This window comes from Acinonyx jubatus, chromosome B1, assembly GCF_027475565.1.
Source record: "Acinonyx jubatus isolate Ajub_Pintada_27869175 chromosome B1, VMU_Ajub_asm_v1.0, whole genome shotgun sequence".
Classification (NCBI taxonomy): domain Eukaryota; kingdom Metazoa; phylum Chordata; class Mammalia; order Carnivora; family Felidae; genus Acinonyx; species Acinonyx jubatus.
This window is the reverse complement of record NC_069382.1, coordinates 141,578,077-141,718,237: the sequence shown is the minus strand read 5'-3', so window position 1 is coordinate 141,718,237 and position 140,161 is coordinate 141,578,077. Positions and strand designations below refer to the sequence as shown.

Below are 140,161 nucleotides of genomic sequence, written 5' to 3'. Positions count from 1 at the left end.
CCCACAGTTGATTTTCTTGGGACAGCCTACATGATACAGACTGCCTCACCTAAAATTTTCCTAGCATCTTCATCAAGGAACCCTGAACAGCAGCTGGGGGTGTGCACACTACTGTCAGGTGCCATCCCTTTGGCTGCCTCATCTCCATTACTTGTTCTCTGTCATTGGAAACACCAGCGCTGCCCTCCGGCTGCTCTACTCCACACTGTTAGCACCGACAACTGCCCTACAGGAGATCACTGCACACGCATGAGTGCATGTTGACGTCCCACTTCCTCGAACTCCAGCGTTGCAACAGAAAGGACAATCCAGGACGGGCCTAATCAGAGACAGGTATGTTCACATATTGTCTGGCACCCCTAAAGAGCCCAGGGATGCTGCTGTTACACAAACGTGGGCATCTTTGGAAGGCACACTGGCCAGCTAATAAATGCATATGTTGCACTCCACGACAATTTTGAAGGGTATATACTGAGAAAATGAGAGAGGAGCTGACATCTGCTAAGCCTCTGCTCTTTGCCAGGAAACGGACAGATGCTTTACGAATGTTGTTTCACTACAGCCGTGGCATGGATTAGACATGACAAACTCAGACTCTAGAGCTAGAGTGTCTGGGTTTGAATCTCACCTCGGCTAATTACCAGTTGTATTGCCTTGAAGACAATATTTAACCTCTCAGGTCCTCAGTTTCCTCATCTGTAAAATGGGGGTCAGAATGGTATATGCCTCGTGGGCCTATTATGAAAGTTAAATAAATTAATACCTGAAGAGCACACAGCACGGATCAAAGACTATAAAAGCATATGTTTGCTAAATATGATAGCCATATAAGTGAGTTTTCCATATTTTACCGAGGAGGAAAAGGAGGCTTACTCAAGTTCACATACCTACACTACGGTACAATCCGTCTGATCAATCGTAATAAAAACTAATATCCAGTGAGAACTTATCATGTATGAGACACTATCCTAAGTGGTTTACTAGCATCAACTCAATTAATCCCCACAACCACCCAAAAAGATAGGTAGTCTGAGGAAGCTGACTTTCCTGAGGGTATGTATTTGGTTAGTGGTGAATCCGGGAAGCCCTGGGAATTGGCTCTGAAGCCTGGGTGTCACAGCTCCAAATTTCATGCTTTGCCCAGCTCCTCACTTACCCCTGTGGTCATTTACAGTACCCAGCACTGAGCTAGACTTCTTTGGGATAAAACAAAGTAAAAGTCACGATAATTACTTTCAAGTTAGTAATTCAATGCTATTATCTTCATCTTCTTATAGGATAGGTTGTTGGCAAAGGCAGCATATGAAAATAGACCTGCAGCTACATCTCAGTTCTGTCAATTACACACTTTAAAGACCCCAGGCATGTTACCTAATCTTCCTGAGCCTCAGATTCCTCACTTAAGAAAAAAAAAGTGTAAATGGCAATCATTTCTTGGCAATCGTGTTTATAAAGACTAAATAAGATCCTTTATGTGTAGCGCTCAAAAACCATTACCCCCATCTCTGCTCTTCCCCTTCTGTGTCTCAGAAGGAATGACAAACTGGAATTAGAAATGCAGATATGACTGACCCATGATATACAATAAAGTCTCTGGATGACAGCTAAGAGTCCCATGTTGCCTCTTGAATTGGAGTTTTATTCCCAAAAATCTATTTCATATAATTAAAATGCCAAATACTAATCATAAAAAGTAAAATCCCTCACTTTGGATACCCACTTTGACAGATACCTATTTAATATATAAAACCAAACACGTATCATAAATCTATATTTGAAATTATCGGGGGGGGGTGCATAAGCTAACTGGTTCCTGAAAATGTGAGTCCAGCAAAATGTGGACCAACGGTGCCTCGTTTCCTGATAGGTATCTTTATAATCAGCATCAACAGCTGTCATTGCTCTAGGGACCCTGCCAAGGTTCAATATCCGGTTCACTTGGGGCAAAATTTTCCATTGATGAGTTAATGAGCATGAACGGTCAATTTTCAGGGAGGAGTTCCAAAGGTAACTTCTCTTACAGTATCTCCGGCTCCTTTTTCAAAAACATGAAACACCATCTTGCTCAGTCATCTTCATCTTCAAAGATGTCCGCCAACTACTCCAGAGCAACCTTCCGTCCCTTAGATCAACTCTTCCAGCTCCCCTGAAATCCGAAATTTGCCAGCCAGTTATCATCCTCCTGAATGATTAAGCCATCCTTTACATCACTTATTTCCTCTTCTCAATGGTTTCCCAAGCTCTGTCTGTAAGAGTTTTAAAAGGTGGCGACCAATACCTATTAATAAGCCAAGAATTTATAGCTTAGTTGAAGAGCATGCTCTTTAGCCAATCATGAATTCACGTCACCAAGAGCTTTTTTCACCTTTAAAATCGGCACACCATATTGTCATCACTAATTATTTGCATTGACTGAAGGCTATTCTAAAAGCACATCAGCTTCAGCTATTACGTATGCATAAATACAAAATTTGCTCAGTATGGTTAAAGCGTTACTTATGATAAGCTTGTAAAGACTGTACTTCTCAAGTTAAGCCATCCCAAGTCAGGTGGTGTCTGTTTCCAAATATTCCCTTAATTACATCTGATGTCTTTGCTCAAAAGGGGGATTCTGGTCTGTTAACTAATCCTACTAACATCACCTCTCTCTGAGCTGGAAAAAGATGAGTTATTTTTGGAAGTAGGTAATTCCGTGTCCCAGAGATGAAGTTCTTTGCATAATCAGGTTTTTAAATGTCAGTAGCAGTTTGGAGCATTATTAAAGTATTTCTGGCTTCTGAAAAGGTTTCCAAATACCCTTACATGTGTTTAATCTTTCAAAATGAAGTCAGATAAAAGTTGAAGTTTTTGTCAGTCTGAAGGGGATCCCAGTACAGGGCCATGGATGCTGAGTGCTATGTCTGCACATTTTGTCCTGAAATACGTATCCCTGTATCCAGAAAAAATAGCCCAGCCTTGGAAAATTTGAAGTCACAAGCTTGAAAAGCTTAAACAAACAAAGAGAAGTCATGAAGTATGTTTATGGGCCTCTAATAAAAAACCCATTTATATTTAGCATATTTCCAACCCAGTTTTATGAATTGGCTCTTCTAGGAATTTGGGAGATTGGAGGACAGGACAGTGTCTTATTTGATGGTAGAAAAGACCAGAATACTTCAAAATCTCCTGCTGTGCACCATGTAAAAGAAGTATGAAAGGCAAAAAGAAATGGCCATTGGTCTGGATGACATGTAAAGACCGGATCCAACCATCTTCATGCCTCAGACATTTTAAGATTATTTTCAACCTTGTTAGTAATTTTTAAAATTCTACATAAAGCCAGTGCACCTTTTTGCATAATAAATATAGATCACAAAAACTGAATCCCCAACTTTAAACACCCCAAGGTATCCAATAGCAGAAATTTTGTGATGAACCGTTATTTCATGTATTTCTAGTAGGATATAGCTTGGCACCAACCTTCTGTCACAGGTCATAAACCCCAAAATCATGCTCCAAGACAGAGATTTGTGTACAAAAGGTTTATTGGGGGATTATTGACATAGAGATCAACACCTGAGAGAGAAAGAAGGAAGCAGGGCTGGGCAGAGGGTGTATTGGAATTACGTTACTATTGCGGCAAAGGTCTCAGCCAATCCTACAGGGAATTCTGGGGCTGAAATGACCCTGCAGAGCGGTCTCAAATTGGGGTATTAATTGCAGGTTCCCCTCTGCATAACTTTAGGCAAGACAGCTCTCTCCAGCCTATAGAAAGTTCCAGAAGAGTAACTCAGCTGAGAGCTATCTGCCACCAACACTCCTACCAGGTGGAGGAATGAATGAACCGACCTGGCAGGGGATCTGGGTGACACACAATGGCGTCCTTTGTAGACAACTCCTCGCTTCACTTGGATCCACTAGCTTCATACAGCAAATCCTGAGAGAAGCTCCTCCAATATTCTGTTTGGTCTCTCCTGCTGGGAGAATCTCACAGGAGGAAGCTTAGTAGGAAAAACTACCATCCCTGCCATTGCACTGGATCTTGAGGCAGTAACAAACTCACCCTGCCTGTCCTCCACCATCTATTCTAGAGTCTCTTTGCCCTCAACTAACACCTCTGCTGGTCTAGGTGGCTAGGCTGCTGAGATGACACAGACACTTATTTTCTGAATAAGAGAGGCAATGGGCCACTGGTCGCCATGACCTTCCCAGGCGGTGGTTATATAGCAAAGGAGGTGAGCAGTAGGCACATGACCATGATATCTATGGTCCCATCATATGCGCCCCCATCCACAGGCTGCTGGACTGACCACTGCTGCCACACTTAATCATCAGAATTGGGCAGTTACCGAGAGCAGTCAAAGTGGATCACCTGAATGCCAAATATATACTTCCCTGACCCCTAGTGTGGAACAGCAGCTCTACCTCTGCCTGATGATCAGGGTCAATTATTCATGCCGGTATGGTGACTACTTTCCTTGCCTGCTGGTCTCTTAAGACAAGATCTTTGACGTAACCAAGTGCTTAATCCTATTATTACTTAAATAGGATCTTGCTGTTTTCCTTAGTGGACCAATCACCCCTCTAAGAACCAAGATGATTAAGTGTCTGAATTCACTGTTGTGAGGAAGGGAAGCTCAGACTCTCTAATGGGGCCATTGGATGAAATGGTAAGCAGGGTCACTGCTATTTTCACCCCTTGCTTCCTGGATCCATGACTTCTACATCTTAAAACACAGCAGCATATAATATTTAATGATTTAGGTGTATACCACATCTTCAAGGAGAGTATTTCCCCTGCACAGGGCATCCTCTCAAAGATGGCACATGAGCTAGACCTTCAACAGACTTTTCCAGTGCTCTGGTCAGTCCAGCAGCCTGTGGATGGGGGTGCATATGATGGAACCATAGATATCATGGTCATGTGCCTACTGCTCACCTCCTTTGCTATATAATGGGTCTCTTGGTCCCATACAATTTTATGTGGGATCCCATGTTTATGGATCAAACTTTTTCTAAGCCCTTGGTCTGTGGTGCTGGCTAAGGTACTGTAGGCAGAAAAGGCAAATGCATATTTGGAAGAGGCATCAAACCCATTACGGAAAAGTCCATCAGCCTGGACCTACTGCTGATCCCTTTTCTGTTCTGAGACCCACATAATGCTGGCAATCTTTATGGGTCATCTTGTAAATGGGCTGAATCAATATTCCTAGTATGCTGCTTCCAGAAATCAAAGACTCCTATCAGGTACTGTGTTCTTTCCTGGTAATGAGAAGTGCAAGACACAATAATCTGCCCCTTACTAGAGAGAATGTTCCAGTTTGCTTCAGACCATTAGCCTAAAAGTTGCATTAAGGCTGTGGGCCACTGAGTCTTTTTAGAGTTTAACTCCAACCCTCTGGAATACATTGTATTAAGTTGTATTAATTTTTTGTCATTGCATGAAAAAATTACCACACATTTAACCATTTAATACTACCTCATGGTTCTCCAGGTCAGAGGACCAGGCAGACCTAACTGGATTTTCTGCTGAGGGTCTCATGAGGCCAAAGTCAAGGCTGCATATCATCCAAGTGTACCACTATTAAAATGCTTAACAATTACACCACCACCACGGCATGCCCCAGGCTATCTGTGTTCTACCTGCCATCAGTAGATTTCATTTGCTGCCCAATTTTTTGCATAATACATTGAACATAACACACTACGTAACCATTATTTGTATTTACAACTTTTTCTCTTCCTTCTAAAATCAAAACCTGTGACCTGTTTCACTGCCAACTATTCCATGTGAATAAAACAGTGAGTGATTCCACATTCCAATTGAATCTCTTTTACTTGCTGTAAACATGGCTGGTCTTCCTTCAGAACTAATCTGAATGTATATTTTCCCATTTACATCTTGACTTTAAAAAGTTGTGATGTAACTAAGTGAACTAAGATCTCCTAGGTCGTAGGTTTTCAGGAATAAATAAAACAAAAAATTGTCAAGCAATTTTCCCTCATATATAATGTGGTAAATGTCAAGGACTATTTAAAAGTCTGAAATCATGGGGTGCCTGGGTGGCTCAGTTGGTTAAGCATCCGACTTTGGCTCAGGTCATGATCTCGTGGTTTGTGGGTTTGAGCCTCACGTTGGGCTCTGTACTGACAGCTCAGAGCTTGGAGCCTGCTTCGGATTCTGTGTCTGCCTCTCTCTCTGCCCCTCCCTCCACTTACACTCTGTCTCTCTCTCTCTCAAAAATGAATGAAAAAAAACATTTAAAAAATTAAAACAGTTAAAAAATAAAATAGAAAATAAACAGAGCCTCCAAGAATAAGACAAGTACAGGTTAATGGGGAAGAGAGAGTTCCGGTGAGCCAAGGTATGGCATGACAGTAGAGAGAGCAAGCATAGAGAGCATAAGGTGACTGAGACCCCAGACAAAGGGCGTTAGAGGGACCCCAGAGGATAAATGGAGATGCTACAAATAAACTTCATTCCCTTAATGATTTACCTTTCACAATCACAAACTCAGCCTGTTTTGCTTGTTCTCTGTCTTCTCCTCTGTCCATTCTTGTCAAATTTCAATTAGTTAAAAGAAGGAAACTTCTCCATTCGCTCAACCAGGCCGTTAAAAGATAAAACGTTCAGCTCTCCTTGAGTTTCCTCCACTGGGAATAAACACCCTGGCTGCTCTCTTTGTTTGATGAACTCTCACGAGGGCTGACACCTGAAGGCAGCTCTCTACTGGCTTCCCCCAATTTCTGTCTTCTTCCTAAGAACTGACCACTGGCCATGTTTTCCTCCAGAGAAACTCACTCCTGAAGTTATTTTACCATTTTCCTCCCTCTCCCTCCAGACACACTAGATTTTATTTTTATTTATTCATTTATTTATTTAATGAAAGGAGTGAGGTTTTCTTAATTTTTCTTTATTTATTTTTGAGACAGAGAGAGAACATAAGCGGGTGAGGGACAGACACACAGAGGAAGACACAGAATTCAAAGCAAGCTCCAGGCTCTGAGCCATCAGCAACAGAGCCGACGCAGGGCTCGAACTCACAGACCACAAGATCACGACCTGAGCCAAAGTCAGACGTTTAACCAACTGAGCCACCCAGGTGCCCCCAGGACACAATAGATTTTAAATCTCTTGAGACAGTGCTGGCATCTTATTCAACTCCTGTTGCTGAACTAATGCTTTAAACTCTACAGAATTCCTGAAGTAAGTGGTCTCACAGTTGTGCTATTAGCCTCAACTAAGAGAGAAAATTTTTTTATGTTTATTTATTTATTTTTTTATGTTTATTTATTTATCTTGAGAGAGAGTGAGAGAGAGAGAGAGAGAGAGAGTGTGTGTGTGTGTGTGTGTGTGAGCAGGGGAGGGGCAGAGAGAGAGAGAGAGAGAATCCCAAGAAGGCTCTGAATCATCAGGCAGAGCCCCATACAGGGCTCAATCCCACAAATCATGAGATCTAGACCTGAGCCAAGATGAAGAGTCAGATGTTCAACAACTGAGCTACCCAGGCACCCCAGGGAGGCAATTTTTTTTTTCCAGGGAGGCAAATTTTAAGACAATATTAAGGATCAGAAAAAAAAAAAATTTAAGGACCTAACCTTATATACTCAAGAACCTTAACACTCATTTTTCCTCAACAAGTCAGAGATGGCATTTACTGTTTTAGTCATTATCTACAAGTGTTCTGGACCCACTGGAAATCTAGAAGCATAGGTTTGAGAGTCCAGACTTTGCATGCCAGGAGTCCCAAGAGGCTCAGAAAAGAAATGGCAAGATAGACAATGAAACCTAAAATCTAGTAGGAGGAGATAAATAACAAATGAATAAACTGGAAAGCCCTTGGATATGGTCATTGTAGCATCTATTTGAAATTTAAACCCAAATTTATAGTCAACGAAATCTCCCTTCCCCATTTGTAAGGAAACTAATATAGGATTATGTTTAAAATCCTTCTCTTATGTGACATCGTATTTCAAGTGCAAAGATTCTGACTCCTCTAGAATATGACTCCTATAATTCCATAGATTTAAGATCATGATTAAAGGCTAACTCCTGTTATTTTTTAAAAAAAAAAGATAATTTAAATCAGATCTAAAAGAGGTGAGCTGTAAAATGTAAAATATTGGTATGGTTCTTTTTCTGGGTCAGCTTGGTAAAGCTGAAACTACATTTCCCAAAATTCTTACACCTGTATATTATATGAGGCTAAAGTTGGTCAAAATTGGAATCTGTGTGAGATTTGAAAGGTAGAAATGAAGCAGCAGCCATTATTCTCTAAAGCCTTCAGGCTTAGACGTGGGTGACAGACAGACGCAGGTACCAGCTGGTTCCATATTGCTGTCACTCTCCTCCACTCAAGGTCAAGCTCTTCTTCCTGATTACACACCCTGCTGCTTAAGAGAGATCACAAGTTCATCAACAGGTGCGTGGCTATGGATCCAGACAGGCAATAGTTCCTCATAGAACCTCTCCATCCACTCCCCATTTGGTCTCGCTTTGGCAGCTGGATGTGCCTGGCTTTCAGATTGACTGGTTGGTGTCTTCTGTGATCTACCAACTCACCCTTCAGACATTCATTTCCCCAACCTCCCATGACTGAATAGGGTTTAAGTACTATAATAAATCCCTTATCTGTCACTCAGAGTGGTCAGCTTCCTGGTTGAACCCTGATGTTACAGTTGGCTAGAAAGAATCATTCAATCCCATTAACATTTGTTGAGCATCTATCTGGCTGGGTCAACTGTCTTTCACATATACCAATCTCATTTTATCATCATGACATGTATATGAGGTTAGCATCATAACTCCCTCTCATAGATAGAAAAACAAAAACCTGAAATGGATTAATTGGCTTGCCTAAGAAAATCCCACTAGAAAATAAAGATGAGGGGAGCAAAGTAATTCTCCTTGGCCTGTCATCTCCTGCCCCATCCACCTCACACACATGTCAATACACCCAGCAAAGAACATGCTATGTGTTCACCTTCTCAAGATCAGTTGGAGAAGGAAATAAATGACATCATGCTGAGGAAATTAAAGTAATCACATAATTAGTAAAATGAGGGCTGGGCCCAAATTAGAAGTAGGGTTGGGGGAGAATTAAGTATGCTGGGAACACTCCACAAATTCTCCCAACAACCCTCCAAAGCAGGCACCACTGCTATCCTCCTTTTACAGATGAGGAAACAAAGAAAGAATACAGCCTCAAAGCAATTTAATCAAGATAAAGCAAGTCTTCAAACACTCTAGTCTTCAATGGCAGAATATTCTGTCAGAATTCTGAAAAAGCCACATGATTTCCCATATAAATAAAAAAAGGAGGGGAGAAAGATGACGAGAGAGAGACAGAAAGGGAAGAAGAAAGAAAAGAAAAAGAAAAGGAAAGAAAAGAAATAGGGAGGGAGGGAAGGAGGAAGGAAAGAAGCAAGGAAGGAAGGAAGAAAGAAAGGAAAGAAGGAAGGAAGGAAAAGTGATAGAAGAAAATGAGAAGTAAGAAGGCAAAATTGGGAAGGGGCAGAGGTTGGCAGATGATCTCCATTTATTCCAACATTTCTTGCATCTAGAACTGTATAGATCTGGGTATATGATATGAATAAATTACCGCCCCATCCATTGGGCTTACATTCCAGTAAGTAAACCTGCAGATTTAACAACTGCTGTGTTGTCTTCATATTAATTTAAATTACTTCACAGACTATGTACTATATAGGTGGGCATTTTAATTTATATGTAGAGGTGGTTAGTTAATATCTGAACTGCCCTAATCAGAAACAGACTCCAGGAGTGGTTAGTTAGCATTTGAAAGACTCTAATCAAGATCCACACTCCAGGAACCACCAGAGTACAATTACCTCAATATCTGATCAACATCAGAAAATTTGTTACTTAGTATAATGCATGTTGGAAGTAATTTTTCTTTGGTGAAATAGATGACCTTCCAGTTGTATGGAATGACTGAAAATATTGTATAAGCCCTGCTACCCTTACATAAACAAATATAGAAATCTATCAAACCTAATAGCCTTATATCTTTTGAAATGATGCCTCAGGCCTTGGTATTTCTTCTGGTTCCATATCTTACCATTTAGGTATTATTTGATATGGATTAGAAATATAACTGAATCTTGCTGCTAGAATATCTTCACCTTTGCCTCAAATAAACCCTTGAATTAGGAGCTTGTCTGGGTGCATAAAAAGAAAGCTAGGATTTCATTGAGCTTACAGAATAGGTTGTGTGATAGTTTTTGTGCCTGCTTGATGACATTTGTTGTGCAGAATCCTTTTGGGACTTGCCTTCAGTATAATATCCTTGCTGGTTGTGAGTTCTGGAGAAGATATAATAATTATAAATGACCAAGTTAGTTTAGGTCATTTTACAACAGCAATTAATTTCAAATGTTACAAATGCCCTAAGGGAGAAATATTGGGAAACAGGGAAGCATATGACGTTACCCCTGATCTAATCTAATAAATCAGAATTAGAGTTTACATGGGGGGAATTAGTCTATTATAGGTAAAATATCAAAGATGAAAGAAGGCTGAAACATTTAAGGTTGAAAGAAGGCCACCTGTGATGAGTAAGCTGAGTCAGGAAGGGAATTAAAACAGGCAAAATGAATGAATGAATGAATGAATGAGAAAGACATTCCAAAGGAGAGACCAGAAGAATACTAAGTCCAAACACACAAATCCCTTTCTGACAACTGAAGACCGAACAAAAAAGGAGGTGCTGCTTAGAGAAGCCTGATCTTGGACAACTTAGATAAACCTTCAACCTTAGCAAGGAAGATCAGTGGTTCCAAAGTCCCTGGCCTTAGGTGAATTCCTCTGGCATTTTATCTTTGTTCTTAGACACTAAGTTTATCTTGTAGGTTCTGGTTGTGCTTAAAGAGACCTCAGAGATAGAGATTAGGGAGATACTTTTTGGCATTGTGTTTGGTGGTAGTGTTTTTGTACCAATGTGCAATTAGCCCCCAACTCCTTAGTGAACAACAAACCTCATTCATTTGCATAATTGTTTCCTTTGCTGCTTCCTTTATAAAAAATAATGAGCCATTATGCACATAATTAAAGCAAGCTTAACAAATGAGGGCTGGGCTGACAAGAATCACATGAGAAGGTCAAGAGAAATTAGCATCAAGGCCTGTCTGCTAAGCATAAGGCCAATCTAATATGCACTGTCTCTTGGGAACAGAAGGACTCCTTTGGGGCCTCTGCTTTTAGATTTCACTAAGGTCAGGCTTCCTGGAGAAAACATGATTTGATTTCATCCAGCCCTTCTCTTTCTGCTTCTGTCCTTTCCCTCCTGTCCTTCTCTATGAGAAGTAGCTGGTTTGCTTGTTATTAGCAAACCTCTCAACAACTCCTCTGTCTCATTTCCCCTTCCCCCAAGTCAGACATTTTCCCAGCAATCCTTACTAAAAAGTTAATAGAAATAAGCAAAGTTCTTTCATCCTAGGAAGTCTGATAAACTTTACGGAGACCAATATTTCCTTCTTTAAAATTTTTTGATCACAGAGTGGCTAGGACAAGGCACTTGTCCTTTCTGGATGGGTAAGTACCTTTCTACCAGCTACTTATGGGTGTCTTGGTCATGTGATCTCTAAGCAGTTTCTTTCTTCTGGTACCACTGGATTGTTCCACCTTAGCATCTTAACATAGATCCTGCTCAGTTTCCAGTCCTTCAGGCTGAATGTCCCAGTTTGTGGAAAGTACTATCAGCCATCCTTTGATGTGCTGGATTCCTAGATGATTGGAAGGTCATTGATGAGTGATGTAGGAAACATTCCAGGTCTCCTAGGCCTGGATTCTGTGTTCCTTGGGGTCTTGTTATTCAGTGCACAGTCTGAGGAACAGCTGCCTCATCTGAGAGCTTGTTAGAAATGCGCTATTTCAAAAAATAAATATTTTGAAAAATATTCAAATATTTAAATACTTCAAATATTTTCAAAAAATAAAAAAAAGACTTAAAAAGTAAAAACTAATTAATTAATTAAGTAAAACAAAGAAATGCAATATCCCAGGCCCCACTCAGGACCTTCTCCAAAGCTCAGTCAGAGTGGATTTTAATGAGATCTCCAGGTAATTGGTTTTCACATTAAAGTTTGAGAAGAATGATCTAGGGCATTCAGTGGGACCCATTCAGTTCAGTTTATTCTAGGGTGTTTGACCACCTCCTGTTTACCCAGTGGGTAAAAGGAGGGATTCCTGTCCTAAGGCTACGGGGGTGGCCAACCCACAACACCCAACACTGGATGCATGAGATCACAGTGCCTTAGTAGTCACACATATTCTGAGCCCAGAGGCAGGGAGGACACCACATGCTCCACAGGCCATACAAGGGTTGTGCTCAGGAACAGAATGAACAACCAAGGACTATGGGACATAAGCGTTGTAGTATCAAGAGAGCTGCTTCCCATGGGAGGATACAATTGGCTTGTTTGAATAATTCTATGGGCTGGCAGGGAACTGAAACCTGCTATCAGGGATATGTGGGAACTGTACCTTGTCCATTTGCTGCTAAGGGTTGTCTGACTTGGGGACCTTGCCTGCAGGACAGTGGGAGGGGAACTCGTGGTTAGGATATTCAAGAGTGCCCCTTGCCCTCCTGATTTCCCCAGATATCAGGGTAGCATAGAGAATAGGACTTTAATTTCAGGCATTGTACCACATGGGGAAGCCATCTTATAAAAAAATATCAAACTATATGCGTGGAAACCACCAAACATAATGCCTGGACCATGGAAAATGCCCAATAAATAGATATCACTCTGCATCTCCTCTCTGTCTTTAGTCTGAGCCCTGTAGGAACCATAGCCTGGAATGATTCAGATTCTGCCAACGTGATTTGAATGCCTACACATGCGAAGCACTATATTAATTGCTCTCATATACATGATCTTACAATATTCACCCCAACACTGTGACTCAGTTATTCTAATCCTTCCTTTAGGAGAGACCAGGAAATTGAAGAGAATTTTACCGAGTCTAAATGGACTGTGTTTATCATGTCTCATCACAGCATTTATCAACACAATCTGTAATCTGTTATAACAACACAATGAGAATCTAGCAATGCAATAACCTTCATAAATATACACATGCCAGCCACAATTTATGAGAAACCAGCAGTAGAAAAAGTTGAAATTATTTGGCTCCCTCAATAATATGAACAGTAGGGAAGATGGGCAAGTATAAAATGTTTTGGATTGATTTCCTAGTCTGATACAGACAAAGTCTGACAGTAACTAGAAGGTTACTTGAGAAACATGTAATTGAAAGAGACAGTCGAGGAGATATAGTAACTATCAATTTTTTTAGGTTATATAAGTCTGATCTGATTACTTTAGGTCATCAGGAGCAGTGCATTTAGACTATATTTTTTTTAGTCTCCAGAAGAAAGGCCCTCACTGCCTCATAGTTAGAGGCAATGTAGCATAGTCCTTAGGAGCACAGACTCTGAACTCAGACTCCCTAAATTCAAACCCAGATCCTCTGCTTTCTGGCTGTGCCACCTGGTGCCAGTGGTTTAACTTCTCTGTGTCTCATTTTCTATCTGCAGAACACAGATAACAGCAGCTTTTCCTCACAGAGTTGCCGTGAAGACAAAATGAGGTATCACACACAAAGCACTTAGAACGGGGCCTGGTAGAGTTAGCACTATTGAAGCAGAGGTTATTATTACTATGAATCAGTGCTGTGTCCTCAACTCACATAAAGGGTCAATAAAATAAAGTGATCGTGTGAGATTCATCCAAATAAATGGAACAAAATAGCCCAGGAACAGACCTCAGTATATAAAAGAATTTAGTTTATGGTAAAGGAGACCATTTCAATCAGTAAAGAAAGACTGGGTTATTCAATAAATGTGTCAGAGGAATTGGATAACTTGGTCTCCCATTACTTTGCCCTCCACCTGAACTCCATCATATGCTATTACTGGTGATACTTTGAGTATTCATGATGACACTACATATTATCAATCACCAATGTCGCATTTCCCATTTCCCCCAGAAGAAAAAAATTATTCACGTATTCATCAAATAAGTAAGAATCTCAATCAGAGTTCATTTTAAGAGTTCGTTTCTGGGGTCTCTCCTGGTACGAGTTATATAATCCATCAGGTTGCTGGCAGCATACAGACGGCATATTCAAACAGGGTAATGAAGAAAAGGTAAGGGATTATTCACAAAAGTGTTGTGGAAATCAACAAGAATGGTTGAGCCACAGGGCTAGTACCAAGACTTTGAATGCCACGCCTAGACCTGAAGAGACAGAGCAGTTGCCAGAAAGCAGTGAAACCTTTAGTTACTGGACAGTCAGGTGATAGGAGCTGTGTCTTTGGAAGGAGAACTCAGCCACTACCAACCTGAGCAGGGCAGGAGGGAGACATGGAAAGAAATACTTCGCCTGTATCTCTTCTGACACCCTCTGAACTTCTGGAAGAATGGAAGCCTGGTTGATCCAGTAGATACATGTCAACCTTCAGGGGAGCAGAGAAGGGTAGAGAAAAGACTGAGCCTGAAAGAGTAAACAGAGAATAAGAGAATATCCAGCTTACCCAGTAAGGAAGCAAATGTGTCAGTCCAAATAACTGGGGTAGAGGGGAATTGTCTTCTTAGTTTGCTGAAGTTTCCTAACCACCAGAGGACAAAGGCCTTGGATAGGATGAGATCTTTATCTGTTACACAGATAGGAAGGGTTCAATTTATAGTCACTATAAATGGTGCCAAAATTTAAAAGGATGCCATGTTACCTACATCTCCTAGATTTACTCATATCATTACTAATCTTCAAGATGGCTCATAATCTATAACCCCCATCCACATAGCTTGAACAGGAATGGTAAAGAGCCACAGGGCTAGTAACAAGACTTTGAATGCCATGACTTTTATTGGAATCTGATATATGTAAATAATCATGAAGTATTGGAAAGAGAAATTAAGAAAATAATCCCCTTTACAATTGCATCAAAAGGAATAAAATACCTAGGCATAAATTTAACCAAGGAGGTAAAAGAACTGTATACTAACCACCACAACCACAAGACATTGGTGGAAAATATTGGAGAAGACACAAATAAATGGAAAGATATTCCTTGCTCACAGATCGAAAGAATTAACATTGTTAAAATGTCCATACTACCCAAAGCAATCTACAGACTCAATGTGATTCCTATAAAATCTCCAATGGCATCTTCTACAGTAATAGGACAATCCTAAAATTCATATGAAACCACAAAAGACACCTAATAGCCAAAGAAATCTTGAGAATGAAGAATAAAACTGGAAGCATCACACTTCCTGATAACACAATATTACAAAGCTGTAGTAATCAAAATAGTACAGTTTTGGAATAAAAGCAGATACATAGATCCAAGGAACAAAATATACAGCCCAGAAATAAATCCAGGCATATTATGGTCAATTAGTTTATGACAAAGGCATTAAGAATATACAATGAGGAAAGGATAGCCTTTTCAATAAATAGTATTGAGAAAAGTGAATAGCCATATGCAAAAGAATGAAACTGGACCACTTTCTTACACCATACACAAAAATCAACACAAAAATGGATTAAAGATTTGAATATAAGATCTGAAACCATAAGATTCAATGAAGAAAACATAGAGGGTCAGCTCCTTAACCCTGATCTTTTAAGTGATTTTTTTTTATTTAACACCAAAATCTAAATCAACGAAAGCAAAAATAAACAAGTGGTACCATACCAAACTAAAAAGTTGCTGTACAGCAAAGGAAACCACCAACAAAATGAAAAGGCAACCTATGGAAGGGGAGAAAATGTTTGCAAATCACATATGTAATAAAGAGTATAAATCTAAAACATATAAAGAACTCATACAACCCAACAGAAAAGAAACAAAAAACAAAAAACAAAAAAGAAAACAAAAACAAAAACACAAAAAACAAAAAAACAAAACAGCAATTTTATTTTTAAAAAAATGGAGAGTGGAACTGAATAGACATCTTTCCAAAGAAAACATACACATGGTCCACAGGTAACATGAAAAGGTGTTCAACATCACTAATCATTAGGGAAATGCACATCAAAACCACAATATCACCTCATACCTGTTAGAAGAGCTATCATCAAAATGACAAAAGATAACAAGTGAGGCAGTGCAGAAAAGGGAATCCTTTTGCACTATTGGTGCAAATGTAAATTGGTGTAGCCACTATGGAAAATAGTATGAAGATTCCTCAAAACATTCTAAATAGAAAGACCATGATCCAGCAATCCCACTTATGGGTATAAGTTACCTGTGGTCAACCATGGTCTAGAAGCAGATGATCCTCTTTCTGACTATCCCCAGAAGGTCAATGGTGTCCTAAAGCTAAGTCACAACGCACGCCATGCACCTCACTTCATCTCATCACGTAGGCATTTTATCATCTCACATCAGCACAAAGGTGAGTGTAAAAGAAGGGTGAGTGTAGTATAATAAGATATTTTGAGAGACAGGGAGAGGCCATGTTCACATAACCTTTATTACAGTATACTGTTACAACTGTTCTATTTTATTACTAGTTATTGTTCTTAATCTCTTACTGTGCCTAATTTATAAATTAAACTTTATCATAGATATATGTATAGGAAAAATATATGTAGTATTCTAAGCAAAAAAAGGGGAGTTAATATGTGAGATGATGGGGGTGTTAATTAACTAGATAGAGGAATCCTTTCAAAATGTATATGAATATCAGATTATCATACTGCATACTTTAAATCTCTTATAATTTTAGTTGTGAATTATACCTCAATAAAGCTACAAGATAAAAGGTATTACTTAAAAAAGCAAAAAAAAAGTAAAACTTGTTTGGAAAGTGATGTATGACTGTTTCTTTCAGATTTGATATGGCACCTGAGAAAAAGCCAGGCTGAAGCCCTTTGAAACCTTGCCCAAAAGAGTATTATGTGGGTGTGATGGGTCTTACCAAAAATAGTTACAGTTAATTTTAAGTGTCAAGTTGGCTAGGCTATAGTGTCCAGATACTCCATCAAACATTAGTCTAGATGTTTCTGTGAAGGTAGTTTTTAGATGGGTTTAACATTTAATTCTGTAGAAGCAGATTACTCTCCATAATGTGGGTGGGCCTCGTTCAATCAGGTGAAGGCCTTAAAAGCAAAGACTGAGGTTTCCCAAAAAAAGAAGGCATTCTCTTCAAGATTGAAACATAGAAACCCTGCCTGAGTTTCCACCCTGGCTATTTCAGATTCAAGACCCTGGAGATTTCAGATAATATTCTTGCATGAATTTCCATCCTACCAGCCAGTTCTACTGATCTGCCCTTGCCAGTCCCCACAATCACACGAGCCAATTCCTTAAAATAACGTTATCTCCGTCTCTCTTTCTCTTCATCAGTTGCCCCCTTCCTTTCCTCCCTTCTCTGTTCCTCTCCACTATATGTATATGTATGTATGTATGTATGTATGTATGTATGTATGTATGTATATGTATACATATATTCCCTGTCTCACAGGACATGCATTCAAGAATTCTCAGAGGGGACCTCCAAAGGGGAAGAAAGAAAGAGAATATTAAACACCAACCAAGCATAAAGAATGCACAGCCATCTTGGGGCACCACGGTGGCTAAGTCGATTAAGCATCCGACTCTTGATTTCCACTCAAGTCATGATCTCACATTCGTGGGTTTGAGCCCTATGTCAGGCTCTGTGCTGGCAGTGCAGAGCCTGCTTGGAATCTTCTCTCTCTCTCTGCACCTCCCATGCTCACATGCCCTCTCTCTCTCAAAATAAATAAGTAAAGTTTAAGAAATTTTTAATATAAATAAATAAATGCACAGCCATCTAACAACAATATCCGTCTTAGAAAAAGTTCTCTGTCCCTGTTTTCTCTCCTTCCTCTATCACCCCTCTCCCAACCACATCAATACTGGTAAGGATAGGAAACACAATTAGCAAAATAAAAAAGGAGGAATGAAGGCCCAACTGGGGAAAGGAGAGAGAGGGTGACCCATCCCCATCCCCACTTTTCCGCCTGAAGAAAACTACCAACCAGAAGGGCAGAAACATCTTAACTTTAATTTTTTTAATGTTTTCATTTATTTTTGAGAGAGAGGGAGAGAGAAGGAGGAACAGAGAGAGTGGAAGACACAGAATCCAAAGCAGGCTCCAGGCTCTGAGCTGTCAGCACAGAGCCCGAAGAGGGCCTCAAACTCATGAACTGCAAGATCATGACCTGAGCCGAATCAGACAATTAACCATTTGAGCCACCCAGGTGCCCCAGAAACATCTTAACTTTAAATGAAGTTCAGAGTTTGGGTCATTACTTGGGATGGATATCTTAATTTCTGAATTCAAACTAAGGTTGTAACTATACAATTATTTTTATCATTATTATGGAAAGTAAACTGGGAAAGGAAATACTTCTTCCATTGGATATATGTGAAACAGATCGTGGGAAATAAAAAATAAATATGCTTTTTGAATATATCCCAAGAGTCCTGCCTATTCAAGATACCAGTTACACAAGTATTTCTTTTTGTGATTAAAAATCAGCCACTATTACATTTTTAATATCAATTTAATGAATATTTTCATATTTCTTTTAAATCCTAATTAAACACATTGTCTGTTATACCACCTAATAATGTCTTTTATATGTGGACTTAGGTGATAAATTCTGCAAAGAATAATTTGATCCTCCTAAAGTTAGATTTTCCAGAAAATATATATATTTTACAATAAAAATTAGATTAACTTTTTTCCAACTGATACTTATCGCCAACCTACCACATGGATGGTAGCTGGATGTGTGCTCATGATAACAAAGTAGACCCTTCTCCTGCTGGCTGGAGTCACTGACTGGTATAGGAGACAGTTACCACATAAAAAATACGAAATTATATATTTTGGTAAGGATTATAAGGGAAAGTATTATGTGAGAATATAACAGAGGATGGCAATTTAGATCAGTAAGTTTAGGAACTGTCCCTCTGAGGAAGTGACAATTAAGCCTAGACCCGGAGGAGGAAGAATTGATTAGCTCTATAGAGAGCAGGAGGAAAGCATCCTGGCAGACAGAAAGCATGCCTCATCAAGAGGTGGGAAAGTCCTTGGTATGTTGAAGAAAATGTGGCGATGGGTAGCGTGAAAGGCAAGTGCTGGAGAAGCAATCTGGGGAAATAGTGATTATGCAGGGCTTTGTAGGACACATTAAGAATTTTGAAATGTAATTGTACTGGGGCGCCTATGTGGCTCAGTCGGGTTAGCATCCGACTTCGGCTCAGCTCATGATTTCATGGTTCATGAGTTCGAGCCCCACGTCAGGCTCACTGCTGTCAGTGTGCAGCCTGATTCAGAACCTCTGTCCCCGTCTCTTTCTGCTCCTAACTGTTCACGCTCTCTCTCTCTCTCAAAAATAAATTTTAAAAAATTAAAAAAAAAAAAGACTTTTGGATTGTATCATAAGTTCAGTGGGAAACCATGAAAGGATTTTAATAAGGGAAAAGACATAGTTTTGTGTATGATTTTTAAGTGTATTAATTTATTTTGAGACAGAGAGAGAGAGAGAGAAAGAGAGAGATAGAGAGGTGGGGGGGGAGGGGCAGAGAAAGAAGAAGAAACAATCCCAAGCAGGCTCCATGCTGTCAATGCAGAACCGGTTGTGGGGCTTGAACTCATGAACCATGAGATCATGACCTGAGCGAAGTCAGATGCTTAACCAACTGAGCCAGCCAGGTGCCCCGGTTTTATGTATGACTTTTAAGTGCTCATGTTGGCTGCAGCATAGGGGATGGATTCAAGGTGGGCCAGAATAAGAGGGAAGACCCCTGGATGGCTAGTGCAAGGCTCCAGGAAGCCAACGGTGGCTGGTGGGGTGGAGAAGGCTGGTGGGTTTGAGTTTTAGTTGGCCAGGCTAAGTGGCGCGTTGGATGTGGAGAGTGAGTGGCGGGAAGGAGACACTGAGGGTGACTCCCAACCTATAAAGGTTTTTGTGTCCCCTTCACTGCCCTCAGCCCTCATCCACCTCTCAACGCATCCTCACCTCCAACCTGTCATCCACGTGGCACTTGTGTTCAGCAAAAATGCTGTGACACAAAAGGACAGCCTCTTCTTCCTTCCCTGGAGTTTGGTCAGACATCTGACATCCGCACTGAGAAAGTGGAAAACTGAAGGAGAAAGCACAGACCGTGTGACCGAAAACACTGATAAGGAACTTAACCATTTGGCTTATGACAAGTTGACAAGCCACAACTCCAGGCCCTAATGACAGCCTGTATCAACGCATATTCTTTTTGACAACTGCATTTACAACAAAAATTCATCACCCAAATATTAACATAATATTAAATTTTAAATCATATTTAAAAATTAAATGCTAATGATTCTAATTTATCACGCAAACATTAAATAATAATGATAGCCATTTGTCCTAGAAACATAATGGTCTCTAGCTTTAACTATTTCTAAAGTTATTCTGCCCATTCTATCACTGTTCTCTGGTCCAAACTCAGATGATGCCCTAGTGCCAGAAATTGCACCAACCCATAAATCAGACAGACAAGTACAACAGACTGTCTTTGTAATGGGTTCTGAAGCATGCCAGAGAAGCCTGTATTATAGCTAGAGTAAACTTTAAATTGCTGTTTTAAAAGAGAAAACAAAGCGGGGAAAAATGACTCCTGGGTATCTGGCAGAAGCAACCAGGAGGAAAGACGGAGTTAGCATTTACTAAGCACCAACCAAAAGGGGGCTGATTAAAAAGGGATAAGCAAGTTTCAAACATGTTGAGTTTGAGACGCTTCGTGAGATGCCTGGGTGGGGCGATCAAGTTGGCATCTGTACATAAGGAGCTGAAATTTGGAATAAAAATCCAAGCTGGAGATAGAAAACAAGTTGAAACTGTGGGAATGTAATTTACATGTAAAACCTTGTTAGAGTACACAATTTCGAAACAAAGTAAGGGTAGAGTGAATCAAAAGAAAGCCCAGGTCTCAATCCCGGGGAACTCATACACTGAGAAGCAGAGCTGAGAGAAGGTGCAGAAGACAATGAGTGGTGGTGACTGACAGATGAAAAACAGGATTGGTGGTGTCATGATATCCAACAAGAAAACAATTTGCTCCCCATTTGTTTTTAGGTTCTCAATTGTGGTAGCTAACTCGCCCCTCATTTGGCATGTTCTGGGTACTAATCTTTCTCCATTTTCTGCTACCCTATAAATATTCATGCTGCACTAACTGCTCACTCTCAGGTTGTGTTGCAGGCAAGGTGAATTATGTTGGGCCTTTGTTCTGGAAAACAAATGAAGGTAAGACCCAAGGGGCTGCCAGGTGGTCTAAGAGAAAACTTACAGTCATAAAATCTGCTTTCAAATAGCCTCCATACACAGACCCCAAAATATAACCTTCTCCTTGATTGAGGAGTTGATGCAGGAGAAGGACTAAAAGAGAGATGTTAGAAAACAAAGAATAAAATATAAGAGAAAGAGAGAGAGAGAAAATTGCTTTAGAGGGATATCTCTTCTACCAGATTTTCATCATTAAAATCTCCACCAGGTTTTTAAATCTTTAGGTGCAGCAATGGCTAATTTGGAAAATAATGATCACGGTTGCATCACTATGCTGTACAACTGGAACTAAGGTAACATTGTGTGTCAACTACACTTTAATTAAAAAATAAAAATAATGATCTCAATTTGGCAAACAACCTAAGGTCAGTGAAGGAATTTAGAAGGCCTCCACTTGCTGCAGGGAAACTTAGAAAAGGGAAACTATCAGTTCAAGATTCCCCTTTGCTTTAAAAAGAAAACTAAACTAGGTGCCTTGGTGGCTCACTCTGCTGAGTGTCCTACTCTTGATCTCAGCTCAGGTCATCATCTCACAGATGTGGGATCAAGCCCTGCATCAGGCTCTGTGCTGAGCATGGAGCCTGCTTGAGAGTCTCTCTCTCTTTCTGCCCCTCCCCTGCTTTAGCGTGCTCTCTCTCTCTCTCTCTCTGAGAAAAAGAGAGAGACAGAGAGAGGGAGAGAACTAGACCATTCAAATCATTTCCAGAAAGGCCTTAAATTTTTTCCAAAGGCAAGCAAAATTGTACTGACTTGAATGTTTAAGTGATATTCTTGTAGTTAGTATGCTGACAACAGGTCAAAGATATTGTACAGTTGAATTATGATGTGAAATATGCATCATTAATAATTGTTGGAAGCTTATATGCACAATATTTATATACATTTCATACTCAAGAAAGTAATTTCAATTATTTTAGATGTCTTTATTGTTATATTTTTTTCTTTTTGACATCAAAGATTATATCTATGGTTTATTTCATTGTACATCTTAAATCAGGAATTCAACTCCAGATTATAACACTGTTGCTCTTAAAAAAAAAAAAAGCAGTTAATAATATGGACTTTAGGATTAGCTCTATACTTGGGACTAGTTTCTACAACTCACTAGATAGATGATGCTGAGCCAGTTACCCAGCCTCTCTAAGCCTTAAAATCTGCATCTGTAAAATGGGTATGTAAAATAGTACCTCATGGAACTGTTTCAAGGATCAAATGAGGAAAAGCATACGACACACTCCGCTACTTAATTTATGTTCCTAATCACAACTTTTTACTGCCTTTCTAGTATATGCCTTTATAAAATGATCCTTTGTGCAAAAGTGATACATTCCCTTGGAGACCTCACATTGCATTGGGCAAGAAAGTAGGGCATACAGTATTGTCATCGCTGATATCAAATAGAGTTCTGATATTAATCATTGGAGGATATATTGGAAAAGCACTGGTTATTCAGGTAAAGTAAATCCTTCAGATTTCTGGGTAGGAACATGAGCAAAAAGAAAGTTAACATGGTGTTGATAGTCACTCTGAAGGTCAAGAACACCCTCCCCTCCCCAGCTTTGCATTACTGGACATGGAGAAAAAGTATGCCCTCCTTTCTTTTCCTTTTTTTAAATATTTTTAGTCAGTAACATATCTTTGAAAGGTGATAGAGGAAGCCCTGAGCATCACAAGAGAGTATATATGGGCATCATTATCGGAATGTGATGATAGCAAATATATGGCCATATACATAGACTAGGAAAAAGAAAAAAAAGATAATTCAGTTTAAGTCCAGGAGTTTTACCAAAAAATCTGAACATTTTACTAGTTTAGTTTTAAAGACGAGTAAGTTAAGACTCAAAAAGATTAAGCAACCTCTGCAAGACATTTAATCAGTAAGCAATATAATTGACATTTCTACCTAAGTATTTCTCATCTTGGCACAAGGAAGGAGACCCCCCCCCCAATTCTTCACCATCCCTTTAGCCACATCCTTTGCATGTAGCTTCCTAGATCCTCCCATTATGTGGATGAAGTATATTTTCCCACCCCTTCCCATTGGGTTCAGCCATATGACTTGTGCCCAATAGAGCAAAAGGGAAGTAACTATACACCAAGCTCCTCGGAGGCTTTGCTTATTTACCACTTGCTTTGTTGGACCTCCATGAGTAGTACATATCCAGCCTCACTGGTCCCAAGAGGAGGACAAGATACACATAGAGCAGAGCCCACCAAGCCTAATCTCCCACCCAACCCAGAGTTGGTTTGTAGACATAGGAGCTACAATATTAAATGATTGTCATTGCTGGCCACTGAACTTGGAGGTCATTTGATTTGCAGCAATAGCTACCCAATGCAAATGCTACCAACAGACTGAGCTTGACATTATTCATGTCACTCTCATGAAAAAGTTGTTCTGTAGTTACCAGGATGGTAACACAGAAGATCAACCACAAATGCCATCTTTGAGAAAGTTATTAAAGGTATTGCTGAAAAGTCAAAAAGGTTCAGTGGGATTTTTGATGCCTTATATATAAAGAGAAGAAAATCTGCTTCTGATTTTCCCGGACTGAGGCGTACTGTCTGCTCCATCAGCACTTCCAAAGTCCAACCAGCCCACTCACGGATGGCTTTCCTGAAAGTTCCATCTTTTATTTTATCTTCCTCTGAGCCACTTATGACTTTCAATTCCAATTTTCTGAAGCAGACTAGGTCTTCATTATTTATGGGAGCCTGTTATTTATGAAGCAGTCTCTTGAACATAGATGTCACCTCCAAAGTATTAAATAATAATTGTGGTAGCTTTCCATCAGTAGCATTCTGAGCCAGATGCAAAGCTATTTATTCAAAGTGAAGCCTATGTCATTAATCAACAAGTCCCCAAATGACTGTCTCCTTCTATGTTCACCCTTCTCTATCATCCCTTGTGTAGTCTACTTTTTCAGGTTTACGATAAAACTGCAGTGAAAAATTAGGATAATAATCTCTGGGGGGATAAAAAGTACTGGTGCTCTTCCTTAGAAAAACTACCACTGTAAGATGGTAAATAGTTAATCATCAGGTGTATGATTATTTTTTCTTAATTTAACTTGCTATGCAAATTTCCATAGATGTATGTAGATAAATGCATTGATTTGTTTTGCTATTCCTAATAGATTGTGAGATTCTTAAGGATAAGACTATGTATGACTTCTCCCTCTCTTGTGGCCCTAGTGTCTATCAGTGCCATGAACATAATAGATGTTCAATGAACATTTGGTAAATGAATGAATAAATCCTCACTCTGTATTGCTCAATGTTCTTACAGAAGCAATTCTCTTCAGTCATGCTTACCAAGTGAAATACTCTGCAAAAGCACGGTGCCGGACTCACAGGGGCTGCTATGTTTGTTAAACACATTTCTTACCCTCAGGGCAGCACTCTCAGAGAGGTAAGGGCCAACAGCTGTGTTAAAATCACTAACCTTCAGGCAGAAGTACCAGAAAATATTCCTTTCCATGTGTCCCCATTAGCTGCAAAATTAGCAACTCTCTGATGGTGCAGAAGTCCCTTCTTTTACCACCATTTTCTCTCCCTCCTTTGCCCTAATCCGCCTCTTGATCATACACAAAAATCAGGAGTTGTTTGGATAATATTTATGTATATAACTTTTTCACTCAACAATTTGGCTCTGAGGGTGATCCTCACAAAATAAATGAAGAAAACCAACGTGAGTTCTCTCTGGATCACTGTTACCTATGTCTATGTATGTTCTTAGGTCCATCTAAAAGAGTGACTCCTGAAGGCCCTTTCAGGCACCCTTTGCTAGGACAGCTTCAGTCACCTCCTGCTCTCACTCTTTCTGGCTACCCTCATTCTGTTCGATGTCCCATATTGCACCAGAGTGATCGTTCTAAAATGCACTTATTCCTCTGTTTGAGAACTAAAGTAGATCACATTTCCAAGAGCAGTGGTTGTTAACTTTTTATGGAGGACTCTTCCTGCCCCACCAAAATATCCATGTGCATAAATCCACTAACCATCACATGCAATTTTAGATGTTCCTTGGATCCCAGGATTAAGACCTTAGAGCCCAGGGAGATAGTTCTGCTCCTACACAGAACATCCAAGGTCCTCCACAGTCTTCCCAAACTATGTTTCTAAGCCATCACATCTTCCCGAATTCTCCTGACAAAATTCCAGATAGATTTATCACCAGAATGCCTTTCCCATTTACATTTCCCAGTTAGGAAACTGAAGTCAGAAGCTCTGGATTCCAAGTAGCTAAGGGACTTCATAAATCACACTCTGAAGTTCACTTTCCACATGCAAAAACTGTCAGAGCTGGTTTAGATCTGCATTTCCCAGACTGTGATACACAAACCACTGGTTTTAGATGATACACGGTTACTTTTTATTAGAAGAATTGTGTGTTTGCAGAGAGCAGATTAGTGTTTTCCAGAGGTGGGGTTTGGGCGGGGGCGGGGGGGGGGTGTGTGTGTGAAAGAAACAGGAGAAAGAGGTCTAAAGGTACAAACCTCCAGTTATAAAATCAGTAAGTCATGAGGATACAATGTATATAGCATGGTAACTATAGTTAATAATCCTGTATTATATATTGAAAGCTTCCAAGAGAGTAGATCTTTAAAGTTCTCATCACAAGGGAAAAAAGTATGTAACTATGTGTAGTGATGGATGTTAACTAGACATATTCTGGTAATCATTTCATAACACAAACATATCAAATATATTATTATGTTGTATACCTGAAACTAATATAATGTTATCTGACAATTATAGCACAATATAAAATTTAAAAATTATTTCAAAAAGAATAGTGCATTTATTTTAATGCAATTTGGGGACATACATTTATTTATAAATTCTGTATTTTTAAATTTGTAATATAAATTTAATGTCATATCTAAACTATAATGTACAGATATTATTACACAGGACAAAAATAAGTGTTAAAAATAAGTTTATCTGAAATCTATTTAAATACATACAAAATACATAATAGGTGATATAAAGACACTGCACAAATTAACAAGATCATAGGCAAATCTGAAGATTGAGGGGCACTGGACCAATTGATCTCCAAAGCTCATCTCAGTTATCAGCCATGATAGTTCCTTAGAGCCTTCAAAGAGAACTTGGCCCCAGAGCTGAACATAAGCTACTCTCTCCAAACCAATAAGGAAGATCAAAGAGCTGCCTGTTTATTCTCAACAAGAAAAAAGGGTGAATTAAAACAACAACAACAACAACAACAACAAGCAAGACATTTTCCATTTTTAGATGGAGTCAAAGTGATTTTACATGAGTTGCCCAAAATCTATCAGAAGAGTATTTCCAGGAACAGAACACAGATCTTGCTCCCTTGGGACTGACATGGACAGTTTTGTTGGGACCAACCAATGGCAGAGTTATGACTCAAAACATAAATGAGCACAAATTTCTTTCTTAATGACTAACATATACACATTCAGATTCAGATAGAAACTGCAGCTGCTCCCTCCAACTACTCCAAGTTTGATGAACAGATGGCAGGCTTCCTCTGGGAATGGAAAGATTTAGGGCTGCCTCATAGATAGAAATTGCATAGAGTTAGAACAACAGGAGCAGTGGGTGTTAGAACTACAAATGCATTTAAGAACTATGACAAAAATGGTCTGGGTCCTATGTGCTGTACATTATTCATGGCTATGGCTGTTTTATATTTAAAATATTGATGATTCAGAGGCCAAGAACCATCCCACCTGTATATACATACATACACACATACATACATAATGACTACCGCACCCAAAGAGATGAAAGTTTCTTCTGGATTATATTTCCCCCCCTAATTTAAACATAATCATCCTAACATCTTCATCTTTACATAAAACTAGGTTCTAGGAACTGGAAGCTGTTTCCTTCTTCAATGGCAGTCTAAACAATTGTTTTGTTATATGATGTTATCCCATAATGTAAAATCGAACCAAAGAGAGAAAGAGAGAATTACTGTTTTATAGGCATAGAGTTTCAGTTTTCAAGGATGAAAAAGTTCTGGAAATCTGTGGCACAACAATACAGATGTACTCAACACTACTGAATTGTACACTTAAAAATCATGTTAATTTTTTAAAGATCACGCAAACTAGGAAGTGTTGGATGTAAATTCTGAAGAACCTCCAACAATTGTGGATTGAATTAAACCCTGAAAGAGCAAAAGAAAGGGAAGTAAAGAAAGTATGTGGTGTACATTTAAAGATGCCTCTAGCTAATGCCCCTTAGAGAGAAGCCCATTGAGAGGAACATAAGGCAGCTAATGCTTAGCAATGAGTAATAGAAATTGTCAGGAGAAACAAAGGAACCCCTTTCAAGGGATGTAAAGAATCACATACCAAGAAAGTCTACTTATATGAGAGGATGGCTTTGATAGTAAAATATGGACCAGATGATAGTAGCCTTAGTGGAGGGATAATGAACAAGGTGGAAATGTACAAATGAGGTCATTTAACCACAAGTTCGATGATAGCACCAAGGGCTCATCCCTTCTAGCCCTTACTATCTCCTTCCTCTTCACCCAATTCCTTATCATTTGTAGTTCTCATTTCTAAGAAAAAAAACCAAGGCATAATTGTTAATGAGTTGAGAGTCAGAAACCTTAGATTCTGGCCTTTTCAACTGTGATTAACCAGTGGTTCCCTTTGACAGCTCTTTCTCTCCATCTCCTCATCTCTGAAGTGAGAACCGGACACCCGTGGGTCTAGAATCTCTTCCTGCATCAATAGGCACTCACTGGCAAGATGAAGAACATTAGCAAAGCTTGTTGTAATATTCGGTTCTCTGCCTCATCCCCTCTACCTGAATAACATGCCACCTGACACTTCGTAGGGAAGAGATCCCGAAATTATACCTGGGGGGGAGATGGACCTATTAAGTGTTGCCTGGGTTTTAGGCATTGAGAAAAAAATGAAGTTTGGAAAATAATATAGCTTAAATACTATAGATAACCTGGTGAAGAGGGAGCAATAGAAAAAATGTAGACACCTCAGTACAAAGAACTCTTAAAACTCAATAGTAAGAAAACAAAAAACCCAATTTAAAAAAAAAAAGGACTCAAAGACTTTAGCAGATGCCTCACCATAAAAGACACACAGATGGCAAATAAGCATATGAAAAGATGCTCCACCTTGGATGTCATGAAGGAAATGCAAATCAAAACAACAAAGAGATATCACTACACATCTATTAGAATGGCCAAAATCTGGAAGACTGACACCAAATGCTGGTGGGGATGCACAATGGTACAGCCACTATGGAAGACAGTTTGGCAATTTATTACAAAAATAAACATTCCTTTACCACACAGCCCAGCAATCCCACTCTTTGGTATTTATCCAAAGGAGTTGAAAATGTATGTCCACACAAAAACCTGTGCACAGATGTTTATAATAGCTTTATTCATAATTGCCAAAACTTGGCAGGAACTAGGATGTCCTTCAGTAGGTGAACAGATAAACAAACTGTGATAGATCCAAACAATGGAATATTCTTCAGCATTAAAAATAAATGAGCTCTTGGGATGCCTGGGTGGCTCAATTGGTTGAGTGTCCAACTTCAGCTCAGGTCATGATCTCACAGTCGGTGGGTTCGAGCCCCATGTTGGGGTTTGCACTGGCAGCTTGGAGCCTGCTTCAGATTCTGTCTCTGTCTCTCTCTGTCTTTCTCTGTCTCTGTCTCTGTCTCTCTCTCTCTCTCTTTGCCCCTCCCCCACTCATGCTCTCTTTCTCTCTCAAGAATAAACATTTAAAAAGTCTTTAAAAAGTTAAAATTAAAAATAAATGAACTATCAAGCCATTAGAAGATATGTAGGAACCTTAAATGCATATTGCTAAGTGAAATAAGCTACTCTGACAATGCTACATACTATAGAGAAAGGCAAAACTATGGAGACAGTAAAAAGATCAGTGGTTGCCAGAGGTTGGAGATGTACAGAGAAACAAATAGGTAGAGCACAGGATCTTTAGAGCAATGAAAATACTCTGTATGATACTACAACAGTAGATACATGTCATTATACATTTGTCCAAACCCTTAGGATATACAATACTAAAAGTAAATCATATTATAAACTGTGGACTTTGAGTTCTAAGGATGTATCAATGTAGGTTCATCAATTGTAATAAATGTGCCCATCTGGTGGGAGATGTTGATAATGTGGGGAGGTTATGCATGTGGGGGAGCAGGAGGTATACGGGAAATCTCTGTACTTCTGCTGGTTGCTGTGAACCTAAAACTGCTCTTAAAAAAATTGTCTTAGTGGCACCTGCATGGCTCAGTTGGTTAAGTGACTGACTCTTGATTTCAGCTCAGGTCATGATCTCACAGTTCGTGAGATCAAGCCTTGCATCAGGCTCTGCACAGACAGCATGGAGCCTGCTTGGCATTCTCTCTCTCTCTCTGTCTCTGTCTCTGTCTCTGTCTCTGTCTCTCTCTCTCTCTCTCTCCCTGTCTCTCTCCCTCTCTCTCTCTCTCTGACCTTTCCCCACTTATGCTTGCTCTCTCTCAAGAATATATTAATTTTAAATTTGTCCTAATAAAATTTTTAAAGAATAAATGAACAAGGTTACCTTTGAAAACTAATAAACCTGATCATTATGGTGAATAGAAAAGTAGACGAATTTGAAAATGGAGGAGTCTAGGAGCCACAATATGGTTCTAAATTGGAGGAAATGAAGTCATTTAACAGAAGTACCACAGGTAGAGCTATCTTAGCTGACATATAACCCAAGACAACAAATGGCAAGCAGAACAAGGTAAGACAAATTGATATTTCTTAGGAAACTTGGAGCAAATTCTTTTTAAAAACATTCAAGACATAACATTACAGAGTTTATAAGATCTGGCTCTCTCAATAGATTAGATATCTTGAGTCAGGAAATCAGTATAATCACTAACAAATTAAGATCATTACTCTATCCCTTCTTTTTAATTGCTATTATTTTTATTATATTCTAAAACTCAAGAAATTTTAAATGTTTTAGTTGCATTTGGCTTGTAGCCAAATTTACAGCAATTATTTCCTCTTCTGTAGTTAGCTTATTTTGGTGCTTCCTCTTAGTCTTCCTATTCTTGACCTCCTCCTTTTGATCTATTTCTCAGTCAGAGAATATAGTCAAGTAAGTTTCTCAAGAAAGATATGCAAATGAAATAGCTTTGGAGTCCATGGACATCACAGAGAGTCATTTTGTGGTCTTTATATACAAAAGACATCCTGACTGGATGTTTCTTCTTTGATCACAATATTTTCTCCCAAAATTCTGTAGCTGCCCTCATTATGCCTTAGCATTTTGGGTCTCCAAAGAAAATCACCCGAGAAAGGCATCATTTTTGTTCCCTTTTTTTGTATAGTGTTTTGTCCACTTTGTTGCTTGAGAAATTTTTTCCCCAGTCCTTTATAATCCATGAAAATTGAGAGAATGTGGCTACTTACATAAAAATAAGCTTCTCCTCAAACAGAATGTATTATATATATACTTATGTATGTTCACCGTATAAATTTTACTGACAAGTAAGATACATCGCACACAAATGATAAATAATAATAAAATATATAATCCTCTTTATTTTAAACCCCATAGAGCTAATTAATTCTCATTGAATGTTTCCTTGATTTTTACTGAACTCTTGTTATGTAGACACTCCATGGTTGCAGTCAAGAAATTGGGGTGATCGTCACATGATGTTGGTTGATAGTTTCTTTTACATTAACAAGAAGAAAGGGAAAAACTTACATTAGAACTTCACTCATCTGTCAGTGACCTGAGTGAATTCTTTTTTTAATAGATAATTTTTGAATAGTGGAAGAATGTTTCCTCAACTTTTCTTTTTTGCTATTCACTTTTAGGTTTAATCTTTGTTATTAATGTTGCAGTCTAGACAAGCAGCAAAGTAAGAGACGAAACCCTGATTTGTAGCATTGATACCAATGGTGTAAATACTCCCACTATGGATGATTTAAGATCGCCACTGCGACATCACTGAGCAAAGAGTTGGGAAGGGATGTGCAGACACACCGTGTTATATAATATTTCCTCTGTACAACAGATGTCAATAACCTTAAGGGCACAGATTACAGTAAAATAACTATGGAGTGATAAGTTTTGAGTATCTATTACCTTTATTTTTAATATAATTTACTTAACTGTAACTTTATCACTTCATTTTTAACAATGGCTATGTTTAACGACCAGCTCACAGAATTTCTGAAAATTTAAAAAGCAGCTCTCACAAGCTAGTGTGAGGTTTTTCCAGCATGCCATTGACTGTGGCCCTATGCTGGGCAGTGAGCACTGACTTCGCCTGGACTATGGGGAGTCAAATCAGGCTACACCTGTCTCGTCTCCCTCTTTCCCCATCCCCCAATCCACAGCTCAAGCTCTCTTTCTCATTCTTTCTCAAGTTCCCAAGAATTTTTCTTTGATCATGACTTTTGCTCTAGTTGCTTGTGTTTTTTTCCCCCAAGGAAGACTTATAATTCTGAAGATAAATCCCAGAATCTCTACTTCCAAGTCAGAAATACTCACTTTCATAATGTTTCTTTCTAATTTACTTTTTAGGGGGGTACCTGGGTGGCCCAGTCAGTTGAGCATCCAACTCTTGATTTCGGCTCAAGTCATGATCCCAGGGTCAAGGGATCGAGCCCCATGTTGGGCTCCACATGGAGCACAGAGCCTGCTTGAGATTCTCTTTTTCTCTCCCTCTGCCCCTCTTCTGCTCCTGCATGTGCTCTCTCTCTCTCTCTCTCAAATAAAAATAAATAAATAAATAATAGTTTACCTTTTTTCCCATGAACCTGAGAAAAATCTCTCCTGTGTGAATCAGATTTCTGCAGTATGAATTCTACTTTTTACTGCTGTTGCATTCTTAGTTTCTTTGTTAACTTCCAGTGCCTCACCATTAAGCTTTTGGTTTAGGCATTTCTGGGAGCACTTTTATTTTTAAACCATTATAGGGAAAGGACAAGAGGGATTTGCTGTCTCAAATTCCAGGAATTACACTGTGTATCTACACTGAGAACAAAAATCCAGAAAGAAACAGAAATGAAGAAAGGAAGAAAATCCAATAAGTTTGATGTGAGTTTCTTACATATAAAATGAATGACATGGTTACCATGAATAAACTGTTATCATCTTCTACACTAGCCAAGTTTCACACCTTTATACAATCATCTAAAACTTGCTTCACCAATGTTCACATTTATAAAAAGTGTAATATTTAAATTTCAGACTGATAAACTCAAGCGCTCTAATAAAATAATTTGACAAGGGCATCCACTTTACTTTGAATGACAGTAATACACAATAGAGGACTTTGTCATTTATGATAAAGAAGAGAGGATAATCAAATTGAAGTGGTGAGAACATTTCCTCTAGTTAATTAGTCAGCAACAAAGGCTTTAAAAAGCCTTTTTTTTAAATCTAAAATAAGATTTATTGCATTTCATGCAATTTGAAGTTCATGCAGCAAAGGAGACTAGCACAATTTTTAATGCATTTTAAATTTTTTAAATGGGTGTGAGGGCAGGCAAATGCACAAAGTTCTAGTCTCCTTGGGTCCCTGGGAGAGAAGCGTTTGAAAATGTATCTGTCCACCCTTCATGGTGAATGAGTTCAGTTCATTTCTTAAATGCAAGAAATGTTTCCATGGCCTCTGGGTGCAAACACACAGAGCTCTGAGACAAGGACAGGGTCACTAGTGAGGAAGAAGCTACATGGTCACCTAATTCAACTTGAGGGCAGGACAAGGTGGCAAATTCAGGGGAGGGGGCAGCTGTTCGGAGAATCAGTAGATAACATGCCCCACTGAGATTTGCTCCTGAAAAGAAGTAGTGGAAAGAACCAAAAAAAAAAAAAAAAAAAAAAGGAAAATACAAGAAATACTTCTTCAACCACACTCTTCAAGAAAATGCTATAAACAGGAGCACCTGGGTGGCTCAGTAGGTTAAGTATCTGACTTTGGCTCAGGTCATAATTTTGCAGTTCCTGAGTTCAAGCCCCACGTCAGGCTCTGTGCTGACAGCGCACAGCCTGGAGCCTGCTTCGGATTCTGTGTCTCCCTCTCTTTCTGCCCCTTCCCCATGCACACTCAGTCTCTCTCTCAAAAATAAATAAACATTAAAAAAATTTTGTAAAGAAAATGCCATAAGTATGTTATTTGAGATTTTCATTTTATAGCACTGGACTATAAAACTATAAAATAGGGGCATCTCGGTGGCTCAGTTAAGCAACTGACTCTTGATAGCTCAGTTCACTATCATGGTTCAAGAGATGGAGCCCCACCCTGGGCTCTGCACTGACCGCAGAGCCTGCTTGGGATTCTCTTCACCCTCTCTCTCTGCCCCTCCCCCACTTGTTCTCTCTCTTTCTCTCTTTCTCTCTCTTGCTCTTGCTCTTGCTCTCAAAATAAATAAATATTTTTTAAAAACAAAACTATAAAATAGTTTACTAATTTCAAAACTCAGTGTCCTTATAAAACAGAGTTTGCAGCACAGCATCTAAATGAACAGCACATTTAGGTTCAAAAGATGTGCCTTTTAGTTTTCTTTGCCGTTGACTCTCTTTATAAAAGAAGACACATATTGCTGATTTCATGTTCTCCTTTTGTAAAGGGGGGCTTATATTATTTTTTTCTATACATGTATTTTCTTACTATCTCAATCTGTTATTTCCTTATGATTTTCTATTTCATAGAATCTGAGTCTTCTTGAATATTATTGAGAATTCCTAATTTTTTTAAAAAAGTCTTCCTCTGGTTCTTTAGCCATAAATACCTTACATATCCTTAGATATATATTTTCTCCAGTCTTGGAGGTATATACCTTCTTTGCAGCTTCAGAATATTTCCCTTCCTTCACCTTTCCATAGGCTTTATATTGCTGTTCTTGCTTTCCTCTTTCCGTGCTCATAATCATATAAGGAAAGAGTCACCAGTGTTTGCCAGAATACCTGTTCTCCTGAGTGCTGATTCTTAGATCTATTCTGGAAAGCAACATTATAAGCAAAACTCCTTTTATTTCTTGCACTGAGCAGGGCTTCATCAGATAGCTTTATTATACTGAATTAAAGTTATCCTCTAACCCCATTGCTTAATTCTTGGGGACCTGAATTATTGGTATGTTGCAAATGACAATTCTCAGGATATCTGGACCAGATGGTGACAGGATAAAATATTTTCTCCCCTTTTTTCAGATAGATGGGATAATACTGTTTCATAAGATAATTTGTGTGGACAAACTATCTACACTTTTCTAAATACAGTTCCACTGACATTCATTCATTCATTCATTCATTCATTCATTCATTCACCTAGCTAGCTAAACACACAAGCCTATAATAGATAGATGGGAAGAAGGGAAGGGAAGGGAAAGGTAGAGAAGGGAAGGGAAGAGAAGGGAAGGGAAGGGAAGGGAAGGGAAGGGAAGGGAAGGGAAGGGAAGGGAAGGGAAGGAAAGGAAAGGAAAGGAAAGGAAAGGAAAGGAAAGGAAAGGAAAGGAAAGGAGAAAGGGAAAAAGAAAAAGAAGAGAGGGAGGGAAGGTTGGGAAGGAGGAAGGAAGGAAGGAAGGAAGGAAGGAAGGAAGGAAGGAAGGAAAGAAGGTAGGATGGAAGGAAGGAAGGAAGGTAATTTACATTCCAAGGGCAAACCTCAATCAATACAGACTGGAATCAAAGATTAAACTGCCCAGATTCCCTATCCCTATTAAGACAATTCTGAGATGTGCTGTGCATGGCTCCTCAAAGGGTCCCCAGCAGAACTGAAATCCAAATGTCCACAGCTCATTAACACACTTTCTATTGATTTTTCCCTCTCACTTGTGCTGACTGCCCCGCAAATAAACTACTTGCACTCAGATCCTCATGTCAATAGATGCTACAAAAGTATTTCATAATTAATCTTTGTTTCGTTTAGGATAAGAATTTCAGCTTGAAATTTCGGCCTAGGACAATAAGAAGATGTCTTCAAATGGCAATGCCATCTCATATAATAAACTCCATTGTTATTTTTCAATTCCTGTTCCTTATTTCTTCCTCATCCTTTCTTGGCCTCTGCTTTATGAGCGTGACTTCATTAGAATCATTCACCTACCCATGACTTGCTCTGATTCTCTCATTTCTCCCTCAACCAACCTGCACAAAGGCAGTTCTTCCCAGGATGTCTTTGGTGTTATCGGCAGGCAGAACCAGCCAATGTGATACTGACTGATCTGCAGGACTAGAGGCCTGGGCTCTTTGCTTTTACTCTCTCCCTACGTATCAGTCCTAAACCAATACAATCCATCTACAAGGACTTAATAGCAATGAACTACTGAGTTACCATCAAATATAACAAGTGGCTCACTCTAATCCTAAAATCTCCATTAGGATCTTTAGAAGAGCTACACATAAGTCACCAAAAGCCCTAGGTAAATTTACATAGTCAAATGATATCTATAGAGGCAGCGCAAGCCTCCTCTGTGATTTTCACTTTAGAATATTTTAAAGCCTTTCTAAAGTTTTTGATTGCCTTGCTTTCCTGTTTGAGTCACAGAGATTCCTTCCTCTATAAAGAAGAGGAACAAGGCTACTATTTGTTTGTTTGTTTGTTTTTTAAGTTGAAAGATATTTTATTAAGTAAAGGTAAAAGGAGTCATGAAGGATCCAGACACATCTGGAGAGAGTTGCTTTAGTCTGTCAATACTGCCTGGGGCCCAAGGCTTGCTATTGGTGCCATTTGGTCTATAAAGAAGCAGATGGCATGCAAGAAGCCTTTTCCTATGTTTCATTTACTTGCAACAAAAGTCCTAAAGCTCTGGCTTTGGACTGGTGTTTCCATGACTAAGCTATGTAATCCACTCGTCTTTGAGATTTGGGTTCAAATGAGGGTCACCCCAAAATCAAACAAACACTACCCAGAATGTCCATGAAGTGATTGGCTTCAAAGGCATTCAGCCTCAGAGGGATCCCGCCCAGTGCCAAGGAAAATTTTACACAATTTTATCCTAAGCTTACAAGTGTCAGTGAATATGAGGGTGACACTGTAGTCAGCTCCTTTTGGAAATTAATTATGCTGGGTCACTTGGAGAGGGTATGGGTGCAGTGCACTGGAGTAAAGTGTACTTGGTTTCCAACATCACTGCGTCCCTGCTATGATCAAATCACCTGGATACATTTTCCAGGCTGGCTTGAATTTCCTCCTTAGCCTTCCCCTCAAGGGTCACTTCCAAAGGACACAACAGCCTCAGATCCAGTTCTCCCTCACAGAGCCTTGGACCCAGATATGTAGTAGCATCATTAAAACCACAGGGCTAAGAGTAACTGTCCCCCAGACTTTCCTTCGAAATATGGCTTGGATAAGAAGTAATGGAATACTTCATTTTGAGGTCAGCAGGCTTGGAATCTAATAAATGATGGTAATTAATAATCACTGAGCACTCGTGAACCAGATACTGTTCTAAGTGGTCCACATTCTGTGGAAGATTGGCTTTTCTAAAGATGGCTACCACAACCTACCCCAACCCATACATTTTCTTACAGAGTGATGTTGATACTCTTCCATGGACGGGTAGGATCTAGGGCCTTTCCTCTTGAACCAGAATGGACCTTTATGACTCCTTTATCCAACATCATGTGGAACAAGTGATGCCATGTGACTTCTGAGACTAGTTCATAAAAAATGATATACCTTTCATTTAGTTCTGTTGGAGCATTTGCTCTTTAAATCCAGTCTCCATGCTGTGAGGAAGCCAAGCCACATGGAGAGCCCAGACGGAAGTGTTCCAACCAGCAGCCCCACCTGAGGTCAAGATGGCTCCAGCTCCAGCAACCATCTGACTGCAACTGCAGAATAGGCTCTAAATAGGAATGGCCCAGCTGAACCAAAATCAACTACTAGGACCATGAACAATAACAGTAAAATGATTATTATTGTCTTAACACATTAGGTTTACAGTAAGACAGTAACAGATCATTGGAATATGTTTACAAACTTACTTGTCTATATAAAAATGCAACAAAATAGGTATTATTACCCCTCCTTTACAAATGAGGAAAAACCAAGGCATTGGGTGGCTAAATAATGTGCCCGAGCTAACTTGCAAAGCTTGATTTCAAACCCAAACAGTCTAGTTTATTAGAGGGTATGTTTTTACTCTCTATTCTGTGCTGCTTCTTTTATACCCCTCTTTCCTATAAAAAGGCACTGGGGGCTAGAAAAAGTGAAACTCTGTACTAGAAGAGGTGGGAGAGGGGCTATTCTTTCAAGCAGACAGCATGCATCAATTCAAAACCCCTTTAGCTGTTTAGCTCCTCTCCCTTCCTGGGAGACTGGGCAAGTACAGAGAGCTCCTTGGGAAACTGGCACTGATTCCTCTCTGTGACTGCAATGTCAGGGGCCATGCTGGAAGTGGCCCCAGAGAAGCCATTCATCTCACTTTACTCTCGCTGGAAGATTTACCTACCCTACCTGACCATAGAAGCACCCCTGAAGAACACCAATTTCTCTAGGGTGCTTTAACAGAACCAGCAAATTTTGTTGTTAAATCTGAAGCCTGAAGTGAGGAACAGCGTAAATACTCAACAGCAATTCCACAGTGGCTGGCTGGGTGGCCCTGAAGTGGCCCTCAGCACTTGAGTGGTGCTGGTGAGGTAGGGAGAGGAGAGGATAGAGTGATTTGGGTACAACCCCCAGAGCAAGTCAGATCAAACCTTCATCCTCACTGTATAATGTGGGAAGTGCCAGGGAAGTTGTCATAATCTCACCTGAAACTTCACACCTGGCTGCCCCAACCGACTAGCAGCCCACATGTTTTGGTGACTTCTGATGTTGTGACTTTATCCTCCAGAAAGACTGGAGACACCTTCATGAGAACAGGCCTCTTGGAGTGAGGGACACTAGAGATAAGAACATGTTACATTAAAATCATGTCTAAGTGTCTGTGGGCAAAATTCAAAGCCAGCCCTCACCATAGGGATGGCTAACTAAAATCAGAGCAGGCAGCCTGGCTTTCTGAAGAATGATAAATTATTTCTGACCTCAGAAGTTACAGAAATGACTCTCCAAACTGTTCATTTTTAATACCAGTCTGATTACCCGTTCAGCTTCACAATGGATTGCACAGCACTGGCAGGAAAATCTATCGGCATTAGAAAGACATTAAATTATAGAGTCTCAGACAGGCAACTTCAAATTAAAACTGCTGATGTGAAAATAAAAATCTAAATGAATCAGTACTTTCCTTCCAGCTCCTTCTAGTCCTTTCTAGTGCCTGAGATCTAACAGAGTCTTAGGGCCCCTCGTGCTTCTGCACAAGTCCCTGTCCATACCCCCCACATCCTCACCCTCTTACTCCAATCTAGGTATCACAGGGCATACGTACCTCACTTCACATTAAGGAATGCTTCTTAAAGATTGCCAGTAAGACTCTGTAAGCTATATCATATTCCCCCCTTCCCTTGATTTATGTTTCCAAAGTCTCTATCTCTTTATCTAATGGTTCTTCAAATAAGTGTGCTCCCCCAACCCCATACTTTAATTCCAATATTCCCTAGGCCATTTCTTCCTTCCTTCACCACTGTCCCTTCAAATCATCTTCAAATGGTTAGAACACATAAATACACAGAGGGAGGTTGGTATGGCTTTGTGACCTCCCATCTCCTAACTGACAGTTCTGAAATCTGGAAATTGTTCTTATCACTGAGTGTAGTGACAAATGTCTGCAGCCCAGATGCCATGAGGCCCATTGTGATTTGAACTAAAATTTAATTCAAGAATTAAAACACATTTTTCACCTACAAGCATTTCGCTTTCCTGATGAATCTATCTTTATGGCATAATGCAGGAGCCAAATCTCAACTATTTCAGGTCATTAAAACCCACAGCACATTTAGAGAGTAGACAGGTGCTAAATCATGTCTTCTGGCCACACTCCACTTTCAGTAATGACAACTGGCACCTGCAAACCCCCTTTGTGACATGGAGATGAGATCTGCAATTGTTTTGCCCCATTTAATAGCCGAAATGTTGGTCTCCTGAGGAGGCTGCCTCGCACAGACACAGTGTTTGGTAGACCCTCCTAATCATACCTCAGGAATCATCTTCCAAACTATGAGGGTCCTCCCAAAAGGCCTCCTCACTCTCATTGCCAAACAAAGGAAGCTAGGCCACCATCAAAACACCCTTTAGACTACATGGATCTCTGTTGTTTTTACAATCACTTTCCTTAAGTCTCCAAACATAAAAGGAAGATTGTCAAAATCAAACTATTTCTTCATAAGTATATTTCTTAACCTTGAACGTGGAAAATGGCTGGGATTTCCCAAAATTGGAACAGAAATAGTCCATGGAAAAAAGCATTGATACATTATATCCCTACCTCCTCAGCAATAAAAGGAAACAAAGTGATATACACAACAATCTCCGTGAACCCCTAGAACATTACACTGAGTAGAAAAAATCCAATCTCAAAAGATTATATACTGCATGTTTCCATTTATATAACATTCATGAAATGACAGAATTATAAAAATGGAAAGGAGATTACAGTGGTTGCCAATGATTTAAGAGTGGGTTTGGTGAAAAGTGGGTGTAGCTGTAAAAGAGCAGCACAAGGAATCCTGTGGTGAAGGAACTATTCTGTATCTTGATATCCTGATGGTGTCAAGGTCAATATTCTGGTTGTGCTATTGTGCTATCGTTTTGCAAGATGTTACCATGGGAGAAAACTGGGTAAAGGGTACAAAGGATCTCTGTTTCATACAACTGCGTGTGAATATACAACAATCTCAAAATAAAAGGTTCATTTAAAAAAAAGAAAAAAGAAATCATTGGATCAGGACTGACAAAACCATGCTCTAACTCAGGGTCTGCCAATAACAAGTAGAAGCCAAGTCACTCAACCTCTTCCACCCTCAGATTCATCATCTGTGAAACGGCATTGGACAAGATCATCTCCAAAGTCCCTCTGAGTTCAACAGCTGAGTAATTCCAGAACTGCTCTTGGTCCACAACAGCCTTTGAAACAGCAGGGGCCATCTGAAGAATCAGGCTACCATGGCAGAGTGGAGAATTGACATAAATAGTCTCTATAAATGCCACTTTAAAAGAACCACAAACCCAGCTTCTATTAAACATAACATGCAATGACACAAAGAAATAATATGAAAGAAAAAAACTCAAAGCAAACACTGCTCTCATTACTAAAGTCATTACTGGTTTAAAAAAAAGAAATATTCAGTAGAATAGTGTGAGTAAACAGCGTATTTTGTTTACTATTATCCAAGAAAGCTAACCAGCATTTCTGCCTTTTTCTTGACATAGTACACCCACATCACCCCTTCATTTCCCGGTCTCTTTTCATTGTTAAACTATTTTTGTCCTTAATGTTCTATTCTCTGGGGAACCATAACACACAAAACAGGAAACTCTTTAACATAGCTCACAATTTTAGAAGGGAAAAACCCCAAGCAACTGATTAAGAAATGAAAATTCTGGTCCAATTGTTATTTGACTTTCATGTCACCAATAACCACCAGCATGCTTTTATTAATCAGATAAATTAAATAGTTTATTTCACAGCAGATGCATAATCAGAATTAAAAATCAACAAACTGGGTAGTCTGTTATATCAAATTAGCAGCCTTTACTATTTCCTGAAGAAAAAAAGAGGTTTTTCTCAATGCACATTTGCTCTATTTCTAAATATTATGAAAGAAAGCCACATAGAAAGAACAGCAACAAAACAACACCTGGTCGAGGGGCGCCTGGGTGGCTCTGTTGGTTAAGCATCCGACTTCACTCAGGTCATGATCTCATAGTTCGTGAGTTCCAGCCCTGCATCAGGCTCTGTGCTGACAGCTTGGAACCTGGAGCCTGCTTCAGATTCTGTGTTTCCCTCTCTCTCTGCCCCTCACCCACTCACACTCTGTCTCTCTCTGTCTCTCAAACATAAAATAAAACATTTAAAAAAAAACACGTGGTCATCATCATCTGCAGTATTTGAGAAGTTGAGAGGGCGTTTAGGTTCACCAACTGTGACAGAAATAGGTTCCTTGGGGATGGTGATATCCAAATAACTCAAATATATTGTCATTACATCTATTAAAATTATGCACAAGATCATTCATCCTCTTTAATGACTTAGTAGCCACCATAAAATTTTACACTGTCTCAGATAAGGATACACATGACTTCGATTGGCTACTGAACAATGCTGAGATACAAATGGTTTTGATGGAGGTGCGTCTGGGTGGCTCTGTTGGTTGGGCGCTGACTCCAGCTCAGGCCATGGTCTCACAGTTCGTGAGTTCGAGCCCCGCGTCGGGCTCTGTGCTGACAGCTCGGAGTCTGGAGCCTGCTTCAGATTCTATGTCTCCCTCTCTCTCAGCCCCTCCCCTGCTCGTGCACTGCTCTCTTTCTGTCTCTCAAAAACAAATATTAAAAATATTTTTAAAAAAAAAAGGTTTTGATGGATCCAATGAAATCTATTGTGATCTTGTGAAAAACAAAGCCACTTTAAAAATCTGAAAACTCCCCGCTATCAATTTAATGATTCCATTTCTCTCTCCAATACAAATTCCCAGGCAGAAAATGGCCTCCTTGGCTTTCAGCAACTGTCATTTTTCCATTTGAGGCTGAAGGGTCCCTAACGATTTTGTTTTCTACGCTAAAATCTTTCCTTTCTACGCTAAAATGTTCCCTACGCTAAAAGCCCAGGGAAGATTTCTCAAGATTCAGAAGCTTCTATATTTTTATATTCAGAAAGCTTCACACACTAGTTTTGTAATATCATTGCTATGTGCATATTCAACTTTTGCCACATAAAAATACTTCCTTCGCTTGCTCTATATCAATCAAAAAGTTGGTTAACAAACAATTTATATAGTTCCTATTATGCATGGGGCACATTATTTCGACTACGTTATTATCTGAGTATGAAGGAATAGGCTTAAATATTTTAAGAACTGATGTTTATCTATCCCTATAAGACTTATTCCAAAAAGCATTCCAATGCTTTTTCATCATGAGAAATTTTGCAAAAATAATGTTAGGCGTGATTTTTTTCTCTAGACTAGCTTTGCGATGTCATACTTATAATTTCAGGCACAAACAATAATAATAGAATTATAAGCACAGCATTTTAATGAAACCCATTATTTTCCACCAGATATCTCTAGCTTCCTGATATCATTTGAAGATAGGAAAGTAATTTAAAAAAAAAAGAACAGAGCTCACTTAACTGTGTTTGCTTGTGAACTTACTCTGACTTTGCAAAAATCATTAGATCATAGATGGGGGCTTTCTGCAGTGGTTCATTTTGAAGCATTTACAGAAAACTTTATCTGGATGTGGGCTTTAGGCAGATGCTGAGGCTCACAAAGCTTTTTTCCTTTTTATTAACCAGAACAAATATTTTTTATTAAACCTCTTTTTAAAATGTATTCATTGAGGTAATATTATATTAGTTTTAAATCTTTTTTTAATTAATTAAATCCCAAGATCATAAAGGACTTGTTTTCTTTTTCAGGAAGATCTGGCCACTCATCCAATGCTTGAAACATTCCCACATCCGACTGCCAAATGTCCATTGGTCCTCCATTGAAACAGGGAAGGAGACAGAAGTTAATTCAGTGTGTCTCAAATCAGAATCACTTAAAGTGCTTCTAGTAAGTCAGATTCTGACCTACTGCATCTTGGTTATGTACAATTTTCAGGGGATTTTTAGGAAACATCAGGCACCTCCAACAATTAATGGTAGGTGAAGGTCCTGAGTTTCCTCTCTGCTACCCCCCGGAATGCAAGTCTCAGACTGAAACCTGGTACACACACACCAGCATTGCTTAGCAAACATGCAACCATCATGCCACAAGTTTGGAAAAATCCACTGGAGTTCCAGAGCTCAATTCCTCTAACCACTCCAACAGAACCTTCCTTGAACGGCTCACTGGAGGCAAAGGAAGCACAATTTTCACAGCAGGATTCAGCATGCTCTCTAGTCACAGTCAGGAGACCAAGATGTCTCCAAATTAGCAGCTGAAACAACCCATGGAGGAATCTGGAAGCCATTTCTGAGGATGCAGACTGCTGGCTCCACTATATTTTTACACTCTGTGTATGTAAGGACAGTGACGCTCTCTACGATATTTCCAGAAAATCCACATATTATGAAAACTAGTAATTTCATCAAGAAATACCCAGTTCTGATATTCATCAAATACCAAAATTTCCAGTGTTCATTGGAGATGAATATAATTGAATTCCTTTGGTTTGAATTCCTTTTGATAAAATACTAGCCAACCACCCTAGAATGTAGGTCTCTGATTAAGGCAACTAACCATGACAAGGATACAGATTAAAAGTAACTACAGACACACATGTTCATATCACACAGTCTATACTGAAGTATTTCAAAGAAAATTATCCAAAACCTGCTGACTCAGAATATCTGGGCCTGAAAATCTGCATTTTTATGAAAGTTCCTCTTATGATGCCTATGCACACTAGAATTGTGAAGCACTGTCACAGATGTTCTAGGGGTTTTTGTTTCTAAGTAAGAAGTAGGTTTCAACTCAACGTGCCAACAACTAATTGGTAGTGGCTGCTTACAGCATAATTTTGACAATGATTGTAGGTCCTGTCCAAACATAGCAGTCAAGAATTCCATGAGCTGATTATTTAGCAATATCTTCCATGGATATATAAGAAAGTGGTATCACACTTGCTTCATACACACACACACACATATACACACACACGTATGTATATGTATGTATATGTATGTATATATATGTATATGTACGATATGTACGATGTATATGTATAGGTATGATTCTAGAGGCTAGTAAATTAAGGGATATATGTATGTGTGTGTATATATATATATATCCCTTAATTTACTAGACTCTAGAATCGTACCTGAACTGTCATATACAGAGTCTATCTTTTTCCTCCTGTGGACAGAATAATATATACCAATCTTCCAGGATGCCAGTGTCTCCTGTTTTTCATATTTATTCAAGATTGATGAAATGTCTCAGTAATATGATTTGTGAGTTTTATAGTACTGTGAGATGTAATTCATTTGGGTAAAAAGATTTTAACTCATTCACAGCAAGAAAAATTTTCTATTATAATGTTTTCAACTATATTGGCCTTCTAATTGTCCTTACTAATTTTTTTACAGTTCTCAATTCAATGATTCATCTCAATGGCAGATTTTATCTTCCAAAGATAGCCACAACACTCCCATGTCACATACATTTCTTACAATGCCACCTTGACAGCCCATGAACCTGGACATATCTCTAATTCTCTTAACCTGATGGTGTATGATAGAAGTGATAGTATGTGACTTCCAAGGTAGGTTAGATAAATAACACACACTCCCCCTCTTGCCTTTTTGAGATATTGACTGTTAGATTCCAGCTTCCATGCTGTGAGGAAGCCCAAACTATCCCATGTAAACAGACATATGCAGAGGCCATGTGAAGGTATTATAGCCAACAGCTCAGCTGAGGTCTTAGCCACCAGACTTCAACTACCAGGCATGTAAAGAAACCCCCAAATGACTCCAATTCGAAGCAGTAGAATCCCCTTCAGCCTTCAAATCTCACTACCTGAGGCCTCAGGCATCATGAAACACAGAAAACCCATAATCATAATAAAATGGCTCTTTTATGCCACTCCGTTTTGGCATAGTTTGTTTCATAGCAATAGTTAACTGGAATAATCTCCTTGTAGAACAGACAAATGCAAGATAGAAGCTCTCTCTTTATATGTCAATGTTTCTTAGTTACTGCCTGAATTGGAAACACCTGAAATGCTTGTTAAAATTCAGATTTCTACACACACACACACACACACACACACACACACACACACACACGCTGGAGCAACTGAATGGTGGAATCACAGGCCCTGGAGAAGACCAGCAGTGTATGTGTGTTGAATTCTTTGTACATTAGGGCAACCTGAGCATGGATTGAGAAATCTCATTTCCTGACCACTCCAGAAATTACTGGCACTGTTTCAAAACCCCTCATACCAAAATTCACATTTTTTATTATTCAAGAAGATTGCAAAAATAGGTAAGGGTCAGATAAAAATGAAAAAATATCATTTCAACCTGAAATGGATGATGAAGCAAAGGAACAAGCTATTGTCCAAGACCACAATAATATCACCTTTTTCTTATCATCCCAAATCCTAGACCTGTTCCTCCTGGCCACTCATTACTTGTGTGGGAGGGAACTGTCCAGCACCACTGCTTCCTGAATAAAAGTCATTAAGCCCAGAGAAAGGAAATTTTGGCTCAGCCTCCAACATGTGCTCAACTCCTCCCCTTAAGACAAACCAGGACCCTTATTCATTTAAATTCCATAGTGAGCCACAGCCTTATATGCATGAATGCATGCTAATGCCATGGTCAGCTAATGATTCAGAATAGGACAAGTCTACTCAACCTATTTGCCAACTAGAACTTCCCAAATCTCTGAAAAGTAGGAATATTTAAAAGTTTGACTTTTCAGGAAAGCAGAAATTGTATCCGCAACATGTCTTCTTATCTAATGAGTACTAGTTTCAAAGAAGAGGCTGAGCTATAAAATATATCCAAATATGCAACTTTTTTATGATTACCAGTAAGGAGTAAGGTCTGTTCTATAAAATAAGAATGTTAGGTGTCATCTAATCATGGTTTTGATTTGTATTTCCTTAATGATGAGTGATTTTGAGCATCTTTTCATGTTTCTGTTAGCCATCTACACATCTTCTTTGGAAAACTGTCTATTCATTTCTTCTGCCCATTTCTTAATGGGGTTGTTTTTTGGGTGTTGAGTTTGATAAGTTCCTTATAAATTTTGGATACTGACCTTTTATCTGATATGTCATTTGCAAATACCTTCTCCCATTCCCAAGGCTGCCTTTTACTTTTGTTGATTGTATCCTTTGCTGTGCAGAAGTTTTTATCTTCATGAAGTTCCAATAGTTCATATTTGCTTTGCTAAACCAATATTGTACTGTATGTTAACTAACTAGAAATTTTTAAAAAGATAATAGAATAAAATAAAATAAAATAAAATAAAATAAAATAATAAAATATGAGTGTTAGGTGATGATTGTTAGGGGATGATCATTCAACATTAACAACTGTGTGGATACAAATTTGACTGCTTCTTTGTAAGTAGTTATTTATTGGGGGGCCAGGAGGGTTGTATTAAAATGATTGTTTTTCTTTTTCTGAAATGTAATCACTGAAAAGTAGTCTTGAGAGAATAAGAATCTTAGCATTGATGTCATAGATTCATGCTCACAAAAGGTAGGGACTAGATGAATACTTATGAAATGGCCATGCTTCAGATGTTTTAGAATTAGCATATTTTAAGATCATGTTTACAGTTTTTAATAAAGCCTATTTTGATTCCATTTGAGGCTGATGTTTTTAATCAGGAATGCTAAGAAAACATGATTCCAGTGCAGTCACTCAGATAATAAGATACTGGGCTAGGTGTTATATTAGATTTTTTAAAATACAAGATACAGGTAAGATGGGCTCCATATGGCCCACCTGATGAAACTTTTGGACCACTACATTTATCATCATATTTTGCTTTTACTAAGCAGTTCTGTAACCTACATTTCTGAAATAGTAAATTACAATAACCAATTGAAATTTTGCATTTTCCAACAAAATATATCCCTCCTCCCTTTTGTTCCACAGGCATTTTTGTCCTTTAGTCCATGCATGGTTTGTATTTGTTCACATAAAGGACAACATATTTTATGTTTTGACTCCTGTCTTCTATAGAGGATATTATTTAGATTTGTTCCTTTGGATTCCAAGAATGCAAGTTAGGATGATCAAATGGTAACCATGGTGACAGAAAGCAGAGTTCAAATCTTAGCAGGGTCATGTCATTCTTTCCCACAGTGCAGAATTCACATTCTAAGACTAATCCAGTATCTAAAAATACATCTCAGGACAGCTCATGTTGCCATTTATGGGAAAATATGACTGAGTCAGTTAACTAATCTTCCCGTTGCCGAAAAAGAATCCCTAGTTGATAAACTAAGAGATCTTAGTTTTAGGGAAATGAAATGACAAAGGGGAAAAGAGAAATCTTTTCTTTTTAAGAGTAATTTTTGACGTTTAGAGCTATCCCTTAACCAACAGGAATGCAAAACCAAGTCCAGTGAGAAGGTCTACCACAAACACAATAGTGATGTTAATGAAATAACCATAGTTATTGTCAAAACAAGACTTAAGTTGTATTCACATACACAGTGGCAAAGTGGTCACTCAGTAAAGAATTCCTCCAACTGGGACATTCTCACAAACAGACCAGTACTGTATAACTGCTTGGCTTTGTCACTGGCTATGACCCAGGAACATCTGTGGCCTCAGTCACACCATAGAGTGGCCGGTTCACGGGCAGATTGAGCACGTGGCCATGACTCTTGTCTGCCCTGGTAGGCCCTAGTTATGTGTGAGAGACAAGCTCAATACTTCTCCTCATGACCACTTTAAAATTTATAAAGAGAGGCTTTGTTTTAATTTGATCCTTAGGCTTCAGATTAGGAAAATTCTAAATAACAAAAATGGCAACTAGAGTGACAGAATAAAAATCTTACACAGAAAAAATACTACTGTTGAGTATCAGACTTGCTTAAACTAGCTGAGCGCAGCTAAGCTTTACATTAACATCTACTAGTTTATTATTCTATTTCTCAATCTTAATTAAGCTTATGTATTTCTTAGCCAAGATCCTTAGATATCTCAAATTTCCCTCACCAGTTCTTCCCACGCTCCTATTCTGACACCAAATTAAAATTATTTCTATTATATAATAGTGTTGCCAACTACAGTCTAATGTTATATACTAGATCCTCAGACCTTATTCATCTTACAAATTAAAGCTTGTATCCTTACTAACCTCTCCCTATTTCCCCCATTCCCCAGCCCACGGCAACAACTTTTCTACTCTCTGTTTCTACAAGTTTAATATCAAATCATCATGTTGTACTCTTTATCTTACAATTTTATTTGTGGATTATACCTCAATAAAGCTCAAGGGGAATAAGCTTCATTGGACATTAAGGAAAGATGCTTCCTTATCTATTTTGGTTCATGGGCTATATTTTCCCCCTAAGGCCATTTAACTTTAGGTAGCAATGTTTACCCAGCTTCCTATTGGCAGGGGCCTGCTCCCTCTCAGGCACATAGCTTGTTTCTGTTCTCATGATTCCTTTCACAAGTGGTCCTATTATATGTACAGATACAACTTAAAACTTAGTCACTACCGACACTAGTGAAATAAGTCTATTATTTAGCAATGCAGAATGTATAATTTATACTAAAAATGTGTGTGCATGCATGCGTGTGTGTGTGTGTGTGTGTGTGTGTGTAAGGCACTTGTATAGAGAAGAATTTGACACAGTCAGAGAACTTCTCTTGAGAATAAACCTGACTTGATGGGCCTGGAGTACACAAGACTGAGGATTGGAGACTTTCATGCAATTCTAGAGTAAGGGATTGATGGTGAAAGAAAAAATAAAGCTATGATAGAATAACTGGAAAAGGCAATATAAAGTAAGTGTGATAGCTAGAGAGAAAGCCTTAAGATAAAGACAGCAAGCTAGTATAAGTGCATTACCATGCACACATAACTTACCTTTCTGAAAATAGTTTGTATCGTGAGATGTCTTCGCAGTACAGAAAGTAGTTTTCTGGTCTAGCCAGCAAACCAAATGGGAATGATCACAGGAAGAGGAATAAAGAAGAATTGTGCATTTTCAAAATCTCCACCTCCAAGAAAGAAAGAGTAGGCAATTACAACTGAAAATCTATAAGCAGTGAAACCAGGAACTTTTCTGTTTAGGAGATAGGTGGGGTACCTTTAGTCTAGATTGCACTGCATCTTTTTTGTTGTTGTTGGGATTCTAGGATTTAAAGTTGCTAAATTGGAACCGAGAGATGTGGCTCCAGCCCTAGCAAAATTTGAACTTCACAAATTCTCATGGGATATCATAATACCAGAAAAAATGCCTTTTTAATTCCTCATTTAGCAGAGCCCCCACGAACAAGGTATAGGCCATAAGAACATGGAAGATTCCTTAGGGGGCCAGACCAGTAATCCATGCGGTCTGACCCTGACACAGCTAGAGTGTAAGCACAGTGGCTCTTCCCTCCATTGTATTGTCCACAAAGACTGCAAACACATACTGAGAACTTCCAGTGCCCTTTATTTACCCAATGATTAGAATCAAATCCTTTCTTTTTGCCAGGCTCTATTTTGAGGCAGTCAATAGAAGACTTAGAACTCTAGACAACAGACTTTAATCAGAGAAGTTTACAACACAGTGCTCTTTATTCTTTACTCAAAATAATGTTAAATAATGATCAAATATTTCCAGTTCTCATTTTTCAGCCCTCTGCTGGCAAAATTTATTTCCCTGAACTATTTCTAAAGATTGAAGAGTGAAGATCACTCACTCCATCAAATCAAGAATGTTGGATAAAGAGAGGATTGTCCTTCAGCAAGCTCTAAAGACATAACCTGGTTTCTTCTTCCCTGTAGGCTCATATCTTCCTCTTTTATACCAAACATAAATGACAGTATGGAGATCCAATTATAATTCTTCTTTTCACATGTGGAGCTCTGAGAGGTGAGACTTCCTCTATTCTCTAATAGCTAGAAATATCAAAGAGTAGCAAGTGACATGACATGGAGCAAGATATAAAAATTTCAAAGATTTCACGCCTTCTCTCCTCCCTCTTATTGTTCATTATATAAAAGATCACTTGGAAATGCCAAAGCCCAAGCCTTGGGGGACTATGATATCCCATGAGAATTTATTAAGTCTGTACATTTTTCAGACGAAAAAAGGATTGTCACAAGTTAATTAGATATTTGGATTCCTGACACAGGATTGCTCAGGGTCTCGTGGCATTCCAATTATGGATATGAATTATTTACTTGAACAGGTTATGTTTTTCCACCAATAAACAGAGGTGGTGGTGTTCTCAGCTATCCCATGTGCTTTCCCTCCCTACACTTCCCAGTCTCCTTGTGGCTAGGTTGGGACCCTGTGCCTGGCTCTGTGTAATAACTGTGAACAGATGTGGAGTATGTCACCCCCCATTTCAGGCTCTGAAAAGTAGGTGAGTTTTCCATACTCTCTCCCCTTGCATCAGCAATCCTGCAGAGAGCTGGGATTCCCTAGCCGCTGCAGAGGGGCGCAGTGCCCTGCAGAATCAGGCAATCTGCACTGGACTTTACTTGAGGAAGAAACAAACCTTTGCCATTTGTTCCTGATACACAGTTTACGCTAACTTGACAAGTTCGAAGGGAAATAAATGTAGTAAGTTTACTAGCTGTTGCCAAGGTAGTGATGTGTGTGTCTGTGTGTGGCAAACTCTTCCAAACTTCAAATTCAAGTATTCCCAGTGGGGGGAAAAATCTTTGTTTGGTACATTGGCTAAAATTCTGATTCTGAGCCTGTGTTAGGATCCAGCCACTTTGGGCAGCTTACTTAACACTACCAGCCTCAGTTTCTACATGTGCAAAATGTACTTAATAATATTGCTTAGTTCATAAAGTAGTTATGAGGATTCAGTTAGTTAACAATTACAAAACAATATGGGTAGGGGTGCTTGGGTGGCTCAGTTGGTTAAGCATCCGACTTCAGCTCAGGTCATGATCTCGTGGTTTGTGAGTTTGAGCCCCGTGTCAGGCTCTGTGCTGACAGCTCAGGGCCTGGAACCTGCTTCAGATTCTGTGTCTCTCTCTCTCTCTCTGCCCCTCCCCTGCTCATGCTCTGTCTCTCTCTGTCTCTCAATAATTAAACATATATATACATATATATATATATATATATGTATATATATATACACTTATATATACATATGTATGTATACAATACGTATATACACTTATATATTTTATATGTATGGATACACCATAAGCACCTCATAGATGTATTATTATTATTATTATTTTAGACAGTGTCATCATAACATTTTAGTCCTGATGCTCTGGAAAAAAGGTAGACTTGAAATGGTATGAGGATTGTAAGGTGAAGAGGGGATGGTAATGAGGCCGTGGTCAGCGGTGATGGTTGTCAGACTAGGGGTAGTGGAAGTTCTGGTGCTGGTAGGGGTGGCTGGGGCTGTGTTTGTGGTGGACTGTGCATCCACAGAAGGGCGAATGGGCTTTAAATCAGGGTCTGAGAGCATAAATCTTCATGGGCAACTGACTCTCACTGAGAGCCAGTTATACTTGGCTTCATTCTCCTACCTGCATTTCAGTGGCAGATGCTCTTTGAAAGACTGCAATAAATATCACCTGTCATATTCAGCAAACCCCTTCTCTTAATCCTTTAAGAAAAGATGAAATATCCTGGCACCAGAGGTGTGGGAGACATCAGTCAGTGGAGTGACGTGGGCCGGTTTCATGGCCTGGAGTCTCTTCTTCCTCTAGCACAGGTTCTATAGGAGGGAGGGACCAGGGATGCTATGGAGTCTTAACCAAATGAAAATTCAGGACAAGTGCAGTGGGTTTATCACTGCCACTTCCCTAGCACTGACTGAGAGAAGTATTCCCTGTCAACCTCTACAGCAGATTTCTCCTGAGAAGGTGGCAGCACTGGGTACAGACATAAAACACCCCTCGCAAGTGTCAAGTATTACTTTAAGGAACAAATCAAAACCATCAGCTATTATTCTTAAAACTTTAAAGAAAATACGTAAAGGCCAAGTACAAAGGAAACATATTGTATGTGGGATGGAAAGAGGGAAAAGCTTGCTTACGGAGAGAAGCGTCATACCTTAGACCAGGCAACCATCTGGAAGATCCACTTGACTGTCTGAACAGAACTATGGAGCCGAAAAAGAATAAGAGTAATTGGGGTGTGTGATGTGGGAATTAAGTAAATGTTTTCCTGTCAACAAAACATCAGAATAAGTTCATTTTCTCTTTCCCCCTAAGAGATGTTGCAGGAAACACATTTCTGCTTTTCTCTCTTCCCATCTTTTCAATATAATTAGCAAACAGTGCAAGGGTAGAAATCACATTCTTTTTCTGCAGGTGACTGGAGAGAACCACATGTCAAGTGGAAGAACAACTCAGAACTATCCTGCTTACAGCCTGTTAGTAACTTCCTTTTGGTTTACAGAAGACTGGACTTTTTTCTCGAAGATGAATTTTAAAAGCCCCTCTCTTCTTGCTCTTTACAAAAGATTATAAAGTCATTGACTCTTTGATGGAAGACAGTGGAGGTTATTGATGTTAATCTCCACATTTTATAAATAAGGTCCCGAAGCAAAAGTAATTATAGACTTTTTAAATTTTTTTTATATTTGTTTAATGTTTATTTATTTACTTTTGAGAGAGAGAGAGAGAGAGAGCAAGGGGGAGGGACAGAGAGAAAGGGAGACAGAATCCAAGCAGACTCCACACTGTCAGTACAGAGCCTGATGTGGGGCTCAAACCCACAAACTGTGAGATCACGACCTGAACCAAAACAATGAGTCAGATGCTTAACTGACTGAACCATCCAGGCATCCCAGCAATTATAGATTTTTAATAACAGAATCAGGACTAGAACACAACTTCCTGACTCTATGTAATGTACAAATTTTTTTAAGGCATATCTGAAAGCAAATAGTTGCTCTAGGTCCTTCATAGCTGATCATAAACTCAGACACAAAGCCTCTGATTTCTAAATTCAAATGTGACCATCTCAATTGTTGTAAATAAATGCAATTGTAGCATTATAATTTCCAAAAGATAGGTGGGCAGTTATGTAAATGTAGGTATTTATCCCATACTGGGTTGCCAGGCTCCATTCTTCATGTGATCAATTTGTCCAACAGGCATTTATTGAGAGCCTATTATGTGCAAGATACCACTGGGCTAGTTAGTTGCAGGAGTCTAATCAAAAATAATGAGAAACATTTCAAGTTTTACTCCTAGGAGTAATTTACCCACTCTCCTGCAAAATAAGTTAATCTTTAAAGAAGCTTTCAAAAAAATGGCAGGGAGAAGAAGGAAGGAGAAAGGAGGAGAGAGGAGAGGAGAGAAGAGAGGAGAGAAGGCAAAAGGAAAACACACACACTCAGGTGAATACTATTCTGTGTATGTCACATTTGAGAATTCCAATCAGTTGGCCCACTAAAAATTTAGGTCGATGACCACACGACACTGTAACATACCCAAGACTAAAACTCAAGGTTTGAAACTAAACATTTACCATTAGATTGCCTCAGAGAGACTGACTAGGACGAATTGACATTGCCTTGGCCAGCGAGTAATAACAGAATCTGTGTATTTCACCCCTTAACAAGGCTCATGATAGGTAAATAAAAGAAAACTTTAAAATCACCCTGGAGACCTACTAGTCATAAGAGAACAAAATGAGAATGGCTCCAAAGCAGTCTTTCATCTTCCTCCATCCTGTGTACTTCCGCACTCTAAAATGGCAATTGACCAACTTGTCCTTCCTGCCCCTCTTCTAGTCAAATCTCCTCTGTGACAAAAGAGATAGACTTGAAATGCAGTGGAAAAATACCTGCGTTGGATGGGTTTCTAATCAGATTTTCGAGATGCTGCCAGGAAACTGGTGGTGTAATGTGCATAATGCTGTTATACAAAAAGGAAGTGCCAGCTCCCTGTCTGAGGGCTCTCCAGGCTATTAATGCACAGCCCCTAAAGCTGACGACACCTAGCACCCCCCACCATGCCCTGGCTGCATTAATTCTGACCGTCAACTTCTGACTGAGGCAGGAGGCAGGGTGAAATACATAAACAGGAAGAGGGTTAATAACAGCACTTGAATCAAAACGAGAAGGATAACAAGCTGCAGAGGTTGTAGTTAGGTATGAAAAAAAGGGACCTGTCAAATCATTTGAAATTTAAAAGCCTTTCTTAGAAAGTAGTACAAGAGGAAATCTGGTACTTTAGAAATAAAATCCCTTTATACTCAAAATTCCATTGGAATCATTTCCCAGAAAAGTCCACCAAGACTTGATTCATTCCACGGTGTTCATTCAATCAATAAAAACATCTTCACCAGTTACCGTGACACTGCTGTATTAGGATGGATGTTTCAGAGTTGGGGCTGGATTAATCCTCAAGAAGACAAAACATGTAAGAAGGAAAGAAAGAAGGAAATGGGACATGATACTAATGAAGGCATGGGGAACAGGAATGTGGGTGCAAACAGTTTATCTAGAAGAGGGCTCCAGGAAGTGCTGGGAAGGAGTGGGGTGGCAATATGGAGAAGGAAAGCCAAAAGGGGTATATGATTGAGCAGATGACCACGGTGATTAACTGGAACTCAGTTCTACTGGAGACCCTGATTGTGTGAAACATGCTTGAAGATCATCCCAATGTAAGGCGAGCAAATGCAGTATTTGTCAAATTCTATTATCCTTTTTGAGGGTAGCTCCTGGGATGTTAATTCCCCAAAACCTCTGGCCAATGTTATGCATGGACCAAGGATGCACCCAGATGAGAGAACATCCTCAGGCGGGGAGATGCAGGAAGGCATCAGTGTGTAGAAGAGGTGACTTCTGGGCTAGGTGCAGGGAGGCGGACAGAGCACTGCCATCATCTACTCCACGTGCAGATGCAGAAGATCCATGCTATTGGTGTTTAGGGGAGGAAGAAATCGTCAAGGGCAAAGGGCAAAGGAAGCCAAGGCAAGCTTTCATCTGGTCCTTTAGGATTCAAAGGTCTGAGACAGATTAGAAGTAGAACCTCTTTGGTGTTCATAGTTCCTTTTCTAGTATTGAAATTTTTCACCAACATAGCTGAAGGTCTCAAAAAGTAAACACCATTTTCTATTTGAAGCACATTTTAGTAAATAAAAAAATCCTTCTACAATTATCACCTTATTCCTCATTCACGATTCAGCAAGTATCCCTCCGAGAGGAGACTTCTTTACTGTCCTGATCATGTTCTCATGAAGCAAAGTTCTTGAACGTTCTGCTAGATCAACCCTTTCTTTGATATAGACTTAGGGATGTACTATGCTTCGGCAAAATCTTTCACATTGTCAAAATGTTATGTACACTTAGTTGTAACAAAAATTAATTTTGTACCTTGACAGAAACACGGTGCCAGAAAACATGGCTTGAAGGATGCCCCATCCCTTATTCTTTTAAACTAGCTAGACATAGCAAATGGAGGGTAGTGTTGTTCCAGATGACAGGAATGACATCTTAGGGGTAGTAATGACAAGAGGGGTGGTTGGTAAATGCTACCTAAACTAGTCTGACAAAAGGGTAGTGTCCACACCGAGGAAGAAGAGGAGTTAAGGGTGCAAAAGGAGGTTTCTGGAGGGTTCTGAACATCAGGTGAGCACTGGCATTTCAGCCCCAGCCACAAAAGACCCTGACAACATTGCAGAGGGAGAGGAGATGGCAAAAGCTGTTGGAAGATGAAGGATAATGAAGCATATATGAAACATATTGTAATGGCAAAAGGCTGAAGGCAAGGAGACCAATTATGAGGTCATTTACTAATTCAGACATCAGTTTTAAGGCCTTATAAATATTTCACAGTTTATAAGCAAATGCACACAGTTGTACAGGTTTTATAGAAAGCGACTGAGAGAGGACGTGGCGGAAAGAGCAACTTTTCCTCATCTGTCCACCCAGAGGGGGTGCCTTTTTCTAATTCCAGCAAAGGAACTGCACGTACCAGCAAGAAGCCTGTTTTCGATTAAAACACACACACACACACACACACACACACACACACACACACACACACACACGTTTGCACTAGGTAGATAGCAGTGGATTGGGGGCAAAGTTAAGTGGGAAAACCATTCAAATTGGCATTAATCACAGCTGCCCCACAGCAATACGATGAAGACATATGTTAGAATATTAAAATATAAGACAGATGACCCTATTTCATTCATGGCTTAATAAATTTCATTTCATTCAAATAAGTTTGGGATGGGGTCATCTAGGTTTTGAAATATCCTTGTTAATAATATTAGTGAATCTATAAAATTTGTATAATCTCTAGTTTGAAGAGCTTGTGACCATAAGAAAACATAATTTACCATAAAACCAAATGGAGGCATGTAATCCTTCCTTGGAAATCCAGAAACCCTCAGAAGCTTGCAGAACTTTAAGTGATTGGTGGGAATATCGAAGATCATCATATAGTACTATGAAAAAAGAAGTGAGCATTTGATTCTCTCTGGTTGTTTTAATGCCTTCATTCTTTAATGTATCATTTCTTTTACAAATATAGAAATGCACACACACACACACACACACACACACACATATAGGCACACATATGCACACACACACAGCCAAACCTGTAAATACTCCTCTTGGAGCTCTTTATGACATTGTTTTCAGATTGACCTTTGCAAACACTTATTCAACCAAAATTAGATCAGAATGAAATGTGAAGGATGTTCCATCCCTTATTCTTTTAAATTAGCTAGGAACTGACTCTTCAATATTTATGACCGCTCGCTGAAAATACATGATTGTTCTACTGGGAAAATAAGGTTGCTTTGAGCAGAGTTGCAGGAAATCTGATTTGAAAAATCCAAGTTAATAATCTCCACAATTCTAATAGAGCAATGTTCTAAATGCAAGCTCAGTTAATAGATACAGCAAAAGAATGACCTCTGTGGATTCCAATTAGAATAAACACATCAAGGAGGACAGATGGGGGCTCTGGCTAGAGTCATGAGTAGTTACCATGGCTTTTGTCAAGAATAAGAAACAAAACTAAAAGCTGAATGGAAAAAAAAACTACTCCTCTCTCATTTGTTTTCTAAGATCTTTATTATCTGAAGTATAAGTATTGTTGAAGGTTTAAATAATTTTTTAAACGTTCATTTATTTATTTTGAGAGAGAGTGCACATGTGCACACACACACACACACATACACAAGTGAGCATGGGGCAGAGGGAGAGGGAGAGAGAATCCCAAGCGGGGCTCTATCTCACATACCAGGAGATCATGACCTGAGCCAAAATCAAGAGTCGGACACTTAACCAACTGAACCACCCAGGCACCTCTCAAAGGTTTAAATAATTTTTGAAAGAAACTCAAAATGTTAACAATTGCTAGAACATGAGTATCCAAAATCAATAGACTCAAATATCAGCTCTGTCACTTATTAATTCAATAATCTCGCCAAATTACCGGCTCTGAGCCTCCAAGCTTCTTATCTGAAAAATGGGTCTGATAAGATCCAACTTAGGCCATATGTGAAATGCTCAACACAGACTTGCTTACAGAGCGGGTGCTCAATTGTTTTATTACTCCTTCTTTCTCTTCCTTCTTAGATAGGAGAATTACCTTCAAGAGTGCCCATGTGTCCTGCAACATGAACATGTTGGACATTCTTCCAGGAGAACCGGTAAATTTTTCCAGTATTACTACTGTCTTTTTGTGTATAAGTCTCCTGCTAACAACGTGAGCTGGGCAGCCCTGTGAGGCAGTGTGGTCCTGCACGTCACACTTCCTGGGTTTGCACCTTCACTCTGCCACCGTGGAAGTGTTGCTTAATCATTCTCTGTTTAAGTTTTCTTAGTTACAAAATGGAGATAAGTAACAAAAAAAATGCTCTTAGACTTGTGAGAAGCAAATGACCTAATTCATGAAGGAAATTAAAACGGTGTTTTATACATGGCAACTGTTTGATTGAATAGAAGCCATTATACCAAAGTTTCAACCCTAGAAAACATAAATACAGGGTGATTTTCCACAGTGGGGGAGTACACTTCCACTATTATGGAATTCCCACCAAGATCCCTTTAGAACCTGAATCAGTTCACACTTGGTTGACTGGAAGATGTGCCTGCAGCCACAGCAGTGTGCTCAGTGTAGACATAGTTCACCCACAAGCATGCATTAATTCTTGTGCCTACCTTGGGCAAGACCCTGCCATAGTATCACAGTTCCCAACTCCTCACTTTCTGGAGAATTCCACCCAGAAACTTACGTAGCGTGTTTGAACATACTCTTATACGCAGGATAGATGTTTTCTCTAGTGTGGACTTATTTTAATGTAAAATGAGTTCCTTCCTCTAATAAAGGTATCAGGTTCTATATGAAGTCAGTACATCATAATGAAGGAATAATCACACTTCTCAGAGTGGGTCTCCCTGTTGGAGCCAATTGTGAGTAGCTATTAATAGGACTCTCTAATAGTTGAATTTCAGGGAATGCTAACATTTGATTTAATCAGCCAGCACTCCTCCAGATTAGTGCAACATGCCAAAAGTGTCACCTTTACGTTTCCATCACATTCTCTCCAGGGAAGGTAGAGAAGACTCCACAAACACTGGAGGCTAGCGAGATGGCAGAGCAAATAGGTTTTAAATCTAAGTTGGGGGCGGGGTGGGGGGAAGGAGGCAGAAAAAATGGAGCTCAGAGCTCCCTCTGAGTGTGACTGTTTTGGCAGGGCTGTGCCCGCCTCCTTGGCTTTAGGTTCTGGCAAACACTGAGGACCCTGTGCTTCAGGCGTGTCTCTGTTATCTTTATCATCCTCCTCATCCCCTCACGAGATAGGAAGGCAATATATATTGTTCTTGTGTGTGCCAGTTAATGAAGCTGTTAACTCTCAGCTCCAATCCACGTTGCTCTGCTCTACTCTGGTGCTGGGGCTGGGATTCTGAAAGCGATGTTCTTCTTTTGCCAGCTGTTCCTGATAGGTGCTTACCAACAGGGGGCACTAGAAGGAGTCGGGGAGACTAGAAGAAAGAAGGTCTTAGTCTTCCCTTTGCTTGCTGCTTCAGTCAGCATCACTCAGCAATGGCTTTTTGCCCTGGCAAGGCAGCTGGTCCCAGGCCCCAGTGTCTTCTTTGCCATCCTCAGACCATCTCACCTTGCCCTCCTCAGAGATCTGAGTACAGTTCTGTGGGACCTCTCCTCCTGGCTTCTAGGTTCTCATCACCCAAACCTCTTCCAGTTGGTTCACCCAGGGCTAATGATGTGGAGAACAAAGGCAAAAGAAATGCAGATAAAATTAAATTTCCTTACCACCTGCTGGAATTAACAAATACTTGAGGCAGGCAGAGTATAACATTCTTTGAGAACTCCCAACTGTCTTAATATCAATGCTTTGCTAGACGGAAAAACAACCTTAGCTTGATAATAGCTAGGCCTCCAGGATCCTATAAGTCTTCTTTAGCTTCTGAAAATCCTTTTGGAAACTTCCTTTGTCTTTACTTTCTCCAACTCCAAAGTGTATAATCAATTGCTCCTCATGACCCCAATGCAGCTTCCTGCCCATGGGTCCTGTCCCCGTGCTTTAATAAAAACACCTTTTTGTACCAAAACCATCTCAAGAACTCTTTGCTGACCATTGACTTCAAACCACATCACTTGGGTGGGATTGTTTCCTGCAGTTACTTATCTCTGTGATAATCTAGTGTCCCCTTTCCATTTTTTCAGTTTTCTGTCTTAACCAGTTTCTTAGGCTAAATTCTCTATGTTGAAATACCTAGTGAGATGTCTGCTTCCTTGGATTGATCCACTATATCTGCTCTCAAAGACTGGGGTAAATAGAGGCGACAGTATGAAGTAAGTGAAAACCATTCTCCATCCTTCCCCATAGCCCTATATATGCTGCCCTCCCACATGAATATACAAGTTACCCAGAGAAAGTGCTCATTTCCAATTAAGGGGTCAACTGATTATGGCCTAAAATGTAAACTCGCAAGTTACTGACATTTTTCAAAAGGCTTCTAGAGTTATGTTTTAAACCGTATGGAAATATTTAGTTAATTGCTGGATGTTTGGCACTGAGTTGGACACTATCAAGGAAAGGAAGAAGTTATTAGGATGGTGTGAAATAATGTCCCTACCCTCAAGGAACTGGAGTTAAAAGAGGAAGAGCCAATGTACATATATTAATAAGAGAAATATATGAAACATAATATTATTATAAACTGAGTTGGATGGTACACACCACAAATGCATTAGGAGGTAAGAAATAGAAGAGATGATTGGGGTCAAAGTCACCTTGAGGACCCCAGAGTAGATTATGAGGTAGACTTGGAAGGATTCAGAAATGGAAAGAAAATAGGGAAAAGCTGAGAAGCAGAATGAACAAGGCCAAGGAAATTAGACTTTGCTCTGCAAATCCACTGGTACCAATTAATGTGAGTTTGCCATTATATAGATTCTCCTAGGTTTGCCACCCAAGAAGAACCCAGACTTCAGTGAACTTACAGTCAAACTAACTGGAATACCATCTGCCACTTAAAAGGAGCCTGTGTGAAAATCAAAGTGTCACTCAACTGTGGTCATTTAGAACCATAGATCATACATTTTTACCAACAGCTGGGGATTTGATATTTGGGATTAAAATCCTGGTAATCCTTTTGATTGACTTGGAGGTTTGTCCAAGAAGTTTCCATCCTTCACGAACGACTCAGATGCACATACCAAACACAACTGTTCTTGTTAGAGAAATCCTCAGGAACCCACAGTAGCCTGCTCAATTAGAATCAAATCTCTAGGATCAAATCTATTTAAAACAAAATACAAATTGTATCATTAAGCAGCAAAACTGACCACTAAGCAGATTGTGACTCTTGATTTCTGGTTAGAATCAAGTTTTAAAATGGGATTTTTAAATGCCTTTTGTAAAGTTACCTAAGGAATCAAGTAGATTGCGCCCACTTTCACCAAACACTTTCTTAAATCAGTGGATTCAAGTGAGAGCAGAACTCTTTAAATTATAAGCAAGAGGATAATAGTATTAAATCCTGGCCTTTCCCACAAAAGCAACCACCTCTTCCTCACCCCTACCCTTCTCTAATTTATAGTAATGTAATCCATATGGAAGAAATCCGTGTGTTTGGGAACCAAGTCCTACACTTTCTTTTCCATCACAAAAGCCAGTTGTTCTTCAGAACCATCCATCAGGATCATATTACACTCTGAAGCATTAAAAAGGAGGCCTGAGCTCAGACCTCCTGCTGAAAAGTTAAGTTGTCAGTTGTTAGGCAGAAAATCAATCAGAAATGCATTTGGAACAATGGCCTGCTGCCTGAAATTACACCAGGCTGGAAAAAAACCAACCCAGAGGCAGAATACTAATGGTTGGAGATACCCTTTCTGTCTTAGACAAGGTGGATCAATTTATTCAGACACATTTGCTAAGAGGAAATATGCTGATGCCAAGTCTCAGATTTACATACAATTATAGCAGAACATTTGCAAAATTTTCTCAGAAGGATCAAGATACTCTGTTTCTTAACATGTGCCAGTAACTTCAAAATTGTTATGGATTGCTTTAGCTAACACACATTCCTACCCCTAGGTCTTGCAATAGGTACAGAGACTTTGCCACAATTTGGGTAATTTATCATCATTTTGCAAATGCTCATGGAAGACACGTGGATAGCTAGTATTACCACAAACTCACTGTGGCTCCTTGCTGAGTGGGTAGGAGGTAGGCAAAAATCTTGGGCCACACTCAGTGCGTTGATGAATCTTATTTCTGAAGTGGTAATAGAGTTGGTTAGAATCTAATGCCAATGAAATTGGTCCTTGGCCCCCTAAAAGCAATTATACACTAATATTTAAAATAAAATAATAAATAACAAAAATGAATGTTAAAAATAATAGCTAACATAATTTGAGCCCTTATTATGAGCTTAAACGCTTTACATGCTCCTCTAGTCCTCCCAACAATATTACGAAGTAGGGCCTGTTATCTTCATTTTACAGACAGAGAAACTGAAGTTTGAAGAGGACGAGTCATTTACTCAAGGTCACTTGGCTGATGGGAGAGACCAGAATTCGAAGTCACACGGAAGGATCCCAGGTCTCTATGCTCACCACTTGGCAATGCTACCTCCCACACATAGTGAAATATCCATGCGCAGAGAAAGACTGCTCAAAATGATACTTAACTGCCTCAACCCCAAGCCAACCACCTCCCAAATGTTTCAGTGCCAACAGTTTCAAGGAAAACCAGAGAGCTTGGCATTACCACGCTCAGTCCTACTGGGTAGGGGTTGTAGAAACTTCCTGTTTGTTATCTTGAGTATGAAGGCCAACAAGTTATCAACAGCCTTGATTATGTGCTTAGGAAGTTTGAAGTCAGGCTGTGCTCATGTTCCAAGCCTCATCAACCAATCACTGAACAACTAGCAGTCCCTGTAGTAGTAAGAAGTATGCTGTTCTACATTCTCCGCTCATCTCTTCATTGGGGCCTGCTTTTGCCTGGTCTTCTGGAATTAATCAAACACAGACGTGCTTATCTGGGCAATCCCTTTCTTAGCACTCTCCAATGTAACTACAGTAGTCTTCCTTATCGGTGGAGGATACATTCCAAGACTCCCAATGGATGCCTGAAACCATGGATCGTACTGAACTTTATATATACTATGTTTCACCTATATATACCAACCTATGATAAAGTTTAATTTACAAATTAGGCACGTAAGAGATGAGCAACAATAACTAATAATAAAATAGAACAATTGTAACAGTACACTATAATAAGAATTATGTGAATGTGCTCTCTCTCTCTCAAAATATCCTACTGTACTGTACTCACCCCTCTTCTTGTGATGATGTGAGATGACTAAATGCCCGTGTGATGTGAGGAAATAAGATGAACAATTTGGGGCTGTGACATAGTTAGGCTACTATTGACCCTCTGACCATTTCTCAGAAAAACTGTCAACTGCTTGAGGACCTCTGTTGACCACAGTTAACAAACTGCAGAAAGCAAAACCTTCCAGTAATAAGGAACTATTGTTCCCAGGGTAATTGCTCTAAATACTATCATTATAATCTCCCAAGGCTTTCAAGCTTTTATTCCTACTAAAATATATGCCTGTGGGGAAACATAGGTATTTATCTCCACTTTACAGATGGGAAGACTGAGACACAACACTAAAATTTTCTAAGTGCACTGTTTGAGTTAATGAACTAGAAAAGCAATGGAAGTATCTGGCCATGCTGCTTAGGCTCTCTGAACCAGGGTTTGATGCTCCTTGCTACAGGACAGACAGTTTACAGCCTTGAATGTTTAACTGTTTCTTCTTAAACTCCTTCACTCTTGCACTCCCCTAGTTAACTCATTAATCAAGTTCTTACCCTAGTGCATGCTTTACATGCAACAGCCATGTTTCCTAACATTGAATTACTGCACAGACTGGCCTGGGATTAACATGAGAAAACTTCCCTTCTTAAGAAAAGGCTACTGAGATAGCACAGTGTGGCAGTTACATGCACTGATACTGGAAACGAAACGCTTAGGCTCAAATCTCAGTTTTAGCTGTGAGTGACCTTGAGCAAATTAATTAATAATTTGGTGCCCTGTTTACCCCATCTACAAAATGAAAATCATAATGGTACCTAATTCATAGTCATTGTGAGAATTAAACAAGTTCAAGTTAGCCTCTAAACAATTCCTAATATTTGCTGTTTTTACTATTCCAAACAACCCTCCTTCTTCAATCTCCAAGCAATGACCCTTCTATGCCGACACATTCTTATTCCCTCTCAGTTTCATTCAGAAGGTTCTAATCAAATAAAATTAATCATCTACTACTTCTATATTATTTCTTCAGAAATACCCACTGTAATTTGGGGTCTTTTTTACATACAGCTTAATCTTCCTCCTAACTAAAACAGGCATCTATTTTGTATTCTTTTTAAAGGAATTTACTTATGTACTGATTTTAGATTTAGCCTTAGGTAATAGTTGTTACATTTCCTTGATTCTAATCCTTTCTGTTTTCCCTTTTAAAGTGCATGCTCAATAGTATATAAATTTCACCTTAAGTCTGTATTTTGTTATTTCATGTAAAAGTAGTAACTTCAATTGCCAAAAAACAATTTTCCCCCCAGATGTTCTATATTAATTTGATGGAGGATTTTGGACTTACCTGGCATCCATTTTCTTGATTTCCATGTACTTCATCTATGCCAGAATTCAACATTTCTGAATGATAATGATGTGCATTATGTCTGTGTTATAATCTTATTCATTCCTTTCTTATTTTCAATGATATGATTACTTAGGGATAAAACCTACGTTTGGTGAAGCAAAGTATTCATGTACATTTTCCACGCGTTATATATCTTGTTTCACCAATAAAAAATTTCATTTGCACATTTGATATATGCTATACATCTTTTAATTTTTTTAATGTTTATTTATTTTTGAGAGACAGAGTGTGAGCGGAGTTGGGGTAGAGAGAGAGGGAGACACAGAATATGAAGCAGGCTCCAGGCTCCAGGCTCCAAGCTGTCAGCACAGAGCCTGATGCAGGGCTTGAACACACGAACCATGAGATCATGAGCTGAGCTGAAGTCTGATGCCTAACCGACTGAGCCATCCATGCACCCCTATGTTATACATCTTTAAATATCCTTGTAGGTATTTCAGTTCACTATTGTTAATGTTTTACTTATAATTTCACTTTTCCTTTCAAAGATAAACCTCCATAAATCTATCTATATGAGATTTATTGTAGGTATCAATGAATGGGTTTTGGGGTGTTTTCTTTTGAGTTGCTACTTCAATTCAGGGTGGGGTTTTTTTCCTAATTAAAATTCAGTTTATTTATAAATGGGCAACCTTGACAGTATTATGCTATTGAGTAAGTTAAACAGAGAAAGACAAATACTGTATGATCTCATGTATGTGTGGAATCTAAAACACCTGAACTCATAGAAACAGAGAATAGATTGGTGGTTGCCAATAGGGCTGGAGTGTGTGTGAATGGGTGAAGGTGGTCAAAAAGTACAAACTTCCGTTACAAGGTAAATAAATTCTGGGGATGGAATGTACAACATGGTAACTATAGTCAACAATATTGTAGATTTGAAAGTTGCCAAGAGAGTAGACCTTCAAGCTCTCATCACACACACAAAAATTTGACTATGAAAGATGATGACATTAAGTAAATAGATTGCGGTACTCGTTATATATATATATATATATATATATATATATATATATATATAAAAATATATATATAATATATATATTTTATATATATATATTTTATATATATTTGTATATTACATTAGTTTAAGATATACAATATAATTATTTGATATATATCATTATATTGTATATCTTAAACTAATATAATGTTATATTTCAATTAATCTCAGTAAAACTGGAAAAAAATAAAATAAGATAATTTTAAGAATTACTCTCAAGAAGTCAAATCAAATGTTTGATTAATCTTTGATCAACTCAATTTGTTTGGTTTCTTTTATAAACTTAAGGTCTCCTAAACATTTTTTTTCCTATATTTACATATTTAGTATAATTGTCTATTTAAAACCATCTTTTGAATGCCACAATAAGGAAAACGCTTCCAGGCACTTAAAAATTCAACTAAATTCAATATATGACATTTAAAACATGATGAATTCTAAGCTCTTGTAAATAGTGAATACTATTTATAAGCTTAGTAAAATATTTTATGCATTTCAACTTAAAAATCATATGTCTAAATCAGCTACTGAATTACATATTTTAAATTGGAATCGCAAAGCCAATGTGTTTATAATATATTCAATTCTCTTTAAATCCACATGTGTACCTATTCTAGGTAAATTAACAAAAAATTATTAATATTATGGGTCTGACTTAAATCATTATCTCTAAGACTAATCTATGTTTCCCTTGGGTGAAATGAATTTTATATACTAACAGAAGCAAGTTGGAATTTGTTATCTCAAGTGAACTGCGGTGACTGTCTTGGCATAGTAAGGTTGCTCATTGGCCAAGGCTTTGGCTAGGATTGACTTTCCACAGGCCACAAATGGACAAGTGTAACCCTTTTATAGAACCATCTGCCAAGAGGGAATCCAAGTCCATGCCCTCCAAACAGGTCATTTTCATGGCCCCATGAATTTAAGTTACACATTTTTTATTTCTTCAATCTGATTTGAGTCTCCAAATCCCCACCAAGATTGTTTCAGCACTTAATTAGATTTAACTAATCCATTTACTGCCAAGTTCCATTCTGAACACTTTTCATATTTTGCCATGGGCTCCCACCACAAATCTACAGATATTTAAATAACATCTGATTGAATTCTGCATATTTCTCGTTTCTGTCTGACTTGACAGACCCCAGACATCATATTAATGGTAAGGAGATGAGTAAATCTGGACATCATTATTAGTTACAGCTCACTGATAACCAATACATGCTTGCAAACTGCTTTTACATTTTTTAAATTATTTTCATCAACAATTCGCATTGTTAAAACTGATATTTTTGTTGTCTTTAAACTTGCGGAGTAAATATTATCCTATTTTTTTAATCATTTGGGTTTTTATTGTAAAAGCAATGTAATTTTCCCCAGTAGGCAGGGCAGCCTGTCTTGAAAGCCTCACCTTGCCTCCTGCCCACAGAATCCCCTGCCTAACCTCATGAAAGCTGCATGAACTATGGCTCCAGAGTGGACTATTTCATAAAACTGCCTCTCCACATAGCTTTTAGAGGGTAACTTAATTTTGAATAATTTCAGACTTTCAGGAAAGTTGTAAAAATACAAAGAATTCTCATGTGCAATGTGCAATACCAGGATTCCTCAAATATTATCATTTTATCACATTTGCTTTATCATTCTTTTAAATCCGTTGATATATACTCTTTTTTCTGAAACACTCGAAGGTAAGTTTTAGACAGAACGTCCCTTCACCTTTAAATGCTTCTATTGTATTTCCTAAAATAACAATATTCTTACACATTATCACACTGCAGTTACCAAAATCAGGAAATTAATATTGATGCAATACCATTACTAATACCACTATCATTATCTAATTTATAAACAGATCATCTGCAAAGTTTGCCAAGTGTCCACTACTGTACTTTAAATGTTTCAAGAGCAAACCAAGGGTCACAGATTACAGATTACAGCTAGTTGTTTTGTCTCCTTGGTCTTCTTTTTTTTTTTTAATTGGAGTGTGGCTGACACACAATGTTACACCATTAGTTTCAGGTGTCTTCTTTAGTTTAGTCTTCTTTAGTATGAAATATTTCTTTATGCTTTTTTGCCTTTCATAACCTTGGTAGTTTGAAGAGTGCAAACTAGTTAATTTGCAGACTGTTCCTTAATTTGGGTTTGTCTGATATTCCATCATGATTAGATTCAGGAATGCACTCTTGTCAGAATATCATACAAATGCTATTATGCCCTTCTCAGGAGGCACATAACGTCTAAGTGTCCCATTACTGATGATGTTAATTTTATCACAGGGTAAAGATGATTTCTGGCAGGTTTCTCCACTGTAAAAGATACTATTTTTTTTCTTTGAAACATTTTTCTTTGCTCAAAAGATACTATTTTTTTCTCTGAATCCTGGCCAATAAGTATATTGTTGGGAGATACTTTGAAACTATGTTAAGTATATTGTCTTTCATCATACTTTCACCCTCTGGTTTTAGGACTCATTGGTGACTTTTGCCTGAAACAATTATTACTACAGTGATTGCCAGAAGGTGCTTTTCTAGCTCTACCCATCTTTCTGTCTTTATTAATTCTACTGTAAAGAAGAGCATTCTCTTCTTGCCCGTTTATTGACTTACTCATTTACTTCTATCAGTATGGATTCAAAGACTGTTATTTTATTCTTTGGGCTATAGTCCATTACTATCAAAGGTCATTATGATGTTCAGATTGTTCCATGGAAATCCTTCAAATTGGCCTCTGTGTCCTTTACACAACCTCACCACTTCTTTGAGCACTTTCTTGCTTTTTGGCACAAAAAATGCTCCAAGTTCATGGTGTACTTTTCCTGCCCTATACCTGGAGTCAGCCACTTCTCCAAGGAGCTCTGGATTCTTTCAGTGGAGAATGATATTTAGAAGTCAAGACCAGAGCCCTACAGGTGTTCATTGCTGCAGAAGTGTTCTCAGAAAGGCTTTTCGTAACAGCTATTTCAGCTGATAGATGACTTTGGGAAGTCTACAAGTTCATCACCCAACAGTCTCATACCCATTGGCTCCACCCACACAGCTATAGTTGGGTCTCCTTCACATCAACCTGTCCAAATGGTATACTCAAGGATTATTCTCAGTCACTGGGCTTCCTAAGGACCATTCCCACCTGAGTGGTGTCATTTATCCTCACTCCAAAAGCAAAGTATGTTGCAGAGGATTCCCATCTCCTCTCTTACTCCCCAAAATGGAATATATTGCTCCCTCCCTGCCTTGAAACTCTCTTTAATGTTTCCTCCTCTCACTCACCCCTTTCTTCATACAAATTTCTTTCGCCCGCTTTTTAATCCTAGTATTATTCTTACAAGTGCACAGAACTTGCTTCTTGGGCTCTTTTTATAGATTCTGGACTTTGAGACTGAAGAAAAAAAGAACTAACATAGACATCAACTCTTTCTTTTTTTTCTTCTTCTCCATCCCTAAAATTCATCATGCGTACCCCAGGGAACTGGGAAAATAAAGACAAACTCATCAGATGCTGAGGATTATAAAACTTAAGTCTTGAGACTATTAGAGTCAAATCATTTAGAACAGAGTGATTGCAAAAGAAAACAAAGTAAAATAGACAATATAATAGAAAACAAAGTACAATGAACAAAAGACTTTAAAATATACTAGACGTAAGAAAGGATGTAAGTGGGGCTCCTACATAGAGAATGTTTAAGGTTTAGAGTTGCTCAATGAATTATGTATGCAGAGATCACATCAAGGAGTACAATTTTCTATTCATGGGTCAGAGGTCAGACTTGGTCCATTATGGAGAAAGCCTTCAGGGAATCATTCTGAGGATGGGAAGCAGGAACTATAGTGAAAGGATTTTTGTGTAACCATGATGTATCCCAGAAACCAAAGGAAAATTGCAAGGAAAAGTACATGAGGAGTTAACTTGGACATTACTAAATATCTCATTGGTAAAACATTTCTCCTATTTATGTGGATGGACAAATTACTAAATATGTATGTATACCTATTTATTTTTTCCACATGTACACAAAAAAAGCCTTTCACTTTATAGAAAGATAATAGAAAGAAAGAAATGCATATGTTGTACTTTTAGGTTAAAATATATCTTTTATATTATATATTATTCATATTATGTATATATATTCATATAAATAATAAGTCTAAATCCTCAAGGGATTTATAATACTTACTGGTTGTCCAAAATGGAGTCCAGCCCAATGTTCCACATGATTTCACCTTCAGAAACCTGGTGTGCTGCTGACCTTTTACTCAGGCTGAAATTCTCGCTACTCTACCAAGATAGAAGTGGGAAACAGAATATATTCCATTTTCTTCTGTAAGCCACAACTCCTCCTACACCATGAAAATTAAATTTTATGTTCTCTACTCAAGCATAAGAAAAACTCTAGGGTCACTCCTATACATCCCAGAGTCAAGAACAAAATGTGTCCTTCCCACTGCTGCTTCTGCCTCCACATACTCTCTATACCTGCTATAGGAACCTGGGGTTGTAACACAGTCCTAGATTCAGGATGAGCTCTCAGGCAGATTTCTCTGGACAGAGTTTTTCCTCAAGCCCTTCTGTCTTTCATATGGTCTTGTTGTTGTTGTTGAGCATGTTTTCACTCTTTAACTTTATAAGCCATAAATATTGTTTTAAAGAAAAGACATGCCTCACTATGAAAATTCAGAACAAAGGACTAGAGAACACTGGATTCTTGACCTTGATGTTCCTTTGTGTATATACCACTGGTCTAAGATTAAACCACACCCAAGTTGGAATACCTAAAAGGATGGGGGAGTCTTGCTGCTCTCATTTTTGTGATCGATAGGAAGGAGAAGGGTAAAAGATAGAAACATTGCAGACAAATATATTGAGGTTAAGTACTGATTACAAATTACTGTTTTATAATCTGAGAGCTCCTACCTGTGATTTATAAAGGCAAGGTATTACACTCCTTCTACTCTTCAAGATAAGGAAAAGTTCATTTCAAAAGTCTTGGGCAATGGGAAAAACTTGGGTTGGCTCCTGCTAAATTTTTACTTTCTTTCACTAATCTTGAATTTACATTAGTCTTTTCATTATTCTGTGTGTGGGCTCTAATAAAAGCCCATTTTTCTGTCCAAGGGTCAGGGGTTAGGCTTGGATATGTCACAGATGGGATTTATATCTGGGTTCAGAAGCTTTTGTCTGTCACTCATTTTCCTTCCCTCAGGAATGATGTCCCTAAGGGAGGATTCTCTTCCATAGCGAGTGGTGAAGGGTTCAAGGCTAAACTCTTTATTCTGAAACTCTGGAAACAGGAGAATCAGGACAAATATATAAGGAGAGTTAACTTAGACTTTTCATTATTAACATTTGAAATAACAAATTTCTTCCCAGTGAAAACCAAAGCACTTTTGCTTATCTGTCTTTATTCATTTATTGTCCTAATTTGAAAAACAAAACAAGATTTAAAAACAACCAAGCCCTAAATTTTTGAGATCAAAATGTCATACTCAGTGTCCTAGCTTCTATCTTTCTAGCAGCTTCTACCAGTTGGAGCAAAGGGAGATCCCCTTCCACCATTTTTTCCCTGATTCTTCCCAGAAACAGCAAGGGAAGGTTTACAATCTGGGCATATCTTTCAAACCCAGATCCAGAATATAAATGCAATCTATGAATAATCTATTTCCTGTGGTCCCTTTCCTATCCAAGGTCAGAAGTGATTCTCCAAGGAGGAAAGAAGAGATGCTTTCTTTCCTGTATTATGAATCATTTCCACCAACCAAAATCCATAGGAATGATGAGGAGGGAGAAAAGAATGGTCCAAACTCCTCTTACCATCACTCCACTCTCCCACATCATCACTGATGAATGCCATACTTGGGTCTCTCCAAAATCCAGATTTCTATCATCTACTTCTTGCTCCTGACATTTCTCTGCTCTCAGAGCTCTGGGAACAGCTCAGTTGATCCAGTTGTTGCCAACCATCTCAGACAGACTCCAACTCTGGTGACAGTCCTTAGGGAAGGCAGGGTGGCATCCCTGCACAAACCCTGGGGACTTAAGTTTGTAGCAAGGATGGAAACAAGACATTTAATGCAGACATCTGGGCACTACCCAACTAACCAAGCCAAAATGATAAAACAGTTTTGGGGTTTTTGTTTTGTTTTGTTTTGTTTCTTTGTTTTGTTTTGTTTTGTTTTGTTTTGTTTTGTTTGAGAGAGTGAGACAGTGGGCAGAGAGAGAAGGAGAGAGAGAATCTCAAACAGGCTCCAAGCTCAGCACGGAGCCCAATGCAGTGCTTGATCTCACAATCCTGAGATCATGACCTGAGCCGAAATCAAGAGTTGGATGCTTAACCAACTGAGCCACGCAGGTGCCCCAAAACAGTCCTTTTTTTCAATTAACCAGTACTATATACAGACGTTTCTTCATAATAACCCATGGAAGTGATAGAATAGTATGAAGTAAAGGACAAAGTCCTAGGGTTTGGATAGGTTAGAGTGGTGGGGTGAAAAATGTCTAAAAACTTAATGGTTTGGCTTTAGGTTAAATTAAAATGCCCCATAGGTTATGACAAATTTGTCAAAATGACCACATAAAAAATAGATTAATTACTTTTGTAGATTAAGGGGACAGGCAGCATCAGCACAGTTTCATTGCATTTTCCCTACCCATGAACTTGGAGGAAAAAATCTCTGGGCCAATCCCTGAAAGGGGGAAATACTACCATCCAAGCCCTACTGGGTAACCTGAGCCCTAAGAACACTTCAGGCAGAGATACCAGGAATAGGGGATAACTTAAAACCCAAAACAAGCAACAAATTTACCTGGGAAACATCCCACATTTTGAATGGGAGCTGGATTCTTACAGAGTTTGAAGTTGCATACATGCAATCACCATTTCACACTCAAACTCTCTTGAGGATCCTAATTCTCTAATTCTCTGTACCTCCAGAGGGGGAAACATCATGGACAGGGGCCCCCTGTGGAAAACTCCCTCCTTTGCTGAATGCAGGGGTTTCTCCTGCTCCACACTGTGCTGTGATGAGCTCTGCAGAGCCTCAAGTGGAGGTCATCAGGGATATGTCAGGATAACACACCAGATATTTTAATTCCAAAGTTCAAATTTATTTCCAGAATTATAAACAACCACCTTTTCAAAATAAACACATGTTAAAGGACATATCAGTCTTGAAAAACATTAGAGAAGATAGAAAATGGGTGCAAAAGTAAAATAACTTTTAAAAGCAAAAGAAAACAATCCAAACAACAGCTTATTTGGCTCTCTGCATTTAAGAAAGTTCCTATCCTAGAGAAGAGATGAAGGAAAACATCAGGTGTCTTTTGTCCCATCCCACTCATCGCAACTATCAATGAATATCTGAATTCTTATTATAAGAACAAAAAATGTTATATTCCTTCAGAATTGATATCTGATTGCAACATGTCCTTTGTCTTAGATTTAGGGCTGGTAGTCCTGGCTAACTTCCCCACGGAAGGCACCCAAACCCTGCTAGCTCTTAAAACCAAAGGTTCATGTGCTGCTATCAGAGGAGAAGTCATGCAGTCCTCTGGCAAAATCAAGTCTGTTCTTTCACAAACAAAATTCTCTCATCTCCCTTTCTTCTCTGGTCACAAACTCCACTGACCTCATGGTTCTGTTTTCTCCAATGTCTCCATGCATCCAGGTGGCCCAGGACATCTCCAGCTTCTGTACAGACCTTGGGAGGAAAGTATATAATATGCATCCCACCTAGAAACAGGGATGCTATTTGGAGAGCAAGAGCTTCTTCTCATCTTCCTTCGCCACAGATGTGGGGTGCTGACACTCATCCCTCCTTCAGACAACTGGAAACATGGAATAGGAGGGAATGTCCACTTCCAAGGGATGAGCAAAATGCCCTCAGAAACATGTCTGTAAACCTGTCCTAAGTGGGAAAGGGGACATTTTACATTTGTAATAAGAACAACAAAAAAAAAACCCATGTTTTATGTTTATAAATCCCAATTATTCCTACCTTCACTTTTTGCTCAACCAACCTGAAGAAGACCAAATTTGTGTCCCTTGAGTCCAAGGTGGGTCTTGGGTATATCACAGAAAAAGAAAAAAGAAAACACAGACTCTCTCTGGGGGTATGCATGGGTCTCCTCTTCGTTGAAGTTCTAGTGGACGGATTTTCTCCCGTTCCAGATTCTAGAAGTTTTTGTGCTGCTGTCTGAGATGAAAGTAGAGAATCAAAGAGGCTATTTTTTATTGGTCCTCCACTCTAGTTACACATTAGCATAGCAGGGGAGATTTTTTAAAATACCAGTAGCACAGATTCCCAGAGAAATTAAATGAGAATCTCTAGAGGTAGAAAGAACCACTGCTTTAAAACTATTGAAATATCAATTCTCACCTCCAAGATATAAGTCACTGTGCTTTTCAGTAATCTCTATTTTAAAGGACAGTAGAGAAAAAGATATATATCTTTTTAGCAACTTAAGAAAAAAATTCACCCCAAATCATCCTACCTGATCTATCAGCTCAGTCCTTTTCCTTCTAAGGAGGTACCATTCTGATGGCTATATATTTACTCCTCCTCACCTTTCTTTCACAAGTATTTTTAAGGTATATGTAGTACATGTGTAACCCCAAGCTCTTAAATTGTACTGGTAGAAGGGCTGAGACTATAAAACTTAAGGTTATAAAACATCCCAGGCCCCAGACAGGTGAATTTCTATCCTTCAACCAACCACCAAAGGAAGTGACATGACTTTCCCAGCTCTGTATCCTTCCCCAACCCCCATCCTCAGCCCCCTTTATACACTGAATTGTATTCCTCCGAAATTACATATTGAAGTCTTAACTCCCAGTACCTTGAAATATGACTATATTTAGAGAAAAAGCCTTTAAATAGGTTAATCAAGATAAAATTGAGGTCACATGGAGAGTCCTAATCTAATATAACTGATGTCCTTATAAGAAGAAAGATTAGGACACAGAAAGAGAAAACATGGGCACACTGAGAAAGGACCATATGAAGACAAAGGAAGAAGACAGCCATCTACAAGCCAAGGAGAGAGGCCTCAGAATGAAATCAACCCTGCTGACACTTTGATCTTGGACTTCCAACCTCCAGAACTGTGAAAAAATAAATTTCCATTAAGCCTCCCAGTCTATAGCATTTTGCTATGATAGCCCTAGTGGACTAATACAGCCCCTAAGAATGAAATCTCTTTTCTCTTGTTTCTGCCCCTGCCACAGCCTCTCCTGCCTGCCAGCACTTGGTTCTCCATTAGGTTGTCTGGATAGGACTCAGGAGGAAATATAAAATCCAGATATTCTAGAGAGGCAAAACAGGATTTTTCTTCCCTAATTACCTGCTTCCATTCTTTCCTTCTGTATTCCTAGTGAGGAGCAGGACTAGTTAGGACAGTGTGAAGGGATATATTTTGTTGCCATAAAAATGCATAAGAATTATGCTACAACAGAGGTAGGAACCATGGGCCTGGACAAAGCAGGAGACTCAACACCCAGAGAGGAAGGATAGGAAGCAAGAAGCCTGGGACCACTAGGAAGAGTTACATTAATGACAAGAACCAAAATCAAATTATGATTTTTAATTCCACCTTTCCTTTCAATAACCCACACTGAGAAAAGACTAACTAGACATCAACCAAACTTGGAAAATATTCCCATAATCTATCAAAAATATGAGAAATAATCAAATGTTTTAGTCAAAAGGAGGCATTTAGATTAGACTCATGAAGAATTTTCCTTTCACCTTCTTAATCATATACCAGTATTAGCCCTTTCCTCTCTCTGCAGGCAAGCTCAATTAAGGAAACCAATTTTCTGCCCACAGGTTGGAGGTCAGAGGCTGATATATGTAAAGGTAGTGAAATCTGATCGTTCCATATGCAGTGTCCCCAAGGGAAAATGATCTTCCAACAGCCACAGGATAATCTAGAAATCGAGACTCAGGTAAAACAGCTCAGGATGAATTAATGTTTAACTGTCAAAATACTGAAATAATAACTTTTCTCAAAACATAGACCAAAAAATTCTTCACTACATGTCTAAATTTAGTGAATTTACTGAATGTCTCCATTTGAAGTATAATAGGTAAAACATTAGCTTATTTTTAAAGCCTAATGTCAAACAGGGTAATTTCTTAAAGGAAGTCACAGGACCAGTTGGGAGACATAAAAGTAACATAATTATAAGCCCTTTAACATCCTCCTCCCAACTCTCATTTACACACTTGTTTTTCCAGCTCTATCTGACTTATAGGCATGACCTCCCTACTGCCATTTTCTTCCTGGATTGGGGTCAAAGGTCCCTTCCCCAAGGGGCAGATGAAGGATGGGTAATTCTTCTCTCTTTAACCTTCCTAGTTCCACACTGCTCAAATTCAGTGGATCATGTAACCATAGTTCCTCTCCTCAGTCTGCCAAATAAACCTAAACATCACTGTATCATCCACTCCTCATTCCATTTTTTGTTTTCCAAAAAAAAAAAGAAAAAAAAAAGAAAGAAAGAAAGAAAGAAAGAAAGAAAGAAAACCAGTGCCCTTCACCTGCTTCCTGCTCCTAGCTTTGTCTTATTCTCAGAGGACTCTATTCTTGGAAGAGACCTGATGGCTCTAACTGTTCCAGGATCTACCAAGCTTGGGCCCTGTGTGGGCCTCTAGAGAATTTATATCCCTTAGAACAAACATTAATGGGAATAAAGCAGGAAAGAAGTGGCTGTGGAAATCTGGAAGGGTGGCAAAGTGCTCATCACTGTTCTTGTTTCTTTCCTTATACAGACTTTTTAAAAAATTATTATAGAATTACTAAACCCCTATGTAAAAGTTGGCAGGAGGGTGGGTGGGTTCCTTGGATTCTGGCCATGTGATAAAGACTGTTCAGTGAGAGCAGGAGACACTTGTCAAACACAGAATAAATGTGACTGAATAACATCTTCAGATAGTAATTCATATGAGTCTTTTTCTCCCTGTATTTTCCCTTCTTGTTTTATACTTGTCAGACATCAGAGAGGTTGCTCTTTGTCTCAGAAGAGGTGAGTGGTAGGGTTGGAAGCTGAAAAGTACTGGAAGACATTCTGGCTTTTGTTTTGCAAAACCTAAATCTTTACGATATGGGAATTTATGGAAGCAGAAGGGGAAACTTGAAGAACCATGAAAGGAGGAGGATTTCTCTCCATATTTACAAGAGATATTCCCAAGCTAAAGAAGGAAAATAGACTGTGGGTCCCGGAGTAGCAGCATCCAAACCATCAGAGTAGCAGCATCTTACTTCTAGTAGTAAGACCAGAATTTAGAACAACTATATGAGGCATAGAAGAAGACAAACTCAGAGGCAAGCTCATAAAGATTCCTGAGTCGCAAACACGGTATTGTCACACTGGAAAATCACAGAATTGAGCACCTGAGATTTTAATCTACTTGTAAAAACTTACAAGTTAAATGTTCACAGTTCCACTCGTGCTAGCAGAAAACAAGAGTCTCCTGGGTCAGAAACAAATGATGTTACTACTCCCAGCACAGCAGGCAGCATGATCTTCATGTTCACGTTGTTTTTACCTTGTCCCTCAAGTCCTACAGGGACTACACAAAACAGCATGAGCGAATGCTGCACATGCAGGGGGGTTGCATCACAGCTGAGGATTCTCAATTTTAGGAAGCCCCCATATGTTAAAGAGACTTCAAGAAAACCTACCCAACCTTTGTCCTGGAAGATGACATTTCCTTTATTATAGTGTGCAGCAAACAAATCTCTCTGCTTTGGGAAGAGATCCCATCTCTGTCTTCCAAAGCCGCTTGCTATATAAACATCCTTGAAAAGATCATCCATTAAAAAAGCTGTTAATTCTTCTGCTCACAAGACAGTAGAATTCAAAAACCATGATTAGTAGGGAATTGTCTCCCAACACTGTGTAGACAGGAACAATGGATGTCCCCCCTGTGACCTACGTGGTCTGATGATCAGTGACCAGAAGAGTCCCCTACCTTCACCCTGCACTAGACATGGGAACTATAGCAAAACCCAGAACAGGGTGAGTAGCTATACTAAAAAACAGACAGATTAAGTGAAGTCTGAATACAGAATATTCAGTTCTCTTCCTTCGTCAGGTTACTACATTGCCAGGTTTAGCCCCAAGTAGTATATTTGAGGATGATTATCTGGGGGAAAAAAAAAGGATAATCCTAATAGAAAACACCTTATATATGTGGGCATTCAATACATGTACATCATCTCTCCAAGAATGGCTATATCCTTGCCCAATAACCTTGCAGTGAGTGGCTGGTCCCACCCCTCTCCCTGACATAACTTCAAGTTTTATAGTACTCGATCTTAAAAAGAATAGGCAGCCAGGGATCATATCTCTGAGGAAAGTCTTTAAAACTCAAGAAAGAAATAGAAATAAAGACACAGAAATTCAGAGGAAATTGACAATGAAGAGAAATCAAATATTTTTTTTTAACGTTTATTTTTGAGACAGAGAGAGACAGAGCATGAACGGGGGAGGGGCAGAGAGAGAGGGAGACACAGAATCTGAAGCAGGCTCCAGGCTCTGAGCCATCAGCCCAGAGCCCGACGCGGGGCTTGAACTCACGGACCGCAAGATCGTGACCCGAGCTGAAGTCGGACGCTTAACCGACTGAGCCACCCAGGCGCCCCTCAAATACTTTTTTTTAAGTTACAGTTAAGTTTTCCACTTCAAAGATGGAACACACATACTTTTCCCTATCCCTTCCTCTAATACCACTAAAAGTCCTAGACATTATTATTACCCATCTGTTCTTGCATGTTGTCCACTTAGAGTCCTTAGCATATTAATCATAGTTGTCTTCAATTCTAGATCTGATCATTCTAAAATTTCTGCCATACCTGAGACTGATCCTGATGCTTACTCTGTCTCTTCAAACTCTGTGTTGTTTTGGCTTTTCGTCTGTTAGTATGCCTTGTAACCTTTTGCTGCAAACTAGACATTATGTACTAAGTAAAAGGAATCGTAGTAAATAGGCCTTCCATGTGATGTTTTGTTTATCTGGCTAAGAATTAATGTTTTCTGAAGCTGTAAGTTTCAGAGGCTAAAATTTCCTCTGGTATCTTTGTTTCTGTAAGCCCCTGTTGTCTTTAGATTTCCTTAGAGATTTCTTCTTAAATAATATCTGAGATGTGCAGGTCATTCCATTGAAATTCCATTATTATACATTATTATTCTGTCTTATTGAAGTATAGTAAAGTATGGTGGGGGGGGGGTGGAGAAGAGAAAGTATTATATAATCCTATGATTAGGTCTTAGACTTCTTCTTAGTGAGCCTGTCCCCTTAGGCTGGGACCTTCACAAATATTTCTCAGTTTTGTTTTTTTTTTCTCCCCATGGTGAGACAGCAAGGTTACAAAAGGGCTGGAATTTGCTATTTCCCTTCCCTAATCTGGTGAAATAGTTTCTCTTGATGCAGGCCTTGTTAAGAACAGAATGCTCTAAGCATATTTCAAAATGGTTATTCCTCCTACTGAAGTATAAGGAATTTCTCCTATCTTGACTTGAGAATGTGTTTGAGCTCCTAGAGGTAAAACTCACAAAAGTATGGGGATCCCCTAAGCCTAGATCTGGAGTTTTAACTCTCAAATTTGTCCATACTGAGCCTCCAGGAATTCACTAATTATACTTTCAATTTTCTACCCTAGTATTGGTTCATGTAGAGGTTTCTATTTGTGGGTACTTCTCTGGTTAGTTGTGATTCTCTATATGCATCTGTATGCCTCTCCAATTTGGGGGCAGAAGTCTTCCCTGTGACCAAAATTCTCTGTGGGGATCCAAGAAGGGTTGTTAATTTTTAGTTCCACATTTTTTTGTTGTTATAAAGACTGGAGTAACCATTTCTAAGATCCTTGCATGGTGGATGCTGGACTGGAAACCAGAAACCCAATTTTTTGAACTGTTACCATTTCATACTCTCATTCCTTTAGAAATCAGCCCAATGGCTGATTTCAGGTCTAGGTACAGATTACACAGAGGTCTCAGAACAGCAAATCTAGTCTCTTCCCTTCAGTGCAATCACTTCCTCCCTTAATGTCTCAGTATAACAAGAGAAAACAGGGAGGTGACAGAAGTCTACACCATAGTACCTTTAGAAATACCAAAATTGGTGACAAAAACCCTTTGCAAATACTGTAAACCATGCTCTAAGGAGAATCCCTAGAAGAAAAGAGACAGTAAGACATCCAATTAACCTGAAGAAAAACGTTCCTAAAACTGCTTTCAGGATGAAAGGGCTTTTTCAAATGTTTTTAGCTAAGAGCAAGAGTCAGATTGGGCTCCTGTGATTTTCAAAACTCTAATCCCTTTTTAGCTCTTAATTGCTTTGTACTTGGGGTGAATTAGGAAGTTTAATTTTCTGTCCATTGGTCTAAAGTCAGAAAGAAACCCTCGTGATTCATTTTGGGTAGAAGGAGACACAAGCTGATTATCTCAATTCAAGTATAACATAGAAGAAAATGGGTAATAACTTTTCAAAGCCAAATCTCAGGTTTGGTACATCTTCAGCTCTTTTGAGGAAGACCTACCAAATTAGGGGAGTAGAAATAACAAAAGCACACTGCCTCTTACCATGAAACAAGGAAAAGAAACATACAAGGAAAAAAAAAAAAAAGATACACGGTGTTTGTTTTCCCAAAGCAGCCCAGGTGGAGTTCCAGAAAGTTTCCCTGTTCTTCCTGTGGCCTTCTCACAGCTACCTGCCCTACGTGAGTAGAGGAAGGGGTCTCCTGTCTTTATTTTTTGTGATCTTATACCTTCTTAAGTCCAGGGGGATAATTCATTTCAAACACACACACAAGTGTGTGTGTGTGTGTGTGTGTGTGTGTGTGTGTGTGTGTCTGTGTGCGTGTGCACACACACACACACACACACCTTCCCATATCATAAACCTTACTTCTAATGATTCTAAAGACAAAATTTATTTTCCTCTTCTCTCTCCCCTGACTCATTCCCTGGCTTCCTGTCAGGTTCTCTTCATGGGAGAACTACAATTCCTGCCTAAACAGAGTTTTCTAGGCTCTGTCCTCTAAGTGAACCCTTAAGGATAAGATTCTTAAACTCCACAGTGTCAGAAGGAAGGAAGGAAGGAAGGAAGGAAGGAAGGAAGGAAGGAAGGAAGGAAGGAAGGAAGAAAAAGAAAGAGCGAGCAATGAGCTGCACTGATTAGAATTTGTTCATAAGTTGGGGCGTGTGGGTGGCTCAGTCGGTTAAGCGTCTCACTCTTGGTTTTGGCTCGGGTCATGGTCTCACGGTTTGTGAGTTTGAGCCCCACATCAGGCTCTGTACTGTCAGAGCCTCTCAAAATAGGTAAATAAACCTAAAAAAAATAAAGTAAAATAAAATAATTTGTTCAAAAGGGCATATGATGCCCCTCTCATAATTCACGGGGGTTGACAACCCAAATTAACAGTTAGAAGCCAGAACCAGTGAAATGTGGATTCAAAAAAGAAGTGGATGATTGAAGGTGGGTGATTATTCACAGAAAAATAGTGATAGTAACAGGAGTTTACTGGAATTTTTCCTGGAGGGCACCCCTTGAAAGACAAGTATCTGGAAACATTTTAACCAGCCCCAAGCTTTTGCTACTTTCAATTTTTGTGTGTGTGACTAAAGATTCATGAGTAAAAAAGGACAAGTAAAAGCCATACAGGGTAGAAGTTCGGTGGGAAATGAGGGAGGTTGGAGACCTACGAGAGGTGAGGAAGAAAAATAGGGGTTAGGAATCTCTTTTCTCCTTCTGATAACATGATTTTCAGACTCCTGAAGACTGTGAGTTCCCCTTCTTGGTCTCCTCTACCAGTCTCCCTCTTTCTGAGCCTAAGGTAGGAGCGGGGGGGGGGGGGGGGGGGCAGGTGGCAGGAGGTGGTACAACAGGGTCAGCAGGGTCTCCATGGGGACCTCAGTGCTCTGGCTGTCCTTTTCCCATGGTATCCAAGCGACCCCCTCCCACTCCTATCTCCTACATATCCCCTATCTCCCACCCTCCTTTCACCCTCAATGAAAAGAAACAAAGTGGGCAATTAGTTTCCTCAGGAACAAAGGCATTAAAACCATTCCGTCCTGTTTAGAATAAATATTTCTATTCCCTGTACTGATTTCCTTCCAGACCAGTAGAGAATCTCCACTACAAAATGGAAAAGATTATCATTAAACCCATTTGTTATTTCATCTCATGTGAGCTTCAAAATAATTCTAAGCTATAGGAAAGAAGGTTTCACCCTCTTTTTACAAATGGAGAAAATGTGTCACCTGCCTATCATGAAACCCATTTCACTCTTCAAACATTAATTTTATTCACAATGCCCCCCTTTTTAAAATTTTTTTTAATATTTATTTTTGAGGGAGAGAGAGACAGAGCATGAACAGGGTCAGAGAGAGAGGGAGACACAGAATCTGAAGGAGGCTCCAGGCTCTGAGCTTCAGCACAGAGCCTGACATGGGGCTCGAACTCACGAACCATAAGATCATGACCTGAGCCGAAGTCGCAAGCTTAACCGACTGAGCCACCCAGGCTCCCAACAATGCCCCATTTTTACAAGGAAAAAGAATTAATACAGAAATCACTCTAGTTAACATTGGATTCTACCTCAAACCTTTCTAGAAGCCACAAGTTATTGAAGATGTAAAGTAGATTTGATCATGAGTAAAATAGTTTAAAAGGGGCTCCCAGCTGGAGCACCTGCAGGAGAGGAGAAATGAGAATATATATTCCCAAACAGATGAGATAAACTGACAAGAACATTCTGCCATTGAGGAAAACCAAGGTTGTAGGGAGTGTCTTTCCTTCTCCAACACAGTGACACCTCTCACAGCTATTGTTATTTTCTGCTGAGACCTACAGAGAGACCAGCAGGAGGTCTCCCAGGCAGGATGTTTGGGGTAAGCAAATGAGGGCTTTTCAAGTGATGGAACTAAACCGGCTATCCTGAAAGTGCAAATCTGTGACTAAGCTCAGAAACATGGCTGGCTGCCTAGATCACCAACTTCTAAGGGGCATTAAAACTCGCCAGAGAGGGGCGCCTGGGTGGCGCAGTCGGTTAAGCGTCCGACTTCAGCCAGGTCACGATCTCGCGGTCCGTGAGTTCGAGCCCCGCGTCAGGCTCTGGGCTGATGGCTCGGAGCCTGGAGCCTGTTTCCGATTCTGTGTCTCCCTCTCTCTCTGACCCTCCCCCGTTCATGCTCTGTCTCTCTCTGTCCCCAAAAAAAAAAACTCCCCAGAGAATAGTCTGAAATGGAAAAGTCTCCACCTGCCACATGGTCTCTTAGGGAGGATACTGGATATGGCAAACAAAACCCATCCCTTGGAGTAGGCACAGTGAGACCCCCCAGAGAGTATGCTGGAGTGAAAGATGTGTGCTAGGGAAGGTGAGTGGAACTCCAGAGCTTTGTTTCTGAATTGTTCTGGATACATCCACGGCCAGAGCTGAATTGCCTGGGATAAGAAAGGAAAGTTTGAGCCCCATTCCTGTGTTTTGTCCTTCCCACATACAGCCCTGAAGAACTCAGCCTCCCTTCTAAACACACAATAAATTTTCCCAAAAATGTCCATTTGAAGAGGAACCAAATTAATAGCCTGGACTGCTCATGTGTCTTAGTGTCACCCTGATTAAAGAAATTAGTGTTTGGGAGAGTCAGGCCCCAGCATTCAATAGTCAGTATTTACAGAACACCTACTGTGTGCCAGGCACTGTTCCAAGTACCTGGAATACCTCAATGAACAAATAGACAAAAATCCTTGTCTTTGGGACTTATACTACAGTTTGGTGGAAGGAGACACAGAATGCATTTAAAATATGTTAAAATAAGTTCCAAACTCTGTTAAAAAGAAGAAAAGTGCTACCACAATAGTAAAACTAGAACAGAGCAAAGAGGATGGGGTGTGTGTCAGGTAAGAGTATGTGTGCAAGTTTGCTTTTTGCACAGGACAGTCAAGAGAGACCTCCTTGAGAAGATGACATCTGAACAAAGACCCAAGAGAGGTGAAAAAGTGATCTGGTTGATTTATGGTTTAATGTAATTCTAATGGCCATGGTGAAAATAGGCTGTAGAGGAGGAAGGTAAAGCAAGGAAACCAATTAGGAGTCCTCTGTAACATTCTGGAGAGGGATGATGGTGGCTAGGAAGCAGGGTGCTGGCAACTAAGATGGTGAGAACTGACCAAATTATGGATTTAATTCTAAATGTAAAGACCACAAGGTTTCTGACAGACTGGATATGTAGAAGGAAGGAGGGAAGGAAAAAAGGGAGGGAGGGAGGGAGGGAGGGAGGGAGGGAGACAGAAAGGGAGAGAGTTACCAGAGAGAGGGAGAGGGAGGAAAACTCAGGGTTAATTTTAAAGTTCGTGGTCGAGCTGGAAAGATGAAGTTGCCATTAACTGGTATGGGGAAGACATCAGGAAGGCGAGTTTAAGGAGAAGATGAATAATTCCATTTGGGACATGTGGATTGGAGACATCAAGACAGTCAAGCAGAGATACTGAGAAGGCAGTTAAAAGTCTTGAACTTAATGTGTTCAGAACCAACTGTTGCATCTATCATTTTGCATTCTCAATCCAAAATATCTCTTGTCAGTCTTCTTTTTCTCAGGGTATGGCAATTCTATTCAACAACCAATTGCTTGAGCCAGAAAACTTCGTCATCCAGGACTCCCTCTTTCTGTCACATCCCACACCCAATTACCAACAAATATTCTCAGTTCCAGTATTTTAAATGTATTCAGAATCTATTCATTTCTCACTCTCTTCATTATCACTGTCTCAGCCCAAACCATCATAATTTTTATCTATTAAAATTAATATTCCACTAAAAACAACATAAAATGAACTCATGGGCTAAACAGTAAATATGAAACCATCTCAAAAACTATTTTTCCTAGGGCTCCTTGGTGGCTCAGTCAGTTGAGTGTCCAACTCTTGATTTCGGCTCAGGTCACGATCCCAGGGTCATGGGAGTGAGTCCCACATCAGGCTCTGTGTTGAGTATGGAGACTGCTTAAGATTCTCTCTCCTTGAAGCAACAGAAAGAGAAATCAAGGAATCAATCCCATTTACAATTGCACCAAAACCCACAAAATACCTAGGAATAAATCTAACCAAAGAGGTGAAAAATCTATACACTGAAAACTATAGAAAGCTTATGAAAGAAATTGAAGAAGACACAAAAAAATGGAAAAAGATTCCATGCTCCTGGAGAGGAAGAACAAATATCATTAAAATATTGATACTACCAAAAGCCATCTACATACTCAATGCTATCAAAATAACACCAGCATTCTTCTCAGAGCTAGAACAAATAATCCTAAAATTTCAATGGAACCAGAAAAGAGCCCAAATAGCCAAAGCAATCTTGAAAAAGAAAACCAAAGCAGGAAGCATCACAATCCCAGACTTCAAGCTACATTCTACAAAGCTGTAATCATCAAGACAGTATGGTAGTGGCACAAAAACAGACATTCAGATCAATGGAACAGAACAGAGAACCCGGAAATGGACCCACAAATGTATGGCCAACTAATCTTTGACAAAACAGGAAAAGAAGATCCAATGGAATAAAGACAGTCTCTTCAGCAAGTGGTGCTGGGAAAACTGGACAGCGACATGCAGAAGAATGAACCTGGACCACTTTCTTACACCATACACAAAAATAAACTCAAAATGGATGAAAGACCTCAATTTAAGACAGGAAGCCATCAAAATCCTCGAGGAGAAAGCAGGCAAAAACCTCTTTGATCTTGGCCGCAGCAACTTCTTACTCGACATGTTTCCAGAGGCAAGGGAAAAAAAGCAAAAATGAACTATTGGGATCTTCTGCACAGCAAAGGAAACAATCAGCAAAACTAAAAGGCAACTGAAAGGATGGGAGAAGATACTTGCAAACAACATATCAGATAAAGAGTTAGTATCCAAAATCTATAAAGAACTGATCAAACTCAACACTCAAAAAGCAAACAATCCAGTGAAGACATGGGCAAAAGATATGAATAGACACTTCTCCAAAGAAGACATCCAGATGGCCAACCGACACATGAAAAAATGCTCAACATCACTCATTATCAGGGAAATACAAATCAAAACCACAATGAGATACCACCTTACACCTGTCAGAATGGCTAACATTAAGAACTCAGGCAACAACAGATGTTGGCGAGGATGCAGAGAAAGAGGATGTCTTTTGCATTGTTGGTGGGAATGCAAGCTGGTGCAGCCACTCTGGAAACAGTATGGAGGTTTCTGAAAAAACTAAAAATAGAACTACCCTACGACCCAGTAATTACACTACTAGGTATTTATCCAAGGGATACAGGTATGCTGTTTCAAAGGAACACATGCACCCCCATGTTTATAGTAGCACTATCAACAATAGTCAAAGTATGGAAAGAGCCCAAATGTCCATCAATGGATGAATGGATAAAGAAGATGTGGTATATATATACAATGGAGTATTACTCAGCAACCAAAAATAATGAAATCTTGCCATTTGCAACTACGTGGATGGAACTAGAGGGTATTATGCTAAGCGAAATTAGTCAGTCAGAGAAAGACAAATATCATATGACTTCACTCATATGAGGACTTTAAGACACAAAACAGATGAGCATAAGGGAAGGCAAGCAAAAATAATATAAAAATAGGGAGGGGGACAAAACATAAGAGCCTCTTAAATACGGAGAACAAACAGAGGGTTAGGAGAGAGGGGGAGAGGTTGTGGGAGGGGGGATGGGCTAAATGGGTAAGGGGCATTAAGGAATCTACCCCTGAAATCATTGTTGCACTATATGCTAACTAATTTGGATGTAAATTTAAAAAATAAAATTGAAAAAAATAAGATTCTCTCTCTCCCTCTGACCCTCTCCCCCACTTGTGCTCTCTTTCTCTCCAAAAAATTCTTTAAATTATTTTTTCTGTTATTAAAAAAACTAGTAGTCATGTTTTTAAAGTTTGATATTATAGTATAAGAATTATCACTTATTGGCTACTACAGCAACTGTGCTGCATATTTGTAATACTAAAGGGATCTCATTTTTAACTGAGGGTGGTATTTGAGGTCAAGCTCTTCCATTTAGGCCACTGCTGATAGCGATGTCACCACCAAGGTTTTTCTTCTTGTCTAACAGTAGCTCACATAAAGACTTACCTCAACTCCTAGACTTGAAGGTTTGGTTGAAAATGGTGACATATGTCACTGAACCAATCCTACATTGGTTGGACTCGGTATTGCCTGAGAAAGATGCTTTCTGAACAATTTCATAAGCTCCTGTAAGATTGTTGCCCTTGCTGATATCTGAACTTTCCAATATTTTTGCATGCATTCACTGTTTCACACAATCACTTTAAAACTCTGCCCTTATGGAGTGGACATTCCTAATACATAGGAACAGACACAGAGAGTGAAACAAAATGAGGAGACATGAATATGTACCAAATGAAATAACAGGACAAAATCACAGCAAAAGAGCTAAGGGGAACACAGGTAAGTAATGTGCCTGATGGAGAATTTAAATTAGTGGTCATAAAAATACTCATTGGACTTGTAAAGAGTGGAGGACCTCAGTGAGACCTTTAACAAAGAGATAGAAAACATAAAAAAGAATCAATCTGAGATGAAGAATTTAATAACTGAAATTAAAAATACATTAGAGGGAATAAATAGTAGAATAGAGGAAACAGAAGAACAAACCAGCAACCTGGAGCACAGAGTAATGGAAAGTAATGAGGCTGAACAGAAAAGAGAAAAAATAATAATAATAAAAGATTAATATAGACTTAGGGAACTCAAGAATACCATCAAGTGTAACAATATTCACATTATAGGTATCCCAGAAGAAGAAGAGAGAAAAAATGGGGCATAAAATTTATTTGAAGAAATAATAGCTGAAAACTTCCCAAATCTGAGGAGGAAAACAGAAATCCAGATCCAGGAGGCACAGAAAGTCCCCAGCAAAATCAACCCAAGGAGGTCTGTACCAAGACACATAGTAATTAAAATGGCAAAAAGTAATGATAAAGAGAATTTTTAAAGCAGCAAGAAAAAAGAAAACAGTTACATACAAGGGAAACCCTATGAAGCTACCAGCTGATTCTTCGGCAGGAAAAAGCCTGCAGCCAACGAGACTATCCAGCAAGGCTATCCTCCAGAATAGAAGGAGAGATAAAAAGTTTCCCAGACAAGGGAAAGTTAAAGGAATTCATGACCACTAAACCAGTCCTACAAGAAATGTTAAAGGGGACTCTTTCAGTGGAAAGAAAAGACCATAAGCAGGAATAAGAAAAGTGGGAAACACAAAAGTAATAAAATTAAGTGTATGTATAAAAATCAGTCAAGGGACTCACAAAATAAAAGGATGTAAAGTATGATACTATATACCTAAAATGTGGTGGGGAGAGAGTGATAATGGATTCAAATATAAGTGACTATCAATTTAATATAGACTACTATATGCCTAAGATGTTATATACAAACCTAATGATAACTACCAACCAAAAACCAGTAACAGATATGCAAAATAGAGAGAAAATAATCTGAGTATATCACTAAAGAAAGCCAGCAAACCATGAGAAAAAAAGAGCAAGAGAAGAAAGCAACAGAGAAGAACTACAAAAATAATCATAGGAAAAGTAAGAAAATGGCAAGAAGTACATATTTATCAATAATTATTTTGAATGTACATGGACTAAATTATCCAAAAGACATAGGGTGATGGAATGGATTAAAAAGCAAGACCCATCTATATGCTGCCTACAAAAGATTCATTTCAGACCTGAAGACACATGCAGATTGAAAGTGAAGGGATGGAAAAGCATTTATCATATTAACGGCAGTAGAAAAAAAGCTGGGGTAACAATATTTTATCTGACAAAATAGACTTTAAAACAAATACTGTAATGAGACAAATAAGGACACTATATAATAATAAAGGGAACAATCCAACAAGAAGATATAACAATTGTAGGGCCCCTGGGTGGCTCGTCAGTTAAGCATCCAACTCTTGATTTCAGCTCAGGTCATGATCTCTTGGTTCATGAGATTGAGCCCCATGTCAGGCTCAGTGCTAATAACACAAAGGCTGCTTGGGATTCTCTTTGCCCCTCTCCCCACCAAAATAAATAAACTTAAATTATAAACATTTATGCACTGAACAGGAAAGCACCCAAATACATAAAACAACTAATAATAAACAAAAAGGAAGTAATTGATAGTAATACAATAATAGCAGGGGACTTTTAACACCTCACTTACATCAATGGATAGATCATCCAGACAGAATATCAATAAAGAAACAGTAGCTTTAAATGACACATTGGAGCAGATGAATCTAACAGATATACTCAGAACATTCCAACCTAAAACAACAGAATACACAGTCTTCTCAGGTACACGTGGAACATTCGCCAGAATAGATCACATGTTAGGCCACAAAACAAGTCTCAACAAATTCAAAACAATCAAAGTCACACCATCCATCTTTTTTTTTTTTTCACCATGCATCTTTTCTGACCACAACACTATGAAACTAGAAATCAACCACAAGAAAAAATCTGGAAAGAGCACAAATACATGGAAGTAAACTAAAATGCTACTAAACAATGAATGGGTCAACCAGGAAATCAAAGAGGAAATCAAGAAATACATGGAGACAAGTGAAAATGAAAACACAATGGTCCAAAATTGCAAAAGTGGTCCTAAAAGGGAAGTTTATAGCAATACAGGCCTACATCAAGAAGCAAGAAAAATCTCAAATGAACAACCTAATCTTACACCTAAAGGAGCTAGATAAAGAAGAACAAACAAAACCCAAAACCAGAAGGTAGGAAATAATGAAGATTAAAGCAGAAATAGACAAAATAAAAACTAAAAAAAAATATGAGAGAACAGATGAATGAAACCAGGAGCTGGTTATTTTAAAAGATCAACAAAATTGATAAAAATTTAGTCAGATCATGCAAAAGAGAGAGAGAGAGAGAGAGAGAGAGAGAGAGAGAGAGAGGACTCAAATAAACAAAATCAGAAATGAAAGAGAAATAACAACATCACAAAAATAGAATTGTAAGAGAATATTATGAAAAATCATATGCCAAAAAATTTGACAACCTAGAAGAAATGGATAAATACCTAGAAAGATACTTCACAAAACTGAATCAGGTAGGAATAGACCAATTTCCAACAATGGAATTGAATCAATAATCAAAAAACTCCCAACAAATAAAAGTCCAGAACCAGATGGCCTCACAGGTGAATTTTACATCAAACATTTAAAGAAGAATTAATATCTATTCTCAAACTATTCTAAAAAAAAAAAATAGAAAAGGAAAACTTCCAAATTTATTCTCTAAGGCCAGGGTTACCCTAATACCAAACCAGACAAAGACACTACAAAAAAAAAGAGAACGAGAGGCCAATATCTCTGATGAACATAGATGCAAAAATTCTCAGCAAAATATTAGCAAATTGAACCCAACAATATATTTCTAAAAATCATTCACCACAGTCAAGTGGTATTTATTCCTGAGATCCAAGGGTGGTTCAATATTCAAAAATCAATCATGTGATACATCACATCAATAAGAGAAAGGATAAAAACCATATGATCATTTCAATAGATATAGAAAAAGCATTTGACAAAGTACAACATCTGTTCATGATAAAAACTCTCAACAAAGTAGGATTAGAGGGAATGCACCTCAACATAATAAAGGCCATCTGTGAAAAATCCACAGCTAACATTATACTCAATGGTAAAAAATGGAGAGCCTTACCCCTAAGATCAGTAGTAAGACAAGGATGTCTGTTCTCACCACTTTTATTCAACATAGTACAAGAATTCCTAGCCAGATAACCTGGTAACCAGGCAATCAGATAAGAAAAAGGAATAAAAGGCCTCCACATTTGTAAGGAAAAAGCTAAACTTTCACTATTTGCAGATGACATGATACTATATATAAAAAACCCTAAAGACTCCACCAAAAAACTACTAGAACTGATCAATGAATCGGTAAGTTTACAGGATACAAAATCAATATACAGAATTCCACTGTATTTCTATATACTATAATAATGAAGTAAAAAAAGAGAAATTAAGAAAACAAGCCCATTCACAATTGCACCAAATAGGATTGAAAAACCTAGGAATAAACTTAACCAAAGAGTTGAAAGACCTGTACTCTGAAAACTATAAAATATTGATGAAAAAATTGAAGACACAAACAGATGGAAAGATATTCCCTGTTTGTGGATTGGAAGAGCAAATATTGTCAAAATATCCGTACTACCCAAAGCAATCTACAGGTTAAATGCAGTCCCTATCTAAATATGAACAGCTTTTTTCACAGAGCAATAACAAACAATCCTAAAATTTGTATGGAGCCTCAAAAGACCTCAAACAGCGAAAGCAATCGTGAAAAAGAACAAAATTAGAGGTATCACACTCGCTATTTCAAGATATACTACAAAACTGTATGTAATCAAAACAGTATGGTACTGGCACAAAAATAGACACATCGATCAATAGAACAGAATATAGAGCCCAGAAATAAACCTACAATTATACAGTCAATTAATCTTTGACAAAGGAAGCAAGAATATGCAACATGACAAAGACAGTCTGTTCAACAAATGATGCTGGGAAAACTGGACAGCTACATGCAAAAGAATGAAACTGGACCACTTTCTTACATCATACACAAAAACAAATTCAAAATGGATTAAGGATATAACCATGAGAATGGAAACTATAAAAATCCTAGAAGACAGCACAGGGAGTAATTTCTCTGACTTTGGCCATAGCAATATTTTTCTAGATAGGTCTCCTGAGGCAAGGGAAACAAAAGCAAAAATAAACTACTGGAACTACATCAAAATAAAAAGCTTCTGCACAGCAAAGAAAAAAATCAACAAAACTAAAAGACAATCTACTGAATGGAAGAAGATGTTTGCAAATGACATATCCACTAAGGAGTTACAATCCAAAACATTAAAGAACTTGTACAACTCAACACTGAAAAAAAAAAACCAAATAAGTCAATTAAAAATAGATAGAAGACATAAATAGACATTTTTCCAAAGAAGACATACAGTTAGCCAACAGACACATGAAAAGGTGCTCAACATCAGTCATTGTGAAGGAAATGCAAATCAAAACCACAATGAAATATCACCTCACACCTGTCAGAATGGCTAAAGTCAAAAACATAAGAAACAACAAGCATTGTCAAGGATGTAGAGAAAAAAAAAAAAAAAACCTTCATGCACCATTGATGGGAATACAAACTGATACTGTGGAAAACAATACGGAGGTTCCTCACAAACTTAAAAATAGAATTACCATATGATCCAGTAATTCAACTACTGGGTATTTACCCAAAGAATACTTTGAAAAAATATATGCACCCCATGTTTATTGCAGTATTATTTACCAAAGCCAAATTATGGAAGCAGCCCAAGTGTCCATCAATAAATGGATAAAGTGGTATGGCAGTCATAAAAAAGAATGAAATCTTGCCATTTGCAACAACATGGATGGGTCTAGAGGATATAATGCTAGGTGAAATAAGTCAGAGAAAGACAAATACCAAGATTTTTCACTCATATGTGGAATTTAAGAAACACAAAGCAAGCAAACAAAAAAAAAAGAGATAAGCCTAAAAAACAGACTCTTAACTATAAAGAACAAACTGATGGTTACCAGGCAGGGGTGAAATAAGGAAAGAGGATTAAGAGTACGCTTACCAGGATGAACACTGAGTAATGTATAAAATTGCTGAGTCACTACACCTGAAACTAGTATCACACTGTATTTTAACTATACTGGAATTAAATTGTTTTAAATATGTTCTTCAACCCTGGATCTAGAAATATGACAACAGAATAATGTAACTTTCTTTTTAGATAAACAAAATGAGCTCAGACTTTCCATTTGTATCTTGGTTTTTATTGCATGAGCACCTATATCAGCACCTTCTCTCTAGTCAAATGCTGGGAGGATTATATAAGGTATTATAGAAGAAATATTTGCACATTCAATATACTTTATATTGATAATTTCTTCCGTGGGTTCTAAAAACAAATTACTTTCTCTTCAAGCAACCCTTTGACTGCTAGCAAATGCTGTTATGTTGATATTTTTGTCTGCCAAATGTAACTGTTCCTCTTCCATCCTATTTGAATACCTTGTGTAAGACCTTCACAAGGTAGTTCAAAAATTCCTTATAGGTCATGATGGTTGTCTTTGGCTGAACAGTGTTGACAGTGGCCCACCATTTCCTGCTTATGGTTCCGTAATCCTATTATATTCTTCAGTGCTGTAATTACTTTCTGAACACACAACTAAAGGTTATGAAGAAAACAGTGACTGAAATTCCTGAATCACACATCCCCTTCACCATGTCTGTTCTATTGTTAATGTCAATCACATAATTTCTTTTCTCGTCTTCTATTTATAAATATTTCTTCAATCAAATTCACTATGTTGTTGGCTCTGAGAGACCTGACATCTTTTGGCAAGCTAGTACAGAGAAACAAAGTTGAATTTATCATTAATCCACCAGACTGTCAAACTTTAAAAGACATCTGGTTGTCTCTGCATGCCCAAATGTATGATATATGATTTACAAAAGTAGTACATTTAATGCTGTTATTGCCTTTGTGTTCAAAGCAGATACTATAATTCAGCAAAAGAGATTTTCAGTAATATGCTTTCTAGAAGGAACTTTTATCTAAGATTTATGTGCATACCTCAAATATCCTTCATATTTAACTACTGAATATTGTAAACAGGCTCTAACAATCATTTTAACAATTCTTTTATTCAAATCTTTAGCCTTCATAGACTCATAACTATAAGTAATCATTTCCTGAAAGGATTCTAACAGAGTGCATTTCTAGATTAGTTATGCAAACAAAATGTTTTAGGTACCTCATTTCTCTCTAACATTTTATTTTCTTTGTATTCTTTCCTATGTCTTAATTGAAGATTATTTTTCATGGATATTGTAAAACATGATTAGAGAGTCTTTTACCTCTGTGAAATTTTGAGGTGCCAAAGTTAATATTCTGCTTTTAACGCATCCTCACAGGACGTGAGGAATCTTAAAGAAGCCATTTTTTTTAAATACATGAAATTTATTGTCAAATTGGTTTCCATACAACACCCAGTGCTCATCCCAAAAGATGCCCTCTTCAATACCCATCGCCTACCCTCCCCTCCCTCCCACCCCCATCAACCCTCAGTTTGTTCTCAGTTTTTAAGAGTCTCTTATGCTTTGGCTCTCTCCCACTCTAACCTCTTTTTTTTTTTTTCCTTCCCTTCCCCCATGGGTTTCTGTTAAGAAAGAAGCCATTTCTCTAAAACACTCATGGCCTGAACGGAATTAACTAACTGAAATTTGAATGCAGTTCTTAAAAATTATTTTGTTTAATGTTATCAACACTAGCATACAATCTATAAGGATTAGACTAATGATATAGCCTAATCATCCTCATCATTAGTACTATTACTACTACTCTTACTGCTATGAGTAGTGTAATAATAATTTCTATTTTTATAAACATTTGTTAGCACAAATATATATAATATTATTACTAAAATTATGCAGGTACTGCATCATTTGTATTGACCGTCAATCTATTTCTCTATGAAACCATTTGAAAATACTTAATGTTTGCTTTTTACAGGAAATTACCAACGTTGACCACCATCACTAATTATTTTACTCTTATAATAATAAATATACATTTATACTTCAATAAACTGATAAAAATTCAGCATATAAACAAATAGTGAAATTATCGCTTCAAAAAAACACTTGCTCATATGTGATTATGATTATCTTAAAATCTGAAATTCAAATCTTCTTGAATTACTTTGTTTTCCTAACTACACTTAATGGAAACATATATGATTAAGAGGTTATTCATCACACAAAATTCAGAGGTGCCAGGAATGACATTGAAGCAGGCCTCCAACAAATTGGCCTTGAAGATAAAGTCCAAGGTGAAGAGAAGATCTTGGCTATACAAAAGGGATGATCTTTGGTAAACCCTTATAGGGTACATATATCTACCTTTATGTATTTATTATATGTCTATTCTTACCCTCAACTAAGATATAAGCATCATGAACATAGGGAATCTTTTTATTCATTGCTGTATCTTTGGTGCCTGGCCCAAAGCCAAGCACATAAAATACATTCAATAAATGTTTGCTGAATGAATTAATGAATGAATGAATACTATGCAGCTATTATAAAGAACAAAACATCTACTCATATTGACATGGAAAGATGTATACAACATACTTAGAGAGTTGTATACCTTTTATATAAATAGTTACTTTGCTCACCATAGTATCTCAAGGAGCTGGCTTAAAGTCTGGTATATGGGAGGACTTAACAAACAGGTGGTGAACAAATGAATGAAATGAAATGAAATGAATACAGTAGCTTACCTATGGTTCCACTCTCTTCTTCGGTTTCTCAACTTTCCAAACCACCCTCTTTCACTCATTCATTCATTCATTCATTCATCCATTTATTAATACATTTGTGTAATCAATGTCATTAGAGTGATCTTTCAAACATGTAAATCTGATGACATTTTCCTGCCCCAAATTCTTTAATGGCTCCCTATGACCTCCAAGAAAAATTCTAATACCTGCAATAGGGCACCAAACACTTTTTATTATCTGATCTCAACAAGCCTATGCAGACATATCTTCTGCCACAGCCCCTTATCCATCCCTTCATGCCCTCCCCCAATACCAAGTGCTTATAATTCCTTAAACGGAATAATATTATATTCCTTTGCTGTTTCTGATAAGTAATCTGCTGCCACTCTTATCTTTGTTCCTCTATATTTAACATGTCTTTTTCTCTGTCTGCTTTTAAGACTTTGACTTTATCATCGGTTTTCAGCAATTTGATTACCTACCTTCATGTAGCTTTCTGCATATTTCTTGTGCTTAGATTTTTCTTGTAGTTTTTACTAAATTTGGAAATGTTTCAGCAATTATTTCTTCAAATATTTTTGTTCCCCACCCCCAACCCCTTCCTTCCTATGGGACTCCCAATTGCATGTACATTAGCATGTACGTTAGTTGAAGTTCTCCCACAGCTCACTAATACTCTACATTTAAAACAAAATAATTTTTTCTCTCTGGTTTCATTTTGGAGTTTCTATTGCTGAGTCTTCACATTTACTTAATTTTTTTTCATGTATAATCTACCAATAAATACACTGTATTATTTTTTATCTCAAGCCTTATACTTTTCATCTAGAAATTCAATTGGGGTCTTTCTTATATCTTCCATGTCTCTGCTTAACTTTTTGAACATATGTAATATAATTATAATTTTTAAATGTACTTGTCTGCTAATTCTATTATTTTTGTCAGTTCCAGATTCGTTTAGATTGATTAATTATTTTCCTCATTATAGGTCATATTTTCTTCCTTCTTTGTATGCCTGGTAATCTTTGTTTTAATGACAGACATTGTGAATTTTAATTTGCTGGGTGCTGGGTATTTTTGTATTCATATAAATATTCATTAATTGTGTCTAGGATACAGTTTAGTTACCAGGAATAGTTTGATTTTATTGCATCTTGCTGTCATGATTTGCTATGCAGCTCCCAAGTGGTACTCCCATCTAGGACCAAATTACTCCCCACTATGAGTATTCAACACAATGTCCCCATAAGCCATGAATTTTTCCAGTCTGGCTTGTGGGAATATACAACATTTCTGGAACTGTGTTAGTGCCAGGAACTGTTTCTTAATCCTTTTGGATTGCTTCCCCTTCCAACCACCTTGAGTAGTTTTCTCACACACATGAACTGATCAGTAATCTACTGCCTATTCAAAGAGAAGCTCCTGTGAATATCCAGGTTCTCCCTCTGTGTAGATTTGTTACTTTGTTTTACAAATTCTACCCTCCTTGGTCTCCCCAGACTCTCAATTCCATCTCCTCAACTTAGGAAGTCTGTCAACCTCTGCCAGGTTCCTTCTCTGTTATGTTTTAAATATTCATCTTTATTAATGCTGTCCTTAATGCACATTGAGGCTTTTGGATCAGAAACATATTCCTTATTACACTCACAGCAAGATCAATAGAGTAACATTGCAGTGTCACTCCCCCATGTCTCCAAACCAACATGATGAGAACTAGATATGAAAATCTGTCCTATGTGAATGGCAAGCTCACCCTGTAGGTGAGGGAAACAGAAAAATTAATTTCCTATACTTACATACAGGAGAAAGAGGCTGCTGCCTCCCCTCCACATCTGAGAATCTCCTTGGAAATATCCTGCTCTAACCTTTTAGAATGTAAATAAATCTCTCCAGGGAAAAAATAATCCAGTGTCTCCAGATTTACAGTTCAGAGATGTTTCCAAGTTCCAGGTTTAATCCCCTCTTGATATATAAATATGTATCTCTGGTATTAGGTAAATCTCTCAGGAGTTCTTACTCTCTATACAGTTATAAATTAACTTTTAAGACTTGCTCTAGGGTCAGATTCCAAGTTTCATCAAAATCTGTTCAGAAATCCCTAACTGTGCAGAAACATGAAAATATTTTCTCTGTAATCCGACCTCCTCCCTGTGCCATGACCTGGAAACTCTCTCAAAACAGTAAATGGAACAACTGCATGAGTAATTTTGTTGGCTTCCCATTTCTCAGGGATCACTATCCTTTGTTGCCTGGTGTTCAGTGTCTTGAAAACTGTAGTTTTATATATTTTCTCTGGTTTTATTAGTTGCTCTAAATGGGAAAGTAAATCTAGTTCCTATTACTCTGTCCTGGGAGGAAGTAAAGGTCCCATACTACTTCATGTTTCCTCGCCCTTGCAATTATTCTTCCCTCTGTCTAGCATACTCTTTACTATCCAAAACAATCCACTCCTCATTATCTACCTGTCAACGTTTACATCTTTCAAGTCTCAGTTCAGGGTACTAATTCAAAGGCAAAAATATGTCAGTTTTCCTTGACTCCCCCATGCACATCTGGGTGCCTCCAGAGAACATGGTTGGCTCCTGACAAACATGCATCCTGTCCCTCACTTCTAACATAGCCTTCATTTGATTCAGGTCTCCACCCTTCCCCATGCATCATGTGCTTTGAGAGAGGCTAATGTCATCCCTGCTCCAGATTCTAAGGGTAATCTCATTCTTCTTGGCAGCAACCTGCGCAGGATGGGCACATAACACATGTCTGGACAATGAGATGAGACAAGTTGGCTGGTGGACTTCCAGGAAAAGTTTCTTCACTCATAAAAAGAGGTACAGAATGAAACATTTTCTTCTGTACATTATAATTTTTAAATATGCTTGGATATTGTGCCTTACTGATGGTCTTAGAAGGAAAGCAATGTTGTTGAAGCAGAGAGATGGAAGGAATCTGGGTTTCTGATGCCATCACTGGGCAGCTGACCTTAACATCAGTAGCATGCAATAATAAAATTTCAAATTATTAACGACAGTTTGAGTTGGGTTTTGACTTCTTTCAGCCAAAACATCCTCACCAATGAACTGCCTTTACCCTCAAAAGTTCTTGTGTCATCTTGTACATACCTCCTTTTCAGTTGGGCCACATCTGTCTTCCCTCTAGACTCCCAGCCTCTTTGAGAGTCATGAGGACACATGCATATTATTTCTCTACAGCCAGAGCCTGATACATAGTAGATAAAAAAGGCATGTTGAAAGATTGTTCAATGGCTGAATCAATCAATGAGTGATTGTTCACAGTTGAATCTCCCCAGAAGGCTGTGAGATTCTTACATAATAGTATATATTATAATAACATTTATTAAAAGCCTCACTGTATGCAGGCCACAAGCATCATCCTATACAGTCTTCCCAACAATCTTCTGGAATAGGTGTTATTACAGTATTACATTTATTTTACAGCAGGAAAACTGAAGATTGGGAAAGAAGTTCAGTAACTTGCCCAATCTTACATAGCTAGGAAGTGGTGGAATATGGATGGATTAGTACCTGTCAGGAGCTCAGGTGAGCCACCAGGTGTCAAAGAAGCCAATTAAAGCAACAGGCCAAAGAGAATGTAATGGTGAAGTCTTTAATCAGATAATATAAGAGGTTAAAATGAGAGAAAGTGCCACCTCCCCCATACCACTTTCCCCCATGAAATGCCACACCCATCCCGAGTCAGGTGAATCAGTGCAGATATAGGGGTTGCCTCACTGTTGAGAGATCCCAAACAAAAGACTTCTGCAGTTTTATGGGCCATAGGGACCCTGGGGGGAGGTAAGGAGAGCTAGGAATATGAAAATACTGAATACAGGCAGAGTGGGAAAAAGTGTCTTGTAAGTTTCCTCCTCCCCTGACTTCCACCCATAAGAACGCCTTGACAGAGGCATTTGAAGAAGACTTCAGCCAAAGTCCCAGTTAAAGAGACCTAGGGATGAAGGTACCTGGGCCAAGAAGGGAAATATGCAAAGAACATGATCAGCCCAGAAGAACCTGAATCCTTGACTGCATTTCCCTTCAGACACTTCAACTCACTACGCACTGAGTCTGGCATGGGGAGCACATGTGAGGCTTGTCAAGTAAGCCAAGAATATCACAGCTTTTTGGGGGTATGGGGGGAAGGGGGCAGGACCCAGACTCCTCAAGAATCAAGTCTCTTAACTAATAGATCTTTTCTTTGAGAAAATGATCTTATTTTATTAATTTCTATCTTCCCAACAAAAATCTAGCACTGGACTTTGGTAGATGATACATATAACATAGGTAAATTAAATTGAATTGAATTATAGAGAGCAGAGAGGGGGTAGTTGCTGACATTCAAATACTAGTCAAAGATTCTGCAATAGTTTATAGATATTTCTTCTTAAAGAAATAAATTGACACATTAGAAGCATAACCTGTTAGTTCTGAGAAGATATATTCAGGATCCTGCTAATGAGGTCTCAACAAATTTCAAAATTCTTCAAATGGTTCATATTATGCTCAAATGGTTCATTTATTCCCTTTCCTACCATGTCACTGAACTCATAAGTATTTTATCAACTATCATAAAATTCCAGATTCTTTTCCTTTTTCAACACCAAGCAAGATGTCTAGGCACCCCATAAATATTAATTAGTGAAGATGATGAAGGTCAACTTGATATGTTTCTTTAATTGCGTTTGAAGACCCTCTACATCATTTGGCATTTGATTTCAAACCTTCAGAAGAAGATCTTTCAAATCTATACTTAATTAACATTGCCAGGTATTGCCATCTTTCTTTGTTGAAAAGACTTTGCAATCATTAATTACATATCCTACTAAAGCAGGGTTCTGGAAATCAGCTTGCAATGCCAGTTAGAAGATACTCCTTTTATAGCTGCAGAACAAAGAGCAACAAAATAAAACTCTATCCATTAGTGTCTGGTTTCTCATTCTCTACATACTAACACATCCTTAGAGAGAGAGACCCCGGGAAGTTATTAAATGAGAGCACAAATTTACACATGTATTTTTAAAGTAACCTGTCCTTTATAGAAGTGAACAGCTCTCTGGGATTTGTTTCCTGAAGTCCTACTTGACTAGGCCTCTCTGACCTTTTCCCACCTCCACCCCCCACCCCTTTTAGTGTGAGCCAGCCTACACACACACACACACACACACACACACACACTCACACACCAGGATCTTTAGGTCTTTAAGATTGTCCAGTGTGTGGACATGACACCTTATACACCTGTTCAAACTTGTTCTAACCTGTTCAGGTCACCAGAGTGAAGGTATTACATTACTGACCAGCCATTCTCTCTGGTACAGTGTCCTCACTCTATGTTTTCCCAACGATAGACAATAATTCCGGCAGATATTTATCCTAGTCTTGGGTTTCTAGCTCCACTTGAGTTTTTAAGCTTCAGGCCCAGCTTCCTTAACAGGTACTTACAGTAAGATTTTGCAAAGCAAGTTCCTGGTTTCTCCTCCCATCAGGCTTATTCATCAGCTAAAAAGTTCTCCTCCTCACTGTGGCTTCTTTTCTTCCTCGTCTGCCCTTCTTTCCAGCATGCACTAGCTCCTCGTCCCCAAATATTGTCTTCTCAGGTGCTATGGATCATGGCTTTGTTATCTCATGATCATACAAGCAAGATAAAAATAGGCGACAGAGGATTTAAAGTAACCAAAGCAGCCACTGGCATTTTGCTTTTAATCAGAAAAGTTTGCACTCAGGCACCAGGGTCAGGGCAATACCCTGAGAAGAGGGGAGATGGAAAGTTCAGGGGAAGAGAGTATTTTTGGTTCATAAAGGAGACCCTCCTAGAATTTCTCCAAAGATAAAGTCTATGGTTTTCTTTTTTTAAATTGGTCGACTGTCTAAAGCAAATCACAAATTCCAAAGAGATTCAAAAAAAGGAAATATATAAGATTAGCACTAGAAGTCTGCATTTAATTTGGGCAGATAAACTTCAGATCTGTAAAGAGGGAGAACTAAGTCCTTTGATATGCAAAATAGCTCAAAACTATCTTCTGCTTTTCTCTCTCTGGGCAGGGGTTTACAGATATTAGTGCTACTTTAGATGATAAAGAACACCCCTTCATATTCTCAAATTCCAATGAAAAAGGTGTCCAAAAAGCCTGAGTTCTACTTTACAGCCACTGTGGGTCTGCTGCTGCGGATAGCCAGGCTTTCTGAGCCACAGTTTCTCGTTTGCAAGATGAGTATAAGGGCACCTTTATTTATAAGGCTAGCGGCTGGTGTGTATAGCCCTTTGTAAACTCTAAAAGGTTATATAAATATAAGGGACCATTAGTATGATGATCCAGGCATGGTTCCAAAATGCTATCGTCACCGTCAAAAAGTTGGAACTATGGGTTGGTAAGCCATGGTCAAAGCTACCAATCTAAGGAAGGAAGATAATTTCTGCATGTGAGGCATGTGTGGTGCTACCCTGCAAAGATAGTAAGAAGTCTGTACTAAGAACTGAGACTTGCCCTCATCGTTGCTTTGGAAGATATAAACTCTGGCAGGATTCACTGCCTGAATCTCCTAAGCAAAAGCATCATTTTGACCAAAAACACCATGGAATTGTTTTCACATATACAATAGTTATATTACTTCCTAACATTTATGAAATGCTTGGTATGTGCCAGGCCCTGTTGTAAGCACTTTTTACTAGCTTTATCTAATTTAATCCTCCCTGAAAAGTATGACTTCATTTCACAGATGAGACTTACAAAACCTAAGTAACTTGCCCCAGACAATATGGGATAGCAACAGGGATTTGAATTCACACTCTTAGCCACTTCTTTACCTTTTTTTAAAGATCTAGATAAAATTAATCTTTCCAGAGAATTGTGTAAAGTCCAAACTCCTGGGGCTGGGGACAGGGCATGGGGAGTGAAGGCCACCTCTCCATTCAAGTTTCCCTCTGGCTCTTATCTGCTGCTCATGATTCCCCTGTTTGGGGCTATATCAACCCAGAAGTGGACTCAGGCTACCCATAATTTCCACCCAAAGATTTTTTTTTGAAGGTTTCCAGAAATAGGGCTACAGTCCAGTAGTGGAAACAACTTGAAACTTAGTTTGAAATAATTCTGCTTCCACGAGTCCCAAGAAAGTTTCTCTAACTTGGGCCCTAGCCTTCTGCCCTGTTGCTCAGCCCTCGCCTCTCTACCCTTCCCACCCCCTTCTCATCCCAGTCTCTACCCTCTCTTCCTCAAACTCCCGGTCAATTCCGCATGGCTTTTTTGTTCCTGCCATCCGGTTTTCACAGGATCTCACTTTGCCCCCAAGTAATTTATCAAAGATATTTTCCTAATCAAAGTTTGTTCCCTCCCTATGAGAAATTATGATGCTAGTTTTTAAAATGAGGACATTTTCACCTTGGTATATATTCACTTAATAAACATTTATTCCTAGGAAGTAAAAAGAGGGGGGTGGTAATACACAATAGCAGAGTGATTTTTGATATCTTGAACTCTTGTACTGTTAAACCACTGAAGAATAATTAATAGAGGAGATCATAAACTCAAAGTCACTGTAATTATGATGATCACATTTGCATAACTCATCTTAATCTATTATAAATTCATTATAGCAGGAGGAGTACTCTGGCCCCCAAAACATTAAAATATTCTGTTATTAGGAAAGAAAACAACCTGGTGACATGACAATGTGCCATGTTTTTTAAAAACTACTTTCTTCACCCAAACATCCTGGCAGCTCCTAAGGCCCATGAGCTCTCCAATTAGAAGTTAATTCACTCCAGATGTCAAGACAGTCAGCTTTACCAGCAGCATTTCTGGGCTGTAGACTTAGACTTTTCTCTAAGTTTTCTAACAAAATCAATTAACTTGCTCCCACTACACTCCCACTTTGTTAATGAGTTCACAAAATTATAATGTAATCATAAACATATCAGCAAATTAGCTCTGCCATCTCTTTAACTTGCCCGCTCTTAACCACTTTTCATCCATTCTTTACTTTGTTCATAAATCAAGTATTTATGGAGCACTTTCTATGGGCAAAGCCTCGAAGATTCAAGTGGGAAGCATGGTGCTTGCCCTTAAGGAGCACTGAGTCTAGGGCAGGAGTCAAGCTTCACAAACACTTTTAATAGAGAATTATAAATGTTCTTATTCATTCAGTGAACTCCTGTTTTGAGGATCACGATCTGTTCTAGGCAACTACATTATCTCATTTAATCTTTGCAATACCACCACTTCCGGGGAGCATTATCAGCCTCATATTACAGAATGTAACTGGTGAGCAGAGAGATCAAGTAACTTACCTACGTCAATGGTAAGTAACTGGTAAGGGGCAGAGTCCAGATCTGTGAACCGGGGTCTATGTTGCTCCAAGTACTGTGGAAATAAAGAAAAAGAGGTTGCTAACTCTGTCTGGGTTAGCCATGAAGGCATTCAGAAAAGCAGTGGCTTAATATGATCTATAAGAAGTTCACCACCTAATGAGGAAAAGGGATGGTGTTTATGGTAGAGAGAATCATACTAAGGCATGATTACATATTGTGCCCAGCCCTGATTCAATCTTCTCAATCCACTGCAATGCAACAAGTGATTCATGAAGACCAGTGGCTCTACCTCCAATGTTTCTCAAAGTAGACAGGGTGCTCCTTGAAGGCAGGGATCATGCCCTACTTATTTGGTAGTCCTCCCAGAGACCAGCACAATATCTTACAGAGATGGTACTCAATTATTCTTTGAAGAAGTGAGTTAAAGAGTGCGAAGTGAGATGGCAGGCAGCCAGACAGGCAAGAAGGAAAGAAGGCAGGCAGAAAGGAAGGGGAAAATACAACTTTTATTACTAAATTTTTATCACAGGGGAACTTACAATGTTTGTTTTCTAAAACGTTCTCAGATGGTTCTTGGCATGCTGAGTTAATTCTCTTATCAATCTCCTTTCAAGAGGTAATTGCTGGTGTACAATCCTTAGCAACATGATTATACCTTTTTGTTATGATCCAATATCCACAAGTCTTGGCATGTACTTCAGTCATGATAGATACAGTTTTGCGTATACAGTCCTGGCTAAGATGGTGTGTGTAGGTCCTTGATATCAGCCTTTGTTAGTTATTAATGGTAGTATTTCACTTCTGTAATAATAGCAATGATAGCTTGCAGTATTTATCAACTTTACTTTCAAGGCAGTTATGCCCCTGTTATCACCTTACAATAACCCATGAGGTCATTCACAGCTTATGGAGCTAAGGTTTGGGTCAGTGAGCAATAGGCTCAGAGAGACCAAGCTCCACTCCCAGACCCAAGTCACTTAATTCCTGGTCCAACATTCTTTCCATTCATTCAGTCTTTTTCTCCAGAAAGAAAAAACTGCCTTCAGGAAATATATTTCCATTTTTCTCCTTATTAATCTCCATTTCCCTATTTCTTTTATACACACACACACACACATTTTTCTCTTGGTTTGCAAGAATCTGAATTTGTTCTGAGGTACAAGGTGTTCCTGGCCAGTTTCAACCCTATTCATGTCGACTTAAATGGTCTCCTTATCTTGGTGATAATGGTTTTTAAAGTGGGTCCTGATGTTCAGAGGTGTCTCCCTGGCACTCATGCTATTATTTTTTTGAGTTTATTTATTTATTTTTGAGAGAGACAGAGAGCAAGTGGGAGAGGGGGAGAGCGAGAGGGAAAGAGGGAATCCCAAGCAGGCTCCAAACTGTCCACACAGAGCCCGATGAGGGACTCGAACCCGTGAACCGCGAGATCATGACCTGAGCCGAAACCAAGAATCGGGCACTTAATCAACTGAGCCACCCAGGTGCCTCCACTCCCACTAGTATTAATTTTTAGGATGCAGCAGCTTCGACACCTTCATTTCTGACATGAATTCACTTTTACTATACCTTAACGGTACTGCTTACAGTCACTTTTCTCATTCACCTGACTGGGTTTTGGCTTAAGGCCCTACTTCCACACCCCAAATGAAAACCACTGCCCTGAGAAGTTTCTGGCCTAGAAACTACCCATCCCCACCCTCACTACAAGACCCTGGAATTGAAAGGAATATTTTATTATACATGGAAGCCTTCTCGGTGTTAAAAGACCATATGCAGGAATTTTCAACAAGTTGAACAAGATGGGATTTTGTATCATTCCTCAATTACATTTAGAAAACCATCTTGGAATTTCTACTATCCTCCAGCTCTACAGGGGTTGTGGAAGATAAAGAGCCCACATGCTGTCTGCCACCTTTGAATTAATCACATGTTGGAGATGGTTGGGAGGGAGCGGAAGTGGAGGAAAGAGGCAAAAAGGGAACAGTGACAGTTCATATGTCATTAAGCAGCAGCAGATGACCTGTTTGCATTGCTAAACATTTCAAAGGAGCCAAATAATAAATGCCTCCCAAAGCAAACCTCCATAGTCTGAGAGTGAATGCCCTGATTGTGATGAAAAGCTGTTGGGAAAACTGCGATAGGCTTGCGTACAACACGGTTGGAGGTACTCATGTGGATATGACTTGAGAGAGAGGCTCACAGCCACCTTCCTCCCTAGACAAAGCTCCTCCATATGACTTGTTTTGAGAGGTCCAGCCAAAAGGTGACCAGCTTTTGTGTAACACCTCAAGTCTACCATGACACCTCAAGATCCCACAATTTATTCTGGTTCATCAAAAACTTATGGAGAGTCTACCATCTGTTAAGCATGGTCTTAACACACTGGTTATCAATAAAGCACAATCCCTGCCCTTGGGAACTCTCAATCCAACATTATAAATGTAACATTTATAATCATGGGGCTATTCAAAATACATAACTACCTCATACTATGGACACCAACCAGTCACAGAAGTGATGGTGGCCAGTGCACATGGGCATGCTGACTACAGACTAGTCCTGTATAACAAAATGCATGATAAGAATGAGGCAGAGGTCTCTAGAAGATGCTCAGAAAAAGCTCAATTATCACTTAGCTCAAGCTGCTACATGATCAGAATCTTGGCCCTTTGAGGAGGATGGTTTTAGACTAGTAAGGGAAATAATAATAAAGATAATGACAAAATTACCATATTTAGCACATACCAAGGGCCAGCTCTGCATGAAGAACTCCCAAGAGTCCTTTATTTGACCCTCGCAATATCCCTTTTTAACAAATGAGGAAACTGTGACTTATAGTCCAAGCAATTCCACAGATTCACACGTTTGAACAGGGTTTGATCCCTAACAACCTGACTCCAGAGTGTGAACATACACCTGAAATTTGAGGTATTGATTCTTCTGAAGAAAAGGAGGCTCTAAGATTTAAGGACGCAGAGAGATTTAAAGAGCTGTTTGGAAGAAAAGGAGAGTTTCTTATCATTTATTTATTCCAAGGGCGAACTGGAAACGTTTTATGTAAAGACAGATGGTGAAGTCCTTATTCAAAGAGTCAAACCCAGGTCAATACAAGTAAAAGTAAATATCATGTAGGACAAGGCTTACAGTCACTATTCTTAAGAATCGTTACAGAATAAAAGACAGGTGCAACAGCCATCAGGCAGACATTGTTCAAAGTGCCTCAAGAGGTGAGCAGTGGGCACATGGGACCCTCGTTACAACTCTGAAGAACACTGTTGAAATGTGAAAAGAAAACTGTCTTTTAGAACGTGTTTTTGGACCACAGAAATGTTCCCCTTGTCTGTCTTTTATCAATTCCATGGAAACAGCCTTTTTGAATCTAAACGGTCTGTTCTCACTGCCTGATTTACATGTAAACTCATATAATTTCCTCCTGGAGGCCCTCATAACCAACAATGGGAAATGGCTATTATGTCCACCCAAGAGGACTATAGCTTCACTTGCAGGCAAAGTAGCAGAATAGAAAAAAAAATTTTTTTCTGGGAGAATTTCTAAGAGATCTTTTCATAGTGAACTCTCTAAATAATAAGAGAAAGGTGGAAATGTCACCAACAGAACTGATTTTTCATGGTTTCCTCCCAAGAGTCCTATGTTCTCAGGATCCCAGGTCACAGGAAATTCGTATCTGTGGATTTAATGAAAATATAAAAGTGAGAGACAAACAGCCTCTCTCATTTTCTTCTATCAAATTGCAAAGATTTCTGTTTTAAAAAGTTCTGCCTTGGGGCGCCTGGGTGGCTCAGTCAGTTGAGCGTCCGACTTCAGCTCAGGTCACGATCTCATGGTTCGTGAGTTCGAGCTCACGAGTTCGAGTTCTGGGCTGATGGCTCAGAGCCTGGAGCCTGCTTCCGATTCTGTGTCTCCCTCTCTCTCTGCCCCTCCCCCATTCATGCTCTGTCTCTCTCTGTCTCAAAAATAAATAAACATTAAAAAAAAATTAAAAAAAAGTTCTGCCTCTCTCCTGCTCACTCTCTCTCTCTCAAAATGAATAAATAAACTTAAAAAAAAAACTTTTTTAAAGAGTAAATTCCAAATGCTGAGGTTGAGGGTATCACAGAGGGAAAACCTACTGCTCTAAAGACAAAAAAAAAAAAGGTAGAATTACCCAGAGTAGCCAACACATTATTAAGAAGAAAGTTGGAGAACTGGCTCTGCTTGACTTTTACACCAGAGGAAATCTGGTTGTTTTGTACCAAGAATCTGTTTGAAACAGTGATCTTATTCGGTCTATGATGAAACCACGTATGTGTTGGTGACTCAAAAATTTATACTGTCCCCTAAGTGCCGGACCCATGTTTTCAACTGCTTACTCAGCACCTTCACTGTGATATCTCATGGACATCCCCAGCTTAACATGCCTAGAACAGTGCTCTTAACTTCATTCCCAAATCCGTTCCCTTCCCAGTCTTCCCCATCTCAAGAAAACGGTGTCAAATAGTCCTTGAATTATTTCTTCCTTTCAGCCTCCACTTATCATCAGTTGCCTCTCCTGAACACATTAAAAATTTCTGTTTACTACTATTCTGCTTGAAACAAATGTCTTTTTTATGTAGTCTACTGCAAAAGCATCATATCTGGCGTCCTGACGTCTCTTGCCCCACAGGACTCCATACTATAAGATGATTTCTTTTGTATAAAGTTTTTCAAATTGTTATTTTGAACAGTCTCAAATTTATAGAAAAATTTCAAGCATAGTACAAATAATTTTTTTTCCTAGACCATTTTAGAGTAAGTTGCCAATATAATGCCTGTCTTCCCTAAATACCTTAGTGTACATTTCCTACAAACAAGGGAATTAGCTAATATCTAAATCTAAATATCTAAAATACACCTATCAAAACCTAGAAACTAACACTGATATATTGCTACCATCTAATCTGCAGACTCCTTTTATGTTTCACCTTTTTTGTCAGTAAGTCATTTACAGCAAAAAGATCCAATCTGGAACGATGTATTGCTTTTCTTTGTCATGTCTCTTTATTTTCTTTCAGTCTGGAATGGTTCCTCAGTCTTTCCTTGACTTTCATGACCTTGACACTTTTTTTTAATTTTTTTTTAATGTTTATTTATTTTTGAGAGAGAGAGAGAGACAGAGAGAGAGAGAGAGACACACACACAAAACATGAGTGGGAGAGGAGCAGCAGAAGACGGAGACAGAATCCGAAACAGGCTCCAGGCCACAGGGCCCGAACTCATGAACCACAAGATCATGACCTGAGCTGAAGTCGGACATTTAGCCGACTGAGCCACCCAGGCACCCCATGACCTTGACACTTTTTAAGACTATAGGCCAGTTTGTGGGTGTCTGGGTGGCTCAGTTCAGCATCCGACTTCACCTCAGGTCATGATCTCAGGGTTCATGGGCTTGAGCTCTGCATGGGGCTCTGTGGTGACAGCTCAAAGCCTGGAACCTTCTTCCCATTCTGTGTCTCCGTCCCTCTCTGCCCCTCCCCTGCTTGCTCTCTGTCTCTCAAAAATAAATAAACATTAAAAAAAATTTTTTTTTGTAAAGACGATAGGCCAGTTTGTTTTTGTTCTTTTAAAAGAATGTCCCTTAGGGGCACCTGGGTGGCTTAGTCAGTTAAGCATCTGACTTAGCTCAGGTCATGATTTCACTGTTCGTGGGTTCGAGCTCCCCATCAGGCTCTGTGCTGACTGCTCAGAGCCTGGATGGGGCCTGCTTCAGATTCTGTGTCTCCTCTCTCTACCCCTCGCCAGCTCATGTCCTGTCACTCTCTGTCTCTCAAAAATAATAAACATTAAAAAATAAGTAAAAAATAAAAGAATGTCCCTTAATTTTGCACTGTCTGATGTTTTCATGTGATTAGATTAAAGTTACATATCTTTGGCAGGAATATCAGAAATACTTGTCATCACACCCTATCAAATGTCACACGCTCTTACTTTGTTCTCATGATGGTGATGTTCACTTAGATCATTTGATGAAGGTGGTGTTTATCAGGCTTTTCCACCTGAGGTTATTTTCTTTTCCCCTATAATTACTAGGTATTTTGTGGGGAGGTACTTTGAAACTATGTAAATACCCTGTTTTAATACAGCTTCCCATTTATATCTATTTATTCACTTATTTATATCAATGTGGACTCATGGATTTTATTCAGTGGATTGGAAATTTTTCTAACATTACTTATTCCCAGTGGCTGTAATTGTCACCCAAAGAGGAGATTTATGGTAGGTTTATTCTTGGTCTCTCTCCTAACAATAGAGGCTACCCCAAAGAGGAAATTTATGGCAATCTCACTTCTCAGAATTGCCTACTTTTAGCCAAATAAAGGAAGTTCCACGAAGGCTTCTTTCTGCATCTGTTGAATCCCAAGTATCTCCAGCTTAAAATAATCTTTATACCAACTTTGGGGTTCCAAGTGGGTCACCATACTGCCAACCTATTTTCCAAAGTGGCTATACTATTTTACATTCTCGCCAGCAGTGAATAAAAGTTCTGGGAGCTCCACATCCCTGCCAACATTCGGTATGGTCCATCTTTGTAATTTTAGCCATTCTAGTGGCTAAATGTGTAGTGGTATCACATTGTAGTTTCAGTCTGCATTTCCATAGTAACTACTGATGCTGAGCATCTTGTCATGTGTTTATTAGCCATCCATAGATTGTCTTTGGTTAAGTGTTTGTTCACATCCTTTCCCCATTTTTTATTGGGTCATTTGTCATCTTATTATTGAGTTATAGGATTCTTCATATATTCTAGATACAAGTCTGTGCTTTTGTTTTATGGTAAGTTTCCTTTTGAAGAGTAAATGTTTTCAATTTTAGTGCTGTAAATTTTCCTCTCTACACTGTATCCCACAAATTTTGATACATCCTGATGTCAATGAAATTCACTTCAAAATATTTTCTGAATTCTAAGTATCCCATTTTTAGACCCATTACTCTCCTCTTTCTTCAATCAAAGACAGAAACAAAGACAGAGTACCAACTTGGCTGATGGCAATTAACAGTTTACAAAACATTTCCTCACTTCATTTAAACCTAACAATACTATTAGTTCCATTTCACAAATAAGGAAACTATAATTTAATCAGGAAATTGAAAAAACTTGCCCAAGGTTGAAATATCAGCAAAGATCGATTCAAGTCGTAATCAGGTCATCTGACTCCAAATCTCATCCTCTTTTCTCTGTACTTTACCCAAATCTCTGACAATCTAAGTTAAGACCAGTTCATAAGCTTCTAAGATAGCTTGTATTTTAAAAGGAGATTTTCAAGAGTATTGGAAGGATTCTCAGATTTCTAAATTTCTAAAGGAAATAGCACACACAACTGCCACAGACAGCAAGCAATACCGCTGCCCCACCAGATCTCTCTCACCTTTGAAATCATCCTCTTATATAGCTGACCTGGCTAATGAAGCAGAGTTTGCCCACTATAATCCAGGCGGCTTGCAATTCACAGTCAGCCCTTCAATGGCCTAGCAAATGTTTCTTAGATTGGTATTTAGGAGCCTCCTCTTGGGAGCTCCCTGGGATTCTGGTCCCACCAGTACTGGATGGAATGCAGGGATCCGGATTTCTTTCTTGACAAGCATCTTAGGGTAATTCTGATGCAGGAGGTTAGTGGATCTCCCTAAACTGGTAGGGAGATGGGAGGGGGTAGGTATTAGGTGAGAGAAGTGACAGAGGCAGGCAGAGGATGGGTTATACAGTGCTTTGTAAGCCCACTTGGAGATTTAAATTTTACCCTAAGAGTAGTGAGGAATAATTGAGGTTTTTAAGCAGGGGAATTACATAATAGATTTAGGCTTAAGAAAGATCGTGATGGTGGAATGTAGAGAATGGACTAGAAGGGTAAAGACAGGCAGGGAGAACAGTAGGAGCTAGTACAGCAATCTGGGCAGGAGAGTCTGGTAGTCTGAACTGCAAGAGTGGTGGTAGGGATGGAAAGATTTTAAGAAAAGAAATTAATAACATGCATGAAGAGACAACACACAGCGCAAGGGTTCAATGAAACGGGAAAATACCAAAAAGCAGACTTCAGGGGTGCCTGGGTGGGTCAGTCAGTTGAGCATCTGACTTTTGACTTCGGCTCAGGTCATGATCCCAGGGTGATGGGATAGAGCCCCACATTAGGCAACACGCTTAGCATGGAAAGATTCTCTCTTTCTCCCTTTGCCCCTCTCCCCTGCTCCTGCTCCCTCTCTCTAAAAAACAAAAAATAAAAAAATAAAAACCAGAATGTAAACTGCTGCAAGACTCTATAAACAAAAAATCAGCATAACCCCAGAAATGGTGATCTGGGGAAGGGAGAAAGCCTCACCCAGAGGACCTCTCGTGTTCTGAAGCTTCCTTAACTCTGTCCTTTTGGGAGACTCATTGTTTGTGTTAATAAAGGGAATTTACTGCCTCAGATCATAAAAGGCTGCTGTTCAGCCCGAAATCTGGGCAACAACCATGCCAACAGCAGCCATATTTTTTAGCAGAGGCTTCTCAAAAGCAGTTTTATGATTCTCTCCCGTGCAAGTCCTTCTTAACCAGTCCTATATCCCTATGTTGCACCCTGTTTATGGGTTCAGGTGCTCTGCCCTTCATGATAGCACTATCACTCAGTCTGCTATAAAGCTTGGGAATGAACTTCGTCCTGAGTACAACAGGAAATATATTCAGAGAAATCTTGGCATGGATGGTATATTTTAGTCCTGGGATTTGCTAACAGCCTCTCATGAGCAACGTAAATCCAGACTTGTGTATTTATGTATACATACTATATATTTATTCTGTCCAATAATATTTTTAATCATATCATATGCCATCTCCCTGAGGCTGGTATAAAAGGTTAGGGGCTCAGATCCCACAGAGGTTGCCATCTGATTAAGTCCATTATATTTTTAACCTACATGTGCTCATATGACTATTATTTTTCTAAGCAACCTCAATTACAGTCCAATAAAGGGATAATTTCCTTTGTATCCAGTTAAAAGAAGAGAATTGCAAGAAAAATAAAGAGATGACACCTGACAAAAAATACTGAAAAAGAAAAGGTGGGCGAAACTCACAGAAATTTCCAAATAAGAGAGAAAAGTGGCCAGTTTTATAGAGCAAGGAGCCACTGAAGCAACAGTTCTCACCCCTGACCTCACACTAGAATCACCTGGGAGCCCTCATAGACTTAAGAGCCCCACCCAGACCAATTAACTCATATCTCTGGGGTGGGGCACCAGGCAAAGGTATGTTGTAAAAACTCTGTAAGTATTTATAATGTGCACCACGGGGAACCACTGCCATAGGAAACATAAGAGGACTAATGTGGAGTTTTTAATGTCCAAGAATCTATATTTGACACATTGTAAGACAAGTATTATTCCAAGCTACCTATGTCTTCTTTTCCATACTAAAAGGGTCTAACTTCTCTCTAAGCTGAACTTCCAAGGAAAAACATTGATGAAGGAAAGTTTCTTTTCAAATTGTGTTTCAGAAATAAATACAGCTTTATTGTTTATCTTTTAAAAACATAAATCAGATGTCACTCTTAGAAATGAGTTTAGCTTTCCACTTCTTTTTATCCTTTAGAAACATGAATCAGATCATGTCACTTCCCTGAAGGCCCACTCCTTATATATGCAGGGCCTGGGTAGAGAGACAAATGGAAGCCACATACTGTTTATTTAAATGTTTAAATTCATCAATAAAACTAAAAACCCATTAAATAAAAAATATTCCATCCTCCTACTTTGACAAGTGTATCTATATGTATAAAAACAAAAATCGAGGTGCCTGGGTGGCTCAGTGGGGTTGAGCGGCCAACTTCGGCTCAGGTCACGTTCTCCTGGTTCATGGGTTCAAGCCTCATGTGGGGCTCTGTGCTGACAGCTCAGAGCCTGGAGCCTGCTTCAATTTCTGTGTCTCCCTCTCTCTGTCTCCTTTCTCTCTCTCTCTCTCTCAAAAATAAACATTAAATTTTTTTAAATAAATAAAAATAAAAAAATAAAAACAAATCAAAACATACGCATGCTGTTTTTACATGATTAACAATTGGCAAAATAGAGGGGTGCCTGTGTGGCTCAGTCAGTTAAGTGTCTGACTTCGGCTCAGGTCATGATCTTGTGGTTCAGGAGTTCAAGCCCCGCATCAGGCTCTGTCCTGATAGCCTGGAGCCTGCTTCAGATTCTAAGTCTCCCTCTCTCTCTGTCCCCCACTCATGCTCTGTCTTTTGCTTTCTCAAAAATAAACATTGAAAAGAATAAAAATTTAATTTTAAAAATTGGCAAAATAACCAAGATGACTGAATTTAATTATTATTACACACATCTGAGTATTCTGTTGTTGGGCCAGCAATGTTTGGATGAGGGATAAAATAAGGATATATATAGCTCATAAATTATTATTTATGGAATAAGACATTTTTCTTGCCTTCACTCCAGTAAAATCTATAATTATATTATTATAATCAATATTTTTCACATGTGTATTCTATTCACAGTAATACTGAATTAGATCTCCTTTACTGAGTTATTAATTTTTTTTAATTAATTTCAACTTAATGAAATTTTCCCCAGATAACAACCAGAACTGTTCATTTAAACCAACATTTAGATTCAGAAACAGGGGCGCCTGGGTGGCGCAGTCGGTTAAGCGTCCGACTTCAGCCAGGTCACGATCTCGCAGTCCGTGAGTTCGAGCCCCGCGTCAGGCTCTGGGCTGATGGCTCGGAGCCTGGAGCCTGGAGCCTGGAGCCTGTTTCCGATTCTGTGTCTCCCTCTCTCTCTGCCCCTCCCCCGTCCATGCTCTGTCTCTCTCTGTCCCAAAAATAAATAAAAAACGTTAAAAAAAAAATTTAGATTCAGAAACAAACCTCAAAATGTATATATCATGTTTAAATATTTTAGTGGTGTTGCATATAATTATTGTTATTGCAGAAAACATTACAAAACACTTTAATTTTACCATATAAACTATTACCATTTATATCACTATTTTCACCACAGAGCAATACCTCAAAGTTGAAGACTCTAGTGTGTGTGTGTTTGTGTGTGTGTGTGTGTGTGTGTGTGCGTGCATGAGCTTATATGTGTATGTGCCATATGTGAGACCCACTAAAGCACAAAGCCCAGGAAAGGAACCACTCTTACTCGGTCTAAAGGCAGGACTCCCTTCGTATAGCCCTTTAATGGCTTCCCTTAGAATTAAATCTAACTCCTCACCAAGAGGAGGAGCTTACAAAGCTTTATAAGTTCTGGTTTCTGTGCAGCTCTGAGCCCCTGTTACCACCACTTCTTCCCTTGTTCCCTCTGCTTCAGCTACATTGGTCTCTGGTCTGCATCTCAGATGGCACAAACTCTTCCTGCTAAAGAACTTGCACTTGCTGTTCCCTCTGCCTAGCAGAGCTGCTTCCAACTCTTTATGTGGCTGGCAGACAGGATCTAGTAATTGAAGGCACAGAACTCCCCAGGTTCAAATTTGGCTCTACCACTTACCATCTGTGTGGTCCTGGGCAAGCCTCCAAATGGCTGTGTCCTTCAGTTTCCTCATTTTTAGAAAGAAGATGATTATACTTTTTTGTAGGGTTATTGTGTGGATTGAATGAGTTAATATAAACAAAACCTGTAGGACAGACCTAGCATAGAAAGCATCCAATAATCCATAGTTTAAGAAGGGAAAAGCCACCTCCGCAGAGAGCCTTTCCCTAACCACCCCACCTAAAGTAGCCTTCATTTTTTCAAGGTATTTATCCACTATCTAAAACAGCATTGTTTAATTTTTTTATGTTTATTTATTTGAGAAAGAGAGAGAGATACAGAGAGACAGAGACAGAGGGAACACAGGGGAGGGGCAAGGAGAGAAGGAGAGAGAGAATCCCAAGCAGACTCCGCACTGACAGTACAGAAACCAATACAGGGCTTGATCTCACAAACCGTGAGATCATGACCTGAACTGAAATCAAGAGTCAGACGCTTAATGGACTGAGCCACCCAGGTACTCAGAACTGTTTATTTTTATAACTGTTTCTTATATGTCTCCTTCCTCTAGATTGTAAGTTTTATGACAACTGAGCCTTCATCTGAAAATTCACTGCTACATCTTCTCATTCCTGGCACATAGCAGGACTCAAACATTCATTAAATAAATTAAATAAATTTATCAAACATTCATTAAATACATTATTCTTTTTTCCAAAGCCTACCAAGTTTAAACCAAGTCAGAAATTACTGATTTAGGAAGCAAAACCTTCCTCTCCTTTTCCTAACTTTTTAAATCATGCCAGGGCCGAAAAGTAGGTGATGAAAGCAATCTGGAGGTCATGGTGCTGAAAACAGCCAATGACTCTCCAACGATGAGAGAGTTCTCTTTTAATAACTCCAGGAGCAGTGAAGTATTTGCAATTATCCAGCTAATTTAGTCAATGTGGACTTTCCACATACTCAATGTAAGCTGTTGTTTGTTGTCAATGAGCAAATTAACCAGTAAATAACTAATTTGTGCCCTATACAGTGGAGAGAATCATAAAGTATGGAGGGAACTACCCCCTGAAGAAAAGGCAAGAAACATGGACATTAATAGATCATTCTCAAAATTTGTGAATGAACACAAATTATACCTGAAATTATACTTTCCAAATAAGAATCCTGTTGTGCCAGCTAGGGTGTCAGAATGGATAAAAAAAAAAAAAAAAGACAAGACCCATCTCTATGCGGTCTATAAGAGACTCACTTTAGACCTAATGATGCCTGAAGATTGAAAGTGAGGGGATAGAGAAACATCAGGCAAATGGATGTCAAAAGAAAACTGGAGGAGCAATACTTGTATCAGACAAAATAAACTCTACAACAAAGACTCTAACAAGAGACAAAGAAGGTCACTATATAATGATAAAGGGGACAATCCAACAAGGAGATACAGCAATTGTAAATATGTACCCAACATGAAGCACCCAAATATATAAAACAATAACAAACAAAAAAGAACTAATTGATAATAATACAATAATAATAGGAGACTTTATGCCCCCACTTACATCAATGGACAGATCATCTAAACAAAAACAAAGGCTTTGAATGACACACTGGACAGATACAATTAACAGATATATTTAGAATGTTCCATCCTAAAACAGCAGAATACACATTCTTTTCAAGTGCACATGGAACATTCTCCAGAATAAATTACATACTGGGTCATAAAACAGGCCTCAACAGATACAAGAAGACTGTAGTCACCATGTACCTTTTCTGATCCCAACACTATGAAACTAGAAGTCAACCATAAGAAAAAATCTGGAAAGACCACAAATAAATGGAGGTTAAGTAACATGCTACTAAATAATTAGAGGGTCAACTAGGAAATGAAAGAAGAAATTTTAAAAAATACATGGAAACAAAGAAAATAAAAACAACAATTCGAAACGTTTGGGATATAGCAAAAGTGGTCCTAAGAGGGAAGTTTAGATAGGAATACAGGCCCTACCCAAAGAAGCAAGAAAAATCTCAAATAAACAACCTAACTTTACACCCAAAGGAGCTAGAAAAAGAACAACAAATGAAACCTAAAGCCAGAAAAAGAGAGGAAATAATAAAGACTAGAGCAGAAATAAATGATAGAGACACTAAAAAAACAATAGAACGGATCAATGAAACCAGGAGCTGGTTCTTTGAAAAAAATTAATAAAATTCAGAAACCTCTAGCCAGACGCACCAAAAAGAAAAGATAAAGGACCCAAATAAATAAAATTACAAATGAGAGAGGAGAAATAACAACCAACACCACAAAAATACAAACAATTATAAGAGAATATTATGAAAAATATATGCCAACAAATTGGACAACCTAGAAGAAACTGATAAATTCCTACAAACTTATAAATTACCAAAACTTAAACAGGAAGAAATAGAAAACTTGAATAGATGGATAACCAGAAAAGAAATTGAATCAGTAATGGAGTCCAGAACCAGATGGCTTCACAGGTGAATTCTACCAAACATTTGAAGAAGAGTTAATACCTATTCTTCTCAAACTATTCCAAAAAATAGAAAAGGAAGGAAAACTTCCAAATTCATTCTACATGGCCAGCATTATCCTGATACCAAAACAGATAAAGACACTACCAAAAAAAAAGAGAACTATAGGCCAACATCTCTGATGAACACAAATACAAAAATCCTCAACAAAATACTAACAATACATTAAAAAAAAAATCATTCACCACAAGCAAGTGGGATATATTCCCAAGATGCAAGAGTGGTTCAATATTTGCAAATCAATTAATGATATGTCACATCAATAAGGGAAAGGATAAGAACCATGTGATCATTTCAACAGATGCAGAAAGTGCATTTGACAAAGTACAACATCCATTTATGATAAAAACCCTCAACAAAGTAGGATTAGAGGGAATATACCTCAATATAATAAAGGCCATTTACAAGGGATGCCTGGGTGGCTCAGTCAAATGAGCATCCAACTCTTGATTTCAGTTCAGGTCATGACCTCACAGTTCATGAGATGGAGCCCTGCATCAGGCTCTGCCCTGACAGTGTGAAGCCTGCTTGAGATTCTCTCTCTCCCTTTCTCTCTGCCTCTCCCCTGCATGCACACATGCTCTCTCTCATTCTCAAAATAAATACATAATCTTTGAAAAAAAATAATAAGGGTGCCTGGGTGGCTTGGTCAGTTGAGCACCCGACTTTGGCTCAGGTCATGATCTCACAGTTTGAGAGTTCAAGCCCCACATCAGGCTCTCTGCTATCAGTGCAGAGTCCACTTTGGATCCTCTGTCTCCCTCTCTCTCCGCCCTTACCCCTGGTCTTGTGAATGTTTGCGCTCTCTCTCTCTCTCTCTCTCAGAAATAAACATTAAAAATAATAAATTTATTAAATAAATAAATAAATAAATAAATAAATAAATAAATAAATAAAACCCATCTATGAAAATCCCATAGCTACTACCATTCTCAATAAGGAAAAATTGAGAGCTTTTCCTCTATGGTCAGGAACAAGACAGTAATGTCTGCTTTCACCACTTTTTCCAACATAGTACTGGAAGTCCTAGTCACAGCGATCAGACAACAAAAAAATAAATAAAAGGCATCCAAATTGACAAGAAAGGAGTAAAACTTTCACTATTTGCAGATTACATGATACTACGTATACAAAACCCAAAAGACTCCATCAAAAAACTAACAGAACTGATAAACAAATTCAGTAAAGTCATAGGATACAAAATCAATGTACAGGGGGAAAAAAATCAATATACAGAAATCAGCTGCATTTCTATAAACCAATAATGAAACAGCAGAAAGAGAAATTAAGCAATCAATCCCATTTGCAGTTTCACCAAAAACAGTAAGATACCAAGGAATAAACAAACCTAACCAAAGAGGTAAAAGACCTGTAGTCTGAAAACTATAAAACACTGATGAAAGAAATTGAAGATGACACAAAGAAATAGAAAGACATTCTATGCTCATGGATTAGAAGAACAAATACTGTTATTATGTCTATACCACCCAAAGTAATCTACACGCTTAATGCAATCCTTACCAAAATACCAACTGCATTTTTCATAGAGCTAGAACAAACAATACTAAAATTTGTATGGAACCACAAAAAAACTCAAATAGCCAAAGTAATGTTGAAAAAGAAAACCAAATCTGGAGGCATCATAATCCCAGACTTAAAGTTATATTACAAAACTGTAGGAATCAAAACGGGATGGTACTGGCACAAAAATAGTCACATAAATCTATGGAAGAGAATAGACAACCCAGAAATGAACCCACAATTATATAGTCAATTAATCTTCAAAAAGCTGAAAAGAATACCCAATGGGAAAAAGACTGTCTCTTAAATGGTATTGGAAAAACTGGACAGCAATATGCAAAAGAAAGGAACTGGACCACTTTCTTACACCCTACACAAAAATAAATTTAAAATGGATTAGAGACCTAAATATGAGACCTGAAACCATAAAAATCCTAGAAGAAAACACAGGCAGTAACTTCTCTGACATCAACCATAGCAGCTTCTGCACAGTGAAGAAAACAATCAACAAAACTAAAAGGCAACTGATGGAATGGGAGAAGATATTTTAAAATGGCATATACAATAAAGGGTCAGAATTCGAAATATATACAGAATTTATAAAACTCAACACCCCAAAATTGAATAATCCAACTAAAAAATTGGCAGAAGAATGAACAGACATTTTTCCAAAAAAGAAATCCAGATGGCCAACACACACATGAAAAGATGATCAACATCACTTATCATTAAGGAAATGCAAATCAAAACTACAATGAGATATCACCTCACACCTGTCAGAATGGGAAAAAGTTAACAACATAGGAAATAACAGGTGTTGGCAAAGATGTGGAGAAAGGAAAACCCTCTTGCACTGTTGGTGGGAATGCAAACTGGTGAAGCCATTCTAGAAAACAGTATGGAGGTTCCTCAAAAAGTTAAAAATAGGATTACCCCATGATCCAGCAATCACACTACTAGATATTTACCCAAAGAATACAAAAATATTAATTCAAAGGGATACAGGCACCCTGATGTTTATAGCAGCATTATCTACAATCGTCAAATTATGGAAACAGCCCATGTGTCCAGTGACTGATGCATGGATAAAGAAGATGTGGTATACATACACAATGGAATATCACCCAGCCATAAAAAAAGAATGAAATCTTGCAATTTGTAATGGAGCTAGAGAATACTATGCTAAGCGAAATAAGTCAGTCAGAGAAAGAAAAATACCATAGGATTTCACTCATATGTAGAATTTATGAAACAAAACAAATGACCAAAGGGAAAAAGAGAGGGTGGGAGGCAAACCGAGAAAGAGACTCCTAAGTATAGAGAACAAACTGATGATTACCACTGGGGAGACTGGTGGGGGCATGGGTGAAATAAATGATGGGGATTCAGGAATGCACTTGCTGTGATGAGCACAGGATATATGGAGGTGTTGAATCACTATACTGTACACCTGAAACTAATATTACACTGTATGTTAGCTAACTGGAATTTAAATAAAAACTTAAAAAAAAAAAAAAAAGAATCTGTTGTCCCAGATTTGAATCCATTTGTTCACTGAGCATTGTCTTGCTTTCCCCAAACAGATTTTTTGAGCATGCATGACACTGACATCAAACCAGTGACGGTGAGATAGCAATAAATTTTAGCATAATTTGGGTAATTTTATAGACAGCTAAGTCTCAAGAGTCCATGTGACTTTCCCACAAGGAAGTTGTTGTCACTGCAGCCTATAGTGATAATCTTCACATCTCTCTCCCCTGTTTCTACAGTCCTCACTTTTACCAACCCATCCCTACTCCTGAGGCTGGAAAGCTGATTTGGATCCTTTAGAGTTCTTTTAAATAAAAATAAAATTGAGGGGCACTTGGGTGGCTCAGTTGTCCAGCTCTTGATTTTGGCTCAGGTCATGATCTCGTGGTTCATGGGATCCAGCACCACATTGGGCTCTGCTCTGACAGTGTGGAGCCTGCTTGGGATTCTTTCTCTCCTCTGTCTCTGCCCCTCTCCCACTTGTGCATGTGCTCTCCCTTGCTCTCGCTCTCTCTCTCTCAAAATAAACATTTAAAAATAAAAATAAAATAGAAATAAAAAATTAAGACAATGATTATTGGCACCATATAGAGACAAGCCAGGCATAGGGTTCTGTATCATATTTTATATTGTATTTTATAATGTAACATATTTTATAATGTAACAAATGAGTTTCAAAAGTGGATACCAGACTCTTGCTGCTGCAAATATAGTGAAATGTGTAAGGGAGGACTCTTCCAATTTCACATGGTGTTTTTGTTCCCTGACCAGGCCACCACAAAGGGTGCTATTAATTTACACCAGCTAAGAATTTCCCCAATATTCAACACTAACATACTGCAAAATAAAATAATGGGAGACTACATCTCACTGAAGTTACTCACAAACAACTGTAGGGGCTGGTTTTTTGGTTGTGAGTTTTTGTTTGTTTTTTGGCTTTTGTTTTTTTTGTTTTTTTACCTCTAGCACAAATTTCCAACAAAACCCTGTCAATAAGTCCTTATATTATACACTTTTGCCTGATGGTTTGTTGTCAATAAACAATAAAATAAAATAAAATAAAATAAAATAAAATAAAATAAAATAAAATAAAGGCAACAAATATCATAGTTACTGTATAGGAAATTTGCAAATGTGTATCATTGTATGACCTATGGTGGGAAGACAAGGAAAAGAGAGGGGGTTCAGTTTATTTATAACCTGCTGGAACACCTATAAAGCAGTAAGAGTAATAATATACCACTGGTCAATACCACCTGGCTCCAAAACTTTTTTGACTCCTGGTTTTGGTTTAACTTTGTCTCCCTAAGCAAGGGAGGGAATTTAACTGATAACAATTTGACCACCCCAAACACCCATGCATCTACTTCTCTAGGTGGGTATTAGACTAAATCAATGAAGAGAAGCCCTAACTCTGATGTAGCAGTCGTTGGAACATTACAGCTGAGGGAGAGGGCTGCCCCATAAGGGTAGGCAATCTGAAGGATGCATAAAGGCTCCTAGCCAACAAGGTAAAAACCAGCCTAAATCTCAGTCACCAATCACATGTCTGGCTCAAGACTGTGTCTGGCTGGAGGGGGCACCTTTGCCTTCTCTGTCTGCTCAGACAGAGTGCCTTTTTCTATTTCATTAAAAGGGGCCATAAGAGGAGCCTCTGCTCTGTTATGAATCTAAGCTCCAGCATTACCTTTCCTACACTATTAAAGGTTAGGCCTTTCTTTCTCCATGATGATCTTTATATGCATATTTATAATTAACACTTCTCACATAGCATTAGTTTATTTGCATATCTGTCTTCTTGTAAGACTGCAAGCTTCCTGAAAATAGTCGTATTCCTCTATTTATACTCAGTTCTTAGCACAGAACCTTGTACAAAATAATTTATGCCAATGCTTGAAAAGCATATGCTTGTTGTATGAATGTTTGGAAAGATGTATGTATGTATGGATGGATGGATGGATGGATGGATGGATGGATGGATGAGTGGAATCCAGAAAAGGTTTATCAAGAACATGAGAGTGGGGCGCCTCGGTGGGTCAGTCAGTTGAGCGGCTGACTTTGGCTCAGGTCATGATCTCACAGTCCATGAGTTCGAGCCCCGCGTCGGGCTCTGTCCTGATAGCTCAGAGCTGGAGGCTGCTTCGGATTCTGTGTCTCCCTCTCTCTCTGCCCCTCCCCTGATTGCACTCTGTCTCTCTCTCTCTCTCAAAAATAAATAAACATTTTAAAAAATTAAAAAAAAAAGAACATGAGAATGGGCTTGGAGCCAGGGAAGAGGACTCTTCTTCTTGTTCTATCCTTTAATACTTTAATACTATGAATGAGTAAGAGAACAGAGAACAAAGGTCAAAACTGACCAGGGAAGATTTGTTAATAACATTCCTCTCTCAGTAAGCCCACACAACTATCTGTGACTAACACTGTCTTGTATTTTTAGAGACTGTGCTGGGTACCTTCCATTTGCCCCTCCAAATCAAATATCCACCCCTCCTCCAACTCGGTGCCTGGGAAGGCTGAATTACGTGGACTATATCCACGTATAAGGACTATATATCCTTATACCCTTAAGGGACTTAAGGAACACTGCAACAGGCTAGTCTGAGATACCTTACACTGGCTCTCCCCTCCCCTTTCCTTAAAACGTTTTCCTCGTATGTTCCTTTAAGTGAGAGAACATAGAAGTAAATATTATCCTTCCCAAAATTCCCCTGTACATCTGGTGAGACTTTCGCTAATCATGAACCCTTAGATAAGCGCTCTAACACTTGTGTGGAAAGCAGCTTTAATGGAGCCTTCATTTCCTTGGAAACCAGCCCCTGGTGCAGAGCATTGACTACTTGAACATCAACAGCAGCAAATCCACTCTAAGCACATCAGAACAAACGAATGTCTCAAATTTAACAAATTTGAATGCTTTGATCCTTGTGATGTATTATCCTCACTGGAGGCAAGCTGAGAGTCCTTTCTTTTAAAACTTGTTCTCTAATCCATTGCTTCCAAATCTTTTCAAAATAAAGCATACATAGAAAAGTATGTCATGTGTAGTGCACAGCAGAACCAATAGCTAAGGCTGTTTGCTGCTACCAACTACCAGCTTGGGGGCTTCAGACCCAGAATCATCTGTAACACTAAACGCTAAGGGGATCGGTATCTTAGCACATTGGCATCCGTTTGTGAGACACAGAGAAGACACCAGGGCTGAACACAGACGCATGGCATCTACTACCTATTATCCCCTGACACTGAACCCTGGACACAGGAGGCTGCACTAGAACCACAACCTTCATGCCTCTAGAAACTGGACGTCATTGTGGCTACCATTGCTGCTATCTCAGAATGAACTTGGCACAGCTTATCTCACAGAGCTGGCAGAGTGATTTGGTCTGTTGTTTCCAAAGATTAGCCTCTGAGCCTGGTTATCTAGGACCTGTAGGAAATTACATCATCTTTTTATTCAATATTCTAAATTCATTCACATTGTTCTAAGTTCGAAGCAATACAACGAGGTAGGCAAGATGCTTCACTTCCTTTTCCTTTGCACCCTGCTACCCCTCACAACCTTTAGGTAACCATTTTTAAGTTCATGTATCCTCCTAGTATTTCTTTTTGTAAACATAATAAATACAAATAAGTATTCCTATCATGTTCTTTTCTTACACAAAAGGTAGCATGCTATGCTCATATACACAATGTGCGCATATATGTGCATTCTGTTGCACTTTGGTTTTTTTCATTTAGTAAAATATCTATATGAATATATAGAAGTCTTTCTCATCCTCTTTTACGGTGGCATAGATTTCCATTGTGTAGATGTACCACAGTTTATTTTAATCAGTATCTATTGATGTTTATTTGGCTTGTCCCCAATTGTTTTTTTTTTTTTTTTTGCTATTGTAAACAGCATGGCATATGTCATTTTTATGTATGAAGAGATGCCTTTAGAAGAAATTCCCAGAAATGGGATTGTTGAGTCCAAGGATATGTGCGTTTGTAATTTTGATAAATATTGTCAACTTTCCCTCCATTGAGGTTTATCACTTTGCACCCCTACCGGCAATGTCTTTTTCCCCAAAGCCTTGCCAACAAAATATGTTGTCCAACTTCTGGATTTTGTCAGTCTGATAAGTTGAAAATTATATCTTAGTGTAGTTTTAAATTTTATTTACTTTATTATAAGGGAAGTTTATTATCTTTTCATTTGTTTACAACCATCTGCATTCCCTAACAATAAACCCTCTTTCTGCTGGAATTAGCTAAAGGTGGTTTCTGTTGCTACATACTGTTAACACTGTTTAAAAAGCCTTTCTCCTGGAAGCCAGTGTGTTTCTCCATGCATTTATTTTGATATTGGTCCTTGAAGGTCCAAACTGGAAGAGCTAGATTTTACCCTAAGTATCTATCCTTCTAGAGATAAAGGAAATGGAGTCAAAAGTGATCATAAGTGGCTTCTACCTCCAGCATTGGTTCCAGCTTCTGAAGCTTTATCAGGTTTTGCTACTAAGTGCTTGAGGTGAGAATAAACATGGTAGCCTCTCAATACACCATTTTTTGAAGTTCTAACTCCATTTCGTTCTAACTCCACTTCATGGTTCAATAACTTCAAAACACCCACAGATGTTACATTCCTGTATCTTATTCCTGTTTGCTTTCTTCTCTTCCTGCCTTCTTCTTATTCTTTCTTCCTTTGTTATCATTCCTGAAGAAGTCAATCATTATAAATTGAAGAGGTGAATGGAGTTGATCAACAATTTTCTCAATTCTCCTCTAGTGTAAACTGTTTTTTCCCAATGGGTTTCAAAAACTTCTGCAAAGTCTTGATATTTAACCTGACATATGGATTCCTCCAAGTCAATATCTCCACTTGGAGAAAATCAGGACTGGGAGAAGTCCATGCTGAAGGCACAAAGCTAGAGGGAAGTCTCCTGGCCCCAGAGGCCAACTCCAACCAAGCAGGTTGGCGAAATCTCAGCACAAAGCAAGCACTGGATATTCCCAAAAGGTTCGAACCAGTGGACAGGGCTCAACACCAGAAAACCGAACCAGATACAGCACTGCTGATTACAGGGAAGCTCCAGAAAATCTACCCAGACATGGTAGGATCCTACTAGAGGACATAGGCAGGGGTAAATATAGGATATGGGAATTAGTGTCAAGTAGAACCAGGGGGTGCTAATATGGGGCTCGGCGTTACATAGTGGTGCCAGATAGAATTATGTAAATAGACAGAAAAGAACTATTGAGTGAGAAGTCAAGGAAAAAGGTCAGTCCTCCAGCCCAAAACTAATTTTTAGAAAAAAGAAATGCTATCAAGAGCTACATGGAAACCTAAAGCTGGGCCCACATTTTCATTCGGTTGTTCTGATGAAATAGTTTAACTCGGCCTATAAAACAAGCCAGTCCTACAAAACAATGTCAATCTTTAAAGTGACATCAGCAAGATAGCAGTGCAGGAAGCCCTGGACCCTCCATTCTCCCACAAACACACAGATTCAGCACCAATTCACAGACAAATTCTCTTTGGGAAAAATCCAGAAACTAAGTGAAAGGATCCTGTACACTGTGCCAATACAAAACCGTACTCACCAAAGCTGGTAGGGAGATTTGGGACACCTACTCAACCAAATCCCTACTTGCAGAGTGTCATACAATTAGGAAGAGATCCCTTAGATCTATTCCCAGGAGAGAGAAAAAGTTGGTGTATATGTCCAACCCCCAAATCTTCTGAGGAGGCTCCACAAAGGACTCTGTCTTGCCAATCATGAAGCTCTGATGGGTCCAGCATAGTCTAACCACCCAGAGAAGAATGGACATATCAGCTTGAGCTGGTAAATTCCATAGCTCTTCCTTTGGCTCAGCAAAGAAGAAGCAGACAAAAAGCACAGCTCCCAGTTTCTCCTTAGGGAGGGAAAGAGTTGGTCTAGGCACCCAATGCAACAAATTTTCCCTGCCAAAAGATTTGCTTCTCACTTGCCTGTCTCAAAATGCTGATGGGACTTGGCATTATCTAGCTCCCTGTGGGCTAGTGAGAACAGAGACAGAGATTTAGGCAGGGATTGTCCTAGCATTCCCTCCCAGTTCAACCAAGAATGAGTGGAAGAAAAACTTGGGTTGGATGGAGCATCCAATTAGCCAAATCTTTGGGAGGCTACCCAAAGAACTGGCTTTGGTCTCATTTGTCCCAGTGTCCAGATGGAACTGCATATACACTAGATACCTGGGGCCTGCAAAGAACAAAGAAAGTGAGGGGGCTATTTGGAAGATTAGAAAGGCCCCAGAAATCTCTGGCTGGGCTACTGGTGCAGGTTTTCTCTTTGTAAGAAGCCAGATTGTGAATACTGGGGGAGGTAGCTGCTTTGTCTAATGCATAGATACCAACACAGAAAGTTAAAGAAAATGAAAGATCAAACGAAGATATTCTAAATGCATTGTGACCAAAGGAACAAGGTAAATCTCCAAACATTGGCCCTAATGAAATGCAGTATATATGATTTACCTGACAGAGAATATAGGATAGAAATCACATGATTATCCCAATAGGTATAAAAAAAAGTGTTTAACAATATTAAATTCCCTTTTATGACAATTATAATGTCTTCAACAAATGCTGTTGGGAAGACTGGATATTCACAGGCCAAAGAATAAAATTGGCCCTTATACCATACATAGAAATCAACTCAAAGTAGATTAAAGACTTAAATATGAGACCTGAAACTGTAAAAATTCCTAGAAGAAAACAGAGGAAAAGCTTCATGGCATTGGTCTTAGCAATGACTTCATAGATATAACACCAAAGGCACAGGCAACGAAAGCAAAAATAAATAAACAGGACTACATCAAACTAAAAGTCTTTGCACATCAAAGAAATCAGTCAACAGAGTAAAAAGGTAACTTATGGGATGTGAGAAAATATCTACAAACAATATATCTGATAAATGGTTAACCTTCAAAATATATAAGGAACTCCTACAAGTCAACAGCAAAAGAAACTAATAACCTGATTTTTTAATGGGCTAAGGACTTGAATACACATTTCTCCAAAGAAGACATAAAATGGCCAACAGGTATATGAAAAAATGTTCAACATCACTTATCATTAAGGAAATGCAAATCAATCAAAACTACAAGATACCACCTCACACCTGTTTGGATGGCTACCACCAAAAAATAAAAGACAAAAAGCATCTTCAAGGATGTGAAGAAATTGGAATCCATATTCACTGTTGGTGGAAATGCAAAATGATTCAGCTGTTATGGAAAACAGTATAGAGATAACTCAAAGAATTAAAAATAGAACTACTATATGGTCCAGAAAGCCCGTCTTGGGGTATTTAACCAAAAGAAATGAAATCAGGATCTCAAAGAGATATTAGAACCCCATGTTCACTGTAGCACTATTCACAATAGCCAAGAAACAGAAACAAATATCCTACAACGGATGAATGGCTAGAGAAAATATGGTTCATACAAAACCAGAGAATATTATTCAGCCTTTAAAAAGAAAAAAAATGTGCAGTATGTGAGAATATCAGTAAATCTTGCAGATATTATGCTAAGTGAAACAAGCTAATTATAGAAAGACAAATACCGTATGATTTCACTTATATGAGGTAGCTAAAACAGTCAAATTCAGAAAATCAATGAGTGAAATGGTGGTTGAGAGGGAAATGAGTTACTGGTCAATGGGCATAAAGGTCCAGTTAAATAAAGTGAATTAATTCTAAAGATCTCCTGTACAACATTGCACCTACAGCCAGCAACACTGCACGTACTTATAATTTTGTTCAGAGGGTAGATTTCATGTTCAGTGTTCCCACCACAACAAAAGTTTTAAAAAAGAGTAAGTCCAAAAAGTATATCTAATTATACCCTTTAATTATGTGCAGTCTACTGTATGTTAATTATACCTCAATAAAGATTGTTTTCAAAAAAAAAAAAAAAGAAGAAGAAGAAGAAATGCAGAATTGCTGCATGGAGTCCTGTCATTTTTCTATGATGCACATATACCTTTATCACCCATTCTAAAGTAAATATATTCCATAGTTTAATTTGTTTTTCAGTTTAAAAAAATGACAAAGTAATTTGAGCAACAGATATCCTCATTACATCACAGAGACTGGAGTTAGTGAGGCTCAAGGACAAGGATGAGGGTAGAGTTGTGAGTGACACAATATGACAAATACTGTATAATTCCACTTCTATGAGGTCCTTAGAGTAGTCAAATTCACAGAGACAGAAAATGGAATGCTGGTTACCGGGCGTTGGGGGGCACGGAAGAGAGGGGAGTTGGGCTTAATGAGTACAGAGTTTCAGTTTTACAAGACAAAAGGGCTCTGAAGACTGGCTGCACAGCGATGTGAATATACTTACAACTACTGAACTCTCCACTTAAAATGGTTAATATAAATTTCAGGTTGCATGTATTTTACCACAAAAATAAAAAAAAATAGTTAAAATGATAAAAAAGAGTGATGAATGATAGAAGTCAATGCCATGGCACACATTACTTGCTAATAAAACAAAAACGCAAGTTTTTCATGTTAATGAACCACTTTGAAAGAGAGATTTGTCAAAACATTCTGCTCCACCAGGACTCTCCAGGTACGCTCTCCAGTACCAAGTGCTGGTAGATCTTGAATAACTTCCCCTAGAGGTGTGGCCCTTGGGGCCCAAGAATTAAGGCCAAACTTCCAGATTTTCGTCTGGCTGAACAGGGTTATGTCAAGTCCCACTGAATACACTGTACCATCAGAATCCCCTCAGAACAAGGACAGCCCTGGAAATTTATGAGAAGGTTTAAGCCCACGAATTTGGTAAGAACAAACTCGAGAGACCAGAAGGAAAAGCACATGAACCATCGCTTTTCCCTCCAATCCAGCACCAATTCCTCATGGGTGGCTGCTCTTACTTAGGCCCAGCCAGATTTCCCGTGATGAATCACAGAGAACACTGTAAGTGATATTTTCTAGATTACTTCAGATCTCGTGGAACTTTTATGTAGGAGGGTTGACTAAATAAGATTCTAACAGTCCACTTATTTTACATTTCTTCATTTTCTTAACTGGTTTTCATGGTGTATACATAGAATTATGGTTCAAAGTAAAGTCTTTCCCAGTGCAGAGGCAAAAACAACCTACCTCTTTAAACTTCCTTTACTCAGAATCTATATCACAGAAATAATGCACATCTCAGCTAAATATAAAAATAATAATTTATCTATTACAAGTGAGATCATTTAATTTGATTAACATTCTATTTATTTCTCTTTCTACCTTTCTATCATGTTTCATTGCCCCCCCCCCAAAAAAAACCTGTCCTTGTGACACAAATGGGACCATGTGTACAAGCTAAAGTCACCAACTCAGCCTCCCCAATGTCCCATTAGGGTTAGGTATTTGGCAGCTGGGGCTGTCAATAACATCACTCGGTTAAACGCATGAAGTTCCATTTTGGGTGTTTTTCTTTTCCTGTCTAAACCCTCTAATCTCGGCATTTGCAAACCAGCCATAACAGAAGTGTCCCGAGCACTCAGCAGACATTAACTAATTCATTTGCTACACTTTGCCCTTTGGGGGGTACTGGCATGTAATACAATACCTGTCAGGATACTCTTGCAGAATTACTGGAATAATCTTGACAGAATACTAACATTGTGTCTTGATAATTTATTGAAACCACCTGGTTTCAGATATCTTACTCTGGATAATACCTTGAATGCATTATTTTGAAAATTCTCCAACATACAGAAAAATTAAAAGAATAGTACAAGGGTCAATCACATACCTTTCCTGAGATTCACCCATTTTAAACATTTTGCCACATTTGCTTTATCTCACTCTCAGTGTGTGTGTGTGTGTGTGTGTGTGTGTGTGTGTGTGTGTGTTAGCATTTAAAAAACATGCAGGGGTCCCTGGGTGGCTTAGTTGGTTGGGTGTCCAACTTCGGCTCAAGTCATGATATCATGGTTTGTGGGTTTGAGCCCCGCGTCAGGCTCAGAGCCTGGAGCCTGCTTCAGATTCTGTGTCTCCCTCTCTCTCTGTCCCTCTCCCGCTCACACTCTGTCTCTCTCTCTCAAAAAATAAGTAAATAAATAAATAAGCACTAAACATTTTTTTTAAAAAAAAGAAAAATACAAACATCGTAATACTTCAACCCTAATTATTTTAGCATTTATATTTCAATAATAAGAACATTCTCCTATATAAGCACAATATCATCATCATGCAAAGTATTTAAAAATATCATCAAATATACAGTCCATGTTCAAACTTTTCCCACTGACCCAATAAAGTCCTTAAAGCTGTTTTCTTTTTTAAATAACCAGGATCTAATCAAAGATGATGCATTGCATTTTGTTACCATACCTTTCCAGTTTCCTTTCATCCGGAACAGCTCTCCCTATTATCCTACTCCTTCTTCCCCACCCCTAGTTTTTGGGGGTCTTTTATTACATTGGCGTTTTTTAAGGTCAGTGGTTTTAGAAAATGTTCCATAACCTGTATTTGCCTAATCATTTCCCTATGGTTCAATTCAAATTAAACATTTTTGGCAAGATTTTGGCAACATTATGTAAGTGATGCTGTGTCATTACATCACATTAGGAAATATAAAATGTCTCATTTTTTTAAGTTGATTTATTTATTTTGAGAGAGAGAGAGCATGCACGTGCATGCACATGAGCAGGAGGAGGGGCAGAGAGAGAGGGGGAGAGAATCCCAAGCAGGCTCCACACTGTCAGTACAGAGCCTGATGTGGGGATTGATCTCATGACTATGAGGTCATGACCTGAGCCGAAATCAATAGCTGGATGCTTAATTGACTGAGCCACCCAGGCGCCCCTAAATGTCTCATTATTGATGATGCTAAATTTGATTGCTTAATTAAGGAGTGTGCAATATTTTTTATTGTTAAGATACTTTTGCCCATTGAAATAAATAACAAATGATACTTCAAGATGATGTGAATGTTCATATATACATACATGACTTTATTTTGTAAAGCAGTTTTAAGTTCACAGAAGCATTGAGCAGAAGGTAGAGATTCCCTATATACCTCCTGCTCCCCCACATGCATAGCCTTCCCACATTATCAATCCTCCACCCAATGGGCACATTTATTATAACTCATTAACCTACATCGGTACATCCTTATCACCCAAAGTCCATAGTTGACATTAGGGTTCACTCTGTGTACATTCTATAGGTTTTGACAAATGTCTAATGACACTTATTCACCATTATAGTACCATACAGAGTGTTTCACTGCCCTAAAATTCCTGTGCTCTGCCTATTTATCCCTCCCTCCCCACTAACCCAGGCAATCATTGCTCTTTTTTACTGTTTCCAAGTTTTGCCTTTTCCAGAATGTCACATTTTGGAATCACACAATGCATAGCCTTTTCATATTGGCTTATTTCACTTAGTAGTATAGAAGATTCCTCCCTGTCTTGTCATGGCTTGACAGCTCATTTCATTTTACTGTTGAATAATATTCCATTATCTGGATGTACCACAGTTCATTTATCCAGTCACCTAATGAAGGACGTCTCAGTTCTTCCAAGTTTGGGCAGTTATGAATAAAACTTGCTAGAAGCATCTGTATATACTGTTTTGTTTGGATATAAGTTTTCAAATCCTTTGGATAAATTGTAACTCTTGGACCACATGGTGAATATTCTTTCCCCTGACAACTTTTCAGCTGTTGGTTTAAGGATCCATTAATGACTCTTGCCTGCACTGATTATTATAATGTTGATGGCAAAACGGTGATTTTCTCATCATTCCTTCCACATGCATTAGTTGGTATTCTTTTGTAAAGAAGAGCTTTTACTGCACCCACCACCACCACCACCACTATAAAATTTAATGACTCTTCTAAAATTCAACATGTTGAGGGGTGCCTGGGTGGCTCAGTCGGTTAACTGGTCGACTTCGACTCAGGTCATGATCTCACAGTTCGTGAGTTCGAGCCCCATATCGGGCTCTGTGCTGACGGCTCAGAGCCTGAAGCCTGCTTCAGATTCTGTATGTGTGTCTCTCTCTCTGCCCCTCCTCTGCTCACTCTCTTTCTGTCTCTCAAGAAAAATGAATAAACATTAAAAAAAAATTTTAATTAAATATGTTGGGCAGACACATGAAAAGATGTTCAATGTCACTCATCATCAGGGAAATACAGATCAAAACCACAATGAGACACAACCTCACACAGGTCAGAGTGGCTAAAATGAACAACACAGAAAACAACAGATGCTGGCGAGGATGTGGAGAAATGGGAACCCTCTTACACTGTTGGGAATGCAAACTGGTGCAGCTGCTCTGGAAAACAGTGTGGAGGTTCCTCAAAAAATTAAAGATAGAACTACCCTACAACCCAGCAATTGCCCTACTAGGAATTTATCCAAAGGATACAGGAGTGCTGATTCATAGGGGCACATGTACCCCAATGTTTATAGCAGCACTTTCAACAATAGCCAAATTGTGAAAAGAGCCTAAGTGTCCATCAACTGATGAATGGATAAAGAAGATGTGGTTAATATTACAATGGGACACTACTTGGCAATGAGAAAGAATGAAATCATGCCATTTGCAGCAACATGGATGGAACTGGAGGGTATTATGTTAAGTGAAATAAGTCAGTCAGACAAAGACAGAAACCATATGTTTTCACTCATATGTGGATCTTGAGAAACTTAACAGAAGACCATGGGGGAAGGGAAGGGGGGAAAAATAGTTACAAACAGAGAGGGAGGGAGGCAAACCATTAGAGACTCTTAAACATAGAGAAAAAACTGAGGGTTGATGGGGGAACAGGGGGGAGGGAAAAATGGGTGATGGGCACTGAGGAGGGCACTTGATGGGATGAGCACTGGGTGTAGTATGTAAGTGGTGAATCACAGGAATCTACCCCCAAAACCAAGAGCACACTGTATACACTGTATGTTAGCCAATTTAACAATAAATTATATTAAAAAATAAAAATAATTTTAAAAAACTCAATATGTTGGGGCACCTAGGTGTTAAGTGTCTCAGTCTTGATTTTGGCTCCAGTCATGATCTCACGGTTCATGAGTTCAAGCCCCACATGGGACTCTATACTGACAGTGCAGAGCCAGCTTGAGATTCTCTCTCTCTTTCTCTCTCTCTGCCCCTCCCCAACTCACACACTCACTCTCTCTTTCTGTCCCAAAATAAAGAAGTGAAAACTTAAAATAAATAAAGTTCATTATGTTATAATCCATCACTGTCATTTTTTGATGTTCATATTTTTGCAAATGTGGTCAGAGGTACCTGCTTAAAGCTAGGAAAATTTATGGTTTTACTATATTACTACACACTATAATTCATTACAAGTAAGCAGTTATGCTACATTAAAATACTAGTTTAAACCTCTAGTCCCTTTCATTAGGAAATTTGTAATATAACCCAAATGCCCCCCAGCACTCCACCTTCTGGAACCATCCTTCTCCTTATTACTCAAAACAAAAATAACGTATGCTCCTACCCCCCAAATTGCTGGAAATCCAGCAGCACTCCCAACATTTTCAAAGATTTGGGACAGCGTGAAGGAGAAACAGTCTTCTATAGTTACTATCTCTTCTCACAATAGCCCAATTTCGCATTACCTCAGGTCAACCCAGCGTTACTATGCATGTTGCCATCCGCTGCCTTATTTACCCCAACCACAGATTCAGCACCTTCTTCATTTTTAAAAATTTTTTTTAACATTTATTCATTTTAGAGACAGAGTGTAAGTGGGGAAGAGGTAGAGAGAGAGAGGGAGACACAGGATGTGAAGTAGGCTCCAGGCTCTGAGCTGTAAGCACAGAGCCCAACGCAAGGCTCGAACTCACGGACTGCAAGATCATGACCTAAGCTGAAGTCAAATGCTTAACCGACTGAGCCACCCAGGCACCCCATCCTTCTACGTTTTTTAAGGCTTTGCTGAAAATATAGAATTAGCACAACATCAGATAGGAAGTCACTTAATATTCACATCAGATATCATTGCTCGAGGATTCTTCTCTGAGCTCCCTCCCTGGGCCATTCATTACTTTCATTCTCTCTACTCAATCTACCACAGCTCCTTTCCGAATCATCTCCACCTCTAAGAAAAGCACTAGGAACCATGCAAGTGAGTGATCACAGCAAACACTTCATTCATGGCTAAGTCTAGAGTTACTCACCAAACAGTTTTCAAGTTCCCCCCAATGAATGACATCATTTTCCCCTCTGCCTCAATCATCCTATCTATGAATATCCTTTCAACCACCTTCCCACCTCCTCACCTTGGCAGCCTATCCTTACAACATCTTCAGCAGTGGCCCTCCTGGCATTCTGTCCCTACTGGCTAATCCCAGGTAGTCATCCCTCCTGGCTCACAGTAAGCACAGGAGAAGACTCTTAATAGCACTTTTCTTCTAGTCATCTGCTCCTTATGGCCACCTCTCCTACCCTCTAATCACTGCTCACAGCTCTCTATACGAAAAAGCTGGCAATATGCTGCCCTGGACCCACATCCTTACACACAGAACTTTCCATCGTGACCGACTCAGCTGACTCTTTATAAGAGGGGCTATTGAGTCACAACTGCAATTATGAGCCAGAACATTCCAGCTCCCAGGAAGAGAGGAGAGACATGGGGAATATTATCCCTTCTGGGAAATAAATACATGATGAATACATGGGATTGAGTCACTACTTCAAAAGCCATACACACACACACACACACACACACACACACACATGCACACATTCGCACACGCACTTCTATTTTCGTTATTCCTGCCTATGGTATCTAGAGGGAAGTGAGTAAAAATTACTATTAAAAAGTTAAGGAAGCCAGTGATAACTTGCAGCACACACAGTGTCCGCTCCACTAAATAGCACTGACTTTCCCAAGTCATTATGAATTTTCTACCTCATGTGGTGCATAGAACCTGGCCTGATGCCATGGAAGTGAGAGCCATTAGCCAAACAATTACAAGCAAAAGTAATGACTAGGAAGTAGAAATTAGGCCTTAGCCTTGGGCCTAGATTACACTGGACTGCTCTGAAATATAAACCAACCATCACAGATAAGTGTCTGTGAGTCCATTTCTTGGTGAGAGGCTTTTGATAATATAGCCAGGGGATTGAGGAGATTATTCATTAATACCTCTTCTAGGCAGAATAATGCCCCCCCCCAAAGATATCCACATACTACTTCCCAGAACCTATGAATATGTTACCTTACATGTCAAAAGGGACTTTGTTAAGGATCTTGAGATGGGTAGATAATCCTGGAATACCCAGGTGGCCCCAAGGTGATCACAAGAGTCTTTAAAAGATGGAAGAGGGAGGCAGAAGTTCAAAGTCAGGGATTTGAAGATGCTACACTAACAGACTTGAAAGTGGAGAAACGGGCCATGAGCCAAGGAATGTGGGTAGCCTCAGGAGATTGAAAAAGACAAGGAAAATGATTCTCCAGAATAAAATGCAGCCAGGTTACTCACTGATTATACCCCAGTAAGAGTCATTTCACCTTTTGATCTCCAGATTTATAAGATTACAAATTTGTATTGTCTTAAACCACTACATTTGTGATAATTTGTTACAACAGCAATAGAAAACTAATACACTCTTCTTCCCCAGTAGAATTTTGCACAAATTAAGAGAAAGACAGGCATAAAATACAGAGTAAGACACCACCTTCATTGCTGCTAAAGCTGACAGTAGGAAACATGACTCAGATACACAGAGATAAGAGGCTTCCCAAACCAAACCCCAGACTAGACAGACTTCACCACCAGCCAAGTGCCACCTGGGGCCCGTCCCCTCTCCCTTATGGCAGGAGTTGCAAAACGGAGCAGAATATATGCTTTCAGTTGGCAACCAAACTTGAAAGAGAAATAGAGGAGAAAGAGACAAAGCTGAGCATCCCTAGGTTCTCGTCCCAAATGCCCCAGTCAGGTAATTCACTCCTTCTCCCCACAGGGGGAGTGAGAAGGTGCACTGAAGCTATTAGATGTCCTTCTATGTGGAAATAAAAGGGAAAAGAAATGGGGGCACCTGGGTGGCTCAGTAGGTTAAGCCTCCAACTTGGGCTCAGGTATGGTCTCATGGTTCATGAGTTCAAGCCTTTGTCTGGCTCTGTAATGAGAGCTCAGCACCTGGAGCCTGCTTTGGATTCTGTGTCTCCCTCTCTCTCTGCCCCTCCCCCCACTTGCACTCTCTCTCTCTCTCTCTCTCTCTCTCTCTCAAAAAAAATAAATAAATAAACATTTAAAACAAATTTTAAAGAGAAAGAGGAAACAAATTTTCATTTACTGCACACCCTGGATGTTGCTCCTTTAGATCAGGACATTATTGTTCCCTGGGCCATACATTATTCAGAGAGGCATTATCTTCTAGGTGTTGAGAGCACTGTTCTATACTCCATTTGCCTGAATTCACATACTAATTTCATCACATTCTAGCAAATTGCCTACTCTCAATTTTCTCAATTGGTTTAAAAGAGGGAGGGGGGAAGAAGGGGATTGTGATACATTAATAACTTATTTCATACTTTTGATGTGAGAATTATACAACATAATGAATGTAAAGTACTTAGCACAGTGTCTGCAGTATAGTATGCATTCAACAATTGACTATTGACTATTATTGTTGCTGAGTACCATTTCTGCATATTCCCATTTATACAAAGGGTTTTTTGTTGTTTTTTTGTTTACTTAAGGAACTAAAGAATCATTATAGAGAGTTTGATGGCTCATATTAGATCAGTGGTTCTCAACCAAGAATTGCCCTCCAGGGAACATTTGGCAATATCTGAAGACACTTTTGATTGTCACAATTGGGGATGCTACTGGCTTCTAGTGGATGGAGGCCCAGAAATGCTGCTAAATATCCTACAATGTACAGGACAGCCCCCACAGCAGAGAATTATCTAGCCCAAAATGTTCCAGGGTCAAAATTGAGAAACGCAATTAGACAACACTGGAATTAAGATGCATGAGAAAAAGAACTTTTTTGTTTATATTCTATTTATCAGGCAGTTGTACGTGATGCATAAATCAAATACTGAATACAATCATGTAGAGAAAGATACAACACAATGAGAGGAAGAGAACAGGCACATAAAAATTTGAAGCTGTTTTGTTGACTTTCTTTCTTTCTTCTTCTTTTTTTTCAAGATTAAGGAAATTCTTTTGGATAGTTCTCTTAAAACAAGACTTCAGCCCCAATGTCCTACTCCCACACCTAATAATGCATATTTTTAGTCTCCCCATTATAATGCTATTTTCTCATCCACAGGTGGCTGTGGAAATGCCTTTAGGGTGGCAGCTTCCATCCTATGGTCTAAGGAGAACCACAGATGAATATGTGCAATAAGCCTTGTCTAAAAACTGAAAACATGATTTGTCCCTCACTTCTTAGAACTATTTTCTAACGAATGTAAGTATTGCTGGGATAGGTAACATAAAAATTAAATTAAAACCATTACCACATTAGTAGTAACTTCTTGTCATTATTTGTATGTTTTCAATCAATAGAGACAAAAATATATCTATAATCTGTGGGATAGGTGTATTCTGGAAATTTTGGGATGTAATGATGGTGAACATTAAGAATGTTTTTCAGGGACGCCTGGGTGACTCAGTCAGTTGAGCATCCAACTCTAGATTTTGGCTCAAGTCATCAACTCGCAGTTTGTAGGATCAAGCCCCATGTCGAGTAGAGTCTCCTTGGGATTCTCTCTCTCTCTCTGCCCCTCCCCTTCATGCACACATGTACACACACATGCTTGTTGTTCTCTCTCACGCTCTCTCAAAAATAAACTTTGTTTTAAAAAGAGTCTTTTTCAGATGCTCAACGTCACTCATCATCAGGGAAAGACAAATCAAAACCACACTGAGATACCACCTCACGCCAGTCAGTGTGGCTAAAACGAACAAATCAGAAGACTATAGATGCTGGAGAGGATGTGCAGAAATGGGAATCCTCTTGTTTTTGGGAACACCAACCCTGTTGGTGGGAATGCAAACTGGTGCAGCCACTCTGGAAAACAGTGTGAAGGTTGCTCAAAAATTAAAAATAGATCTTCCCTATGACCCAGCAATAGCACTGCTAGGAATTTACCCAAGGGATACAGGAGTGCTGATTCATAGGGGCACATGTACCCCAATGTTTACAGCAGCACTTTCAACAATAGCCAAATTGTGGAAAGAGCCTAAATGTCCATTAACTGATGAATGGATAAAGAAAATGTGGAGGATTCTAGGGAAGATGGTGGCGTAGGAGGACGCTGGGCTCACCATGTCCTGCTGGTCACTTAGATTCCACCCACACCTGCCTAAATAACCCAGAAAACCTCCAGAAGACTAGCAGAACGGAGTCTCTGGAGCCAAGCGCAGACGAGAGGCCCACGGAAGAGGGTAGGAAGGGCGGAGAGGCGGTGCGCGCTCCACGGACTGGCGGGAGGGAGCCGGGGCAGAGGGGCAGCCTGCCGGCCAAGCAGAGCCCCCGAGTCTGGCTGGCAAAAGCGGAGGGGCCAGACAGAGTGTGTTTGGACAGCGAGCGGGACTTAACATCTGGAAGGTTATAAGTTAACAGCTCTGCTCAGACAGCGGGAGGGCTGGAGGACAACGAGAGGGAGAGTTGTTGAGCCCTGGACGGATGACAGAGCTCAGCTTGGTGGGGAACAAAGGTGCTCGCCAGCACCATCTCCCTCGCCCATCCCCCAGCCAAAATCCCAAAGGGAACCAGTTCCTGCCAGGGAACTTGCTTGCACTGCGCAAACACCAAACGCTGTGCTTCTGCGGATCCATCCCTCCAGCGGTGGGTCTGACTCCCTCCCGCTGCCACAGGGCCCCTCCTGAAGTGGATCACCTAAGGAGAAGCAAGCTAAGCCTGCCCCTCCCGCCCCCGTGCACCTTGCTTATCCACCCCAGCTAATATGCCAGATCCCCAGCACCACAAGCCTGGCAGTGTGCAAGTAGTCCAGATGGGACACGCCACCCCACAGTGAATCCTGCCCTTAGGAGAGGGGAAGAGAAGGTACACACCAGACTGACTGTGGCCCCAGCAGTGGGCTGGGGGCAGACATCAGGTTTGACTGCGGCCCCGCCCACCAACTCCAGTTATTCAAGACAGCACAGGGGAAGTGCCCTGCAGGTCTGCACCACTCCAGGGACCATCCAAAATGACCAAACGAAAGAATTCTCCTCAAAAGAATCTCCAGAAATAACAACAGCTAACGAACTGATCAAAAATGATTTAAACAATATAACAGAAAGTGAATTTAGAATAATAGTCATAAAATTAATCGCTGGGCTTGAAAACAGTATAGAGGACAGCAGAGAATCTATTGCTACAGAGATCAAGGGACTAAGGAATAGTCAGGAGGAGCTAAAAAGTGCTATAAACAAGCTGCAAAATAAAATGGAAACGACCACGGCTCAGATTGAAGAGGCAGAGGAGAGAATAGGTGAGCTAGAAGATAAAATTATGGAAAAAGAGGAAGCTGAGAAAAAGAGAGATAAAAAATCCAGGAGTATGAGGGGAAAATTAGAGAACTAAGTGACGCAATAAAGAGAAATAATCTACGCATAATTGGTATTCCAGAGGAGGAAGAGAGAGGGAAAGGTGCTGAAGGGGTACTTGAAGAAATAATAGCTGAGAACTTCCCTGAACTGGGGAAGGAAAAAGGCACTGAAATCCAAGAGGCACAGAGAACTCCCTTCAGACGTAACTTGAATCGATCTTCTGCATGACACATCATAGTGAAACTGGCAAAATACAAGGATAAAGAGAAAATTCTGAAAGCAGCGAGGGATAAACGTGCCCTAACATATAAAGGGAGACCTATAAGACTCGTGACCGATCTCTCTACTGAAACTTGGCAGGCCAGAAAGGAATGGCAGGAGATCTTCAATGTGATGAACAGAAAAAATATGCAGCCGAGAATCCTTTATCCAGCAAGTCTGGCATTTAGAATAGAAGGAGAGATAAAGGTCTTCCGGAACAAACAAAAACTGAAGGAATTCGTCACCACTAAACC

At 38.9% G+C, this 140,161-nt stretch overlaps 1 long non-coding RNA gene across 2 annotated transcripts; it reads right to left on the bottom strand.

Moving 5' to 3' along the window:
• Positions 1-19,741: 19,741 nt before the first annotated feature.
• LOC113597444 (uncharacterized) lies at positions 19,742-103,194 on the bottom strand. 2 transcript variants are annotated; one of them, XR_003418280.2, is made up of 9 exons: positions 103,016-103,194; positions 73,282-73,457; positions 71,077-73,169; positions 69,443-69,543; positions 64,203-64,258; positions 59,174-61,856; positions 52,127-52,175; positions 48,973-49,106; positions 19,742-20,119 (listed from the first exon to the last, which is right to left on the bottom strand). It is a non-coding gene; the product is annotated as an uncharacterized LOC113597444 (long non-coding RNA). The 2 variants fall into 2 exon arrangements; XR_008296273.1 differs by lacking the exon at positions 103,016-103,194 and adding an exon at positions 100,174-100,646.
• Positions 103,195-140,161: the final 36,967 nt, after the last annotated feature.